This window comes from Haliotis rufescens, unplaced genomic scaffold (assembly GCF_023055435.1).
Source record: "Haliotis rufescens isolate VD_foot unplaced genomic scaffold, xgHalRufe1.0.p SCAF_4, whole genome shotgun sequence".
Classification (NCBI taxonomy): Eukaryota; Metazoa; Mollusca; class Gastropoda; order Lepetellida; family Haliotidae; genus Haliotis; species Haliotis rufescens.
In genome coordinates, this window is record NW_025964112.1 from 47,582,770 (window position 1) to 47,726,948 (window position 144,179).

The 144,179-nt window shown below is 40.5% G+C and overlaps 3 protein-coding genes across 11 annotated transcripts in view; 2 read left to right on the plus strand and 1 right to left on the minus strand.

The window, feature by feature from the left end:
• Positions 1 to 17,870: 17,870 nt before the first annotated feature.
• On the minus strand, positions 17,871 to 53,858 carry LOC124151866 (coatomer subunit zeta-1-like). Of its 2 annotated transcripts, XM_046524537.2 has the most exons (8): positions 53,713 to 53,858; positions 52,817 to 52,885; positions 52,080 to 52,161; positions 50,197 to 50,288; positions 47,375 to 47,508; positions 38,422 to 38,512; positions 33,411 to 33,431; positions 17,871 to 19,314 (listed from the first exon to the last, which is right to left on the minus strand). In XM_046524537.2, the coding sequence occupies exons 1-8, from the start codon at positions 53,728 to 53,730 to the stop codon at positions 19,267 to 19,269; spliced, it is 555 nt and encodes a 184-aa protein (XP_046380493.1). In that variant the 5' UTR covers positions 53,731 to 53,858; the 3' UTR covers positions 17,871 to 19,266. The 2 variants fall into 2 exon arrangements, with proteins under 2 accessions (XP_046380493.1, XP_046380501.1); XM_046524545.2 differs by lacking the exon at positions 33,411 to 33,431 and having other exon boundaries at positions 53,713 to 53,857.
• Positions 53,859 to 56,518: 2,660 nt separating this feature from the next.
• LOC124151828 (SWI/SNF complex subunit SMARCC2-like) lies at positions 56,519 to 97,910 on the plus strand. 7 transcript variants are annotated; one of them, XM_046524500.2, is made up of 26 exons: positions 56,519 to 56,665; positions 60,387 to 60,506; positions 62,052 to 62,137; positions 63,048 to 63,295; positions 64,039 to 64,108; positions 64,790 to 64,865; positions 65,660 to 65,743; positions 66,413 to 66,472; positions 67,233 to 67,330; positions 68,236 to 68,381; positions 70,439 to 70,527; positions 71,915 to 72,126; positions 72,949 to 73,062; positions 74,212 to 74,368; positions 75,896 to 76,015; positions 77,594 to 77,792; positions 78,616 to 78,738; positions 79,266 to 79,430; positions 80,491 to 80,585; positions 81,580 to 81,813; positions 82,448 to 82,627; positions 83,038 to 83,172; positions 83,681 to 83,834; positions 85,234 to 86,058; positions 89,625 to 89,675; positions 95,289 to 97,910. In XM_046524500.2, the coding sequence occupies exons 1-25, from the start codon at positions 56,549 to 56,551 to the stop codon at positions 89,651 to 89,653; spliced, it is 3,936 nt and encodes a 1,311-aa protein (XP_046380456.1). In that variant the 5' UTR covers positions 56,519 to 56,548; the 3' UTR covers positions 89,654 to 89,675; positions 95,289 to 97,910. The 7 variants fall into 7 exon arrangements, with proteins under 7 accessions (XP_046380456.1, XP_046380480.1, XP_046380434.1 ...); XM_046524524.2 differs by having other exon boundaries at positions 85,234 to 85,797; XM_046524478.2 differs by lacking the exon at positions 89,625 to 89,675.
• Positions 97,911 to 128,247: 30,337 nt separating this feature from the next.
• LOC124151821 (myc box-dependent-interacting protein 1-like) overlaps positions 128,248 to 144,179 on the plus strand; it is a 75,654-nt gene continuing 59,722 nt past the window's right edge. For both annotated transcript variants that reach the window (XM_048382634.1, XM_048382636.1), the window contains exon 1: positions 128,248 to 128,325. In XM_048382634.1, coding sequence (XP_048238591.1) covers positions 128,257 to 128,325 — 69 coding nt within the window. In that variant the 5' untranslated portion in view covers positions 128,248 to 128,256. The remainder of the gene's footprint in view (positions 128,326 to 144,179) is intronic.

Consider the following 144,179-nt stretch of genomic DNA (forward strand, 5'->3'; position numbering starts at 1 on the left):
AGTACAAGCGAAGGCCCCGTCCTACTCATGCTTCGTTGGTCACGGTTTTGTCGTAAAAACGTAACCATTAAAATCAGAGCAGAGTTAAATGCTAATTTTGGGCTCCGTTTTATAACGCATGCGTTCACATAACCGCTATTTCCGACAAGCAATCTCCACACACAAATGAACATGTCTCCGTATGGGGAAGTTGACGTTGTGCCGAATGTTGCAGTTTTAGAGACTGGAATAAGCATGTTAGGATATAAATCTGGGTGCCAGTGTGAAGGCTGACAAGAGTGCCACATGACACGGTATTTCGTACCCATGTGTTGTAGTGCTTGCGTCATGAATGCACGAGACTGCTTGTGAGTCAGGACCATTGTTAATTGGCGTGTTTTTATACCTTCTTCACATGGTGGGCTACCTTGGTCATAATGTATAGTGAATATACAAACATTTTTAGTCGTCTTGTGTTTGTTTGTTTGTTTGTTTGTTTGTTTTTTGTTTGTTTGTTTGTTTGTTTGTTTGTTGTTGTTTTTGTAGCACTCATCCATATTACAGCAACTGCGGTCGGTCTGTCAATAATCGAGTCTGGAAAGGTCAATCCAGTAATTGACATCATGACACAATGACATGCACCAGTCAGCGAGTCTGACCACACGATCCTTCTGGGGGCCTCGTAAGACAAGCTAAGATCAATTCTAACCCGTACATTAATGGGCGTTATGGTTACTAAACCAACGTAAGAGGTCATCATGATATAGTTAAAGAATCTGAGACCAGCATCGCTTAGGCCTTGGCTCCAGTAATAAGATGTCACAGCGTGCAACCGTTCTCAATCACTAACTTATTATATACTGAACCGCAAAAGAAACGCCACCCCAAGTAACAGGGCATGAACAGTTGTCATTTAAATATCTGGGTAATTTTTTCAAAGTTTCTAAAATGTAACATTATCTTGTCCGGAAAAATGAAATTTGATTGTATAAATACAAAGCAGATGACAATAAAACCCATCGCTTAAACGCATCACGGCAACGGCCATGGTAATCCGATGCACGTGAGTTCCGTGCAAATTGAAATGCACATGCGTTCCCCGATTTCTTGCCCTTTAAAAATCCACCCAGATCGGATAGCATTTAATTATAATTGAATTGCTACCACATGCCAAGATTGACAAGAAATCAGCGACACCAAGCCCTTGGACGATTGCAAGCTGGACAAACCGTCCGGCAAGTAACCAATGCATTTCAAGTCCACGTAAGGACCATATACAGGCTCCAGCAACGGTACCAGACTACCAACATTACAGATGACCGACCACGTAGTGGAAGACCAAGGGTCACCATCCGATGTCAGGATCGTAAGATTGTGCGACAGCATCTTCAAGATCGCTTTGTTACTGCTGCGGAAACTGTTCGACAGACCATGGGGACACACCAGCGACACATTAGTGTGGACACCGTGCGTCGACGATTGACGAGCAGACACCTCCACTGTCACAGGCCACACCGAAGACCCATTCTGATACCACATCATCGCCGGGAGCCTATTCAGTGAGCAACACAGCACCAGCATTGGCGCAACCAGCAGTGGATAAGAGTCCTCTTCTCAGACGAGAGCCGTTACTGTATCTCAACAGCAGATAGCAGAGAGGGAGTCTGGCGACGCCGTGGGGAACGTTATTCGGATGCTTGGGTTGTTGAGATAGACTCGTGAGGTGGTCCGAGCATCATGGTGTGGGATGGAATTGGTCTTGCACAGAGGGTCGGCCCTGTGGTCTTCCAGAACATCGGTCCAGGGAGAGGCAATTGTGTCACAGCAGCTCGGTACATTGATCAAGCCTTGAGACCACACGCCATACTTCATTTGTCACGTCGACGCAACCACGAGTTTCAGCATGATAATACCCGTGCCCACACTGCGAGAGCAGCAAGAGACTTCATCAAGCAGAATGGCATCAGAACCATGCAGTGGCCGGCCCTCAGTCCCGATTTAAATCCCTTTCAGCAGCTGTGAGACGAGATTAAAAGACGGCTGAATGACGTCCGACCAAGGCCGACAACTGAAGCTGAACTGCATCAGGCGTTCCTCAGAGTGTGGGCTAAAGTGCCTATGGCCTTCATCAACCGCCCCATCCATTCCATGTATCGACGTTGCACGGTAGTCATCAATGCACATGGCGGACACACGAGATACTGACTTGTGATGCCATTTTCTCAGAGACTAGTGTTGTCTAGAACATTTGACACTTTAATTTCAACCTTGATGATTAGTTTTGCCAAGTTTCATCTTTTTAATATGTATCAAAGTATGTTTACAGTGTTTGGACAAATAAGGTTTGTCATATTTCTATCCATGGTGACGTTTATTTTGCGGTTCAGTATATTATATGTCGATATGATTTATAGAAAATAGAATTCCATTACATTTCGTCACGATTTATTGTAAATAAAGTGAGCGTAACCTGTCGTTATGATTTATAGCAATATACGAACATAATATATCGGTATGTCACATATAACATATAAAAACATCTTGCGAGGGGTGGCTGAAATGTTCTGAGTGAGTGAGTGAGTGAGTATGGTTTTACGCCGCTTTTAGCAATATTCCAGCAATATCACGGCGGGGGACACCACAAATGGGCTTCACACATTGTACCCATGTCGGGAATCAAACCCGGGTCTTCGGCGTGACTAGCGAACGCTTTAACCACTAGGCTACCAGACCGCCCCTGAAATGTTCTGTGGCTAACAACGATGGACTGTGTTCATGGAGTAGGTTGTTTATTATTTCTCAACATAATCCCCTCTTATGGTCCACACACTTCTTCTAACCATGCTGGAGTGCCTGGGTCCCTGGTGTAGAAGGATTCCTCCAGAGCCGTAATGACGCCATCATCATTTGCATATGGTTGCTCGATAGTTCTTCCAGTTTGGGAACAGGTCGAAGTCTGATGGTGCCAAAGCTGATGAACACAGAGAGTGACCAATGGTGACCAATGGTTTCAAAGCAACAGTCTTGCATTTCAGCCATGGCATCAACATGTACAGGTGCAATGTCCGGGGGGAACATCATACCTTTGGTGAGTATTCCGCGACATTTAACGTTTGTATTCTCAATCAGTTGCCTTTGCAGATCAGCATATTGACCATTAATGGTCTCGGGATCGGGTGGTCAGGCTCGCTGACTTGGTTGATGCATGAAAACAGAAGCCATTACCTTGCCAGCTGATGGAACAGACTTTGCGTTCTTCGGCGGAAGGAAACATATTAGTTTCAATTGCTTTGAGTGTGTTTAATCTCTGTCTGATAGTGGTGAAGCTACGAAGCATCATGGTTACAAATCGCTGAACAAAATCAGCTGGGTCTCACGAGAGATGATGAACCTGGAGCCTTAGAACCCAGCGTGCTGAAACCTTTCTCATGCCCAGTTCGATCCTAAGAATGTTCTCAACTCTCTCATGAGAGATGCCTGCAGTATTGGCTATGTGGCGAGTAGGGATTCATCATCCATAACGATCTCATATATTTTATCAACATTTTTCCTAGTGACGGCAGTTGAGGTCTTCGTGATCTTAGATCACCTTCAAGGCTTCCCACCTTTTAACAGTGGCAAAGGAAAGAGCATCATTCCCCTAAAGTTTACACCACGTCCCCATGGTGAAAATCGCGAGGACATGCGATGGGTGGCTGAAATGTTCCTGACCTAACTAAGTTTGTTCGTTTGCTGTTTAACGCCGCAATATTCCAGCTATATGACGGCGGTCTGTAAATAATCGATACATCATGAACATCGATCCACGCAACTGGGATCGATGACATGCATCAACCAAGTCAGCGGGCCTGACCACCCGATCCCGTTCGTCGCCTCTTACGACAAGCGTAGTCGCCTCTTACGGCAAGCATGGGTTGCTGAAGACCTATTCTACCCCGGATCTTCGCGGGTCTTTTCATTATGGGGAAATTTCAAATGTATATTTTTAATAACCTAGTTCCTGAACCAAAATGATTTCTTTACGAGATTTATATTTCAACTTTTTGACAAATTGTCCTTTTCATGACCTTCAGTCATAGTTATCCATATTTTATTTGACTTTTGACGTTGATAATATATACAAGTGGTAAATTGTCAGACATTTATACAAGAGTGCTTGAAAAACTCCTTAAAATGTGACACTTCATTTAGCAAAATGGACGTAACTCTTGGTGAACTACTTATTTATCAAAGGCCGAGCTGTGAATGTCAGTGTACCTCAGTGCATATGTGTATGATCCGTGCGTAGTGTGTGGCAATACGTTTTACCAATACCAAAGAAAGGTAAAATCATATTCTTCTGAAACAAGTTACGAGACAAGCGCGTTTATATGTACATAATTTTACCCATACAGAAGACACATTAATATACTAACGAACAAATTTAAAAAGGTTACTTTGCTTTATATAAAGGTTAACAACAAAAAATGAAGACATCTCCTCGACTTTAAGGTTAGGATTCACAATTTGTATGTGCATATAAATGCACGGCGCACACTTTGGATGTCTGCATGTTTCATGGGTGCATGACACTCGCACACGTGTATTTTTAATGTGAACAGCACACACTGATTGTTTAACTATCAGGTGCCCATAAATACACTCTTGTTTAACCGTAAATAACGCTTATGCAATGCCACGACTTGCATAAAATCATCGTTTCCCCGCCGTGGCTATGCTGCAAACAGGAATGGCGCAAACAAGGTTGCCATACATTTTAAAGGTCATCGAATCACAATCCTATCTCCTTCGAGACGTCATCGACAGCAGGGCAACACTCAAACCTTCATCGGGCGGGTCGTCCACGTATGACGTCACGTCAACAAGACAATCATATTCGGTTGGTGCATCTACGGAATTGATACCAAACTACCACATTAACACCACATTCACGTTAGTGGCAGAACCGTGAGCAACAGTTGAAGGAGGACAACGTACGGCCCCGCCGACCAGCGATATGCCCAATTTTGCTACCAGGTCACCGTCAGGCAAGCCTTGCTTGGTGTAGACAGCGTCTGATATTCGGGAGACAAGACTGGGGTGTACACTGTTCAAAGATGAAACCATGTTTCATATCGCCAGCTCTGAATCAAGTGCAAGAATCTATCGGCGTCTGGGTTAACGTTTTAGCGACGCTTGAGTTACTCAACGTCGTCAGTTCAGGGGTGGAAGTATAATGGTATGGGGTTCCATCACTACTCATGGGAGAACACAACTCGTCATTGTTAATTTGTATGGTGTACGCTACCGGGGCGACATCGTTCGAGATCATGTTCTACTCTTTGTGCAAATGCAGAAACGTAACGTCACGTTGCAGCAGGATAATGCCCGCCCACATGATGCACGTGTTGTAACACACGTTTTGAGGCAGCATTACATTGTTATAACATGGCCGGATGTTTCTCCAAACCTCTCCCCCGGAAAACATGTCTAAGATTAAATTTAACGACGCCTACGACAAGACCAGAACCATCTGGTAACGCAAGATTAGTTGGGCAAATCCTTGGTTGACATTTGGAACAACCCATGCCTTAGTGTGAAAGACTGAATTTTCTGAAGTCGCGAAAAGTGCATCTTCCCGAGCCAAGGGCGTTAACTGACTATGAAAGTCCAGTTTCCACCCTTACCGAACTAGGCTGTAATTCCGGTTACATTTTGTCTGGTCTAACAAGTCTATGCAATGCCCAATCAAAATCGCGTAACGAACTGGACATACGGTTCGTAAACAACATTGATTTCGAAGTGCAGGTGTCGGTCGACTGAAGGATTTGCGAAGAATGTGTACCAACAATCATGTGTACCTGGAAATTCCAGGCTAGTTCGGCAAGGATGGAAACTAGACTTTTATAGTCAATTGACGCCCTTGCCTCGGGAAGATGAGAAAGGTGATATTTTCATTGCAGTGAACATAACACTTGAACTTTCACTGCTGTGAACATGACACTTTGAGGGAACTATTGTCATACGGGAGTTAGCTCACCTCAAATTGTCTCCCTTTGTCCTAAGTGTCCAGCACGTACACACTCTGTTGACGTCCTTTTTACGTTAGTTCCACACTGACAAGGCAAAATAATTTCAGATGGCCATTTATCAAGTTAATATCGCTTCTTGCCGTTTGTTTTTCTCTTAAAAACGTTTCGTTATAAACCGTAAATTTCTCATTTAACTCGTCAATCGAGAATGTTCGTTTCGCATGGCGCCATTTTTGTCACTTGACCAGCGTGTATTCCTTCGCTTCCAACAGCGGCCTCGTAGCTTTCAAGCATATTGTTTGTTGAAGTTGGCATTGTATATGATCATATCCTATGTATGATGAAGACGTTTCGTGACCCTAAATATATGTCTTGTTACTTTTGTTTATATTTTTTAAGATTTTGCAAACTGGGAACTACTTTTTACGTAGCAAATACAAGGGGTGGTGAAACGTCCCTTTGGGTAAGGTAGGGAGAATTTACGTTTTGAGGAAACATGATATTTCACTCGACACATGAAATATCATCTATGTTTTCATTCATCTGGTGTATTCAATGCACCGCCGCAGTCTCGCCTGTATCAACGCAAATGGTGGTCACACCGGATATTGACATCTCTGAATGAGTTTCTACATCGCCCGTCTTTAGGGCTTGACGCCCTGTCTCCTGTTATCATGTACGGGATTTGTCAATGAATTTGTTATTATATAACACTGATCAGACAATAACCAAATATTATTTTAATATTTCCAATATCATACCAAGTACACCACTTTATATGAACTTACTTTTTTCCGCTAGTATACAATGGAGTATCGTCTCTGGTGAGTTCTAAGCAAAACATTTGGAGAAATGAATTCAACATTTTTTGGTGAGAAACAATTTGGATTTTTTCAGCAGTCTGAAGCATAATTATTTTATTCAAGCTTTTTCTCAGCTAGAAACACATACAATCTCATTTTTCATAAAATGACATCAGCATATGGGATTTTTAAAACAAGGGCTGAAATTAATTTTGTTTTATCAAGTCTGAAGCATAATTATTTTGCTTAAGCATTTTCTGAGCTAGAAACACATACAATCTCATTTGACATAAAATGATGACATCAACACAAGGGACTTTTACAAACGAGGGCTGAAATGAATTTATAGCAGAGGCTTCTGAATATTTAAGCACACCTGCACACTGCTTTCATTCTTCCTTGTTCATATCGCCTTGATCAACGTTTAAGATACGTAACAAGGTTACGGAACGGTTACGAAACACACATTTGTCAATGAACGTATGCTTTGACATAAATGTCACACTCACACTCCTTATTGGATAGCTGACATACACGTATTTTAGCATATGCCATTTAGACACAGGAACGGGGTCTGTGGTTGATGAACTGGGTAATATCTTTGTTGTTTTAAGCTGCAGTCAGCAATATTCAAGCTATGTCACGGTGTCCTGTAAATAATCGATTCTGGACCGTCCAACCAGTGGTTGTCATTTGAGCAACGCCCCATGCCGTCTGGGTACGATAACATGTAATCAACCAAGTCCCCGAGCCTGACCAACTGATTCACTTCCGTCGCCTCTAACCACAAACAATATATACTATCTTTAAGGAAGAAACATTTATTGTGGTTTTATGTGATTTATTCTGTGACTTCTATGAGGACATATGTATGTCTGAAAGATTACACAATGAAATAGAGTTCGTCAAACGTTAAGGGACCGACCATTTGATATTCGTTGCGGGAGGGGGAGGGGGGGGGTTGGGGGGGGGGGGGGGGGGGTCGATTTTATATCGACATTGGATTCTTTTTCGGTTACAACTACAAAAATAACAGATATATTTTTGTTAAGGCAGGCAGTTTATTTTTTTCAAAAGCCTGAAACATGGTTATTTTTTTCAAGTTTTTTGGGGGTCAAGGTTGGAAAAGCCACTCATGATGTAATCGATGCATCTGAAGTCGATTCCATGGGCAATAGTTCTGTGGACTCTTTTCATCCAGGTCCCTACGAGGGATAAGGAAGCATAATGTCTTTAAAATTATATATATATTTTCCCATTCCATAAATTTGCGAAACCGTGTTGAAAACTTTAATATGGATCGGATGTGCATAATGTTTGGCTACAGGTGAATCTTGTCAAGATTGTTTATACAGACAAAATATTATAGAATGCGAGGTGCAATTTATTCATCCACCAATGAAACGAGTTATTCAGAAACGTCCCATTGTGGTCGATGGTGGTGCTTGTACTGAAAGCATTTATTCACTCAAACGAAAGACCTGGGCGCATATCCAAGTACAACGTGTGATGGAAAGGTTTTTGTGTCACCCGTGTGGTCAAAGTGATGTTTTTGCACCAGTATTGTTTGTTTGTATAACGCCGCACTCGGCAATATTCCAGCTATATGACGGTGGTCTCTAAATAATCGAGTCTGGACCAGACAATCCTATGACTGACATCATGACCATGCATCTATATTGACTTTTATGTCCCATTTCATCATTTTCACTTCGGGGACATCAACTATCTTGTGTAAAGGTTGAATAAGGTCACAATATCGCCAAAATGGAACCTATAAGTTCGATCCAACGACTAACTGCACCTATGAAATATCACAAGGCATTTTGAACTCAGAATGCCGCGATTAATAACCATTTATGGTTTCTAAATATGGCCGCCATAACAGCCATGCTTAATATAGGATCTGATTCTGCGAACGCGGTTTAGAGACACCTTAGCTGAAAAATGCCAAACATTTTTAGCTCCATAGGGTTTGCAGTTTCAGAGATGTTAAAACTGCTGTGATCCTACAGTAAATGTATATATATATCAATTTTCATATGGATACATGTTGAAATGACTTGGTTGTGGCAAACATCAGTGGGTGCGAAACTCGTTGTTTATTTCAGTGTGTAAAAGTATGTATTTGATAAACGACAAGGGGTGTGTTGACTATGTGGTGAATGAAGTCATAAGGCAAATACGGTTTGGGGTTGTCTTTTCAATCAGGCCATAGCCGGTGTCACGAAATATATTCGCCCCCAGAATAAAATCTCCCCCCGGCGAATTTATACCGGTACAGTTCCGCCCCTCTCGAAATAAACTCTCCCCCACCCTACGAAATAAAATCTCCCCCCAGAATATTTCCTCCCCCGGTCGTTTTATAAATACTTGCCATGCAGTTCAATAGTTGATGTTATTTTTTGGTTAGGTAATGTTGTAATCTATTTTTAGCCATTGTTTCCTTTACTTGTATAAGTTTGAAGTTAGGGATATTGGTCTATATGAGTTAGCTTGATTAGCTGGTTTATTAGGTTTAGGGATTTGTATGACTAGGGCCTGTTTCCAGGGAGTAGGAACCTGTCCGTTTAAGTAGATGAGATTGTATAGTTTGAGTAGTGCCTGGAGTAGTTTTAGCGGGAGATTTTTAATTATTTGGTAAGAGTGAGTGAGTATGGTTTTACGCCGCTTTTAGCAATATTCCAGCAATATCACGGCGGGGGACACCAGAAATGGGCTTCACACATTGTACCCATGTCGGGAATCGAACCCGGGTCTTCGGCGCGACGAGCCAACGCTTTAACCACTAGGCTACCCGACCGCCCCTATTTGGTAAGAAGTTAGGTCTAATCCTGGGGCTGTGCCCTTTTTCCTGTTTTGGATTACGTAGAGGAGCTCCTCCTTTATTTCTAGATTGTTATTGTTTGGTTCTTTTGTGGGTTTGTTTTTTGTTTTAAGTTTATCTTGGAATTTTTGGCTGAAGTTGGTGTTACTGCTAACGGCCGAAAAGTGGTTGGCGAGATTATTTGCTTTTTTGGCGGGGTTGGTTGAGTTGTTAATGTTAGGGGTTTTTTTATGTCGTTTTAAGCCTCTAACGGCGTGGATTTTGCGCCAGACCGTTCTGGCATCTGTACGGTTATTTATACCTTCGCAGAATTTTTTCCAGTCTCTACTTTTGGCTAGTTGGACTAGTTTTTGAACCTGGTGGTTTAGTTCGTGGGCTATGTTTAGATGTTTGTAGTCGCGTTTTGCTTTATTGAAGGCTGATTTACGTTTTCGTCTAGTCTGTTCTATTTCCTCATTCCACCATGGTACCGTGGGTTTGCCTAGCCTGTCTTAGGTGTTTTGAAGGGGATGGAGGTTTTGGCTGCGTTTATTATATTATATTATATTTGGTTTATCTTATCGTACCTCGTGGGTTGGTTGTTATTTAGGAGTACAAGGTCGTTTGTTTCTATCCATTCGGAAATTAATTTGCCATGATTATCTATTTTATCATCTATGCTCCATGTAGGATGGTGAGCGTTAAAGTCTCCTAGGAATATAGTAGATTTATCGCTTATTTTGAGTAGTTTGTTTAGATCCTCAGGTTGGACTTTTTGTTCCGCCCAGTGGTATATATTTATGATGTTTATTTTTCGGTTATATAATCATTATGTGATTTTAATGCCGTTGGCTTCTAGGTTTGGCGTGTCTATTTTTATTTCTTCGTAATTTATATCTTCCCTGATAAATATGATTAGTCCTCCTGCGGCTCTTCTTGTTTTTGGGTCACGATATGGCTGAAATATTGCCGATGTGACGTAAAGCTTTAACTCACTCACTCTTGTTTTTGGTTTAGCTCTGTCAGTTCTAACTGAGTTGTTGTTAGGTAGTGTGAATTTGGATTTTTTTGAGAATTTGGTTTCCTGGATACAAGCAATGTGAGGGCCTTTATTTAGTTTAAATTAAGTTTTTAGTTCATGGCCGTGGGAGGTGAGTCCGTTGGCGTTCCACTGAAAAATATTTAGTCCTTCCATTATTGGGTTCGGGTGATTGGTGATTTAGTTTTTAGTTTTTATTTTATTCGGTGACTTCTTTTAGATGGAGGTTAAAGAGGAAGAAGGGAAGATGGGTTAATTTTAGATTGAAAGCAACTTTGTGGAAGGATTTCATGCTAGCTTATGGTGAGTTTTGACTATGCATGTATACTAGGAGTAAGGTGAGGTTATTTAGGTTTTGGGTGTTAGCTGGTTGGGGAGTTTTGCGGTTTAGTTTTTTCTTCTTTTTTGGGGCTGAGAGGGAAGTTTGGTTTGTTTTAGTTGGAGTAGTGTCTATTGTTTCCTCAGTGGTGGAGGAAATCTTCGTCATCGGTTAGATTAGGTTTAGCTGTTTGAGTTTCCATAGGGGAGGCAGGTGATGTGGAGGGTTGTGTAGGTATTTGCGGGATGGGTGTAGCTGTGGATTTCTTAGTGTTTGTGTTTTGTTGTTGTGCTTGCTTGTGGGGGAGTGTTGTTGCCATGTGGGCTGTAGGGTGCTTGGATGAGTGTCGTGTTGTGGCGGTCGTTTTGTGGTTTGTTTTGCATGCGGGGGTTGATGTTTTGGCTATGTTGAGATGTGGGAGGGTTCGTGGTTGGTTGAGTGGCTGCTTCTGTGTGTGAGGTGGGTTCGGTTTCTCGGTAGGGGGCCCAGACAGAGCTGTCGGTTATGGGTGTGGTGTTTGTTTGTGGGATGATGTTTGGGTGTGGTGTAGGGAGGAGTGGTTTGGATGCGGGTGTAGCAAATTTTCTAGTTTGGATTTTGGCCGTGTCTATGTTTATGTGTTTGTTGGCCTGCTGGGTGAATGTGTGTCTGTGTGGGCATTGGTTTGAAAGTGAAGTGTGTTGGATGGATTTGCAGTGGATGCACCAGGGTGTGCATGTGCCTGGGCAGTCTGTTTGTGCGCATTTTTTACATTTAGTTTTAGGGTATGTGCATTGGGAGGCAGTTTGATTGTATTTGAGGCACTAAACCCAGATCAAAGCGGTTTCACTCCTGGCCGCTCAACCCTAGATAATCTCGCCCGACTAGAGCAAGATATTAAGAGAGGACAACTAAATAAACAATATACCACAGGCATCTTCTTGGACTTCTCTAAAGCTTTCGGCATGGTATTGCACGACGGGCTAATACAAAAACTTTAAAAAATAGGACTCAAAGGTCAGATAATAAACTACATCCAGGACTTCCTAAACAATCGTAAAATAACCGTGGGTATAGACCAAACACTATCGGACCAATGTCCCCTAGAAAATGGCACTCCCCAGGGCAGTATCCTCAGCCCCACCCTCTTCAATATAATGATAAACGATCTATTCGATGGCCTATCCCCTAAACTAAACACATCAAAATTCGCGGATGATCCACACTCAAAGCATTAAAAGCATTAAAATGGCCCAAAATTTACTCCAAAATCTCTAAATAAAATACAACAATGGGCTGACAAATGGGGCTTCTCCCTTAACTCAGAAAAAAACAACAGGAATAGTATTCAAACTCCCCAGTTAGAGCCAGTTAGGCATCTTAGGGTGTTTAGGTCTTTACTGCATTTAGTTGTTAGGTTTTGGATGTGAGCATCCCAGGTGAGATGTTCATCGAAAATAAGTCCTAAGAATTTGGTTTGTTTTTGAAATTTGATTGTTTGGTTGTTTAGCTGGCTTCTGATAGAGACGATGTTTAGTTTACATGCTAGTCGTTATGTATAAAGATTGTTTAGTAACTTTAGAAGTTCTAGGACAGTTATTAACACGTGTCATGTCAGCCCTATGGCATTCGCGATTGTCCACTTCCAGAAAACATCCTGTGTTGGTTTAACATGAATTAGTAAAGGTTAATTAGGGATGTCCAACACGTTAATTAATGTCAAAACACTGTCATTTCCTGCCCAGGATATCACACACCTACACGCTAAGGTCGGTGAGAAACATTCTCATCAAAGAAAACACACAGTCTAGCTACAAATCCTGTGATGTATTAAAGGTTGAAGAATTTTGAACTGAACTGTCCGAAAGTTTATATCTAAAATTTTGGAATTGGATACAGTGATAAAGTCTTATATCAATATGTAGACTCATAAATATTGGTTTTATGTTTTAACGGAGATATGATGTTTTCTTATGAAATATCGTGTATTAGTGTAATTTGCATGCTTTACCATTCATTGTACCGTTCTAAACCATGTGAATGTTGTAATATCAATCAATCGGGTGGGAAAACAGCCCAATCCTCGCTCCATAATGGGGGGAATGTCAATCATTTTGCAAGTTTAAATGACCCCTGATACTTTTTGAATACTTTATGACAGTTTATGGAGTCAAAATCAATGCTGATTATTCATAAACTTAATGCTTCTTACTATAGGCCTGTGGCCTCTTCAGTGCTGAATAAAGATTGAAAATACATCAGTCAATCAAAGATGAAGGTAACTTTATACATCAGAGTTCTTGAGAATAAGTTCATGTTTTGTTCTTAGACTTACATTTCAACCATCGATTGTGTTCACATGTAGACTCAAACTGGTATATTAAAAAAATGTATACAGACAACAAAAACTGTATTAGAAACAACAAACTCTGTAAACTTTTAAGCATAGTTTTTGTATAGCATTTCAAAAGCCTGCTTTGTTTGCATTTAAATCAAAACAAAGGAATCTGTAATTAAAATGTGTAAGGTGAAAAAGCTTTTACATAAAATAGCAAAATACATGGGGGAGAGTAAATATATAATTCTATATAACTTTTCTTGAATGGAGCACATTTGAAAAAAAAGATAATCCAAGCATATTCGATATTACCGTGTTTAAAGAATTTATATCAGTCATATATTTCTAACTTAGATCACCCGTGTGTAACCCAGGTAAAGCATGCATAACGGGCACTTTTCCTTTCGTTTTTCATAATCATATTTTTTCAAGTTGTATATAACGTATGAATCCCTTCTCAGACTCACCGCCAGCCCGATTGTAACAATTACATGATCACTTTGCTTTGTCGATGCCGGTTGATGTTGTTCAATACAGGCTGATAGTGGGTGTTTTTGAATCTATTCTACATGCTAATCATTTCGGGAAGATGATACACATTTCTCTATATTTTGGGTTACTTTGCTTATATAATTTCCGATTATCATTCTTAGTTTTACTTTTTCTCTTCTGCTGCGGTGATATCCATCCGAATCCAGGACCTTTGCATAGTCCAGATTTAAAGATTATATATCTAAACGTACGCAGTCTTAAAGACAAAGTAGATTTTATCAGTGCTGAATTAGATAGTTATGATGTTGTATGTTTAACAGAAACCTGCTTGCACCATGATATTCTAGCCACTGATATTACACTGATACCATTTTCATATCGTAGCCTGTATTAAGGAATATATTTTAGATCTAAAATCAGAGTATAACGGACAGCCTGAGCTGGAGGCGAGGATGTTTGCGAGGATTAATAAGATTTCTGAATTCAGTTACAACAGTAACCGTACACGTATTTGTTACATTAAGTCATTTCATTCAAATTTGTTTGTTATGATATATGTCTTATAATTATTTTAGGATGGAAGGTACAGTTACCAAATAAAATATGCTGAAATATCAACTCATAATGACCATATTTCATAATCTATTTTTTAAAGTAACCCTCCTTACATTAAAGATAACTATTTAAAGAATAGAGTACTTAAAGACATTGCAACAAACCGAATAATCAGGGGGGAGACTTTATACTGAGGGGGGCGCGAAACATATCCGCCCGGGGGAGATTTTATTTCAGAACAGATTCTCCGGGGGAGAATCTGTACCGGTATAAAATCTCCGGGGGGAGAATTTGTACGGGGGAGAGTTTATACCGGGACACCGGCTTTGGGTGTATAAAGGTGTTGAAATAACAGCGTGAAAAATCTTTCCAATATTCAAAAAAGAAAGTCTCTGCTAAAAGCAGAGTCGACTGTACAATTCCGATTATATCACGAGTAGGTGTTTATGAATCACTATCAAATAATGATGAAACCGGGGTTTTCGAAAAGGTAAGCGTATGCTGCTCGACTAGTCACACCCGTCACAAACACGTGCAAAGGCAAGTCAATTGCTAGCCTGAAAAGCCACGGGAACATATGGTTGAAGTCAAAATGAGGAATTGAATCGGGTATTATTTTATCTGTGATGCTTCAACTTTGGAAATGTTCCCCACATATATACCATAAAAAGTTTTGAAAAGATTTCTGAGGCCTTGAATGTTTTAACACAGTACATATTAGCTGATCGCAAGGATGGGAGTGTTGAAATATAAGGACTTTCAAAATGTTCTAACCTTAAGCTCGCTCACATACCAAATGAACTCATGTTTCATAAGAGGGTGACATCAACACAGCAGACTTGTACCAAGGAGGGCATAAATTAATTAATAAAGCAGAGACGTGAGAAAATATACCTGCACATATATATTCCTTTTCATATCGTTCTGGCCAACGTTTAATAAGTGTAACAAGGTTGCCTTGACATCCCACTTTTACGAAACCACATTTGTCAGAAACGTCACAAGAAGAGCTAAATCTGAAGGATAATTCTCATTGAAAGTACACTTTGGTATTAATGTCATATCTTGATCATCGTGAGGCATGCACTTCTCTAATGACAAGAATAATGGAGCATCAAGACAATGAACAAGGGCGCTTACTTGACTTTATCATCCAAAACTGGCTCCACAGGAGATATCGCTTGGATTAGATCAAGCGATATCTACACTGTAGATATCGCTGCAATGAAATTACATCATAATGCTTTGCAGACCATTTTGACGGCACTGGTTACCATGACATCACAATCCAATTACATCACTAATGGCTCTGCTACTGAAGCTGTTAGCAGTACTTTTTTACACTGAAGACACTGCTAATTACTGTCTACAAATTGAAAAAGTTGGAAGAATGATGTTGGATGATAAGCCTCGGAATTTTTCCACTTTTATCAACTCGTGTTGATATATTTGATAACAAAAGACACTCGGGTGAGATTCTCTATTTACGGGTGCTTCCATAAAATGGGTTATGTACAGATGTAGCAAACTTCTTATACCAGCACTTTCACTGAGACTAGGCAGTACACGTCCCTTTTGTACTTACTGAAATTGGGTACTGTAAGAAAGATAATCAACTCAAGTTGCAAGCTGAACTTGGTTACACTGTGTGAAGAAATGAGAACGTCGTGGTAGCATTTGATACAGTGTAAACTTGTACTGGGCACCATCAGGGTTATTTCTTTTATTCTATTCGAGTGCAACAATAGAAGGCATGAACGGTCGTGGAAGCATATAACAGAGTCCTGAACACGACAGTGGTTTGTTGTGAGAGTAATATTCCGGTGTTTACATTTTGGCTAGACTAACGAGTCTCTGCATTGTCCAATCAAAATTGCGAAACGAACTAGACACTAAACAACACTAAACAACATGGATTTCAACGTGCGGATTTCGGTCGACTGAAAGATTTGCAAATAATGTGTACCGTCAACAGGGCGTCGACAGATACTTTCCAAATCTCGTTTTCAATCAAGGTGATCACGTAATTTGATGCACTTCGCAAAGTAAGACCCCTCTTATGACAATATAGACCTTGATTATCGATCACATCTTGATGTTTTTGTTTTGTTGTTTAACACCGCAATTAGCAAAATTTCAGCCATATTACGGCGGTCTGTAAATAATCGAGTCTGGACCAGACAATCCAGTGATTGATATCATGAGCATCGATCCACGCAATTGGGATACGATGACATGCATCAACCATGTCAGCGAGACTGAACACCCGACCTCTAATCCGATATTGCTGCCAAACTATGCCTTTAAGCACAGTGGGACCTCGAGGCGAAATTGTTGGGCAAATTCGGACGCTAGCTGGCTTCTGAGATTGTTGCTGGCAAAAGTCACTTTCCGTGAATTAACTTTGAATTATCTGCTTTTCAGATTTTTACTTCACTATCCCACACTTTGACACTGGCTTACGATAGTCGATAGACGTAGTGCTAAGATCACTTTGGGAAACGGTGTCCTTGTCATTGGTTCCTGAGCTATCACCGGGACAAAGGAATATTATAGAATAAATAATAACGATTAGAATATTAGAATAGGTCTTTTAGGCTTGGAGCCCTTATGATGGACCTCACATATTGCATTCTCAGTTGTCAAGCATATCTTCATTCTTTTATGATAAATACCCTGGGTCATATCTTTAATGGATGAGTGACCTCCCAATCTCAAACTCTCCTATTTCTTCCATCTCTGTTGCTGGTGACAATAATTTAATCGGAAATTTTTTTGTTGTGTAATGCCATTTAAATTGGGTTCAAATAGAGGTATGGTAGCGAATGGGTCCAGGTAATACTAGAAGGGAGATATATCACTCAAAAACGTTAAGGATAACCTGATTCTTTCATGATACTATATCACTTTGGTTAATCTGCCATGTCATGATAGAAGTGATATGAATCAGGTGGTCCTTATCTTTTTTTAGTTGTATATTAGTTAGTGAGTGAGTTGGGATTAACATCACTTTAAAAAGTATTCCAGTTATATCATGGCGTGTCAGCTTAATGTGGGAAGAAAGCCCGAAGTGATGCAGGTCTCAGACTTTTACCACTTCGGTGAAACCTACAAGCACAGATATTGTGCTGACAAACCTAGAAACTCAATCAGGGCAAACCAGGATTTGAACCCACAATCATAGGTTTTGGTGCCCAAGGCACGCAAATCTGCACAGCGAATCGCGGCGCCTGACGACTGGGCCACCTGTGCCCCCATTTGTATATTATACTTGAGAAAGGAGGATGTATTACTGCACCCAACCATACAACTGACCTGGAACATGGTGATTTGGCTGCAACATCACTTCAACTCAAGGGGCGGTCGGGTAGCCTAGTGGTTAAAGCGTGCGCTCGTCACGCCGAAGACCCGGGTTCGATTCCCGACATGGGTACAATGTGTGAAGCCTATTTCTGGTGTCCCCCGCCGTTATATTGCTGGCATATTGCTAAAAGCGGCGTAAAACCATACTCACTCACTCACTCACTTCAACTCAATAACAAGCAACAGTTCTATTCAATGACTTTTATTTTACATAAATGATCCCACTTTCACAAAGATGCAACACTACATGTTTGTGAAGACAAAATATTATTACAGCCCCTTAAAGAGAACCTATTGTGTAATGATAAGGAGCTTCTATATGACCAAACTAACAAATATCTTATGAAACAACAACCTTTAGGATATCCTAAATAAGTATCTCCTTGTTTTGTACAAAATCTGATTCTTTTGTAATTCTTTAAGCCCAAAACAATACTTTGAACTTACCTTTTTGGGGTCAAGGTAGCTGATATATCTGAGCATTTAACATGTTTAATAACAAATGATACAAACAGACAATTAACCCCAAGTATTTTTCTATACTCAAATGATAAATTTGTGTTCACATAACTAAAACAGTTAGGTGTGATAATAGAATCTGTTCACCACCCAATAGAATCTTATCCCAATACCAGATACTTCAAGAAAATTTATTGCTATTGCTTCACAGATCTTGCGTTCCTCTTCATTCTTTTGGGTTAGTTGTGTTAGGGTTAGGGTTGGTTACCCCAAACTCTATCCTTAGCCTTGGATCCTTGAGTCAGGATAACAATGCTGATTTTCAGACAAAAGTGTAGTTCTAACATCAGTGAGTCAGCATTGATGACACCTCTTCCAAGACCACAGTAATAGGAGGAGGATGTTAGGAATAGCTGTTGTGTGTCAGTAGCTCCTAGTTGGCATTATATACAGATGTGGACATATGGCTGTCAGCACAAGGTCAGGGTGCCTTGTACAAAGCGATCTTAACGCTAAGGTAATTGTAACGCCCGTACCTTAACGACAGTCATAGCGCTAAGGTTGTTTTGTACAACGACACGTAGGCCAACAAAAACCTTTACCAAATCTTAACCTCAGACTTTACATTAAACACACTACAATCATCCTTCTGAACCTGGAGAACTTTATAAATTCGATAGGATATATCATACTGCTGAATGTAAAATTCAAAAACCTTTACGCTTAACATGTAGTGAACAAAAATAGTAATGAATATATTGGAGGATATTTTTTCATGGTGAACACTTCACACAATTTCATATAATTATCTCCAAAAATATTCATGATCCCTAACGTTTTTGGTTAAGAAAAAATACACATTTTATAATAGCAATATTGGCAGACATATATACTGAATTAACCCTCAAATGAGTGTGTTCTTCCAGACAGACGGCAACCTAAATTCCGCAAAAGGAAGTCAGAAAAGTAATGGCACACATGGCACCAATGGAGCATCATGAATTCTAACATCACTTGGCAAGATGTAATGTGGTCATGCGAAGGATGACATGGGTGACTGATGACACAAGACACGGGGTCCTGGAACGATTGATGTGATGTGATCCCCTCGTCGTCCTCCCCATCACTTTAACAATGACCACTTGATCTGTTCCTTGGCAGATTGGAGGACCTGCAATAAACATGGAGCAATATTGAACCACAGTAGCAGAGCATGGACATATAGCATAAGAGAAAGGGGAGGGAATTAGGATTGGTTTGGCATGCCACATTATTCCATGTGTCCAGACCACTCAAAAAGATGGCGACATAACTGACATAATTGTATGGATTGTTTAGTCACTTGGCATTTTAGAAGTTGATACAAGTGACACACAGCATCCATATTTACAACATTTGCAACATTAAACCATACAATGTCAGAAACTGGGTCTAGCAGAGATTTCTAATGAATATGGAAAGGATTTTGTTTCCTTTTGAAATGACCCTCTAGTAGAGGTGCATAAAATGTGTGATAGATAGTTTTAGTTAACCATAAGAAACTCTTTTAGACAAATCAATCTGATCTTGTACTGTGTCTTATCTGTAGGTATACACCAAACAAAAATGAACATTTGCCAGCAATAATGCTTTTTCAAAATGTCACATTTCAACATTATCGAGACCAATCAGAAAATTAAACAAAACCAATCAATATCCCTCATTAAACTAAAAAAGTGTGTCCTCATAATACCTATACAGAAAGTCTGGGTAGGGAGGGCTTCGTAGTTGCACTTTGAAAACAGCTCAACGTGTGAGTGTCAGACTAAAAGTGCAAACTAGGGTCTTTATACAATGTGTCTGGATGGTAGACATAATAATTCATACTGGCATATGTAGAACAGTTCTCCTCAGGTCAAAGTGAAGCTAAAAAGTAGAGCTCTAAAAAGTCAGTGGGTGTGCGGAATATACCTACAAAACTTTATTTGTCATACATATGTACGACTTAGATTTGATCCTCTATACCTCCAGGGCATTTCGGTAAACCCACATAAACCCCTGGATCCATTCTCATGGTTCTCAACTTGTCCTCCTATTTTTCATTAATATTTAACACAAAAAAACAAAGGTCATGATAAAGAAAACAGAAAAGGCGAGGGAAGGTGGACATGAAGACATCCTTCCCATCATGGAGATTTCTTTTGCATGTGATGTCAGTCATGTTTTCAATGTTGAATTTCTCAACAAACTTCATCGTAATCAAAGGGACTGGCTGAGCCATATTTGAGTGTGTGAGTTGAGTATTCCAGTTATATCGCAGCATGTCAGCTTAATGTGGGAGGAAAGCCCGGAGTGAAGCAGGTCTCAGACATTTACCACTTCGGTGAAACACACAAGCACGGGTATGGTGCTGACAAACCTAGAAACATAATCGCGGCAAACTGGGATTCGAACCCACAATCATAGGTTTCTGGCGTGCCCAAGGGACGCAACTCTGCACAGCGAATCGCGGCGCCTTAGACGACTGGGCCACCCGTGCCCCACTGAAAAATCTAGACAGTCATGAATGGTTTCATAGCATACTGATTATATCACCAAGTCTAACCTCAGTAATGTTATGTCCATTATTGCCAGTACATGTTTACCATCTATTTTCCTCTCAATGTCTTTTGTGTCACTTTAACAAGAAAATTAAGGTGAAATAAGATGATGAATGGATTTAATTTATTATCAAAACAGAAGAATAAAATGTGCCCAAAGAATGATTGATTCCTACATTGCACAAGTGATTAAACCATTCGTTTGAATGAAACAGAAACTTAATCAAATGTTGCCATCAATCATGCAGAGTCAATTGGAGTTTTCTACATCTAAGCACTTTCAACTCATTGCACTTCACTTTAGTCCATAAGTGACCTTCAGCTTTTAAGTCCAACCTATGCCAGTAACATAAACATGCATCGCGAGTGAGAGAGTTTGGTTTAATGTCACGTTTCAGTTATAACAGGGCATGTCGGCTTAATGTGGAACGAAGGCCAGATAAGATGCAGGTCCAAGATGTTTACTACTTCTGTTAAACCAAGGAGCACCAGTATGGTGAGTGAGTGAGTGAGTGAGTGAGTGAGTGAGTGAGTGAGTGAGTGAGTGAGTTTGAGTGAGTGAGTGAGTGAGTGAGTGAGTGAGTGAGTGAGTGAGTGAGTGAGGTTTTACGCCGCTTTTAGCAATATTACAGCAATATCAAGGCTGGGGACACAGAAATGGGCTTTACACATTGTACCCATGCCGTGAATTGAACCCGGGCCTTTGGCGTGGCGAGCGAACGCTTTAACCACTAGGCTACCAAATCGCCGCAGGTATGGTGATGACAAACCTAGAAAACACCAGGGATTCAAACCCACTAGAGCCACTTTTAGCAATATTCCAGCAATATCATGGCGGGGGATACCAGAAATCAACAATAGAACTAACATTTTTAGTCCACTCGTCCTTATAATGATAACATATAGCAAATCCCTTAAAAATGCCAAATTTCTACTTGTCTTTATGATACCATAACCATTGGGCAATTTGGCAAGGACTGTAGGACTACTGCCAATTTCTACAGCTGCAGAAATGGGCTTCAAACTTTGTAACCATGTGGAGAATCGAACCAAGGCCTTTGCCGTGACGATCGGAAACTTCAGCCACTAGGTTACCCCACCTCCCCAAAAGACATTAGACATGTATAGAGAATATCAAGAATATAGACCAGGTACACAAAGTAATATTCAATTTATACATCCTATATTAGATGGAAGAGTGGTAGCTGCCATGGTGGCCATTTTGAATTTTACAAAATGTGACACCCTTCATTGCAAAGATGTATTGCTCATGATATCAATCACTGGTTTGGCTGGTCCAGGTTCAATTATTTACAGGCTGCCATGGAATATTGATGAGTGCAGCAATAAACAGGAAAGAATCAAATTATTGTAAATAGCCATATTATAAACAAGTGTATTTGAAATTAAAAACCAGTTGTTTAGAATAGACAGTTTGGAGCTTCTATGTTGTAGCCATGAAGAATGTGTTCAAATCATATTAACATGTTCAGTATTTTAGAAGTGTTTTTTATTCAGAACTACGAAATATCTGGCCGTGAAGACTTAGTTTGTTGTTAAACACTCAGTCAGCAGTACTCCAGCCATATGACAGCTGCCTGCAAATAATCATGTTTCGGCCAGACAATACCAGTGATTGATATTGTGAGCAACAATCCACTCCTTCAGGGTATGATGGCACGCGATCAACCAAGTCATCAAGTCTGATCACAACTCCAATTGGTTTGACAGGGTAAGTGAGTGAGTTGGGTTCAACGCCGCTTTTAACATCATTCCAGTTATATCACGGCGTGTCAGCTTAATGTTGGAGGAAGGCCCAAAGTGATACAGGTCTCAGACGTTTACCACTTCGGTGAGACCCACGAGCCTGGGTTTTGGTGCTGACAAACCTAGAAACATAATCAGGGCGAATCAGGATTTGAACCCACAATCATAGGTTTCTGGCGTGCTCAAGGGACGCAACACTGCACAGCGAATCGCGGCGCCTTAGACGACTGGGCCACCCGTGGCCCCTGGTTTCACTGGGCCTGGAACTGACCCTTCTGCAGGACAGCAAGTGAGAGAATGTTGTGAAACACTGCTGCCTGCAAATAATCTGGACCAGACAAACAAGAGACTGAAATCGTGAGAAAGGTGATACTCAACAGCCTAGTCCACCAGATCTATTTCCATCGTTCTTTACAATAATGATGGTTTAGTACTTGGTACAAATACAACCAGGGCCCTCCTTCAGGCTGCTGCAATGTACTCATAGTCATAGACCAATAGTCTCTCACAGTCTCAGAACCATTATTTTTTCCCTTTTCTCAGACCTTAATGCAGTGTTATAGCTCTAAATGAAGAAAGTCCTGAGGTTCTGAAATGGCCTAACTGGGGGTCGTTTTCAATGTAAATGCAGTTGCTTCTTTCTACAAATTAGAAGTCCCTAAAGCAGCATCTATAGCATAATTATTTAAAAAACAAAACAATAGACTGGACCCAAAGGAGTACAAATATATTGAAAACCCAAGTTCATCTAATCGACTCACTGGTTTAAGGAAAACATCAGCTATGAGCATGATGAGAGTGAGTGAGTTGGGGTTCACTCCACTCTCAACAGTATTTCAGTTATAAATATCACTGCTTCATGTGGGATAAAAGGCTCAATGGTGCTGGTATTAAACATTATACATTGGTGAAACCCACAAGCACAGGTAGGGTGCTGACAAAGTTTGAAACATGATCAGGAAGAACGTAGGATTCGAACACGCAATTAAAGGTTTCTGGCATGCCTGAGAGACTCCAGCGAATTTTGGGACCTCAGACAACTGTGCCACCTGTTCCTGGTGTTCTCCCACCAATGGAAGAGTGAGTGAGTTGGGTTCAACGCCCAGTATACTCAGGACAGTATTCTAGTTATATCACGGTACGTCAGCTTAATGAGGGAGGAAAACCCTAAGTGATGTGAGTATCAGACATTAACCACATAGGGAAAACCATTGGTATGGTGCTGACAAATCTAGAAACATAATGGAACCAGGATTCGAAACCCCTGATCATAGGTTTCTGGCGTGCCAAAGGGACGCAACTCTACACAGTGAATTGTGGCACCTTTGACAACTTGGCCATGCGAGTCCCCGTCAGACACAATATACTTGGAAATGTAAGAATGTTTAATCTTATCACAGATTTACAAATTAGGGCTTGTTTTCATCCTTGGGTGAAGATTATGTGCACAATAGGCGCTGCACAGGCAGGTTGAAATAGTATACAATAAGCAACGTTTTCAACATGTAAGTTGTAATACATACCGTCAACCAAAGCAGAAAATTCCACTGACATTAAGTGTACGACCTTGAAGCTATTAAATGCAAATAAATCTCAGAAAGTAACTCAAATATTGAAATTTATGACAATTAAGTGAAAGTGCAAAACCATTAAATGTCAATTACTGTAAGCTGTGTCAGATTCATTTTGATGAATATTTCCTTTTTTAAATATTCTTTGTCTGATACATGTCATCATTGAGATAAACATGATAAAAATAGCGACCTAGAAGGCATCTCAAAGACATATACTGGTAAAGTACTCAAAGCATACATTTTTTCCTGCGAGCCACTTGTCGCCTAGTAAAACGTTTCTTGGTGCCATTTCAGACTTTTTTGAGCCACATCAAAATTTAAGGAGTCACATTTATTTAGGGTTAAAACACAAATTAATACTTTAGAAAATAAATAATAACACAGGAAAAGATTCAAAACATTCCAATTACATTGGTAGAAACTAACATTTTTAGTCCACTAGTCCTTATAATGTCCTGTGCCCGCCCACATCTGCATCTAATAAACCCCTATTACGACACAGCACTAATAGCCATGGTTATGTCATCATTCTGTGATTGCCAGATCATTCTTCAGTGATTTGAGCGAGTGAGTGAGTTGAGTTTAATGTCACTTTTAACATCATTGCAGTTATATCACAGCATGTCAGCTTCATGTGTGAGGAGAGCCTCCCACATCGGTGAAAACTCACTAGCATGGGTATCGTGCTGACAAACCTAGAAACATAATCAGGGTGAACCGGGATTCGAACCTGCAATCATAGGTTTCTGGCATGCCCAAGGGACGCAACTCTGCACAGCAAAACGCAGCGCCTTAGATGACTGGGCCACCCATGCCCCTTTCAATGATTTGAAAAACCCAACATTGTGATAGTAAACTGAGAAATGTGTACATGACCAGAGATACAGACACTTGTAGCATTACAGGCAATAGCATCCGAGTGAGTGAGTGAGTGAGTGAGTGAGTGAGTGAGTGAGTGAGTGAGTGAGTGAGTGAGTGAGTGAGTGAATTGGGTTTTAACACCGCTTTTAACAGTATTCCAGTCATATCGCGGCATGTCAGCTTAATGTGGGAGGAAAGCCCGGAGTGATGCAGGTCTCAGACATTTACCACTTCGGTGAAACCCACGAGCATGGGTATGGTGCTGACAAACCTAGAAACATAATCGGGGCGAACCGGGATTCGAACCCACAAACATAGGTTTCTGGCGTGCCCAAGGGACGCAACTCTGCACAGCGAATCGTGGCGCCTTAGACGACTGGGCCACCCGTGCCCCACTGAAAAATCTAGACAGTCATGAATGGTTTCATAGCATACTGATTATATCACCAAGTCTAACCTCAGTAATGTTATGTCCATTATTGCCAGTACATGTTTACCATCTATCTTCCTCTCAATGTCTTTTGAGTCACTTTAACAAGAAAATTAAGGTGAAATAAGATGATGAATTGATTTAGACGACTGGGCCACCCGTGCCCCCGGCATTAGCATCAGAAGCGAGATAGGCTTCGGTATTGATGTAGGAAGGTACACTACACCCTAAACATGGAAGTCATTATGTCAATATAGACAAGCAACGTTGCACTTCTACATTCTATCTATGTGTGTAATATTCTAATTGACAAGCTAATTTTTATAATGGGAGTGAACTGGCAACCAAGCAATAAATGGTATACAGGCCCCAAATGGTCACAACTTGGAGAGCTGGTATATGGCAAGTGCTACCATAGCTCTCCATTACTATAAGGCCAGGCTTTTTTTAGTTTCAGGATTAAGGCTTTTTCAGCCCAAAGTCCAGGGTTGGATGAGGGAAAAAAAAAAGCCAGATGCATTTTCTTTTAATGCAGAATGCCTCTAGCATACTTTGTGAACATATTCTGTGCTCAAAAGACTGCCATTTGTGATGATAAAGTCCCTTGTAACATTAAAAATTCTACCATTTACAACACGGACAATTGTCAAGGGAGGCTATTCATGTTCAGCTTCGAGATCAACAAAGATCGATTATGTATCTCTTTACTAGTTTACAATGGTAAATTCATGTTTTTTATAAAAAGGTGATGATAACAAATAAAATAACCGACTATGCGGCTATCTGATATATTTTTTTACATTTTCTCAAAAATTAAAGTCGGCGGGTCCGTAATCCGAAATATAAAACACCCGGCCTAAGGCTAAATAAAAATAATAGTCTTGGTTCTCAGTCACTGCCCACAACCTTAGTTGCATGTTTCGTTTTTGTTTCCAATTTCAATTTATTTTTTTTGCATTGTGTTAAAGTATTAGGATTTTTATATTTTTTTGAAAATGGAAATAAAAACAAATCGTGCGGCAGATTTTATGATGATGCAGGTGGTGCCTGAGAACCAAGACTATTATTTTTTTTAGCCTAACAGGTCAATTACAGGGAAATTCATTCTTTCATGAAGAAAAATGGCACTAGCAAGACTTTCAACAACCTGTTGCCACAATTATCGGTAGATCAAAAGCATTATGGATCGGTCCTCAAAGGGCCATGACAGCGTCTGTCTCTCTGTGTGATAATGTAGCGAATTAACTTATGCGAGTTTGGTTTCACGTTGTATTTCAGTGTGTCAGCTTGATGTGGGAGGAGAGCCAGAAGTGATGCAGGTCACAAATACCCCTATGGTGCCGACAAACCTAGACAAATAATTGGCATGAATCCGGGATTCAAACCCATGATGATTAGATTCAGGTATTACTGAGGCATGGTGACAGTGTAGAAAACTGTTGAAAACACAGTAAATAAAGAGCTTTTTCTCAATTAGCATGTTTAGTTCATGAAATTCTCATTTCTGAATTACTATAATTGCACCAATATGACTACAACTGTGTCTCAAAAAATATCAGGATTGGTAACTGTCAATTACATAAAGTTTATCTTTAGGAGGATATTTACTTCAATAAAACAAATATGTAATATGAAAAAAAGATGGATCTCTGAAGGTTACAAGTTCATCAGATAAGTTTCAGAAACAAGGCATTCAAACTGGTGTCTAATAAAGCAATGAAGAACAGAATTTCAAATGCAGACAGGTCCAAAGGTCACCATCGTATATAATATGCGAAGATTCAGGGGGGGATAAAATAAAGATAAAGAAAATGTTGTCCATATGATTTGAGAATAATTGACTCTTGAATGTGTAGAAAATAACAACAGAAATACAAAGTAAGAAATGTTTCAAATAAGCATATGTTCATTAAAGAATGTAGGCCAAATTCATCAATAAAACAAGAAAACAACTTGGACTGGTCAGAAAAAGGCACTTAATATTTCCTCACTACAATGCTGCATACAAGTCATCCTCAGTAACAAAGGTTTCCAAGAAAATGACAAAAAGAACAAAGTAACAAATAGTGCCATCGCACTGCAGTTCACATGGATATGTAGTCAAAAGTTGAAAATGTCAACAACGACAGACACATGAAAAAGAATGCTGTCAGCATTGCCATTCAAAACATTTCTAAACAAAACACCAAACACTAAAATCTAACGATTTGATTTGTTTGTTTGTTTGTTGATTAAAGCCGCACTCAGCAATATTCCAGCTACATGACGGAGATCTGTAAATAATCGAGTCTGGACCAGACAATCCAGTGATTGACATCATGAGCATCAATTCACCCAATGGGGACCGATGACATGCATCAACCAAGTCAGCGAGCCTGACCACCCGATCCCGTTAGTCGCCTCTTACGACAAGCATAGTTGCCTTTTACGGCAAGCATGAGTTGCTGAAGACCTATTCTACCCTGGATCGTCACGGGTCCTAACAATTTGAACAAAATATGTCATTGTAAAGGAGTTTAGTTTCTCTCATGCTGGCAATTTCATGGGAGAAGTATACAGAGACAAATCTACCTTTTGGGAGCATGACCAAACCGGGTCAAAATCTAAAATATTGCAAAACTGGAAGATGTATGTTGATAGTTTCAACAAATACTATCATTACATTTCAAAATAACTCAAAAATGGCCATTAATAGATATTTTAAAATGGTAACTGTGGTAGATCAGATTAGAACAATTTAAACAAATGGAGTGAGTGAGTGAGTGAGTATGGTTTTACGCTGCTTTTAGCAATATTCCAGCAATATCACGGTGGGGGACACCAGAAATGGGCTTCACACATTGTACCCATGGCGGGAATCGAACCCGGGTCTTCGGCGTGACGAGCGAACGCTTTAACCACTAGGCTACCCGACCGCCCCTAAACAAATGGAGTGTCATCATTGGTGGGAACAAGAATGTTAAATTTCAGCTTCATTGGTCCAGTGGAAAGACAGACACACAGGCAAAATGTTTGATGAGACTTGAATATCTTACAATATTCAAGATTAAGTTCAGAAACAAACCACCCTGCATTTGGGAAACATTACACTTGGTTGGTTCATGTGTGTAGACTTTCAGGGTGAGTGAGTATGGTTTTACGCCGCTTTTAGTAATATTCCAACAATATCCCGGCGGGAGACACCAAAAATGGGCTTCACACATCGTACCCATGACAAGCGAACGCTTTAACCACTAGGCTACTCCACCGCCCACAACTTTCATAATAATCAACAAATGCATACATCCATTCTAGAACTTGAGTCAAAGCCACACATGAATCCATGAATGTTTTAAAAAACACAAGTAAAACAACTCAAAAGCCACTTTACTATTTGGGAGATATGCATGAATACATGTTCGAAGAAATATTCTCCAAATTTTCATTCAAGTCCATTCAGATAAATAGCTAGACAGACAAACTGATGGACAGATGGATAGATAGGCCTATGGAAAGATACAGATAGACAGATGGACTGAGGTGAAAGTGAAATTAGGTTTAACGTTGCGTCTAAGATTACTGCACTTATATAGCAATGTGTATGTACGTGTGTGTGTTTGTGTGGCTGCTTGTACTAGTCCGGACTGTCACTGATTTATAGTGCTAGCTCACCGAGAAACCATGCTGCAGTTCAACATAAATACCCCACTCAGACACAGTATACTGACCCCCAGCCGACCAGTCCTTGTTTTAGCCCCTTAATGCCAAGTGCCAGACAGGGTAACAACAAGTACCATCTTTTCACGTCATTTGGTATGACCTGGCCGGAGATCGAACCCCGGACCTTCCTCTCTCCGGGCGGACGGTCTACCACGAGCAGATGGACTGAGAGGTGGATGGGGTACAGACAGATAAATTAAAGAACAAAACAGATGACAGGTGGATTGAGAGACAGATGCGGTGAGTGAGTGAGTGAGTTGTGTTTAACGCCGCTTTTAACAGTATTGCAGTTATATCGCGGCGTGTCAGCTTAATGTGGGAGGAAAGCCCGAAGTGATGCAGGTCTCAGATGTTTACCACTTCGGTGAAACCCACGAGCACGGGTATCAGCGGTAGAAACTAACAGTTTTACTCTACTAGTCCTTATAATGATAACATATAGCAAAACCCTCAAAAATGGCCAATTTCTACTAGTCCTTATGATACCTTAACTATTGGGCAGTTTGGCAAGGACTACAGGACTAGTGCCAATTTCTAACACTGGGTATGGTGCTGACAAACCTAGAAACATAATGGGGGCGAACCGGGATTCGAACCCACAATCATAGGTTTCTGGTGTGTCCACGGGACACAACTCTGCACAGCGAATCGCGGAGCCTTAGACGACTAGGCCACCCGTGCCCCGAGAGACAGATGGAGACAGACAAATTCTAAAGACATACAGATGGATGGAGAGACAGACAGATGGACTAAGATGGACAGTCAGACAGGTGGACATACCCCGTACTGATCACACAAGCGCTCTGCAGTTGGGGGTGGAGGCTGATTACATACGTACAATATATTTTACCAAACAAATTGTAAAGTAAACTGGACTAGATCTTCCACATAGATGAGACACCTGCTCAACTAGAAAGCTGCCAGGCTTATAATATATACTGCAGAAGTATCATATTTTCTTGTGTATAGTGCACACTTGAGCATAATGCAGGAAATTATTTCATGTGAAATGGCTATTTCGTATACAGTGAGAAGTCAAAAACTATGACTTCAGATTAACTCCTGCTCCTGGCGAGTGTGAGGTGGGAATGTTCAATGGAGCGGGTCAGGATCATCTGACAACGTCGGGTTGAGTGTCAAATTATGGTTCAGTATTAGCTTGGGGCCTGTTTCCTGTTTCCAAAGTTCTTACATGATACTTGAGGTCTGAGCTTATTTTTATATGGTTTACGACATGAAGCAAAAGGACTGATGACTTGTCCATCAAGTGAGTTGCACAACCTGCAGGTGAAACAGTAGGCTGAGACCTAAAATGCCACCTATCAAACAAAGCCTGCCAAGGTTATTTCCCCTGACTGCACATAAAAAACTTGGTCAATGAAAATCACAAGACATGATTTACAATTTAAATTGTATTTACTGCATGCTAGGCACTGTTTTATACACAGGGATTAGGATTACTTGTGTGTAAATGTCTCATAAAATAAGCCAGAAATAGCTTTTAACTGTACACACATTTTCTCCCTTTTCTACTGTTGATTCAGTTAATAAAATACTCAATATCATAACTTAATTTTTTTTACCCAAAATAATATATTCTTATATTTTGCTTTTTTACTTAAACAACCAATATTAGAAGAAAAATAACCATAACTGTAGCACTTTGGTGTATTGCCAGATAATATATTACTTTTAATGAGTTAAAGTATGGCAAATATGATATATGATATGATATGTTTCCATTCTTTAACAACTTAGATTCATCAAAGGCATCAACAGAATTAATCTCATCATGGTTGCTGTAAATAATAGGGTGAACTACAAATCAGTCCATACACAATTTCACCAAGATTAACATAAACAATATTGAATGAATCTTGAATAAAATGAATATAACAGATTGCAAACTTAAGTCCAGAAAATACACTGAACACTTTTATTATCAGTTTAATAACAAGAGTAACTTGCATACTTCAGTACGGATTTGTTGACATGCTATTTCCAGTGTTACATGGTAATGTCTTTGCATTGGGAAAAATAATCAAACCTCACTGTATGCATGTATTATGTACACTACCCTCGATACAGCTGTATATTGGGGGAAAAGTGTGCACTATACACACAAATATGGTACACAAACCCAACTTGTTAAGTGCTCTATCAAAATGTTGACTATTTAGATAAATCTTCAAACGCCTCAGTGTTTTGTTGTATTCTTATACTTAATTGAAAAACAAATGGGAGAAGGTGCCCTAATTCGATTTGGTTGAAAGACACTGACAAATGGATTTTGAAGCTTGGCAAGGGATGTAACTCTGTCACCCAAGGCCACCCATGTACCGAAAAGTCATGGATAAAAATTCATTGTTTATAGCAATTCTGGCGGTAATACATTGTACCCATACTTTTTATGGATGCAAACTGGTAGATTGTATAAGTTATTTGAATAACAAGTGTTTCTGAATCATAAGTCCTGGTAATGTTAAATGATTGTCAATCATTTGAAAGTTTCAGATATCAAAAAGAATAAATGGAAAATCAAAAACTCATTATTCAGCAACACATTAAGTCCTGTTTTAGGCATGAGGGATGTTAGGTCGTGTCTAATGCCATCCTTAATGTTCTTAGTTACCCTAGCCTCACATTATCCAACCAGTGTGTATCATGGCATATTTATCACCTGATGAATAAGTAGAGATACCAAACCCAAGTTGAAACAAATAGGAATATCAGGGAATATCCGGGAATAACTGGCAGCTAAATTTAGTAATTTTACAAGCGACGCCTTATGGTTAAAATTTGTACATGTAATGTATAACGTAATCTTATGTAATTGTTCATATGATCATCTACTGTGGATGTAATTGTTTATGTGATCCTCTACTGTGTTTGTAATTGTTCATGTGATCCTCTGCTGTGTATGTAATTGTTCATATGATCATCTACTGTGGATGTAATTGTTCATGTGATCCTCTACTGTGTTTGTAATTGTTCATGTGATCCTCTGCTGTGTATGTAATTGTTCATGTGATCCCTGCTGTGTATGTAATTGTTCATGTGATCTTCTACTGTGTATGTAATTGTTCATGTGATCCTCTACTGTGTATGTTATAGAAAATGTGATCCCTGCTGTGTATGTAATTGTTCATATGATCCCTGCTGTGTATGTAATTGTTCATGTGATCCTCTGCTGTGTATGTAATTGTTCATGTGATCTTCTACTGTGTATGTAATTGTTCATATGATCCCTGCTGTGTATGTAATTGTTCATGTGATCTTCTGCTGTGCATGTAATTATTCATGTGATCTTCTACTGTGTATGTAATTTTTCATATGATCCCTGCTGTGAATGTAATTGTTCATGTGATCCTCTGCTGTGTATGTAATTGTTCATGTGATCCTCTGCTGTGTATGTAATTGTTCATGTGATCCTCTGCTGTGTATGTAATTGTTCATGTGATCCTCTGCTGTGTATGTAATTGTTCATGTGATCTTCTACTGTGTATGTAATTGTTCATATGATCCTGCTGTGCATGTAATTGTTCATGTGATCCTCTGCTGTGTATGTAATTATTCGTGTGATCTTCTACTGTGTATGTAATTGTTCATGTGATCCTCTGCTGTGTAAGTAATTGTTCATATGATTCCTGCTGTGTAATTAATTGTTCATATGATCATCTACTGTGTTTGTAATTATTCATGTGATCCTCTACTGTGTATGTAATTGTTCATATGATCCCTGCTGTGTATGTAATTGTTCATGTGATCATCTACTGTGTATGTAATTGTTCATGTGATTCTCTGCTGTGTATGTAATTGTTCATGTGATCCTCTACTGTGTATGTAATTGTTCATGTGATCCTCTGCTGTGTATGTAATTGTTCATGTGATCCTCTGCTGTGTATGTAATTGTTCATATGATCCTCTACTGTGTATGTATTTGTTCATATGATCCCTGCTGTGTATGTAATTGTTCATGTGATCCTCTGCTGTGTATGTAATTGTTCACGTGATCATCTACTGTGTATGTAATTGTTCATGAGATCCTCTGCTGTGTAAGTAATTGTTCATGTGATCCTCTGCTGTGTATGTAATTGTTCATGTGATCCTCTGCTGTGTATGTAATTGTTCATGTGATCCTCTACTGTGTATGTAATTGTTCATGTGATCCTCTACTGTGTATGTAATTGTTCATGTGATCCTCTGCTGTGTATGTAATTGTTCATGTGATCCTCTGCTGTGTAAGAAAGCTGACATTGCATTAGAAGCCCAGGGAGTCAACAAATCACCAGAACAAAACCCATTCCTGCTCCACATTCACCCAAACCCAGGGAGTCCCTCTACCACAAGCACTCACCTCAAGCTTTCTCGTTAGTTGCTAAAAAAACCATACAATTGCATTAACAGCTGATGATATAAGATTATACTTGGCTTTACACAAACCTCAGCCCTGTTCCACAAAGCGATCTAAGCACAATCAATATCACAAGTTCACATCAGCAGGTAAGAGGTGGGAGCTATGATCTTCTTAGCGCTAAGATCACATTGTGTAAGGGGCCTTTAACATGTTGAATACATTGGCATCACTGGATATGAATATGCTGAATTACTATTAATTAATTACAGAAATGAACAGCATAAACTGATCAATAGCATTATGAGCAACCAATTTCCACATTCCTTACACCTTCACCCTTATAAGAAAAATATCTTCATTTTTTAGATTTGTTACTTAACTTATTGTCTGGTTATAACGTAAGTTGATATGATGAATAATTGTGTTCAAATCATTTGAATCCAATTTCGGCCATGCCTACATAATATAGTACAGCCACAATATTGATCAGGGGAGGCAATCTTCATGATCTTCGGACATAACTCATGAAAAAATAAAAAATAACTGAAAGGTGAAAATAATTTATGCATAAATATAGCCTTAATGTGCAAGCTCAATAATTAAAGACATCAGCAAAGCCTGAATAAAAAATAACTTTGATGTAGATTTGCAACAAAGACAACCCAGCATTTTCCACAATGAAATAGAAGAAGAAAAATAAAGTGCAGGCAAGAAAAAGGGATATTTCATCCAAAATAATATGAATTATTTTCAAGCAAACAAGATGGCTGTTCATGCATGGATCATGAAGGCAGTGACAATAGTTGAGTTGTCAAGGCAATGACTAATCCAAAACTAATCCTGAAACATCATCCGATCAAAACCCACACATTCTAATCATCCAGTTGCCTCACACTTTCATGCCATGCATTTTTTCGCCCACAGAACCCAATGGTAAATTGTATACATGTGCAGCCGTGTTTCATTCCAGATGCCTGGGTGTATAATGGTGAGGTGAGGTGAGGTGAGGTGAGGTGAGGTGAGGTGAGGTGAGGTGAGGTGAGGTGAAATTGGGTTTAACATCGCGTCCAAGATTATTGCACTTATACAGCGACGTGCATGAACATGTGTATGCGTGTGTGTGTGGCTGTTTGTACTAGTCTGGACTGATACCGATTTATAGTGATAGCCATGCTGAGATACCATGCCGCAGTTTAACATGAATACCCCTCTCAGACACAGGAGACTGACTCCGAGCCGACCAGTCCTTGCTTGTTTTAGCCCCTTAATGCCGAGAGCCAGACAGGGTGACAACAAGTACCATCTTTTTACGTCTTTTGGTTTGACGCGGCCATTTTGCTTACAAAGTCATTCCATTGCCGTTTTAAATGTTCCATGTGTGATATGATACAGGATCAAAATATGAATCTATCCAGGGTGTATCATGTATCATATTATCTAAGAATATTATCGATGAACTGGTGTACTGGTGAATTGTGACCTCCCTTGTGTATAATGCTGTGAAGCACCTTTATATGAAGTACTGAGTGTCTTGTCTACCACTCTGCTGAAAAACATGATAAGACATAGTAAGACATCAACCAAGTCATCGACCCTGACCTACTGATTCACTAAGTCCCTCGGAGTGTTTAGGGTAAGACATCAACAAAGTCATCGACCCTGACCAACTGATCCACTAAGTCCCTTGGAGTGTTCAGGGTAAGACATGATTTCAACCAAGTCATCGACCCGGACCTACTGATTCATTAAGTCCCTCAGAGTGTTAAGGGTAAGACATCAACCAAGTCATCGACCCTAACCAACTGATCCACTAAGTCTCTTGGAGTGTTCAGGGTAAGACATGATTTCAACCAAGTCATCGACCCGGACCTACTGATTCATTAAGTCCCTCGGAGTGTTTAGGGTAAGACATCAACCAAGTCATCGACCCGGACCTACTGATTCACTAAGTCCCTCGGAGTGTTTAGGGTAAGACATCAACCAAGTCATCGTCCCGGAACTACTGATTCATTAAGTCCCTCGGAGTGTTTAGGGTAAGACATCAACCAAGTCATCGACCCGGAACTACTGATTCACTAAGTCCCTCAGAGTGTTTAGGGTAAGACATCAACCAAGTCATCGACCCGGAACTACTGATTCATTAAGTCCCTCGGAGTGTTTAGGGTAAGACATGATTTCAACCAAGTCATCGACCCGGAACTACTGATTCATTAAGTCCCTTGGAGTGTTTAGGGTAAGACATCAACCAAGTCATCGACCCGGAACTACTGATTCACTAAGTCCCTCGGGATGTTTAGGGTAAGACATCAACCAAGTCATTGACCCGGACCTACTGATTCACTAAGTCCCTTGGAGTGTTAAGGGTAAGACATGATTTCAACCAAGTCATTGACCCTGAACTACTGATTCACTAAGTCCCTCGGGGTGTTTAGGGTAAGACATCAACCAAGTCATCGACCCGGAACTACTGATTCATTAAGTCCCTCAGAGTGTTTAGGGTAAGACATCAACCAAGTCATCAACCTGGAACTACTGATTCATTTAGTCCCTTGGAGTGTTTAGGGTAAGACATCAACCAAGTCATCAACCCGGAACTACTGATTCATTTAGTCCCTCGGAGTGTTTAGGGTAAGACATCAACCAAGTCATCGACCAGGACCTACTGATTCATTTAGTCCCTCGGAGTGTTTAGGGTAAGACATCAACCAAGTCATCAACCCGGAACTACTGATTCATTTAGTCCCTCGGATCGTTTAGGGTAAGACATCAACCAAGTCATCGACCCGGACCTACTGATTCATTAAGTCCCTCGGAGTGTTTAGGGTAAGACATCAACCAAGTCATCGACCCGGAACTACTGATTCATTAAGTCCCTCGGAGTGTTTAGGGTAAGACATCAACCAAGTCATCGACCCGGACCTACTGATTCACTAAGTCCCTCGGGATGTTTAGGGTAAGACATCAACCAAGTCATTGACCCGGACCTACTGATTCACTAAGTCCCTTGGAGTGTTAAGGGTAAGACATGATTTCAACCAAGTCATTGACCCTGAACTACTGATTCACTAAGTCCCTCGGGGTGTTTAGGGTAAGACATCAACCAAGTCATCGACCCGGAACTACTGATTCATGAAGTCCCTCGGAGTGTTTAGGGTAAAACATCAACCAAGTCATCAACCCGGAACTACTGATTCATTAAGTCCCTCGGAGTGTTTAGGGTAAGACATCAACCAAGTCATCGACCCGGAACTACTGATTCATTAAGTCCCTCGGAGTGTTCAGGGTAAGACATCAACCAAGTCATCGACCCGGACCTACTGATCCATTAAGTCCCTTGGAGTGTTCAGGGTAAGACATGATTTCAACCAAGTCATCGACCCGAACCTACTGATTCATTAAGTCCCTCGGAGTGTTTAGGGTAAGACATCAACCAAGTCATCGACCCGGACCTACTGATCCATTAAGTCCCTTGGAGTGTTCAGGGTAAGACATGATTTCAACCAAGTCATCCACCCGGACCTACTGATCCATTAAGTCCCTTGGAGTGTTCAGGGTAAGACATGATTTCAACCAAGTCATCGACTCTGAACTACTGATTCATTAAGTCCCTCAGAGTGTTTAGGGTAAGACATCAACCAAGTCATCGACCCTGAACTACTGATTCATTAAGTCCCTTGGAGTGTTCAGGGTAAGACATCAACCAAGTCATCGACCCTGAACTACTGATTCATTAAGTCCCTTGGAGTGTTCAGGGTAAGACATCAACCAAGTCATCGACCCTGAACTACTGATTCATTAAGTCCCTCGGAGTGTTTAGGGTAAGACATCAACCAAGTCATCGACCCGGACCTACTGATTCATTAAGTCCCTTGGAGTGTTCAGGGTAAGACATCAACCAAGTCATAGACCCTGAACTACTGATTTATTAAGTCCCTCAGAGTGTTTAGGGTAAGACATCAACCAAGTCATCGACCCTATACTACTGATTCACTAAGTCCCTTGGGTGTTGGGAGGTTGTTAGGGGTGTTTTCTTGCCAGGGATCCCCGATAGGGGGTGGTATCACAAATGAAGTAGATAAAAAATTCACTGTTACATTTATCTCGGGAAAATCATTTACCTTTTTTCCATGATAAGCTAGAAATCATACGAATTCATGAAAACACTTCAAATAATAAATTTAACTTCTCATGAATTTTCTCACCAAGTAAAAAATCTTTACAAATTCATCTTCTGCCAGTGTGCAGAACAACAGTATGCTATGTTCAAATGTTCATTGTGAGTGAGTATTGTTTACACTGCTTTTAGCAATATTCCAGCAACATCATGGCGGCGGACACTAGGAATGGGCTCCACACATTGTACCCATGTGGAGAATCAAACCCAGGTGTTCTGTGTGACAAACAAACGTTTTAACCACAAGGCTACCCCACCGCCCTCAATGGTCATTATTTGAGGCATTACAAGCCATTTACTTCATCTACATGCATTACCCACAGACAGTGGTTCTATCAAATTAATTGTCTTTCATCAGACAAATAACTGTTGTCTGTCTGTTTCTACAAACCAATAGACACAAATGTCTCCAAGTATCTCTACAAGTAGCGCTCACCCTCACAACAAACATACGCACCAACCAGGTTCAGAAACCCAACCACTGCAGGCATTTAATATTCCCTCAAGCATGATGATAAAACTGACGAGAACTAATTGTCACCCAATAGACAGCCAACAGCAGCCCTCGTTAAAACAACAATTTTCTAGTATCAGAAACTCCTACAAGAAAGCAAAATGGGATACCTTCCCAGCATGCACTTTACAGAATTAAGTCTCCATACCAAAAGAGGCATTATTTTAATTCCAAAGCGGTAAACATTTGAAAAACCAACTATTGGGAGATAGGGAAAGGATCTGTAATAATAATGATAATGATAATGATAATGATAACGACAACAACAACAATAATAATGTCCTTGATATCGAAACCCACTGAAGTTCTTGCATTTCACTCACCTGAGCCACGGTCTGTTCTCCCAGGGGAATGTCGTCTGTCCTGATTGCGACTTTCTGTACAATGGCGTTAGAATCAGCTTCCAAAACAATTCTGAAACCATGAGTGTGAATGATTTAATTTTCGTAATTGCCAGAACGACAGATACTCCAAATTGTTGGCAAATGGTTCATCACGATAATAACAAAATAAATCTGAGTTTTAACAATCTTTTTCTCTGGTAACAGAAAACAGCTTGCACAGTCTGTACACCTCTGACAAAGAACCCTATGAACAAATACAAAGATGTCAGACTGCTCAACAAAGGGGAATAACTCTTGACTTCCACCGTCACAAGGGAGCCACATCACAAGGATTGCTTCAGAATATATGAAAATTAACCTTTTAATCAAACACATTATCATGATTGGTGTGTCAGTTACAGCTGGACAATAATTGAAGCTGTCCATGATTATTTCACCCTCACAAGTTATTTTAGTTAGCTTCAGAATATTTGTAGAATATTAATATGCATATACAGCAATGAGCATTATGCTATGCATATATTTGATCGCACCCACATAATGTTGTTTGCATTGGCATACTGGCACATAAATCGTATTGCAATATATCTCAATAGAGAGAGATGTATTGAGATACGGTTAAGATCAATTTTTTTAAACAAGTGAATGGTGATGCCGTAAGCAAGTCAGATACCAGAGCTATTCACGAGTTTCATAAGATTGGAACTACACGGGAGCGAGTTGAGTATTTTAGTTATTACTTGCCATTGATAACTTTTTTTAAATTTCATTGTTGTGTGTGAATAGGCAGACATCTATGTGATCCACAGCTTAATCCAATTGAGTTTAACAGAATAACACTCCAAACATGTCAAAAGTTTACATGTATTAATATAATACAATACAAGGGCCTACTTTTAGAATTCAGGAGTAAGTAATCGTAGCTCTATGGCGATTGTAACTCCCATACATTAACATACACTGTCATGCGCTATGATCGCGCTGTGGAACGGGTCCCCGCACCACAAAGTTTACAAACACATCACAATACCCTATGTCATCATTAGTGTAATTTTGTTGCAAGATCCGCCAGCAAATCAATGCCATGTGATGTCAGCCTAGCAACAGGGATGCTGGGGTCATCAAGTGTGAATAAGCTCCTCTCAGTGATCTATCATCTCAACATGCCATGTCGTTGAATAAGCCCAGGGATGTTGGGAGTTTTCAATATTTGTTCGTAAAACGTGTTCACGCGGTGCATAAGCATGTGCTTTGGTATTTACACAATGTGCAATACAGCTTATATGTTTATTAAATGGCCGATCTCTTCACAGGCAAGTATTAAATTGCAATACGTATTGGGGCCCAAATAATACATATTTGTACTGTTCAAATGGTATTTTTTCATTTAATAAACCCGACTTCAGATTGCAAGATGTGTAGTATGGATAATGAGTATGGTTTTACGCCGCTTTTAGCAATATTCCAGCAATATGACAGCGGGGGACACCAGAAATAGGTTTCACACATTGTATCCATTTCGGGAATCAAACCAGGGTCCTTGTCACGACGAGTGAACGCTTTAACCACTAGGCTACCCGACCGCCCCTGTAGTATGGATAAAGGAGACCACCTAATACATCATCAGTATGGAATGTTAATGTGAAGCTTGTGCTGATTACATGGTTTAGATAGGAACCCAGTCCATCCAAATGCCTCAAGAGAGTAGATATAATTTATATAATAATACATTAATTCTTCTGTGACTATACCGGAAAACATTGACACTCAAAGCTTGTATTGTAATAGGTGTATTGCTGACAGCCATATGTCAATATGTCAGTATACCAGGTATATTGCACACCCCTATGTGTTGTATTTACAAATATTCAGTACAGTAAACTACCGTACATTTATAACAAACACGTTTATAATGAACTGACGGATATAACAAACTTATGTTTTGGTCCCGGCCATTTGCTGTTTATATGCTGGTAAAGAACTGCGGTTATAACAAACTGATGTTTGTGGCCCCTTTGAGTTCCTTATAACCATAGTTTACTATATAATGTAATGGGGAGATCTTAAAATAGGCATTTTGTCTATTGACCTATTAAGTTTTTGTTTTTGAGGATATTAGTAAAATCTAAATATTTTTTACATTTGTATACTTATCCTGCATTACTCCGTATTGCATTTACTGCTATGTTTGACAGAGAGACGAACTGTGTGAGATCCAGCTGCTGAAGAAAGTTGTCCCAACCAGCCCAGGAGGCAGCGCCCTCTCACAGTCGGCACGTGACCCGGAAGTCATGACGTCACACAAAAAGACATAACTGCTTTAAACATAACATCTGAAACTTCGTGGGGAGGTAGCGTAGCGAAAGGGAGGGCACTTAGACTTCGTAATGCAGGATAAGTATACAAATGTAAAAAATATTTAGATTTTACTAAATTTTTTAACTTATCCTGCATTACTCCGTATTGCATCTTTATCAGACGGCTTGGCTGGTGGGCATACCTGCAGATGTGAACCATATTAAACCCTCGTCAAGGTCCGATGAATCCGCACCGCATACAAGTGACGACCGGAACATCTACGACCATTCCTGTCTTCAGGAAACAAGAGTCGATGCAAAAACGAAACGCCCGAATAGGTAACCGACATACAATGAGGCGTGTAGCCAAAATATATAACTTACCGAAGAGCGAAAGCGAAACGCAGTAGAACCCTCTAATCTGAGGTGATAAACACCAGAGAGTTCGACGGGCCCCGCTCGGGGAATCGAAGAATCAGCGGCGTCGGCGGCAAAATCTACGACCAATCCCAAGAGCGAATGCGAAACGCAGGAGAGCCCTCTAGGCTGGAGGCAAGGAACACCGGTGAGGTCGACGGGCACCGCTCAGGTACCAGAGAAACAGCGGCGTTGGCGTCGGCGCCGGTGTCCACATCTACTACCATTCCTGTCGTCAGGAAACGAGAGTTGATGCAAAAAGTAAAACCCGGATAGGTGACAGCAATAGAATGAGTCGGGTAACCCAAAACTAAAACTGACCTAAGAGCGAATGCGGAACGCAAGAGAGCCGTCTCGTCTGGGGTGATAAACACCAGAGAGGTCGACGGGCCCCGCTCAGGGTATCGGAGAATCAGTGGCGTCGGAGATAGATGACCTGTTGGGCTACAACCAGGGACCAAAACTGTGAACGCTGGCGACAACTTTCAAGGCTACATCACTGAAGTAGTGGTTGGTGAAGGCGGTGTCCGATCGCCACAAACAGGCTTCCCTGAACGACGGGATGGAACAGTATACCGTGAAGAACCAGTTTAAATACGATCGCCCTGATCTCATTTTATTTCAGGTAATAGCCTTTGGGGGGAGGGTCCAATCCGGCGGCTCATACGCTTTAAGGATGACCGCCCGGAGCCACAGGGAAAAGTATTCCGGCTGACCAACGACAGCGACGAAGGGGAGACCGGCAGAAAAAGGTGTTTCCTAGACTTGCGGCAGTCTTTAGATCGTAGAATAACCTTCACTGCCCTTACTGGGCATAATGACGCTCATCCTCATCCTCGGCACCCACACTGGACGAGGGGGGACGGGACAAGGAATGATCTATCAGGCTGTCCTGGGAGTTGAGTCTTTACGCCGACGTCCCAGTACGGTCCATGATGAACGGCGCCCTGGGTACCGCATTCGAACCGGGCATGGGAGACGTCGAGGGCGTGCTGTACATGGACTCGAGCGGCAGTAGTCAAAACCAGTAGAAACACCCGTCTTCTACTTAAGGTCGTAGAAGGAAGACGAGGGGAGTGGTTCGAAGGGCGTTGAAGACCACATTCAGATCCAACGCAGGCGGTCCGAACTTGGTATTCAGGTCTTCAAGACTGAACGAGCGCAGCCAGGCCCGTAGGTCGGGAATTTTCATCTTTCTCCGATCGTCCAGGATGGCCAGAACGGAGTAGATGGCGACCAGGTATGTGGGGGTGGTAAGCCCTTCAACCGACGGGTGCTACACAAGTACAGAAGGAACTGATCCAGAATCTGCGGTGACGCTGTCATCGGATCCTGGTGTTTGTCAGAACAAAATGCCTGGAACAAGCATCATTTATCAGCATACAGTCCCCCTGTAGATGGACGGTGGGCTGAAGCAATAGCCTTGGTCGCTCTAGCCGAATAGCCCTTGGCTTTCTGCATGTGTGTCAGGCGTGCAGACGATAACATGCGGGTATGAGGGTGTGGCAACAGGCCGTGTGGTTGGACCACACAGGAAGTTCCAGGGGTTGTCTCTGGCTATGTTTCGGAGGTCGATAACCAAACTTCTGGCTGACCAATAAGGCGAGACCAAAGTCAATGGCAGGGGTCGAGTGGCCTGGATCTCTGAAGAACCGTGGGAGGGAGAACCGGAGTCGGAAAATCGTACGCGCGTAATCCTTCTCAGGAACGATGGAAGGCTTCGACTGCCACAGCGGTCGTATCCGGCACAGGTGGAATGGAAGACGACTGCTGGCCACATTCAGATATGAGGCAAACAGATCTAGGGTTGGGGTGTCGACCGTTTCACATAGTCTGGCCCGAGGCGCCGGAGAGCGTGAGGCGTCGGAGAGCTTGAGGCGCCTGGAACGCCTAAGATGGTGATTCTCGGGGGCGCCGGTCGAGTTTGTAGCGCCGGGAGAGGGGCGAGAACTCTGGGTCCGCAAACACCACACTACGGTGACGTCGTCAGTGGACACGATCAACAGGGCGTGACCGAGAATGCACTGTCAGCAAGTGCCGTCCTGGATAAGCATTTATCTCGAGGCTGTTGCTGTGCCTATGGTGTTGATCTCTGGATCACAGGTGGTCACAATGTGGGCTGGCGTGGGCCACTAGCCACTGACAAGGTGGCAGGGGAGGTAGTCAGCAACAGGGGTCTGCGATTGCGTACCGTCGGTACGATTCGGAAAAAGGTGTGATCGCCTGCGAGCCAACCTCAAGTAGACGAAGTAAACTAGCTTCACAATCGACCGCCGGGGCATCGACGTAACCGGGTAGTAGGAAGTCGAGGCAATATGGCCATTGCACGAAGAGAGATCGTTTTCATCCCTGAAGCGGCGTATAAGTACTCCTGTTCTTATATCGAGGTGACGATGGAGGACGACAACACGATACGAGGCAGGTATGCAACAGGGGTCAGTGGGACGGCCGAGGGACTTTAAGTATCAAATCGACACTGTGTCCGGTAGTCAAGGCGGAAGATAGGAAGGTGTCGTAGTCGAAAAGATCAAACCGGACGAAGGAAGGCGATCTTTTCCATCCCTTGAACGCCTATAGGCGCTATCGTTCTTATAGCGAAGGGTTGATGAAACAAGGTTCCTCGTGACAGCCGTGTTGGTAGAGGAGGTCTATTGTTTCCAACATCCGTGCATGGATGGACTGCGACAGGCGCCTGGTTGAGTGGTATCACCAAGCGTACAGGTAGACATGGAAACCAATCTGTAGAAATACATGGCACCCCTTGCCATGGTAAGTTGACCTAAATCCGGTCGGAGTTGTTGACAGTCCGAGTACTTGACACGTGACATGTAAATCACTCTGCGCAGTAGCCGAGAAAACCGCCTTGGAGTCGGAACTGAGGTGCAAACTCCACACACAGACAATCCTCAATGAACTGTGTGAGAGACGATCAAGTGGTGTACCCGAGTTTTGCGATAAAACACGGAACCCCATGGGCGTCGTGTAAAACCCGGGGAGCGCCGAGGAAGAGTCTCTCTCAGGAGCGCTGGCGCTAGGGTAGGGTAGAACAGCGTTGATGTCTGCGATGTCGACGAAGTAAACTCTTTGTAAGTGGATGTCGTCATCGAATCTGATACAGACGCTGTTCACATGACGCTCTGTTTCGTTGGAAACCCGCAGGTCATCTCTCCGGAATCATAGCGCTTTAAACGACGGGATTATGGATAACGTCTCAGTGGGCAAGTTGAATCAGACCAACTGTCTATTGGTTGAAATGATTCCACCCAGGAAGTAGTACGATAGTCACGATCCCGAAGACCGATGGGAGAGTAGCGACAGGAGCGGCGACAGTTGTTTCACCATGCTTCTCCGTGTGACGAGTTATGAGACGGCAGCAAGAGAAGAGGGCAGTGGCGCCGGGGAGGCGATTGCCGATGGTGCCCCTTAAGCCGCAGTAGAAGATCGGATGGTCGGCTCGTTGATCTGAGCTTGATAAAGCTTGTTGATCTGAAGCTTGTTGAGCGCCGAAGACATCAGAGGATGCGGAGGCGCCGGAGCGCGGAGACATCAGAGGCGCCGAGACATCAGCGGCGCCGAGTCATCGGAGGCGCCGGGAGCGCCGAGTCATCAGCTTGTCATGAACAAGTCATGAAGCTTGTTGAGCGCCGAGACATCAGCGGCGCCGAGTCATCGGAAGCGCCGGAGGCACCGAGTCATCAGAGGCGCCGGGAGCGCCGAGTCATCGGAGGCGCCGTGACATCGGAGGCGCCGTGTCATCAGAGGCGCCGGAGGCGCCGCGTCATCAGAAGCGCCGGAGACATCAGCGTTGACGGTGTTGGAGACCGTGAACGGTCGTATGTCGTGCCAGGGGAGGCAGACTCTACGTTGGGAGCGCTGGAGCCGCCGGTGGAGTAGGAGACCGTGAACGGTCGTATGTCGTGCCAGGGGAGGCAGACTCTACGTTGGGAGCGCTGGAGCCGCCAGTGGAGTAGGAGACCGTGAACGGTCGTATGTCGTGCCATGGGAGGCAGACTCTACGTTGGGAGCCGCCGTGAAGCTCCGCTGAGCGCTGCTGCCGTCAACGTAGGTGGGGGTCGACGAGCACGTTGAGCGAGGTGTGTCCTGGATACTCGCATGAGCTGAAGGATCACAGCCACGAATGACTGCAACATCGGCACTGCCTTGTGAAAGTACAGGGCGTCGTACAATCACGGCAGAAAGGGGCGGCCCCGGCCAGATTTGTTCCCGCGGCAACAAGTGCAGCGAGGCAGAAAATCTGGAATTTAAGCAAAACATAACTATGTGGCAAAGCCACAAAGTGCGGGAAGCATAATGTGTGGCCAATCACAAAGTATGGGAAGCATAAAGTAACTCAAAAACAGTATATTTTATTAAAGTTTATGAGATAAACAAGTACGCTAAAAGGGAGCGAAAAGGCAAAGCCTTAAGCAAACACGTAACCATGTGGCAAAACCACAGAGTACGGGAGACATAATGTAACTCATAAACTTCGTATTATATTGAAGTTTATGAGAAGAAACAATTACGCTTAGAGGTAGCGAAAAGGCAAGGCTTTAAGCACACCAAAACAACATACATAAATGTAATGTATTACCCAAGCCAAAGAGAGAATTCAAAACGCAGATCACGACATTACGTGGCCACGTGGTGAATGGCCAAAATGGCGGGAAAGAAAACAAAATGGCGGGAACAACATTGCGCCTGTAAATTACTGTGACGTGAGCCACAGACGAGCGATAAACGTTACAATTTACGAATGGGAAGACCCTAAGGTCACGGCCCATAACAGGTAACAATGTAGCAGCATATAATGAATGTAGAAACACGCAAAATATAAAAAACAAATAATAAGCTTTAATTTCCACAAGGGATACAAAGTACGTCCGTCCGTGGAGGTGACAAAGCAGTTATGTCTTTTTGTGTGATGTCATGACTTCCGGGTCACGTGCCGACTGTGAGAGGGCGCTGCCTCCTGGGCTGGTTGGGACAACTTTCTTCAGCAGCTGGATCTCACACAGTTCGTCTCTCTGTCAAACATAGCAGTAAATGCAATACGGAGTAATGCAGGATAAGTTAAAAAATAATATTGTTTAGACCTATAGCTGGCATGTGAGCATATATTATGTGAGGAAAACTAAAGTGAAAGAGGTAAAAAACATTTACCACTTTGGAAAAACCTACCACTAACATGGGGCTGACAAAGCAACATTCATAATCAGGGCAACAGACTCTGGCAAAGGGAAGCAACGCCATATAGTGGGTCCTGCCACTAATTATTTTTTTAGCATCACTGAGTGGAGGTTATTGAACTGAATATCGAAGCTCTCAAATGCCCATGGATCACATGAACAGATTTTATAATTCAGTATTTTTAATATGTTTTATGTGAACAAAACATGGTAACAGTTGGTTACATACAATGAAAGAGAATATCATACCAATGAGATGCTAGTTGACGGATCATAAATGCAGGGCTCCAGGAAACCTTTAGAGCCATTGAGTGAGTGAGTTAGGTTTAACGCCGCTTTTAACAGTATTCCAGTTATATCACAGCGTGTCAGCTTAATGTGGGAGGAAGGCCCGAAGTGATGCAGGTCTCAGACGTTTACCACTTCGGTGAAACCCACGAGCACGGGTATGGTGCTGACAAACCTAGAAACATAATCGGGGCGAACTGGAATTCAAACCCACAATCATAGGTTTCTGGCGTGCCCAAGGGACGCAACTCTGCACAGCGAAACGCGGCGCCTTAGACGACTGGGCCACCCGTGCCCCCTTTAGAGCCATTGAGTATTACCTCACAAGGTATCATTCATATTGGGTATTGACAGTTTTCTTTGGGTATTCACTGTATTTTTTTTTTTAACTTCCTTGGGTACAGTCTGTTGTGTTTCGTAAACTGATGAGTTGACTTTTTTAATATAACTCTACTCACATGCTGTTTCGGGTAACATCTGATTAGCATATGACTGAAAACTTGTCTTGTTAACATTTTCTGTTGGTTTTATTCAGCTCAAAATTGAAGCATAATTTTACCCTGGAATACGGTAATCAGCTTGAAGTGCTACTCGTCAATAAGGACTATTATCACTGGATTATTAATTGTCTTCAGCACAAGTTAGTAGTCGCGGGCTAGAAGACAAGCATGAATTTCGAAGGCTGCAGTCAAAAAATGAAGAAGGTTGGTGTGACATTGACACCATCTGTGTGCTGCTTACCCTCCGTCACAGATTTCATCCACAGCCAAATACACTGCATCTAGGTTCTCCAACAAGGCTCGCTTCTCTACATTCTTCCGTAGGATCTGGCTCACAGCATCATACAGGGCGTTCAGAACACTTGCTAGTATTAACTGAAACAAAGCAGAAAGGAACAATCATTTCTAGTTCAAAGGAAGGGATGGTGGTCTGGCTTCTTTCAACATTTCATTGAGTTAGGCTCAAAATAATAAGGGTCTTGGTTCTCAGGCACTGGGGGCGGTCGGGTAGCCTAGTGGTTAAAGCGTTCGCTCGTCACACAGAAGACCCGGGTTCGATTCCCGACATGGGTACAATGTGTGAAGCCCATTTCTGGTGTCCCCCGCCGTGATATTGCTGGAATATTGCTAAAAGCGGCGTAAAACCATACTAACTCACTCACTCTCAGGCACTGCCCGCATCATCATAAAGTCAGCGAGCCATACCACCCGATCCCATTAGTCGCCTCTTACGACAAGTATAGTCGCCTGTTATCGTAAGCATGAGTTGCTGAAGACCTATTCTACCCCGGATCTTCACAAGTCTAATATTTGAAAACAATGTAATCCAATATAGCACCCAGTAACTTCCCTTCAATGCGGACTGCTTTGTGTTATGGTCATGGCGGCAATCGGAGTGTATATGCTTGTTTATGTAGGGAGGCCCTTTCCCAGGTTGGTGGTACACAACTGTTTATTTGGTTACCATGGTTACATACTAGTTTGAACAAAGAAAGTCTTCTTAGTACTCCAAGTTCTAAATGCCTCTCAAAGAAGTTAGTTTGAACAAGCCCAAAAAAATTAAAAGATTCGCCCTCACTATATTTTCAGACGTCCTTGACTGAGAACCAGTTCTTTAATTTTTTTAAGCCTTACAATTACATAATATAAAACCGACAATGTGCAGTTTGGAAAATTAGAATGTTAAATGGAACCCAAAGTTTACATTCCAATCCCCAAAAAAGTTCAACATGTTTCATGTTCTGTTCAATTATGTGCTTTTAGAAATTAAGAATGTGAGGTGGGGTGAAATGGGGTTTAACATCATGTTCAAAATTATTACACACAAATAGCGACATGCATGCACGTGTGTGTAGCTACTCTTACTAGTCCAGACTAATGCAGTTTTATAGTGTTAGCCCACTGAGATACCATGCTTCATTTTAACATGGATAACCCAATCAGTATACTGACTCTGAGCCGACTAGTCCTTGTTTCATCCACTTAATGGCAAGCGGACCCATAAAGATCCGGGGTAGAATAGGTCTTCAGTAACCCATGCTTGCAGTAAAAGGCGACTATGCTTGTCATAAGAGGCAACTAACGGGATCGAGTGGTCAGGCTCGCTGACTTGGTTGATGCATGTCAATCGTATTTCAATTGCGTGGATCGATGCCCATGATGTCAATTACTGGATTGTTTACAGAGTGCCGTCATACAGCTGGAATATTGCTGAGTACGGCATTAAACAACAAACCAAGAATGGCAAGCGCAGGGAAGGGTAACAACAAGTACCATCTCTTAACGTGTTTGTGTATGAAGCAGCCGGGGAACAACCACCGACCTTCTGCTCTCAGGGCAGAGGCTCTATCCACCAGACCACCAGAGGCAGCCAAATTTGGTTTGGACATCCCCATGAAAGTTCAATGATGATTAACATGATTAAACCTATTTCCTTTTTAGGTCAGATTGTCAGTATAGGGAAAGCCTGTTCATCTGGTCACATACAACAAAAGATAATGATCAACCGTTGCATTGTTCTAAATATAGTCAAACCTCGTTGTGTCAAACTCCTGGGGACCTCGAAAAAAAGTTTGAGTTGTCCGGGGTTCAAGACATCAAGAAAGCGAATTTTTTAAAACAAAACATCATGTTATGTGATTATTATTACCAGGTTGGAGCGCAACACTAGACTTCAAGGTGTAAGTATATGTCTTTGCCCAGGTTGCTGGTGAGTCGAGGTGAGGTGAAATGGGGTTTAATGTCGTGTCCAAGATTATTGCACTTATATAGCAACGTGCCCAGGTTGCTGGTAGTGAAGGGGGCGGCAACTAAGGGATAGCATCAATCTCACTGTCCCCATCTGAGAACATGTCAGTAACTTGCTGCTGATGGGTTTTCAGTGATCAGCTTGCACTTCTCATGTAAGGTGTGCTTGTTAATTAGACTGGCTTGTCAGAAAGCGTCCTGCCTTTGAGTGAGTGAGTTTGGTTTAGCGCAACTTTTAACAATATTCTAGTTATATCACAGTGTATCAGCTTATTGCGGGAGGAAAGCCCGAAGTGATGCCGGAAGTGATGCAGGTCAGACGTTTACCACTTCGGTAAAAAGAAGAAACATAATGAGGCAAACAGGGATTCGAACCCACAATCATAGGTTTCTGGCGAGCCAAGGGACACAACTCTGCTCAGCGAATCGTGGCACCTTAGACGACCTGTGTCCCCTCCTGCCTTTGATGTAATAACAGCAATTGCAGTGAAGTCAGTAGTGAGTTGAAAGTTAGGCAAGTTGAGGCGTGTGTATTTTACATTTTGAATTTGATAAGCATGATCAGGGGAGTTTTATTCTTAATTTGGATACTTGGGACTCCCAAAAGAATTCGAAACTACCTGGAATTCAACATATCCAGTTAAACAGATCCGAGTATCATAAATAATGATAAGCATAGGAGGAAGTCACAGGGACTGGAAGGTGAGATCAGGGCAACCTGGAATTTGGCATATCCAAGCTCGACACAACAAGATTTGACTGTACTATCAATGTACCTGATTTTAGTATTTGGTGTATAACACAAGATTTACTTACTTCATTTTCTTGTGTAGACCCAACGACATAGAAAAATAAATCAACATTTGATTTATAGACACATGTGAGACCCTCGAACATTATAATTTCCGCTGGAACAAATAAAAAGAACAAATATCAAGAAACGATAAACTGTCTGTCTAAATGGAGATCTTTATACCAAGTATACATGTAGTTGTATAACAACTTCACTATAATACCTAAGAAGTAATTGATAACAGTACCCTTGTTAACGGTACTTCTTAGCATAGCGTATCTGCTTTTTCCCAACATTCAATAAAATATAATTAAATTTTCGTTGTGTTCATGGAAATTCCTGCATTCTGATTAGCTGAATTGGTCACATGTTATTGCATTCATTTCCCAATGAATGTAAAAAATTAAGCCACGCCCACCGCGGCGCACTACTTTTATTACTTCGGAATGTCGGGGAATCCCAATATTACAGTCGAGGGAATTCCCTTTCTGCTCATGTGTATCGTCATGCACAGGACATTTAGCGACTTTCATGCATATTCATTGTCCAAACTACCCTTTGAAACCGAAGGCCGAGAATGAATGAAACAGCAAACGTGCAGGCTTGCTCGCCTGTTTTTTTCTCGCTCGCCCCGGTTCAACTTTCATGTCTTCGGGTTTCATTTATAACTAGCATTTCTCCAACTGTGATTTACCGTAATCAGGGAAGTAATGTTTGAATCACGCAGTAAATGACCATGTTATTTGAAACTGCCGCCTTCTCTCGGACATATTTCTTCCGGTTCGTTACAGTCTGACTGTTGCAGTTCTTTTCGCCTCTTGCCTTAATTGACAGGTCAAATGAACATTGTTTAAATCCCACTCTCCGTTGATTGGCTACTGACTGTGTAGGCGTGTCAAGTTATGTGCATAAATTAAACGATCACCTGATTCATGTCACGCCACTGTATGTATTCCTACACCTGGAATGTTTATCAATGTCGTCATTTTTGTCTGTTTTGATATATGCAACTGTTTTGGGTTCAACTATTGTAGATAAAACATGTTTTACGTTGTCGAATTTAATTATAAGCATTGACTGTATATATTTTTTCGGTTCATTGAGGTATGAATCGAAAAGCCGATGTGCAAACTTTTGTAAGAATCCGCTACGTGGATTCATACAGTTTGCATATCGGCTTTTCGATTCATACCTCAATGAACCGAAAAAAATACACAGTCAATCCTTAAAACAAAGTCAGTCAGACAAAAGAAAGGAGGATTAAGCGACACAGTGTTCCACTGACGGGTGTTGGAAGTAAGTCAGTTCTCCCATGTTATGGTAAACAGAGGGGGATATTGCAAGTGAACTCATTTCATTAAAATGTGAACTGATTTGATCAATAAATCAATTACGTGTCAATTAATAAACAAAGTGTTAACAATTAGAATAGGGGAAAGATGTGCATTAGATAATGATGTCAGAAGGCCACCTCTACAAGTTTAGTCATTGCAATCATGGCAAACACACGGGTCAATGTTAACATCAAGAATAAAAACGGCAGTGTAAATCTTTATAAGAAAATGCCCAATGTCCATTATTTATGTGTAAATTGTCGATGGAGAAGCTCTTTCCACTTGAGAACGGAGGTGGTCGATTATACTTGGTAACATACAGTATTGCGGTGTAGAGTTGGCAAAATTTTGATACATTCTATTGACATATAGTTATGATGGTGTTATCTAAGATTGTTTACGAGCAAGATTTATTGAAGACTACTGTCAACTGTCTACACCAGGGTAAACATACTGAGGGAAATAAAAGCACATCAAGAATATGTTAATAAAAATCAAGTTTCTAGACATAATCCAAATTTGGGGTGAGAACTGCTAGCTTGCAGTGTCCATTTTTGGGTCTTCATACTCACCATTGGCTCGATGTGTTTTGTTGAACAGATTTTTTTCAAACTGTTTCTGTTCTTTGGCTGTTGGAAAGGTGTCATCAAAATACTGCAAAGAAACAATTTTAACATACAAACATTTCAAGTGACAAGGTCCTTACATGACAACTATCAGTAAGTGCTAGATACAAACATACACGTAACCTTTCCCATAGTTCACACACACTGGTGAAATACTCCCCAATCACATCATGCAAGTGCTATTAATACTTTCATCAGTACGTTGAGCCAAATGTTAAAGGAAGTAGGTAAAAGGCTTCATTATCAAGTTGCAAAGGGAGGAATGTATTGCTATAAACTACATTTTGTATCCAAATTAGATTTCAAAACGTTTTTACCACTTCAAGTGGACCAGTCTGTTGGAATTAGAAATGTCTGCAGAACACTACCAGGGTTTTAATCATAAACTGTGGCTCACACAAACAACTTTTCACTTGCAATTATGGATGTAAGTACTACATCAATTTACCCAAAGAGACACACCCTTCAGTGTGTGGGGAAGCCATAAATTAGTGAGTAAACAAAACAATACATCAGTGCACCTTTTCACTAAATTCACCTGTCAAACCCATATGAGAATTGACAATTTCCACAGAACCATGGGCATTCTTCTATTTGTATATTACTAAAACTCTTCATAAAGACCAGAGTTAGTTTATGAATATAATTATCATTATGGTTCTAATTGTATGGATATTTTCTACCTTTGCCACCAATCTGTTGCCATCATTGTCAAGGATTGTGATGGCTTTCACCGTGTACAGAGAGGGTTCCTGAAACAAAATGTATTGGAATATTTTACATGTTTTAAAGTATTTTATTCTTTTTAGAAAAACAATTAATAGGAGATGTGCATATCATGTATATGGTGTAAAGTCACATTCTTCAACAAGCTGAAGCTGAAGCTGGTGCCCTCTGGTCATGTTTGCGCCACGCGTTCTGTGTGTCCTGCATTTACAGATGTCACAGTCAAGGGCATGTTTGTTATTTTCTGACTGCCTTGGTACACTTCGGGCATCTTGTAGAACTTGTACCCAAGATGACAAGTGAATTATAATGAATAATACAAAGGCAAATAAGTTGAATATTAATATCAAAACGATTTCACTAACATGTGTCGTTTACATAACACAGTATTTGTTGTGACAACTTCTGGATTATATAAACGGATGTTACTATAAAGATCCCTATTTTTGAAGCCATTTTCATGTCATACTAATCGGTTCGTGGGAAATCAGACGTTCCGACAATATGTTTCCATACAAGTTTGGAAGTTATTCCAGTATAATTCATGGCATACTTATGTCTTATGTGTAAAATATTTGGCCCGAAAGAGTACACATTTATAAGGATGTATTGTACACGTATGCAAATATTGAAGACCGGTAAAAGGTGTATAATGTAAAACGTTCTGTGTTGGACATGTATCATGTATACGACATGATCATCGATATGAACGAATATTTGTCATGAAGTATTATCATCATTTCAGTTCAGCGAAGGGATATCATTTCACATCATCTATTGAGTCTATTCAGAGTTAAGTGGTGCAGTAAAACATACTTATTTCACTAAAATAATGCAGATAATTTTGACATACCAATATTCCTCCTTCCATGTTGTCTTTCCTGACGTGGAAATGCAGTCGCCGCACTGCACTTCCGTTTCCGCATTGATGAATAAATACAAAATAAAATATATAGATATATAGATATTGTTTTATGTATAAGTAATAGCTCTTAAAATATTTGAACTTTTGTCTAAATTTTAATCAACCCCTCCCACAAATGAATTAGTTGATATAGTATTTTCTGTACAACTATTAACATAAGTGTGCATCGTGATCGACCGTCAGATGAATCGACCTTTCACGTTATCAAGAAAACCGATGTATGGGAAAAAATGAGAGACTACAGAAGTACAGTTGTTAAATTATCTTACTAAACTATGATAAAAAGGAGCCCAGAGACTCTTCCTTTTCAGATACTGCAATAATCTAGACTTGCCCACTATTATAGACTCTCATGGACTGTTTTTTATATGTTTGTTTCAGGGTCTGTATGACTGACATATAGGCCTACAGTATCACCTCGGCGTACTCAATCTTATCTTTTCTGAAACCCCAACAAGAATGCATTTGACAGCACAAATATTATTGATTCGAGTTGGTTCATGGTTGATCCTGATGCATGCGAAGGGGGTGTGGTGGTCTGATAGTTAATACTTTTGCACGTCACACTGAACGTCCAGGACCGATTCCCCCATGTGGTGGAAAGACTCACTCACTCACTCACTCACTCACTCACTCACTCACTCACTCACTCACTCACTCACTCACTCACTCACTCACTCACTCACTCACTCACTCACTCACTCACTCACTCACTCACACACTCACTCACTCACTCACTCACTCACCAAGCTGGGTCGTCAGATGTTGTTTATTTTGAAAAGGGTGGTAATTTTCAAATTTCCACATACATTGAGTGAATAATCTCATCACACATGTCATTTCAACATGCACATGGGAGTTCTAGGACAGAAGAGATCCTGGCAGCCAGACTGTTGTCAGATGCATCTGATAGGTTGGGAACAGGTGGCCTGTTGTGTAGACAGCGTAGCCATTGATCCACTGCTGTGGTGCTCTGTTTACATATATCTTGTTCTACCTTTGACATAGATTGTAAACTCACTCACTCACTCATTCACTCACTGGGGGGGGGGGGGGGGGTGGTTGTTGGTGATTGGTTTAGCCTAGTGGTTGGTTTAGCCTAGTGGTTAAAGCATTCGCTCAACACTCTGAAGACCTGAGTTTGATTTTCCTTATGGACACAATGTGTGAAGCCCATTTCTGGTGTCCCCCGCCGTGATATTGCTGGAATATTGCTCAAAGCGGCGTAAAACCACACCCACCCACCCACTCACCCACCCACTCACTCACTCACTCACTCACTCACTCACTCACTCACTCACTCACCCACCCACCCACCCGCCAGTTTAGCACCTAAAGTTTACTGAAATAGGTGCATAGGCTTCTGAAGTTACTGGGGTAAGGCATACATTCACAGAGAAATGCGAAGGATAAAACTATCCCCATCAGTCGTCATTCATATTTCACTTGATACAATATGAATTGATCAGACAGGAAAAATATTAAGTACTTCAGCCAAGTGTACCTAAAATGCGACCCGTGAAGATCCGGTGTAGAATAGGTCTTCAGCAACCCATGCTTGCCATCAAAGGCGACTATGCTTGTCGTAAGAGGCGACTAACATGATCGGGTGGTCAGGCTCGGTGACATGGTTCATGCGTGTCATTGTATCCCAATTTATGGATCGATGCTCATGATATCAATCACTGGATTGTCTGGTCTAGACTCGATTATTTACAGACCGCCGTCACATAGCTAGAATATTGCTGAGTGCGGCGTTAAACAACAAACAAAAAACGCAAACGTGAACGAGTCAGTGAGTCAGGGAATGTTGATTAACAAGAGCAATAGTCCCGCTATGTAACAGTAAAACTTATCTGGAACAGGCAAACCAGTGGCTGAAAACTCGAGCAATGATCCAAACCATCGGAGTACGACGACACGCAACCAACTCAGTCACCAGGCATGACACCCGATCCATTTGGTCGCCTTTTTCGACAAGCAATAGAGTGTTGGTGATCTCGTCTAACGCGTGTCCTCACAGGGGTCAAATATTGTTCAAAGAAATTATTAACGTCTTTTTTTACAATCACGAGTCTTCAAATGACTTGAGGCCAAAAAAGTAAATTTATTATAGGGTCCCTGATGACATTTAGAAGTGAATTCACACAAGAGAAATAATATATAGATGTCAACTTCTTTATTATGAGGAACAAAACATTTCGGAGTAAATGTTCACTTCTTCATCAAGTGAATGATATTTAAATCACTCTCAGAATTTGTTTCCGAGACGAAACGGTTGTGTTCAGTGATAAATGAAAAGAGTGCAGGCTAAAACGGCACCTCAGCAAAACGTCACCGATTTCTCTGACGAAAACGGCACCGCATTTGGCGAAAACTGTTTAATTAATTCAAATACATAGTTAACTCATATATTACGTATTGTTAGTGTACTTGGATTTAATTTTGACAAGAAAATAATTAAATGGCGGGCTTCTATTTTCAAAAACAACTAAGAGCGAAGTAACAGCATTGCTAGTGTCAGGCTGTGAAGTGCCTCTCTGTTAAACATTTTCGATTTTTCTGTCCGTTTCGCTCACTAAATATAATTAATTATGTTTATTGTTGCGCGTATCCCTGTTTTTTTCACTAAAATTATTAATGGCTACGGCGAACATTATGTCCAGTGTGGTGGAAACAAAATTTGGCCATCTATACATTTGCGATATGTCTTAGGAGAATAGTATGCACAGTAATTTGCTGCGGAGTGACCCACGCCGGGAAAATGGCGGTGCTCCAAAGAAAGAAAGACGGCGCTCCAAATGCCAAGTTTTTTGAAGCCGTAGAAACTATCGCGCAGTTTGATAGTGCAAGAACATGGTTGCACAAAAACTGCAAAAGGGTAAGACATTGTTCATGTAATAACCGAACCTGTAGATTTTCATTTTGAAACGATTTCCTCCAGAGTCTCGAGAGGTTTTTTTGCCCTTTGTTTTCGGAGTCGGGTCATGCTTCCTCACGCGTGCCGTGAATACTTTTACAAACAAACATAAATGTCCTTACTCATGTGACGATCAGAACTGTTTCCGTAAAGGATATCGGATTTAATTCCCTTTGATACTCTTTTTGGAGTGATATAGCAAATCTATTTTTGTTATCAAAACGGAATGAGTGGGTGAAGGGCAGGTAACTCTAGTCAGTTAAACGCTGAAGCTGTTTAAACAGTAATAGTAGAACCTGTTGAGGGTTTATATTTGATATGAAGGTAAAAACTAAACAGATAGAACATGATGGAAACATTGCCTTGACCTGGAGAAGCATCGCCCAGTGATAATCATTTAATATTCATATATCCAAGCTAAATATGTAGAAGCCTAGAAACTAATTAAACATTGGAACTATGGTTAAAATTAAATAGAAGACGTATTAGGGGCCCGATAGGAAAGTAAGAGGCTTGTTGGAGTCCACAAGTATTTATCCCAGATGAATGGAAGCCTAAATAGCATGTGATAAACATCATGACAATATTCATGGAGGAACATATTTAATTAATTACTGGAATAAAGCTTCTAAATAAATGTACACACACATTTGCTGACAAATTATATCCTATGTAACAGTATCAAGTTGTATGTCCATGAATCCTATCACCAGGGATTTATCTAGATCTGCTCAGAGGCTTATATCAGAGCCAAGTAAGAAAAATTCGCAAAACTCTCAGTTCATGTGAAGATGATTAATATATTCTAACTAATGATATAGGTTTGTAGAGGTGTCACATATTTCACTGATAGAGGACCAAAAATGAGAAGACAGTTTTCATGCTTAGTTTACATTATTGAATGCAATGTTAACATACCTGTCTGAAATAAGTCAGTATATAAATTTTTTTTAAATATCTTGTTTTAATAATGTTTTAACAAAATATTACTTGTTTCCCAATGTGTCAGCAAGAAGCATTTAGACTCAATTCTGAGATAAGGTCTTGAACACAATAACCATCTGTGTGAGGCATTATTGTATTGAATACAATGTTTAACTACCTCTGAATATAAGAACATCTGAAGAAATGCATTATGCCAGATACTTCATTACCATGATTACGTTGAGTTCATTTTACTTACACAAAATGTTCTACCGAGGCAGCAGCCTCTCGGAATAATTTATTGATTGGCGCATAACATTTACGCTCAGGTGCATTCATGAAGATGGGTTTATTTTTGATAATTTGTAGTAGTGGGACGATACACCAATGCATCAGTGGATTGTGATTTTTTACGCCACAATACAAATATCGATCACAGTCGCACACTGTGTAAAAATATATTCATTCATTCCTTAAACATTTGCTTTAACAAGTGTTACACCAAACTCCAATTGATATGAAAAAAATGGGGTGAAAATGTAAATATTTTCATCCATTCCGCCAGACTTGACACTGCCAACTGTAAATCATCAGTGTGCCAGGTATTTGACCGTCTTGTCTGTGAAAATGATGGCTTACTCACCAGAGATAAAAAGCACATGCATGTATTGTGATACGTATAGGATCTCGAGCAATGTATTGTGATTCAGATCACACAGTTGGTGTATCACCCAAGCCCTAATAATTATGGGTGTCACTGACTGTCTCAGACATTTTACATCACTCAGACAGCTGCTTCGATCATTGAAGGTAAACGCTCTGATTTTCATTGCCTTATTTGTCTCACTTTACTATCAGAGGCTTTCATTGACCTTGACCCCGCCGTGATATTGCTGGAATATTGCTAAAAGCGGCGTAAAACCAAACTCACTCACTCATTGACTGAACATCACAAATGGTCCAATCAGAATTGAGCTTAAACATTTATGTAAATAACGATATCATATTTTCATTTGTTCTTTACCGTAATTAATAAACCATGGCAAAACAGCAAAATCTGTGAACAGTCGGTCAGAAAAGGTTCAGATCAATGTTTGAATTCTTTTTGTTGTCAACACAGCCTAAACCAACTTCTGATAACGTCAAAGGTGTTTCTGCTTCAAATGACACCAGTATCGCAGAAGTGATGTTAGCGAAACATTGTGATTATGGTGACAGACTTTGAAAGGGAGAAAAACTGAGAATGGTAGAAATTTTCAATGATCCAGACTTCGTGACTACACATAGTACCAATAAAAAATTAGAAAGAACTACTATAAGTATAACATGTCAGATTCGTTTAAGTCAGGTGAAATCTAATTCTATTGAAAGAGCTAAATTCTAATTTTATAAAGAGTACCTTGAACAATGTTGAAGAGACAATCATGCTAATGACAGTGATCCCAAACAATATATGTTTGAGGATATATGACATCGGACATTGTTGCTGCAATATGTAATATCTGAAAAAGATGCTGTGCTAAACATCCTGTGAATCCCTAACGTGAATCAAGGACGATGATTTTGCACAAATAACATGCATAACAGGTTTTAAGTTTTATATGATCTCTCAGAATGTGGCCCCATAAGTTTTGAAAATGACCCCATGTATTTTTGCTGAAGTTTCTAGGCAGAACACATACTTTTACCACAACCTTGAACAGAGGTCCAGATAAGCTTTTGGTGTTGTGGGTATTTTACCCATGCATTTTAAAATCATTGGGTATCATTCCATCTGGGTATTCAAATTTCTACTACCCACTAGTTTTTTCACATGTGGGTATTTAAGTTAAATATTTAAAAACACTATTCATCTAGTCCCTGCAAACTGGTGTCCTGCGAGTTCAAGAGCTTTATAGGACTCAAAAATACCACGATACTTCCACAAGAAAGTGTGATGGCAAATGATCATCATGATGTAACTGTCATCGTGGAGTTTGGCAAAGTTGACGGAATGCCCGTTTATAATTTCAAAATAAGACTTAAGTTGCTGATTTGCTAATCGAATACGCAGGGTTACTTCACATTATTTTGATGATACGCACAAGTTTTATTTTTGTAGCGTATCTGTAATGTTCGTTGCGTATTTAATACGCTTGGATTTTATTTTACTGCATATTTCTGCATTTCTAAAGCGTATTTTACGCAGATATGCAGTTTATCTGGAGCTCTTACCTTGAACATGTTGAAGTCCCAAGTTTTGATTTGATGTTGTTTTAGAATATTTTTTCATGGCGTTTATAACTATTGCCAGCTTTTGTTAGTTTGCTATATTAATATGCCTGTTCAACCACTTGCATCATCAGACAAATCAGAAATAACTTTGATGGACAAAGTAGACACAATTTATGGACAACAATTTCTTTATTTAACTGTATTGGTGAAGTTTTAGTATAGCTCCTTGTACCACTGTCAAGGACCTATATATCAATACAATATTCAGGCCAATAGTCATTACTAAAAAGCAACAGTTTTAACTTTCATACCCCATTGGAACACAGTATCACAGGGATCATACCACTGACCTTCAGGTCTCCATGTTGACACTCTGTCACATTAGGAAATAAAAAGAGTAATGCCTAATGTGTGTTTATAAAATACATTCAGAATTTCTGTTTTGAAATCGGAACTGAGGCAAAGATGCCTTGACGAGTATTTTTCTTGTTGAAAATGACACCAGAAACACTGTTGGTCATGTTGATGTGATTTCTTCTTTCAGTATACTCAGGCCGATCCCCCCACCAACAAAGGCCTGTCAAGTCTCGTCATTCAACTATTACAGTTTCAAGAAGATGCATTTGGAAAATCCCAAACAAACCCAGCACTTACTAAATTGCCTGTAAGTAATACCCTATGTCATGTATATGCACACAATTGCATTGTCCACAACATTATGATGTAAAAGAAATGTTGAGCCGTTGTCTAACAAGGTACAGAAAAGGAAATTCCGGATTGAAATAACACCATTGTTGTGTTTTGTCTGTTGTTTGTGAACAATTTTTAGACTTGATAGAAGCTGAACAAAACAACATGTACTGATGGAAATAAAAGTCCAGTTTGCTTCCTTTCCGAACTAGGCTGGGATTTCTGTTACAAGTTATGTCCCTTCTATGTCCCTCCTATTGACCGATCAGATTCCAGCTCTCATATCACTTGCTTTTGCTTCAAACAAAATGGCTGCGCCCAGTCAAGACAATCGGATTGATAATCAAGATCCATATTGTAAAACAAAACTGCGAACAACCGAAATCTGACGAACAGAATGCAAATTTCATTATACGATTTTGATTGGAATATGCATAGACTCGTTAGTCCAGCCAAGATATAACTCCATAATTCCTGTCTAGTTCAGCAAGGGTAGAAGCCGGAGTTAGTTAACTCCCTTGCCTTGGGAAGATGGCTTGTCCCCAACTGTTTGGCAAATGGGCATCCCACCACATGTCTCCCTGATGGCCTGCCATGTTTGCCCTACATTCATGTACTGTGTTGGCATTGTAGTGGAATTATTATAGCCTCTACTTTGTCCATGAATGTTCTCAGCAAGCATATGGGTCTTTGTACCCATTGCATCATGTCTTGCATGTGCCAAAGCTTCTGTTGAGATGTGTTTATGTGCATTGTTTCTCACTCGTGTTTAGAAGACAAGGCTAGGAACCCATGACAGCATAGCATTTTTCTGTGTCTGAAACTAAGCGTTCCCTTTTTCATTGCCATCAGTATTTGTTTATATCATTCACTGAGATTCAGTCAGTGAGACTTCATCACATGTAAGTGCCGTAAAAGGTGACCATGTAGGTTGTAAAAGGCGACTAACAGAATCGGGTGGTCAGACTATTGACTTGGTTTGATGCATGTCATTGTATTCCAATTGCGTGGACTCCAGGATATGTTTTGTTTACTTCTATATGTATCAGTGAATGCAGCTATTTATGTGGAACGTCCAGCATCTTATATCGGTTGTGTTTAATGTTTTGAACCAGTCGTTAATAATCGAGATGTCCATATTTAAAGTGGAATAGCTTTAAAGATTTATGAAACTGTTTCAAGTGCTCTGTCTTCATTGGTCTGTTCAGATTAAACAGTTCTTTGTTTGAAGTCTTTGATAAGCATTTAGAAGTTTGGAGAACATGAGTACATGACATTTTCTATGTATAGCAACTTATTTTGTTCTTTGTCACAACATTTCAGAGCTACTTCTGTCTCCTTTATCAGGTGAAGGAGCAAACAGTAGCTATGAAATAATGTGACAAAGAATAATAGATGTTGCTATCCATCATTTGAATGTCATGTATTCTTTGTATCAGTTATTAGAAGCGTTTGGGGATGAAACCATCCTCAAGTTGATCAATGTCACTGAGCTGATTCTCAGTAATTTTGTTTGTAGATGAAATGTTTCCTCGACTTCAAGGCAGGAGGTGGACTTTGTCAGATTTTTGCTGCCGTCTTCAAATTCAAAAGTGACCAAGGATGGTATGTTATACTATATATCAATGTATGGAATGTGATAGTGGTGGTTTAATGCTGACAGTGTCAATATCCATCCCCATGGGGATTCTCTGTTAGAAAAGGTCCCCTGCAACCTATGCTGGTTGTGAAATGCGCCCAAACGGGTCGGGTGGTCAGGTTTGGTGACCTGGTTGATTTTGTATCAACCTACCCCAAAGGCGGGGATCGTTGCTCACAATATTTATCACTGGATTGCCTGGTCCAGACTTGATTATTTACACACTGTTGATATTACATAGCTGGAATATTGCTGAGTGCTGCATTAAATAACAAACAAATCAATGTTATATAGTTATGTCCAATTATGAAGGTTGCTTCGTTGCATAATGCATATAACTCATCAGATTAGGGATGTCACGATACGACCATCTCATGATACTTAATTCATTGCAATTTTTTATGAATTTGTTTTTCATCATGTTCATAGGGCATAACCACTATTAAGGAAGGCTTGAAACTTCATGAATATCTGGACCCACTTGCACACATCGATCTTAGCGCTACGACTATCGTAAGCCTATGTTAAAGTATGGGAGTTACGATCATCTTAGCACTAAGATCACTTTGTGCAAGTGTTTAAAAATATGAATGTCTCATTTCAACATGTTCAATCAATACTATATTTCGGACTAGTTCGTCAACATAAGTAGTTTCTATTATGAAATAAAATAGCAAATTCTTTGTAATAAATAAACTAAGTAAGTCCATATGTGATACAGGATTTTGATATGAATCGATACTGGTAACTTTGTATTATGTCGTCTGAGAATAATTTTGATGTATTGGTGAATCATGACATGCCTACATCAGATACACATTCAATTTAATAGTATATTGTTATGGTGAGGCACTTCACATCATGGGTTGTTTGCAGGAGAAGATTCGACTTCCAGTCTCCATCCCGAATGGACAGGAACGTGGAGATGTTTATGCAGATCGAGAAGGCGCTCGTCTCCAGCAAGTGCTTGCCACCTCCCTCCATCTTCATCCGCCCTGACGTGGACAAGATCCTCATCCCCAAACTCAAGGACATCATCAAGAGGCACCAGGGCACGATGTGTGACGATGCTGACGACGCCACTCACATTGTGCACACACTGCCATCCCACCCTCCACCTAATGGTAAACAGTAGTGTTCAGTTGTAGAACAGCTAGTTTGAGTGACTTTTTAAAGTCTTAATATGTCATATGCTGGTTTGATATGGTATGTAACGCTGATAAAAATAATAATCTTGGTTCTAAGGCACCACCCGCATCATCATAAAGCCTGTTGTTTTTTCATTTTAAAAAAAATCAGAAAATCTTAATACTTAACATGCTTAAAACAATGCAATCCAATATAGCACACAGTTACTTTCTTATGTGCACACTGCTTTACTGCGCATCTTGTGTTATGGTCATGGCGGCAATAGTATACTTGTTTATGTATACTTGTTTATGTCCCAGGTTAATGGTACACAACTCTTTGTTTGCTTACATACTAGTTTGAACAAGCAAAAAATAAAATACTGGTATTGGGATGTAAAAAATGCTTGTGATGTGTTGTATCGTTCCACCACTATTAGTTGGAAATAGTTATGAATATGGGTTACTTTTTCATTACCTGCAATTAACTTCAGACATTTCCCCCTGGGGGAGTATAGGAGTAGATAGCCAGTCAAATGATGATCAAATTATTTCAATGTGGGAACTGATCGTGTAACATTGTGATTCAATTATGTTAACGGTGGTGGGGCGCATGCTTGACTACCCCTCGATTGCTGCAATATATCTGATTGCAGTGTAAAAAGGAATTCGCAAACCTACTCCTTGTTTATTGATTGATTCATTGCATTCAGTCAAGGACATGTTTTTCTATTTTTCAGACGAGTATTTCCGACCAGTGCTAAAGAGGGATCGTCATTCCTTGGTACACTGGTGGTACTACCCTGACAGGTAGGGAGTGAAACACTTCTCATGCATTCTACCACATACCCATCCATGTTCTTTTGTACTCATATATTAGCCAAACACCACAGCATTACTATTTGAACAATACAGTAATAAATCTCAAAATAGGCAGAATAAATGACTGTTTGCATTTGTATTGCCACCTCATGCTGGTCACTTTTGCCTGGGACACGATGTTAAACATCATTTAACCTCACCTCATCCCTTACCAAAATTGTGGAAGGTGTCCGATAAAATGGATTCATACCAGTGGAACAATAATAGGGTCTTGTGCTGGTCACTTTTTTTACCCCCATGTCGTTAGTACCTGTGCCAGAGTTGCGTCCCTTGGGCACGCCTGAAACCTATGATTGTGGGTTTGAATCCTGGTTCGACCCGATTATGTTTCTAGGTTTGTCAGCACCATACCTGTGCTTGTTGGTTTCACCGAAGTGGTAAACGTCTGCGACCTGCATCACTTTGGGCTTTCCTCCCACATTAAGCTGACACGCCGTAATATAACTGTAATACTGTTAAAAGCGGCTTCAAATCCAACTCACTCACTCACCTGTGCCCAGATGTATTTTTGTTATATACACGATTAACCCGCATTTTGATATTTACAAACTAGTCCAGTTGAAAGGCCCATTAAGTATGACACATTGTAAAGGTTTGTTTTGTTTTCAGCTATGACACGTGGGTGACTGATACTAATATTGACTACGATCCAGACTCCCCATACTCGCACCAGGGTGCCTTCGAGGTTTGTAACTGTGAAAATAGGCATCAGAAAATGTCCACATACTTATTGGACCTGGACATTTTCATTAAGAAATAAGTGCAAATATGTGTTTGCAATTCATTTCAGCGCAAAATGTGCCTGTATTTGAAATGTCCAGGCTTTTGAAACATTCTTCAGAATCTTGACACTTGTAAGGGAGGTAATTCATCTTTGGGTTATCTCCCTTCTCAAGGATGTCGTTCATTATCAATCTGTTTTCTAAACCCTCTTTGTTCTATTAGGATATAAGAGAACATGAGTACTTATATCTAACAGTGTTTAGGTGTTAATTATTTTTGTTCTTCATTTCATTAAAGTACAAATGAGGTTTCATAAGATATATAATACGGTAGTTATGGTTGCACAGTATTACTGGTATACTGGTAAACTATTGTTCTTGTATTCAAAAATACATACCACAATATTATTGTTTACAAGTTGGTGTATCGGGTGATTTTAAATATCAATTTTGGTGTTTTAGTTATAAACTTCGCAAATATCTTTGAAATACAAAGGAATTTGTTTCTCATCATGATTCGTTCATCATTAACCCCCTTATGTTCTTTTGTATTATTTCGAACATTTCCGTCAACCACGATCGTAAACATCCAGGGCCTAAACATGGCGCTATCCCTGGATTTATGTTTCTGAGTTCCAGATTTAAAATGATACAATACCATGTATATCGTGATAGTATTGCAACATAACCTGGTGTTTGACAATACATTGACACCCATCCTTGATAATGGTATTACATGTTCTACGATGCACTTCAGGTGAGTGCACGATGGCTGCTGGACTTGGAGGAATTCAATGAATGGATGAATGAAGAGGATTATTTGGTTGAGGATGAATTCAATGTACGTATCGACATCTTGTACCTTGTAGAAAGTCTCATGTAAATGTAAAGGTGCGAAGAAACAAAATTCTTCAACTTATTTTGTGTGTCTGGAGAATTCATATGTTTGACTATATTGACTGTACTATGTTATTTTATGTTGTTTGTTTTACTACGTATATGCGTATATATAAGGACATTGCAATTTGTGCTACTTATGTTGTGTTTGGTTGTGATTATCGTATTCATCATATTGAGAGCCCTGCTTCAATAAGCACTCCCTAGCCTACTTTTAGATCAACCTATAGGTAATCTCAACAAGCCTCCTCTACTTAGACTGTACATAAATATTTATTACAGAAAACAGGAGCATAGAGGGGGCATATAATTGCCTAGTAAATATGATCGATTTTGTTTGTTCACTTTAGCTCAATCTCTGAAAGCAAATTTAAAAGGCACCTCCTTTGTCGATTTTCTAAGTGCCCAGGATGATTGTTACGCCAAATCCAGTAGGCTAAAAAAAAAATACACGTCCATGGAAATGTGTGTGTATTACTTTGGCCTTTCGACCCACATAATGCTGAGACACTTACACAATGAATGATGTTTATTGTGGTGTTAAACATCTGATGTTAAGGCAAATGTTACTCTATTCTACATATTATGAAATGTCACCGCTTCTGGCTTTCAGGCTGATGGCAGCAATAAAAAGTACAAGAAATCAAACAGATTGAAGTTGACTTTGGAAGATGTAAGTATTGGTCTGGATATGCATTTTTACAGTTGATGTAACTTCTTGTATGAAAGATAATGGCAAACGATAGTATGCTTGTCATAGAGGCGGTAAACGGGATCAAGTGGTCAGGTGACTTGGTTGATGCATGTCAAGTGATAACTTCTTTGTTTCCTCAGGAAACATGTTGTTGCTTTTCTTCTTGTACTACTAATTCAGATCTGTGAAGATCCGGGGTAGAATTCAGCAACACATGCTTGCCTCAAAAGGAAACTATGCTTGTCGTAGGAGGTGACTAACGTGATCGGGTGGTCAGGCTTGCTGACTTGGTTGATGCATGTCATCGTATCCCAATTGCGTGGATCGATGCTCATGGTGTCAATCAATGGATTGCCTGGTCCAGACTCGATTATTTATGGACTGCCGCCACATAGTTGGAATATTGCTGAGTGAGGCGTTAAACAGCACAGTACTAATACACCTGTGAGTTGTGTCATTTGGTGACAAATAGAAATAAGATTTAAGGAATATTGGTTTTGGTAACAATATTTTTAACTTTTTTTTAAATATATTTTTGTATGACATTTTAGAAATTTTATCTTGTTGCTTTGTGAGGATCCCTAATTTGCAGTAAGACAGAAATAAAAAGCACTCATGCATGGTGTTTTCATGTGAGAAGTTCAGAGAACCAAGAATATTATGATCTTTTGAATGCTATTTGGATGCAGTGGAGTTAAGTTTTAAGTTTTTCATCTTTATTAATTTCTCAACTTTTTAGCTGAACAACCCTGACCCTGACCGAAGAGATAAGAAAGACAAAAAGGGGAAGAGGAAACGATCACCGTCGCCAGTGCCAGAGAAAAAGAAGAGGAAGAGGTGGGTTTCAGATGTGACTTGATGTACAGATAGAAAACTTTGTTGAATATAAGTGGATTTATTGAGAGCTTGATGTGAATACATGTGGTCCAGTGACCAGTTACCCGTGAAAATTATGCTCCAGATTCCGGAAACATAGAGCCAAATGATGCACATTGCTCAAAGATGGTGACACACCTTTTAATGGGTCTTAGACCTTGGTCCTGTTATTAACTTGTGAGAATAACCGACACGGGTGGTCCAGTTGTCGAAGGTGCTAGTTGACTGTGCTATGTTGCAACCCTGTTGTATGCTCAAATCCTTTGATTGTGGCTTCAATTACAAGATCATGTTGGTTTTGTTCTTGGTTTGTCAGCACCATACCTGTGCTCATGGGTTTCATCAAAGTGTTAAAGACCTGCATCACTTTGGGCTTCCCTCCCTGAAGCTGACACACTATGATGTAACTGAAATACTGTTGAATCTGATTCAAGTACTTACATATATGTGAGTGAAACTTTGTGATGGAATGTTTTGAAGATAGGATTATTCGGTGTTTTTAATTAAGAATTTGGGTTTATTCCGGAAAACAATTAAGGTATTGAAGGTACTTTTGCAAGTAATACCAATCTAGTGACAAAATAAAATGTACTTCACACAAGTAAACAGGAAAGATACATGGTACATGAGATTTTGAAAAGAAATAATGCCAAATACGATTCACTGAATAAACCTAGGGATTCAGACATTGAATTTTCAAGTGCAGTGAAAAGGAATGAGGCATTTGTTTGATTTACGACTGCTTATTATCTAGTTCATGGTGAGAAGAGATTCCATATTTCGAATATGGATCAAAATTTGAATAGTGCCCTGTGGTACCATTTCTATTCCTGGACTGTGAGGGATTCACTAACTTAAGTATGAAGTATTCACCCATCTAGTGGACGGACACCAGGACTCAGTTCTACTAAGAAGAGGTCCACTCGGGATGAAGAGGAGGAAGATTTGACCAAGGACATGGAGGAGCCTACCCCAGAACCCAACATCCAGGAGGTCGCCATTGCCAAACAAGGTAAGTCATGGTCTTCTGTGAAGGAAGTCATAACCTTATATGAAGTAAGTCATGGCCTTATGTGACGCAAGTCATGGCCATGTGGCTGATGTGAAGGAAGTCATGGCCTTATGTGAAGGAAGTTGTGGTCTTATGGGAAGAAAGTTGTGGCCTTATGGGAAGGAAGTTGTGGTCTTATGTGAAGGAAGTCATGGCCTTATGTGAAGGAAGTTGTGGTCTTATGTGAAGGAAGTCATGGCCTTATGGGAAGGAAGTTGTGGTCTTATGGGAAGGAAGTTGTGGCCTTATGTGAAGGAAGTCATGGCCTTGTGGCTGATGTGAAGGAAGTCATGGCCTTATGTGAAGGAAGTCATGGCCTTGTGGCTGATGTGAAGGAAGTCATGGCCTTGTGTGAAGGAAGTCATGGCCTTGTGGCTGATGTGAAGGAAGTCACATTCAACTTCATCTGTACACATCCTTGCCTTCAGGGATTAATGGGTGTGCAGGTTTGAAAACTGATGAGGTTGAATGCTGTCTGTGCCAAAAGTTAAGAGTCTACTAACTTGAACATGGCTCTTAATATCATTTTCAGCATATTATAGTGTTATTATGTGGACTAATATTAGCTGAGCTTACTGGACCTAACAGAATTGTACTAGATTCTGGGTTCAGTAGTGGCCAAAGTCGCAGACTGAATGTGGCTTGGAAGGAAAGCATTTATAATAAAATGATTTTGAGTGCAAAGATTGCTTTATGTCATCTGAGTGAGCTTGAATGACATGTATTTGGGTGTGAATTATATGGCTTGTAAGATTTATTCTTTACTTCATTCTGGATATCGTTTGTAGTTAACATGAAGGGATTTGATCACAGTGAATATAGTCCTGCTTGAACGAGACAATAATGTTTACTACTGTCAGTTTATTGAGTTACAATATCTAGAAAAAAATGAATCATTGAGAGCTGTTTCAAAATCAAAGCCCTCAACTGCTGCTTGTCAATGAGTACTATACCATCATTGGATTTTGACTTGTCCTCAGGACCAGGCCTCAAAGTTGCGACTAAAACAGTCACCAATGGGACCCAAATTTCAATTTGATTACTGTCTAAAATTCAGTGGTAGCCAAATGACTACCTTTAAAAATATCTTGTGGCGACTAAATTTTATTGCTACACATATGTAGACACAAAAATAAACATGTCTGCTACTAATTGTACTCGCAAATAATTCCTCCTAAAGTCAACAATGAACTGAAATACATTACTATCGATGTAATTAGTATTATATTTTAGTTGATAATTTATTGGATAAGCAAAAAAACAAAATTCAAGTACAGTTTCCACTAATATACAATTCCAAGACTTGTGCTATGACTTGTACATATAATAGTTATTTGATAAAAGATCATTTCAAATGCTTTTGGCTACCAAAACTATTGGCTTGACTTCTTTCTTTTACCACTGGCTACCTAGAAAAAAACCTTGTAGCCATATGGCTACTTGGTAAAAATGTAAACTTTGAGGCCTGAGGACAATTTAGTTGTCTTGGATGAATTCTGTAGGCTGATTTCTCTGATGGATGACGAGTAATGACAGCTTGTCATATCAATATCAGGCCAATTAGACTGGGGCCCTGTGTTTCTTACAGTTTTGTAGTGCCACAACACTTTATTAGACAGCTGATTACGGTCAGCTGATCAGAGTGAGGGAGTGAGTTTGGTTTAACGCCGCTTTTAACAGTATTCCAGTTATATCGCGGCGTGTCAGCTTAATGTGGGAGGAAAGCCCGAAGTGATGCAGGTCTCAGAGGTTTACCACTTCGGTGAAACCCATGAGCACGGGTATGGTGCTGACAAACCTAGAAACATAATCAGGGCGAACCGGGATTTGAACCCACAATCATAGGTTTCTGGCTTGCCCTAGGGACGCAACTCTGCACAGCGAATGGCGGCGCCTTAGACGACTGGGCCACCCGTGCCCCCTCAGCTGATCAGATGAATCAGACTTTGATATTACAATTTGCTTTTAACCACATGCTTTGGTTCGAAAATAAATAAGTATTGTGTCCCTGTTGACAGTACCTGGATCCCGGAGTCAGAAGGACAGTGAGCTGCAGCCTATCAAGGGAGGGACATTGATGGACATAGAAGAGGACCAAGGGGACAAGGTCAGTCCTCGCTCATTCTTTGTCACTCGACCGGTGAAGGTCCAGAGTAGAAGTAATAATATTTTTGACAGTGTTAATGAATATTAGTGTTAGAACAGGCCCCCAGCAACCTATGCTGGTCGTAAGAGGCCAGCAAATGAAGTGGTTGTCAGCTAACTTGGTTGATGTGTGTCATTGTGCATGGATCGTTGCTCACAATCGTCTAGATTTGATTATCTACAGACCGCCGTCCGATAGCTGAAATATTGCTGTGTGTGGCGTTAAACAAACATATAAACAAAATCAAACACTTACGACAGTAGAATGTGATACTGAGATCACTTCGTGGAACAAGAACATTAAACGGTAAACTGTTTGTTGGCGTATTTTCCACTGAAGTGAAAGGTACGATAGTACATGTGCTTTGGTTCAGTAATTACATGTAGGCCATCTGACGAGGGGGAACTTGTAATCTATTTAAGTAAATAGACAAGAACAGACTTTGCAGAACTATCAGCACTATTCATATGATGCAGAACACAGTGTTTCACCGACAACCATGTGTTTTACAGCAGACAGCTCTCATTAGTCAGTCTGAATGTCAGAAACTGAAAATCAGATACTCATTTTGCAATTTGAAATTCAACAAGATTATGTTAAAAAGGGATTCAGTTAGTGCAGGGGCATCTTCCCAAAGCAAAAGAGTTAACTGACTTTAAAAGTCCAGTTTCCACCCTTGCCGAACTAGGCTGGAATTCCTGGGCTCGATCGTAGCGCCACCAGTGGCTATTACGAGTTATGTCCATTCTATGCCTCTCCCATATGGACCAATCAGATTCCAGCTCTCGTATCACATGCATTTGCTTCAAACAATATGGTGGCGCCTAGTCAAGACGATCTGATCGACCATCAAGATCTATTTTGTGATAAACGGTTCTTACTTCGCGAAGTACATCAAATCACGTGAGCACCTTGATAACAAACATGAAAAGATTTGGACAATATCTGTTGACAACGAGTTGGCGATGCACATGCTTTGCAAATCCTGCAATCAACCGAACTCAGCATGACAGTTTACGAACCAGATTTTGATTTCGGTTCGCGAATTTGGTTTGACTATGCATAGACTCGTTAGTCCAGCCAAAATCGAACTCCATAATCCCAGCCTAGTTCGGCAAGGGTGGAAACTGGACTTTTATAGTCAGTTAACTCACTTGCCTCGGGAAGATGGTGCAGGGGATGATTGAGAAATGAAAAGAAATGGTATTTCTGATGAATGGCATATCTAAGCTCCCAGCTGGTTGAATTGCATTAGATCAGAAGTTGGCTTGGCTCTGTCTCTTCAAATAAAACATGGTGTGAAACTACAAAGAAACAAAAACCTGAATCCCCCTCTCCCTCTCCCCAGGTTGAGCCGGAGCGGGCAGAGACCGGATCCACAACAGACGAGGGGTCCAAGAAGGACAAGGAGGATCAGGAGGACAACCTGACGGAACAGACTCACCACATCGTCATCCCCAGCTACTCCGCCTGGTTCGACTACAACAGCATCCACGCCATCGAGCGACGAGCACTGCCTGAATTCTTCAATGGAAAGAACAAATCAAAAACGCCAGAAATGTAAGTGATTTGGTTCAAAAGGAAGTGAAGGTTCAAAAGGAAAGGCAAGCTGTAGACACTTATTCTTTGCGGCTATTTTTAGTCGTGACCTTAATTACAACATATTTTGCAATTTTTGACTGACAAAGAACCCGAGGGTCATTTAACGAGGAGGAATGTATTTTAGCAAGTGTATCGTCTTGTATTGATACAGAAAAAAATGTATCATGTATCATATCGGCGCATGAAAACTCATGGTGCACCAGTGCACCGATGTATTGTTTCACATCTATAATATCACTGGTCAGCACACACCAGTATGGTGTACATGCTTGATTATGTCTAGACTGCCAACATGTAGTTGAATATTTCTGAGTTTGAATTGAACAAATCCTTTGTGGTATATTGTACTTGGTTTTTATCTTGAAAAACGCTAAAATGATCCATCCATCATAATGCAGTCAGTACCCTTGTATAAGTGGCATACAGCTGTCTTTCAGAAATGTGTTTACATATTTGTCATCTTATTCTTAAGTAACGGGCGGTCGGGTAGCCTAGTGGTTAAGGCGTTCGCTTGTCACGCTGAAATCCCAGGTTCGATGCCGGATATGGGTACTATGTGTGAAGCCCATTTCTGGTGTCCCTCGCCGTGATATTGCTTGAATATTGCTAAAAGCGACGTAAAACCATATTTACTCGCTCACTATTTTTAAGTAAAAGGGTTTCATTATTACTGTATTATCTGTATACAAAAATCTGATACATTTACCTTTTTATTATGAAATGAATAAATATTTGTCAAATCAATTTTCCGGAAGTTTCCATATGAATTGACTTTTGCAGCTACATGGCATATCGCAACTTCATGATTGACACGTACCGCCTCAACCCGACGGAATACGTGACCAGCACTGCCTGCAGGAGGAACTTGGCTGGAGATGTCTGTGCAATAATGAGGTAAGTATCCTACCGTGGTCTAGTGGATAGTATGTGCCTGGACAGCGGGAGGCTGAAGATTTCATCCACTGTTGCATCAGGCCAAATGTGTAAAAAGGTGGTACTTATCACACTGTCTGGCGCTTTGCTATTGAGGAGGTAAAACAAGGACTGGTCAACTAGGAGTCAGTGCACTGTGTCTGATTGGGGTGTTTGTGTTCAATCTGCAGCATGGTATCTCTGCAGGGTGGTGCTTTAAGACTGGCATTAGTCCAGACTAGTGCATGCACACTCACACTCATGCATCGCTGTAGAAGTGCAGGAATCATGAATGCTATGTTTTATGTTAGAAATGAACGACGAGAGGGAGTTGTTTGTCGTACAAAAGAACACTGCAGAGAAAATAAACCATGTGTTTATTGTATAATAAACGAGTCGTTTGCTTTGTATGAGATATCAACATTAGGTCCAGCCTCTTCAAGGATATTAAAAAAATGTACAAGCTTTTTAAATATTCACCCATGTTTGAATAATGGTGACTCAATGACAGCATTGTCGGACAAGTCCATTTTATGGACAGAGGAGTTAAGTTTGGTATTTCCTCTATATTCTTACAATTGTCACGGCGATATGTACTTATATCCCAGTACGGATTGTCTTCTCTCGCACATTTTTGGATGAGATCGTTAAGACATTGCATGCACCTGTGTTGCCCATTGGGGATCAAATAGACATTAGACCCACTAAAAAATAACATCGTCCAATTTACGACTTCATGAAGTTCCGATGCGAGTTATCATATAGCCATCTTATATACATATTTAATCATTTCTACTACAGTAAATTACGGTTATAACTAACTCAAAGGGATCACTTATTTCAATTTTGTTACACCCGTAGTTAGTTATAAGCAAATGTACAGAATATATACAGCAAATGGACAGGACCAAGAAATAGTTCATTATATCCATCAGTTTGTTATAAGCATGTTCGTTATAAACATAGTTAAATGTCTTTCAAGTCATGTGTATGTTATCCATCATATATGAATGTAGCTATGTCAGTAGTAGAAGCTATTCTTGAGGAAGATGTTTCAAAAGTGTGATGTACCGGCAGGTTATATTATGGTGGTGAAGTGATGTATTGATGTCTGTATCTGATGTCTGGCAGAGTTCATGCATTCCTGGAACAGTGGGGTCTAGTCAACTACCAGGTGGATGCCGACACCCGCCCCACCCCCATGGGACCCCCACCCACGTCTCATTTCCACATCCTTGCCGACACCCCCTCTGGTCTGCAGCCCATCAACCCACCCAAGACAAATCAGGTAACATCACATTGATATCGTCACAGGGAACAATAAACAGCACGGCGACTGTTGGTCTGTGTTGAAGTATTGTAGAGCTATAAAAAGCTGTACTTCTTTAAAAAAGGTCTTGTGAACCCTAATTTCCATGAACACCCGTGAATGCATGAGGCCACTTTGTAGTTTCTATTTTATCTGACAAATCAAGGAAAAACCTGGTCCTCTAAGAGAGAAGTCAGCCAGGGCTCATATCAATGAGCATTAAGATTGCATCAAAGAAACGGTTTCTACCACAGCGCTCTGCCTCAATGTAAGGCTCACCGTTATCAACGGCCTCATTTCATCTGTGACTTGCATCGCTGTGGTCTTTCATTCTTCAATAAAATCCTCTTCAAAGTATTTTTTAACCAAACTTGCAAAAGCTAAAATGGTTATATCCTCATTATTATGTGCATCATGAAGAACACGGTGTGGTTTCCTGGTTAGAATTGTTTCTCAGAAACTCATGTTTGTCTTACATGGCAACTTAATAAATTGTGTGGTTGGACTCAGTGATTTGGTTGATTGCATGGGTTGTTGCTCATAATATCTATCACTGGTTTGTCTGTTCAAACCACCATCATTGTCAATCGATTATTAAATTTTGACACCAGCACAAAGAGTCCTTTTATATGCGCTTCCATAACTTTGCCCGAGTTCATGAAAAGGGGAGGAGACTTATTGTTTTATGTCGACCTTCCCATCCTATTCTGAGCCATATATTAAAATTTGTTTTTCTACAAAACTTTGCATATGCATTGCTCATCAGCTTAAGTGGTGCCCTTTGCTATTTTGATTTGTTTCTAAATTCTATTTTCTTTTGTTTCCATGGAAACAATTTCAATGACTTAGTCTCAAACAGGGTAGGGATTGTTACCAGGCCATAACTTGAATAAAAACATTCAACATTTTTCATAGAGGCTTGGCATATGCATTGCTCATCAGCTAAACTGGTGCCTTTTGCTATTTTTTTTTTTTTTTTCTAAATTTTATTTCATTATGACATCTCAAACTACTATTCTGGGCTTTGTTTCTATTTTTGCTAAATACAAGACATGATCGCATGCTCAACTATTGCCTTTTCATATTTGTCAATTTTTATTTTATTTCTTTTTAATTTCTTGTGTTTCCATGGAAACAATTTGGATTTTTTACAAAGTATTTCTACATAGCACAACCCTTCTCATTGTTCTTGCACAATACAATCTATCATGCAAACTGCTGTTGCAATTTCAGTAGTCTTATCTGCCATAGAGAGTCAGCATGGCATCAACTGTAACACTGCTTAATTAATGCATTAATCAGAATATGTACTGGTATTTGTTTGCTATTGTTGTTTTTGATTTGCAAACACATTTATACTTACAACTGGAACTACTGTATCAAACAAAATGGGGAGTTGGGGGCGGGGGGATGTTTGTTTTTGTGAGTAAAATGACATTCTCGTTCTCATATTTCTGAGTGCACTGTTAAACAACAAATAAATGTAAATAACTCATATATTGACAGCCACCAGCAGCCCAGCAGATCATGGACTTCAGTGAGAAATCGGAGGACAAAGAAGATGAAAAGAGGGATATGAGCAAGTTTGGCCTCCGAATGGACATCTATGCTAAGAAGGCCTTGAAGGTAAGGGCTGTACTAATACCATCATGTGGGGAGGTCGGGTAGCCTAGCGGTTAAAGCGTTCGCTCGTCACATCGAAGACCCGGGTTCGATTCCCGACATGGGTACAATGTGTGAAGTCCATTTCTGGTGTTCCCCGCCGTGATATTGCTGGAATATTGCTAAAAGTGGATAAAACCATACTCACTCACTACATCATGTGTTTAGAGGGGGCACAGGTGGCCCAGTCGTCTAAGGCGCCGCAATTCGCTGTGCATATTACGTCGCTTGGGCATGTAGAAACCTATGATTGTGCGTTTGAATCCAGGTTCGCCCAGGTCATGTTTCTATGTTTATCAGCACCATACCCATGCTCGTGGGTTACATGGAAGTGGTAAATGTCTAAGACCTGCATTACTTCAGGCTTCCCCACCACATTAAGCTGACACGTCGTGATTAAACTGGAATACTGTTCAAAGCGGCGTTAAACCCAACTCACTCATTCACACACTCATGTGTTTGGAGCATATTGTTTCATTATTTGAAATAAACTGCTGGTTATTATAGAGCTTGAAAAATATTATCAGTATCTGTGTTACAGTCTGTGACTTAACCACTGGCTCATAGGCTGTGTCTTGTAAATTGCCGTTGGCCTAGTAAGCCTTGCTAATGTAGGTCCATACATTATTACTAAGATCTACTGATCATAATGTCAAGAGCCAGGTTCAGGCTTGCATACTCAAACGTTTTTGTTTCAGGCTTGTATTATCTTCCATGGCTAGGTTTTGTGGCTTGGGAAAGCTTACTTTGTTTGACCCTTATGAGGAAGTGCATATGCTGCCATTGTTCTTAATTAAGTATGAAAGTCAAGTAGTTCTTGTCATATGCCTTGTGTTAAAGTTCACATATTTAACAGGTCCCTTGACTAAAAGAGCATAGAGAAGACCTCAAGGACCTGGCACCCCCTAATTCCAATACTGTACTCCTGTGTTAAATCAGCTAATTTCAAACAAATTGTTTATGCACTAAGATTATGTTTTGTCTATTTTTTCAATGTTTGGATTGATATTCAATTTCAAAGTTTAGTCAAATTAGACATACAAAAGCAAGTGGAGCCATTTTGAACTTATCACCCTGTTTTTAGACCCGTTATGATCTGGGGTAGAATAGGTCTTCAGCAACTCATGCTTGCTGTAAAAGGCGACTATGTTTGTCATAAGAGGTGACTAATGGGATCGGTTGGTCATTGTCATCGTAACTGAATTTCATACAATGCATGTAACATTACTAGTGTCAATGCTGACACAAAAATGTTGAAACAAAAACCAGCATCACGGTATAGCACTCTTAACATTACTCTCTTTCACATGAAATTACACTTTTTCTACCCCATGGATAACTCCATAGCTCCAATAAGGGGAAAGCCTGTTGAAATGAGTTTCTGGTAATGTGACATTTGCCCTTGTCACATCCAATAGTTGAGCTATACAGGTAGAAAAATGAACACCATAATATCTATATCTGTATTGCGTTGGAAATGCTGAATAAATTTATCATCATCAATAGGAGCAGTTAATCAGTTTTCCCCTATGGTTGTGACAGGACAAGAGTGCAGCATCGCGGATGCGTGAGTGGACGGACCAGGAGACGCTACTGTTACTGGAGGCTCTGGAGATGTACAAGGATGACTGGAACAAGGTGTGTGAGCACGTCGGCAGCCGTACCCAAGACGAGTGCATCCTTCACTTCCTGCGTCTTCCCATCGAGGACCCGTACTTGGAGGAAGACTACCAGCAGCTCGGTGAGTCCAACACTCCCCAGATAGCGTCTTTCACAGAGCGGGGGCACTGGGACCAAGACATCTAAGATGCCACAGAGCTTTATGTTAGCTTGATGGATTCCAAACTTGCCCCTGACTCTGTTTCTAGGTTCAGCACCAAACCTGTGTTCATGGGTTTCACAAAAGTGAGTGAGTGAGTCGGGTTTAACGCCGCTTTTAACAGTATTCCAGTTATATCACAGCATGTCAGCTTAATGTGGGAGGAAAGCCCAAAGTGATGTAGGTCTCAGACGTTTACCACTTCGGTGAAACCCACGAGCACGGGTATGGTGCTGACAAACCTAGAAACATAATCTGGGCGAACCAGGATTCAAATTCACAATCATAGGTTTCTGGCGTGCCCAAGGGACGCAACTCTGCACAGCCAATTGCGGCACCTTAGATGACTGGGCCAGCCCCCTTTCACAAAAGTGGTAAGCGTTCAAGACCAGCATCACTTCATGCTTTCTTCCCACATGAAGTTGACATGCCTTGATATAAGTGAAAAACTGTTCAAAGGGGCGTTAAGCCTAACTCACTCAGCCATTCATTCACAGTGACTGCTTTGGGTCAGGGAGGAAGGTTTTAGACAGAATTCTGTGCTGTCATCTGGCAGTTGAAGCCACCCTTCTATTCCATGGTTTACAAAATGTGTGAGTTAATGGTCCGTTTACAGATCTGTCAGTGATCCCTGTAGTGGATGGGTAAAAAATGTTAGTAACATAATGTTTTCCTTCTTCATTATGTAATCTGAATATGTTGCCATGTGTACAGTCTCAGCAGTTCTTGCCATGTGATGTTTCAGGTCCACTGACGTACCAGCCCATCCCCTTCTCACAGAGTGGGAATCCCATCATGTCGACTGTGGCTTTCCTTGCATCCATCGTAGACCCCAGAGTCGCAAGTGCAGCAGCCAAGTCAGCCCTAGGTAAGATATGCACAACTTACTTTTCTGCTTGGGGATTCTGAGTTAAAACTGGTGATCAGCAACCTATGCTTGTTGTATGAAGCAACTTAGTGGGTCAGGCGGTCAGGTGGTCAGGCTCGATGACTTGGTTGATTGTGTGTCATTTTACCCCGATACTCGGACACATTTCCAGATTAATAATAAACCATTGGTGTAGAGTGATCTCAGTGTTTGAAATTAAAAGAAATATGCATGAAAACAAAAGCAGCTTATTGTGATAAATATCGACTCATAAATTTACTGCAGGCCATAAGGACCCATACAACTGTGAAACTACTGGCCCGACTCGAGCTCTACCTGCCACAGGCCTTCGGGCAGGCGCTTATTTCGAACACTGATACTCCTTTGTAGCATCTTGTCCCCCACAAGAACGTCCATTGTGACAGGGTCCAGACAAACATGGTTTCACTGTATGGAAACATATTAAGCTTCTAATTTGAACACATGGAAAATATTTTGAAATATTAATGCTATTTCTTGTGTTGCAGAGGAGTTCTCCAAAATGAAGGATGAGGTTCCGCCAACGCTGATCGACGCTCAGTCTAAGATGATCGAGGAGGCAACAAAGGAAGGCAAGGCAGTCGATGCCTCCTTCTGTCTGGAGAAAAGTGGAATTGCAGGAACTGCCCCTGAGAAAGAAGAAGGTATCAAGGGTGATAATTCATTTTATATTCTCTTTTTAAATCACAGGGCATCAGTTTCCTTTTGACAGTCTAAATCTGTCACCGATGAGATTTTGGTAATGGCTCTTTATTGTTTTGGATACTGGGAGTGTCTACTATCGTAACTAGTTTTGTCAATTTTACAGTCTTATATAAGCAGTTTACAACATGTAATGATCGATCTCTGAAAATGTTTATGGAGAAATATTTCAATTCATCACTCAGTCCCTTCAAATTAGTTGTGTTGGTCTGCAGTGAATAGCTGCTAGATTGCTGATGCAGTGTTAAGCTATAATCACTCACCTCACCTCACCTCACCTCACCTCACCTCACCTCACCTCACCTCACCTCACCTCATTAAAAGAAGGAACAGAAGAACCTGCTGATTGTGGGGTTGGATCCCAGATTAACATCAAGATCCACCCCTGAGCCCTGTTTCACAAATCAATTGCACTTCAGCTGACGCACTGAATTACTCCACATAGACCCGTGAAGATCCGGGGTAGAATAGGTCTTCAGCAACCCATACTTGCCGTAAAAGGCGACGATGCTTGTCGTAAAAGGCACCTAACGGGATCGGGTGGTCAGGCTCGCTGACTTAGTTGATGCATGTCATCGATCCCAATTCTTCACTGGATTGTCTGGTCCAGACTTGATTATTTACAGACCGCCGTCATATAGCTGGAATATTGCTGAGTGCGGCGTAAAACAACAAACCAACCAACTACATACTGTCCATAAACAGCTATACGCCTAACTCACTCACCCTTCAGTTTGACAAGTCACCTGTTCTTCACTGTGTATGTATTGTAGCTGTGTTGTAAGTGGCAGGGCCTGGCTTTAAGCTTCTGGCCAGGAGGGAATAAGAGTATAAAGGCAATGTGTGTCAATAAGGTTTAGGTCTACCTGCCTGAACTTGGCTCTTAACATCCTTTTCTTTATATTTTAGTTTTAGTTAGGGATTTGCACTTGTGGGGAAAGTCACAGAATGTGTCATTCACAATTGTGTTTTTTACATGAGGAGGACTAATGTTATTTCCTGTGTGTTCAGAGCCTGCTGAGACGATACCTAATGGGGAAGAAGTCAAGGCTGCTGAGACGGACGAGACGAAGAAGGAAATAAAGGAAGAAAAGAAAGATGAACCAGTAAGTTGGAATATTATGTATATATTAAATCTGTTTTGCAAAACACATCCTTGTTCTTGGCTTTCGAATACCCTAAATTTACATCCATGGGCAACCCTTCCCAGTGGAGTAGTTTAAAGTTTGAAAATCCATTCTAGTATGATTGATCTTCTCGTGGAGAGAGCGTCTGTGAAATGTCTTTGGTTCGATCCCCGGCTGTATCATATCAAAAGACATTAACAGAAGGTACTTGTTATCCTGCTTGCCTCTCATTTAGGGGAAGTACTGGTTGGCTTGGAGTCAGTCATCTTGAATGCAATGTTAAGCCCCATTTCCCTGTAATGGTTTTGTTGCTAGTCAGGGGATAATTGTGACATTATTTCATTGGAAATGTTCCTTACGATGCGATATTGTAGGCTGTAGTGTATTGATACTGGGTTGTCTCTCTATAAGAACTGACTTCAAAAGATTCTACATTTATAACTCCACAAACGCAAAAAGATATTGGTCAATTCTTATGAGTAAAATACTTCAACAATAATAACTTCATAGACTGCTCATTTAGTAGTGAACACTGTCGATAAAATTGTAGACTACTGTACGAAAACGGTGACCTTTTTAGGGCATTAATGTAACAAGTCCTGCCCATTCTATTTTCAGCCAATCAGGTAAAAGAATTCTGTTAGTAGGTTCAGCCCTAATATCTTCCCAGTTTATGGTTAGCCAATCAAATATCATGAAATCCCTTACAATTTATTTATAAGGGTTTATTCTGCATAATGCTTCTTTTTGTGTGCGATAAGGGCATTTGGTTTCACTTTCATGTTGTTAGTGGTAGGGGTTACATAAAAGAAGACAAATAAACTTCCTGCTTTGGCAATTGTTAGATACTCCAATGACTACTCACCACATATGAAACTAGTTACAAAATGGGTATGGTCATGGTGCTTCACAATTGTGTTATAGATGTCAGCTTTGTGATCTGTTAGTTACAATGTTGTTGTTTGTCTGTCAGAGTGAGGAGGCGATGGAGACAGACAGCACTGATGTGGTGACGAAGAAGGAGAAAGAGGATAAGGAAGAAGGTGGGGAAAAGAAAGACAAAGAGGAGAAAGAAAAAGAGGAGGAGAAGGAAAAAGAGAAAGAGCCTGAGAAGGAATCCAAAGATTCAGAAGAAAAAACTGAAACTGCTGAGAAGGAAGAAGGAGAAGAAACAGAAAAGGTGGGAGGCAAAGCTTCTGTTGCCAAGGTAGAGAAATGGTGTACCTCGGGAGAAGGGTTTATCATTTGGTTCATGTCAATGAAAGGTCCCCTTAAATGTCACAGCCAAGGTTTCAGATGCAAGCTCCTGGTAGCTTTAAGGCTACCATCTGGTAATATGATTACTAGAAGTAAATCATTTCAGGTAGACTAGCCATTCTGGAGACGAATCGTTGTCCTATAAGATTAGACTAAACTGGTGATCGGGTGGGTAAAATAGCAGGTGATTATGGCTAGCACTTGATTTCATTTGTTTGTTTGTTGTTTGATGCCACACTCATCATTATCCCAGCTATGTATGTAAATAATCAAGTTAGGACCAGACAAACCAGTGATTGACATCATGAGCATCAATGCGTGTCTTATACTTCTAAATGGATGAGGTGGTCATGCTTGGTGACGTGTCTTTGTACCTGAATGGCCTGGGACATTGCACATGTCAGTCTCTGCTTTGTCTGGTCCAGACTTGATTCTTTTAGACTGCCCTTGTGGTTGGAATTAGGCTGAGTGTGGCGTAAAACAGCAGACAGACCAACACACTTTTCAGAGGGTTGGTTGTGATGATATTTCCTTTGCAAAGTTTGGCTCGTTTATATTTTTAACACAAATTTTGTTCTGTTCAGTCGAAACAAGATGATGCCAGTGAGAAGCCGGAAGACAGTGAAGCTACAGATAAGAAGGAAGAAGAAAAGGAAGAAGAAGAGAAGGCACTGGAGAAGGTGGAGAAAGTCAAGGATGGCAAGGATGGCAACATCGCCACGGCTGCAGCCTCTGCTCTTGCTGCAGCTGCCGTCAAGGCCAAGGTAAGCTGGTCAGCCAAACAAGTCCATAATCGGAGATAGACACTCCCTGTGGTGGTTCCGGGTTAACATAAGGCATTAGCAACCTATGTTTGTGATACAAGGTGATTAAACTGATCTGGTTGCCTGGCTCGGTGACTTTTGGTTTCTTGTTTTGGACTCTGATGGCTTGGTATTTTGCTTCTAAAATCAATCACTGGTTTGTTTTGTCCAGACTCTAATGTTAACAGTCTGCAGTCCTATTGCTGGAATATTGTTGAGGGTACTGTAAACCTCTAATAATGAGATGGGATATGGGATTGTCACAAAGCAGTATTGTGTATATTGTTCTTGTTTGCTTCCTGGTCTATCAGTTGCCTCAGATTTGTGTGTGGTGGTTGGTATTGACTTGTACTATGTGTTGCTTTCTTCAGCACCTGGCTGCTGTGGAGGAGAGGAAGATCAAGAGTCTGGTGGCGCTGCTGGTTGAGACACAGATGAAGAAACTGGAGATCAAACTGAGACACTTTGAGGAGCTGGAGACAATCATGGACAGGGAGAGAGAAGCGGTAGGTGGAGCAAGGCGTGGCTTAAAGTGATCTGAGCACCCCAGCTGCCGTATCTCCATAGTTTCAAGATTAGGATTGCCAAAATGGGTGGAACAATTCTTTGTGGCTGTAATATTGCTGTCATGTTAATAACTAGTGTTTAGACTAAAACTGTTGCAATATTCCACTCTTGTCTAGTATTAAGACATACTGTCCAGCATTCACCTCTATAGCACCTTGACTGTCAACATTCACCTCTGTAACACCATGACTGTCCAACATTCACCTCTGTAACACCATGACTGTCCAACATTCACCTCTTTAACACCATGCCTGTCCAACATTCACCTCTGTAACACCATGCCTGTCCAACATTCACCTCTGTAACACCATGCCTGTCCAACATTCACCTCTGTAACACCATGCCTGTCCAACATTCACCTCTGTAACACCATGCCTGTCCAACATTCAGCTCTGTAACAGCATGCCTGTCCAACATTCACCTCTGTAACACCATGCCTGTCCACAGCTGGAGTACCAGAGACAGCAGCTCCTGCAGGAGAGGCAGCAGTTCCACATGGAGCAGATCCGGGCAGCTGAGTACCGCGCCAGGCAGATCGCCATGCAGCAGCTGGCCTCCGAGCAGCGACAGCAGCAGGCTCAGCAGCAGGGAGGGGATGCGGGTAGGGCAGACATCTTAGTACACTCAGGACTCCCCATGACTGCGTTATCTTCTGTGGGGATGGTGGGTCAGAATAGGCCCAGAGAACCTCATGCCTGTGAGAGCTGACTATCTCTTGACTTGGGTGGTCAGACTTTGTGATTTGACTTATCTTACCCAATTGTGTGGATAGTTGATGATGATTCAGTCACTGATTTGCCTATTGGCTCAGAATATCCCCCAAGAACATCATGCTTGTGAGAGCTAGGATTGGGTGGTCAGACTTTGTGATGTGGTTTATCTTACCCAATTGTGTGGATAGTTCATGATACTTTTAGTCACAGACTTGCCTTGTTTGATTAGTAACAGTTTGCAGTGAAATACATGGACATTCACATGCTCACTCCTTGTTGGGTGGGCTCTGTTTAGCTCACTTTCAGTCAGACGCCGAAGACCGGGTTTGATTCCCGACATGGGTACAATGTGTGAAGCCCATTTTTGGTGTCCCCCGCCGTGATATTGCTGGAATATTGCTAAAAGCGGTGTAAAACCATACTCACTCACTCACTCACTCACTCACTTTCAGTCAGAATGGATCCTCAGTACATCTGTGCTTGTTGTAAGAGTCGACAAAATGAGGACCTGGTGGTAGGCTCTTAGCCACTGATTTGCCAGGGCAAACAAGACCCTGCTTTGTTACTATGATGAACAAAATAATTTAGGGATCATGAATATTTTCAGGATAATTTTTTGTAGTGAAGACTGAGCACACAATTTCATAAAAATATCCCCCAAATATTCATGATCCATAACTTGTTTTGTTCAGTATAGTTAGCTCACATTGATATTACTAAAATACTGAATACTGCCAGGTTAAACACAACTTAAACACAACTTCCTCTCTCACCAACTCCTTTAATAGACCCATAAAGATCTGGGTTAGAATAGGTCTTCAGCAACGCATGCTTGTTGTAAGATGCGACTATGCTTGTCGTAAGAGGCAACTGACGGAATCAGGTGGTCAAGGCTTGCTGACTTGGTTGATACATGTCATGGTATCCAACTGTGTGGATGGATGCTCATGATATCAATAACTGGATTGTCTGGTCCAGACTTGATTATTTACAGCTGTTATATCGATTGAATATTGCTAAGTGCGGCGATAAACAACAAACAAACAAAGAGCACTCCTATAATACATATAAAGGTTATGAAATACTTTTCAAAGTGATGATAAATCTCTCGTTTTATTTCTCACTTTATTTCTGCTGACTTGCAGAGGCACAACTGTAATTCTCTGCCGTGTAATATCTCTTACATAACATAGCAATGCTTTAGATGAAAAAATACTGGATATATCTAACAATAATTTGAAAAAGATGGTGATGCCATGTTTTTACAAATTGGGTCCTCATTTGCAGGTGCTGGTTCCACCAGTGGAGCTAATGCCGCAGTGCAGAACCCCACCCTTGCAGCTGCTGTGGGTCAGGGTAACTACCCCATGCATGGGTCACCTATGCCTCCCCAGGGGCCACAGGTACAACAGGCTCATCAGGTGTCCTCGGGCTCGCCTGCTCCTCCCCAGTCCTCCTCCCAGCCTGCTACGCCTCAGCAGTTAACCCCCACCCCGCCACAGACTCAATCACCCCACCCCCAGGGACCTCAGGCTTCGGCAGCGCCAGTGCATCAACCCCCGAGTCAGCCCCCTGGACAGTCCCCCTACCAGCAGATGACGGGGCCGGCTCAGCAGCAACCCTACTCCACCCCTTCTCCTGCTCCACAGCAGTTCTCCACCCAGTCGCCAGGACCCCAGGGACAGCCCCAACAGAACTACCCACAGCCAGGCCACCAGGGCCCGCCACCTCAGCCCTACCAGCAGCCCAACCCCGGACAGATGGCGCCTTACCACCAAGGACAGCAACAGCCACCGCAACAACAGCAACAGCAACAGCAACAACCAGGGTCCTTCCAGCCACACTCGCAAGGTCAGCCATCATATCCGCCTCCTCACTCACAAAACCAAGCACCTTACCCTCAGCAGCCACAGCAGTCGCAACAGTATCCACCCCACCCCCAGGGACCCTACCCGAACTTCAACCAAGCTGGGCCTTACCCCCCTCAGGCCGGCCAGCCTTACCCTCCACCTCAAGCTAGTCAGTACCCTACCCCGGGTCATGGCATGCCACCCCAGAGCACTCCGCTTCCCGCTTCCGGCCGAGCTATGAATCAGCCAGGTAGCGCACCTGGTAAGTAGGAAGCTTATCAATCTTCCGTTGTCTTGTTTCAAAATACATCTGGATCAGCCAATCAAACATTGCCAGCAACAATGATTTCATTCATTAAACAGATAGAGAAAAAAATACGAAACTTCCTTTTAAAGTAGCATCTTAAAACATCTTTTGATCCTTTGATATCGAATATTAAGAAACAAAATTTCATGGAAATGAATATTTGTTATTCAAATTCATCAACACAAATCCAGATGTATTCATTTTGCTTCTTTGCTTCGCCTTTTTCAAGTTGTTTTAAGAATCTTGATTTCTTCTTCATTGACTTTAGTAAAGAATTATTCTTGCTCTGCATGGTATGCTTGTAATACACCTATGAAGTCATTATTTCGCCCATGCCATGTGAAGATTAGAATGCTAAATTAAAACTTCTTGCAATTAATGTCAAGTGTTGAATTGAACTAAAAGTAGAACGATCCCGCCAAGATTTTCCTCATTGGCTGGCTGAAGCCATTCTGGCTTTGTCTCTGCTTAACTATTTAGAAATTCCATGGGATTGGTACTGCTCCACAAGCAACAAAACACTTCTTCCCCTCTTGAACCCGGACCCAACCCTATGTCCTGTCCCTCCCTCCCTCCCCAAGACTAGAAATATTTAACACAGCACTTGGAGTTCTTGAGACTTTCTTACCCAGTGTAGTTTTCAGAAGGACTCTGGGTCTAGAAAACTTTGCTTGTGGAAAATATTAATGCATTATTTAATCATATATATCCATATTTACCATTCTAATCTTTGTTTGGATATTATAATGGATGTGAATGAATATCAACCTCTTCGTGTTTTTGAGTCAGAACTGAATGTTTGTGCTGTTAGAAGCTTTTGAGGAGTGAGTTCAGCCTCAGAAATTCATGAGATTGTAGCTATTCCTGCTTGAACTGTCAGTTTTGTTCAGTTCTAACTTGTAGGGAAATTGAAGCATTGAGAACTGATTCAGAATTATGGCTCTCAAATGCAGCTAATGAATGAAGACTACCGTCATTTGAATTTTACTTGTCCTCTTTAAAACTTTGTAGTCTCGGGCAAGCGGACTAGTGTGAATTTTGAAGGCTGTGAGTAAGCTTGGTTTCTGAATGGAGATATGAGTGTCCCTGTTTCAGAATGGTCATGAAACTAGAAGTGACTTGTTGCATTTGTTACAATTCTGAATTTCTACTTTTTCGGAGTTGTTCCATATTTGATCGGGAAGTGACGTTAGGAACATATGACATGTATGATTCAGACTTTTTGTGTTTATTTTTTTTCACCCGTGTGGGATTCCACGGTCCCCAGCAACCCATGCTGGTCGTAAGCGGTCACTAAATGGTGTGGTCGGTTTTGGTGACTTGGTTGATGCATGCCATCGACCCACATGGCATGGATTGGTGCTTACAATATCACAGACTTGTCAGGTCCTGATATGAATATTTATATTGCAAACATGTACATACACATAACATATGCTACTCAAGGTTAAGGGACCTGCGATTTGTTTGATATTACTACAGTTAATTTCACATGACAGATTAACTATAGTAATATGAAAGAATAACTTTCTCTAACATCTGAGGACATCTCCATAGTAGTTCAGGGGGCTCGGGTGGCCCAGTCGTCTTAGGAGCCGCGATTCGCTGTGCAGAGTTGCGTCCCTTGGGCATGCCAGAAACCTATGATTGTGGGTTCGAATCCCAGATCGCCTCAATTATGTTTCTAGGTTTGTCAGCACCATACCCGTGTCGTGGATTTCACCGAAGTGGTAAACGTCACTTCGAGCTTTCCTCCCATATTAAGCTGACAGACCGTGATATAACTGGAATACTGTTAAAAGCGGCATCAAACCCGACTCACTCACTCAATCTATAGTTAATGTCAGGAGAACTTTCTTATCTGCTGAATATCATTGAGGCTTAGAGGTTCTCAGTATGAGTGAGTGAATCATTCAAACCAGCTTGTCTAATTTCTGTATGGCCAAAATGAACTAAAACAAGTTCCGAAAGTAGAAAGTTATATAATCTTGTAGATATTTTGTACACCCTGTAGTTTCTGAACGTTTCTGAGATAAGTTTTTAAGGTAGTCTTAATGATGTAATTAGAGTATAGATAGCCAGGCTTTTGAATTTTCATGCTTTAGGTCATTAAGAAGCAACTTGAATGAGCATCAGTGACATTCTTAGAAATTGGTCTTTTTTAAGACTAGTCCAGAGGTAACCTTACTTCACTAGTCCTCAGAGTTGGTAGGTAGTCCTGCTTGAACTATAAAAATGTTTACTGTCTACCTTTGCAGTCAGTTTTGCTGTAGCAAAATTGAAGCATTGAGAACAGTTTCAGAATTATAGTTCACAAATGCTTCTAGTCAATCATCTTCCCAAGGCAAGAGAGTTAACTGACTGTAAAGTCCAGTTTCCACCCTTGCCGAACTAGGCTGGAATTTCTGGGCTTGATTGTAGCACCACCAGTGGCTATTAAGAGTCCCTCCTATTGACTAATCAGATGCCATCTCTGATATCACATTTGCTTCAAACAAAATAGCGGGCCCAGTGAAGACAGTCTGATCGATAATCAAGATCTATATTGTAATAAAACAGGTCTTATTTTGCATAGTGCATCAAATCATGTGAGCACCTTCTTTAAAGATATGACAAGATTTGGAAAATATCTTGACGCTAAGTTGACGTTACACATGCATTGCAAATCCTGCAATCAACCAAAATCTGCATGGCAGTTTATGAACAGGATGTTGATTTCGTTTTGCAATTTTGATTGGACTATGCATAAACGTGTTAGTCCAGCCAAAATATAACTCCATAATTCCAGCCTAGTTTGGCAAGGGAGGACTTTTATAGACAGTTAACTCCCTTGTCTCAGGAAGATGCTTATCAATGAGGACTACCATCATTGCATATTCACTCAGCACAATTTAGTAGTCTCGGGCTAGCGGGCTAGCGGAGTTTCGAGGGCTGAGTGGGGTATTGTGTCAACATACCCTAAGGGCAATACTGCAACTGTAATATTGCTGATTGAGGCTTGAAACTTGGGGAGACTGTTGGGATTATTTTCACTATTGCGATAGTGTTGCAGTTGTACCCCACACTTTGATATTGATATAGTTGTCATCTATTTCAGTTGTATTAAACAAACTTTAAGGCTTAATAATTATATTCATCCATTTAATAGAAATTAATAAAGTATTACTGATAAGTGAAAGTTGGCCATTTTCCTCCTTGTCGCTACTCAAACCAAAGGGGAGTAACTCTAATCTGAAGATGTCATAATAAGGTTTTATATTTGACTGGAAAAACTGAGTTTTATGTTTTATTTGTAACTGATCTAGAATATTGTACACCCCATGCCATTGGTTTTTAAAAATTCCTATTGACATAGTACAATCATAAGGCAAACAATTGCAAAACATGTTCATCGATGTCTCATGACACTCTTACATGAAACAGCTTTCATTTTCTCTCTTGAGCTGCAGAGTTCATGGTGAAATGATCCTATGAATGCTGGAACTATTCTGTCCAAGTTGAATACGTGATCTATTTTTTAGGTGAACTAACATCGTTCAAACTCAATTGAGACATAAGTCTCTAAAATGGCGGTGAGTTATTAACCTTGCACTTTTCCATGTTGTCCGTCAGTCGAGTCCTGGCTACATTTTTGTTGATGGTGATGGATGCTGCTGGAAAAGTTTGACCCTGAATCTTTCGAAAAGAATCATTGTATTTACTTTCCTGTTCTATACATGTAGACAGAGATCTACCCAGACCTGCGTAGAGGCCGATATTCAGACCAAGTCTGCAGCAAATGTCAGTATTATATAATCCAGAACTGGAATTAAACATTTCCCAATTCATGCTACTTTAGTGATAACTAATGTTATGGCTTTGTAAGGTGATTTGTATTTTACTGATAACAGGACCAATATAGAGAAGAGGATTTAATGCCTAGTTTGACATTATTGAATTGAATGCAATTTAATGATTTAAAGTTTAAATATCCCTTGATTTTGGAAAACAAGAAATCCCAAATTTTAATTTTGATGAAGATATTGTTTAGTAGTAGCAGGGATATTTGTATAAGCTTTCCGAATAATGCAAAACAGTTTGGCTTCAAGTACATATTACTGTGTTGTGTGGTGTTCTGTAACGAGAGCATCTGGACTATATCCTGGCAACTGGTGATTATCCAAAAACCCAAAATGTCTTAAAAGGTATTTAGAAATATATTATTAAAAGTAGTCTTAATGCTGTAATTACAGCATGAATAGTCAAGCATTTGACTTTGATGCTTTAAGTCATTTTTTTTATGACAAATTAACTAGATAGCATATTCTCGATGAATTATGATAGAATATAATTCAATTCTACATTGATTGTCTTATGATAGATTATGGCTTAAAATTTCAAGAATTGTTGAAGAATGTGGCTTATTTTTGTTGAATTGTTTAGATAGAATATGGCTTAATTCTACATCTACGATAGGATTAAACGCAATTCTGAGTATGAGCAATGTACAGGATCAGCAATCTTTGTGAGAGTCGGGTCAAACATTTCCATCAGTGTTGTTGGACTGCACGCTACACACAATGGTACATGTGATTTCACATTGTTTTACATGCAGTGTATTTACCAATCATATGAACAAACACCATAATGCAATGTCCGAAGGTTTGTGGCCAATGTTTGTTGACAGCAGTGTTTGTTGTTGCAGATGCAGTTTTGTTTATCTAATTGCTTTTATTGTTGAACTTTGTGTAATTGTATTCTTTGCAAACATGCAGAATAGTTTGATAGTTCTTCATTTTGAGCTAAAGAGGGGTGGTTGGGTGGCCTAGTTGTTTAAGTGTTGGATCATCACAAAGACTGTGAAGACCACCTTAGTGTCACTTTCTGATTGGGATAGCCTGTTGGTTAAAGTGTTAGCTCGTCACGCCAAAGGCCCGAGTTCGATTCCCTACAATGGGTACAATGTGTGAAGCCCATTTCTGGTGTCCCCTGCGGGGATAGTGCTGGAATTTGCGAAAAGCGGCGAAACACCTCACTCACTTACTTCTGAAATAATGCTAAAAGTATGGGAAAAACCGAGCTGAACCACTCACTTCTGAGGAGTCAGGTGACCATACTGGTGGCTGAAGAATGTTGGTACTCTGCCAGTTGGACAGCTGAACATATGAGCAGACCAACTCTCAGCCTTGGTCTCGCTTTCAGTGGATGAGTGCAATGTAGTTTAGTGTTGCATTCAAGAATATGTCTCTTATCAAACATGCATTTGTGTGTGTGTGGCTGCTGGTAACAGTCTGGCTATATGCCAGGTTTATAGCGCTATCTCACTCAGTTACCATGCTGCAGTTTAACATGGATACCCTACTAGACACAGTATACTGGCTCCAATCCAACCAGTCCTTCTCTTATCCCATTAATGCCAAGCACCAGGCAGGATAACAAGTTCCATCTTTTCACAACCAACTTTCAGGGGGCACGGGTGGCCCAGTTGTTGCGATTCCCTGTGCAGAGTTGCGTCCCTTAGGCACGCCAGAAACCTATGATTGTGGGTTCGAGTCCCGGTTTGCCCTGATTATGTTTCTAGGTTTGTCAGTACCATACCCGTGCTCGTGGGTTTCACCGAAGTGGTAAACGTCTGAGACCTGCATCACTTCCGGCTTTCCTCCCACATTACCGGTAAGCTGACACACCGCGAATTAACTGGAATACTGTTAAAAGCGGCGTTAAACCAACTCACTCACTCACTTACTCACAACTTTCCACTCTCCAGGCAGACACTCTCTCTACTACACTACGGAGGAAGTTATTGGGTTGTCAGTGAATCGGTGTAGCTGTTAATATTGTTGATCTCACCATTGACCACTCATTTACCTGGTCAAGGTCAACACATATCTTCCTCATTGACCAATTTTGTGAAACAGAAATACCGTTCTTCAGAGCTGGTCAAGTCTTGGATTCTAACTGAATCTGTGTGAGGGGATGCAACCCTTCATAGCAAACTGAAGTGCCTGACACCACTGGTCTAGTGTGCTCCACTGTGCTCAGTGGGGAATTAAACAATATGCATTCATAAGCACGGCACTGGGCATTGATATGAGTTATGGAAAATGTAGTCAGTGAATTTGAAACTATTTGGTTCCCAAGGTTTTGTGATCGGTACTAAAGTTTGTGGATGAGCTTAATAAACTTGTTCTCAATATTGAAAGTAGAATAATCATTAACGTGGTGTCGCTTTTAGTTTCACACAGCAACACATCGGTAGCACAGTTTCATATGACTAGTGTTGGATTGATCTGTTCCTAGTGCTAGGTCTCACAGACTATTGCTGTAAATATCTTCAGCTTTTGACCATGTACTAGAATAGGTTCTTACATTCAGTGGCAACTTATTTGGGGTGCATGCTCTTTTGCTTACAAAATATTTATCATGTTATCCTGTTTCTGCAAGTGTCATGTCCACAACCACATCCACACCTGCACTGGTTTCAATGTACAACTTATATTTCTGATGTATTTCTGTCTTTTTCTCTGGAGAACCAAAACCTTGGCGATTTCTGTTTGTCCCAGTCAGTCCTTTTTTCTGGTGGTTTCTCTGAAAGATACTACTCTATCACAAATGGAGAATGACAGTTATTGTCATACTTACCGTATTTTCTTGTATAGTGCACACTTTTTTTCAAAAAAACACATCTGTGCATTATACACGAATTAATGAGTTTTGATGTTTTTTCCCCCATGGAAAGACATTACCGTGAGCGCGTAACACCGGAAATACCATGTCAAAAAATCCATACTGAAGTACGCAAATTAGTCATGTAATTACACTGTCTGGCTATAAAAAGTGTTCTTTGTATATCTGGACTTATGTTTGTAACTTATTTTATTAATTTTATTCAAAATTCCTTTTAATATTGTTTTAATTAATTTCGGCGAAATCGTGTGTGAAGCGATCGGAAGATCGCACAACTCACCGTTATTAACAGCAACCACGGTCAGATTACCGCTATTGACGCCTTGAAACAAACTTTAGTTGACAGAAAATGGATACATATATCATAAATGCCATACTGTGACTCGTTAAAAGTCATATTTGTTTTTGTTGGAAGATTCTATGTCAACACGTAATTCTCGCGATCACGCGATCACATGCACGGGAGCCTTGACGGTTGCTGGTCAGACTGGTTCCTTGTAAAAAATAATACCCTGCAATAGCGATCAGCTGCTTTGGTTAGGGTTATTATTATTTTAAATATGTTTAGTAAAAGCTGCATCTAAATTAACAAGATATTGGAATAAATTATTCCTGATAAAAAAATAGTTTCAGATACAATTGTTGCCGATCCTCGCATTAAAATCTTGTAAAGTTATATCATTGGGTTTGTCTTGACTGAATCACCAGTAGATTCCAAGAAAATGTGTGTACAGCTGATTGCTGTGTCCGGCTTAGTTTATGATAAAATACACATGGTAATCTTAATCCCTGGATATAAAACAATGCCTAGCAGAACAAAAAATACAATTTAAACGGTAAATCAACATGTCTGATGATTTTTTATCTCAAATTTCAACTTGTACTGACCAAGTTTCTCATCACCCGTTCGTTAGCCGGACTTCGCTAAAGGGGTACGGTGTAATTTTTTTTCTGCGCTTGGTATTCGAATTTTCTTTTTCCAAAATATTGAATCCGCTAGAGGGGGGTGTGCATTATACATGGGTGCGCACTATACTCAAGAAAATACGGTACATTTGCATGTCAACCATACAAATGAAATGACACGAACACTGGCTATCAGGGTTTAATATTATAACAGTGGACTCATGTTTTCGAAACAAATAAATTGTACATGTGTCTGCATCACACTACAGAGCACAGCAGATAATGCTTAGGCCAAAACACTTTAACAGTGGTACTGTTTCATCCACGTTCCTTGATACTGACAGGCTCGTAAGGATATTAGCATCGTCTTTCAAGAATATTCAAGTGATACAGTGTAATCATATCTTTGAAGACCTTGTCACCATTGTGTTATTGTTGAACAGCTTCTTTGTAAGCTGATGTTCTGTTTGAAACCTACAGTGAAACCTCGTAAATCCTGATGTTTTGTTAGAAAACTACGATGAAACCTCGTAAATCCTGATGTTCTGTTTAAAACCTACGTTGAAACCATGTAAATCCTGATGTTCTGTTTGAAAACTATGGTGAAACCTCGTAAATCCTGATGTTCTGTTTGAAAACTACGGTGGAATCTCGTAAATCCCGATGTTCTGTTTGAAACCTACGTTGAAACCTTGTAAATCCTGATGTTCTGTTTGAAAACTATGGTGAAACCTCGTAAATCCTGATGTTCTGTTTGAAAACTACGGCGAAACCTCGTAAATCTTGATGTTCTTTTCCCAGAAATTGCTCGGATTAACAAGTTCTGAATTGGCACATCATGGCTATGTGGTAAACTAAATATTTATTTGCGTGTTCCGAGCAGTAATCTTCATAAGGTGGGTTTCTGGAGTAGCAAGGTTTCACTGTGTATCTGTTCTTGGTCTGGGCTTATTACAAGTAATTTAATGAAGCACAGCCATATAATCACATACACATGTATGGAGGGTTAAAATGATTTGTAGCAGGTTCAAATGTCACCTAGTCAGATTTGATACCTTAAGAACATACCATAGCATATGTTTGCAACTGGCTTTTTTTGTCTTTTTTTTGTCTCAGTGATCAACTGAAATATCACTTTATCTGATTTGATACCTTAAAAACATATCATAGCATATGTTTGCAACTGGCTTTTTTTTGTCTTTTTTTTTGTCTCAGTGATCAACTGAAATATCACTTTATCTGATTTGATACCTTAAAAACATGCCTGAGCACATGTTTGCAACTGGCACTTACTTGATATTATTGTTTCAGTGATCAACTGTATGTCACCTTATGTGATTTTATACCTTATAAACATACCTGAGGTCATGTTTGCAACTGGCAGGTTTTTTTTTTATTTTGTTGTCTTGGTGATCAATTGGCTTAAAACTATATTTGCACTTTATTATTTTGTTTTTCCTTACCATAATCACTTTTCCATTTCTCATTTTCCATTTTGGGATGAAATGTTGGTATTGCTGTCACAGTTGTCATGGTGATTGTGTTATGGGTTTTCTTTTCGGAAATCAAACATACTTTGATGGTAAATTTTGTTTTTTCCTTCTGTTTTTCAGAAAGCGGGTCGGAACAACAACCTCAGGTGCCGCCACCCTCCAAATGATGAATCTCAACATCCGTCAAATCTTTTCATCTAAATGTGTACACTTCAATGTTTCTACATCAAACTTAATACATTTCCATGCCCCATGTCATAGATAAGCCACTCCAAATTGTTTTGTTTTATTCTCCGGATATATTCACAAATACAGATACAGAGGACAATGTTTTAATTCCATCATAACTTTATAAATAAAACCAAAAGATGTTTTTAAGCATTTAAAGAAGTGCTGTTTTCACCCGAAAAAATATTATGTCCTGTCATCCAATCAAATATTAGTGAATACATATATTACTAATCCTCCAGTTTGATATGCCCAACAGGGCGGTCGGGTAGCCTAGTGGTTAAGCATTCGCTCGTCATGCCGAAGACCCAGTTTCGATTCCTGACATGGGTACAATGTGTGAAGCCCATTTCTGGTGTCCCCCGCTGTGATATTTCTGGAATATTGCTAAAAGCGGCGTATAACCATACTCACTCACTCACTCACTCACTGACTCACTGATATGCCCAACACAGTACTTACAAGCCATTTCTAGGCAATCTGATGAGTGAGAAACCAAAGGTCATTTTCGGTATTTAGCTTAAATATAATCCCTACCAAACATTCAAACATTGTTTTTAGGAAGGAAGAAAGCTGTGTTTCCGAGGAACTAATTCTTAGTCTATTGTGGCCTTACATCATATTTAAGTTGATGTATGAAATAATGATGACTTATGAAGGAAATAATCCTTCCTTTACATTTGTGTTTCATTGGAATATTTCCTCAAAATGTTGATTTTACACTAGCAATTATTCAAGATAATCAAACATTGTATTATAAAACATACCAGTTAATCATTTCCATTTTTTATCTATTTGCATTAATTCATCACTTACAATGTATCAGTGATAACTTTTTGGTGCAAATATTTTGAAAATATAGCATTTATGTATTGTCCGTAAGAGAAGATTTTCAAAGGGTAAGCTGAAGGAAAGTAAATAAGCCCCTAGTAACAATGAAAACATTGCTGTCACATCATGTGACTCACATGTATATACATTCTTTACCATTGTTATGTAAAATAGTCATTTTCTTATTTTCATATATTTGTGTTGTTGCTTAATAGAAGTGGGAACCGTCGTGGTCTCTGGTCAACTTTTCTTTGATGTTTATAGTGTAAAAGTCATAGTTTATCCAAGGTATTTTATTTCTATACTATTGTGATAAATATCCAGGACCCTTTCGCCACCATAGCTTCGTTTCTTAAGTGATATCACCACCTCAGTCGCCCCTGTCTCTTAACATAGCCATTTCTGGTGTCCCCCGCCGTGATATTGCTGGAATATTGCTAAAAGCAGCATAAAATCAAACTCACTTAACTTAGGACAAAATTACTCTTGCTCATGAGAGTTGATAGGACGGAAAGGTTTAGCATTGTGCTGGTCAGATTGGGATCAAGGCGAAACTATGGTAGCGAATGGGTCCAGGGTATTTATCTTAATGGTTGGGAGATACAATACCCCAGATTCATGAGGATGGGTCTATTTCAGATACCCACTTTCTCTTACTACATGTATTGCATCAGTGATGCTGAGAATTAGTTGATGTACAATGTTGTATGGTTTTAAGAGGGACAAGACTCACTTAAAGTCAAGGTCCATCAAATGTTATACATGTCTTATATGAAATTGGGCATTATTTAAATAGAGAACCTGCAACAGGCTGAACTTGATCATAAAACTTAAGGTTAGCAAACTTAAAATTGCTGTTTCTTACTCACTGCAATTTGCAACCTTGTCAAAGCATAGTGCCCCCCCCTTTAAGAAATATTGTCTTTAGGGTGAGGATATTTTTAAGTCCTGTAAAACAAATGGGTTTATCTAAAAATGTACATTTTTGCCAAAATTATATGTTCGTTTTCCGTTTTTAATCCTTCACACAGCCGAAACTGTTGTCTTACTGTATTGTGGTTTGTTTTGAATGCACAATACATCAGTTGAAGTGCTTCATGAACAATGGTGCGGACAATACGTAACACAAGTTAATGAATCATTTTGATGTATGTGATGATGGCAGTAAATGTTTTGACTAAATGGGTTTTAATGTCATGTTCTTGCCCATGAGATTTGTCGAGATCTTAATACTTACAATCTTATGATTGGAACCCTCAAAATGATGAAAGTTGAATTTGCGTTATTTATGTATGATATACTTTGATTCTTTGTCACAATGACTCCCAGATTCAAATTCAATATTCCAGTGTGGTTTAAACCCAGTTTTGTTTCAGCTGGAAAGTAAAACTTCGTTTTTGTGAAGAATTATAACTTTTCGGGAAGTAGAATACCCTTCTCACTACAAATACATTTCATAAATTTGTAATTGACACTTAACTGCTATATGTAATGTTTCACTCAGTCCACTCTGTTGAGTGGACATTAATGTTGTCAATATCACTGAAGACCATCATTGCATGGTGGTCGTCTCATTGTAAATATCATGTCACTTTCTCAATGTATCGTAGCTTGTATGGTGCTCTGTGCGGACATTTCGAATTCTGTCTTCTTATAAAAAAAATAAAATACAATATTGATGAATTGGTTTTTCTGTTTTGTTTTGTCATCACTTGTGCTCATTAGAGACCAAGTAGCATGCTACTTGAGAGAATTTTACAAATACTTCTTAATTATGAATCAAAATGCCAGTTGTCAAATCAAGCATGAAGCCAAATGGATGCATTTTACATTTTGTTTGTTTAATGCAGTACTCAACAATATTTCAGCAGTGGCCTGTAAATAATCAAATCTGGACCAGACAATCCAGTGATTGATAATTTGACCAAGACCCCTCTCCATCATGGATATTAATACCCGTACATAAAGTGAACGGTGTCTCCAAGTCTGACCAACTGATTCTTTACCGGTAAGTCGCGTCTTATGACAAGCATAGGTTGCAGAGGACTACCCTAACCCTATTCCTATGGGGGGATATTGCCTTTCACTCTATGAAGGCTTGCCTAATTGTTTTGACCAACAATCTGTCTTTTCCCCAGTGGGGGGGGGCACGGGTGGCACGGATGGCCCAGTCGTCTAAGGCGCCGCGATTCGATGTGCAGAGTTGCGTCCCTTGGACACGCCAGAAACCTATGATAGTGGGTTCGAATCCCTGTTCGCCCCAATTATGTTTCTAGGTTTGTCAGCACCATAACCGTGCTCGTGGGTTTCAACGAAGTGGTAAACATCTGAGACCTGCATCACTTCGGGCTTTCCTCCCACATTAAGCTGACACACCGTGATATAACTGGAATAATGTAAAAAGCGGCGTTAAACCAAACTCAGTCACTCACTCACTTTTCCCCAGTGGGATTCTGGGTTAGAATTGGTCCCCAGCAACCTACACTGGACATAGGAGGCAATGGATCAGGTGATCAGGATAAGTGACTTGATTGATTGTGTGTCATCCTACCCTGACGTTGTGGATCATTGCTCACGATATCAATCACAGGATTGTCTTGGTCCAGACACTTTGTTACAGGGCGCCATCATATTGCTGATTGGCGTTATACAACATACAAATTCTAAGAATTGAAGTGAAGCAATATTGACTCACTCACTCACCCTGTTTCTGTGTTGTCACTCAAACTGGGCCCCTGACTTTCCAAGCTGGTCTTTAAGAACCATGCCTGTAAGAGGCAACTACAGGTGTCAGACTCGCTGGCTTGGTTGATGCTTAGGATAAAGTGATAGAAAATGTAAAAGATATTAAAGAAGCTTTTTGTCAAAAAGTCTACATAAAAGCTGTGAAGGGGAGACAGTTTCTGGACAACCTTTTTTATGCAATCTCATTTCAGAAAGGTTCATTATTTCATTGAAATGTTTACCAAAAACACAACTAATAAAACAGCTTCAGCTGGTCCACATGCTGTTTAAAATATGTTTTCTCATGTCTGAAAAATTGTCATTATAGAGACCAAAGTCTGGTCAATATTTAACTTGATCCCTCACAGATTTCAGGCAATCCAAGGTATTGACTTCAATCAGCGAATTGAATTGCAAATATATGTTACAATTAGCAAAGGCAATAATGAGCTCACTGTGTGGACCATTAGGCAATGGCTGTAGTTCATGACGGTGCATTCGGCCTTGTAACATCTATGCTAATCTCTTAACAAATGGTTATGCATTGAGGTCAGTGTTCAAGACCCATTAACTCAGTATTTATGTGTTGTCACTACATTCCTAGGAGGACCTATTCAGGCCGATACGGCCTCCCAACTTGCCTCATTCCTTGAATGCCTTGAGTCCCGGTCTACAGAAATATGTCGACCCGAACGTGGAAAAGGGAAATGGTGGGTATTTGACTTATCTTGCCACACAATTATCCGTCCCAAGTTTTCTGACAAAGCAGGTATTTTTACAGGGTGGGCTTTTTAGGAAATTAGGAACATTGTCAGACCATTAGATGAAGTAAATATGTTATTTGAAGAAATTGACCATATATTCAATTTAACGCAGTTTCCGTGGTCTGGTTGATAGAGCGTCTGCCCGGAGAGCGGAAGGTCGGCGGTTCGATTCGCAGCCACGTCATACCAAAAGGACCGCTGTCAAATAGCTGGAATATTGCTGAGTGCGGCGTTACACAACAAACAAACCAAAAGACGTCAACAGATGTTACTTGTTACCCTGACCGGCGCTAGGCATAAGGGGATAAAACAAGGACTGGTCGGCTCGGAGTCAGAAAACTGTGTCACAGTGGGCTTTCACCTAACATAATCCGACATAGATCTGAAATATGTTTTTAAGGCTTCGATGTAAAGTCGATATCACTATCACTGCCTCTATCAAATGTCTCGATAATGATTTCTTTAATCATCGCGGTTGAAGGTATATTATCCATCATCATTACGTGTATTTCGTTCATCGTGTTCGTTCATTTAATGGTAGGATTGGTAAGTCAACGCAAAGGCGCGTGCCACAGGTGTACTTATGATCAATGTTTCGAATCCCTGTGCTCCCTGATTATGTGTCTAGTTTTGTCGCCCCATTTTGATGCTCGTGGGCATCACTTCCGGCTTTTCTCCCACAACACGCAATCCGTAAAAGCAACTGAAATATTCTTAAAAGCTGCGTTAATCCAGACCCACACACTCACTTTGTGATGTGACCGCCTCAGTGGTTTAGTGGTAGAGCGTCCGCCCGGAGAGCGGAAGGTCCGGGGTTCGATGCCTGGCCGCCTCATACCAAAAGACGTTTAAAGATGGTACTTGTTGTTACCCTGTCTGGCGCTCGGCATTAAGGGGCTAAAACAAGGACTGGTCGGCTCGGAGTCAGAAAACTGTCCGAGTTGGATATTCATGTTAAACTGCGGCATGGTTTCTCAGTTGGCTAGCACTAAATAAGCAGTATTATTCCGAGCTGTAACACATGCACGCACGCACGCACACGTCGCTTATCTTGAGCGCGACTTACATCCCATTTCACTTCACCTCACCTTCAATTTGACAATTCACCAGACAATAAAATAACAGTTTGACACAATAACACCTTGACAAATGTTGACGATTACATCAGAGGTATAAAACAATGAAATCTGCTTAAGTCAGATTAACTATAGTACAGTAAACTTCGGTTATAGTGAGTTCAAAGGAACCACTTATTTTAGATCGTTACAACCGTAGTCCGGAATATGCATATATACAACATATAAACAGCAAATGGACGGGAACCAAAAACAGTTCGTCATATCCGTCAGTTCGTTGTAAGCGTATTCGTTATAAACGTAGTCTTCTGTAATATGAAAGATGTCGGATCGGATGATCCTTAACTTCTTTTGAATAGTATATTTTGTGGAAGATGAGGGGATGAAACTTTAAAAGATGAAGGGGCAAGAAGTAGCCTTGAAATGTTACAGACAAGGAGAAGTTATCCATAAACGTTCCTTTCTTCATGTTCTTCCAACTTCTAAATGCCCATCTAAGACCATATTGTAGAAGCTGAGTTCATCTTAAATTTATGTCAGTGTATCATCTGCGAACATTTTATTTCCCTACTCATCACATTTTGTCTATGGGGCTGTGGCTTGGGAACAAATAAACCCGATCTGAAGCTCAGTTGACTTCTCAAACAAGACGAAGTGACCTCAGTATCGGATATCTCCACTCATCCCAGTCGAGTTACGGTGTATCGGACGTGGACAGACAAGGACCCCACAGCTTTAAACTCCAGAAAGTCGGTCCGTTCATGAGGAGTTCTCTGTTCCGTGGAGTGTGATCGGTATGTGTGCCCCATTGACTGCCTCCAATACATCCCGCACGGCCAGTAATGTATTCCATCTCACGGGCTGTAATCGGAGGCGCTTCGTTTTCGTGCTCAATTGTCATTAGGGAGCAGATAACAAGCAAAATGAATCTAGACTTGCCGAGTCTCCTTCTGTATGTGTGAGGGGTCCTATTTTTGGTGATTGTAATTCCTGTAACTGACAACCGGAGAGAAGAGGGATTGGTGTTTTAGTGCCGATAGTACGACAGATTGATCGAGCAATCGGGAACTCTGCACCGAAAACGTGCAAATAAAGAGGCCGTCAAATCTATTTCCTTGCAGCAACTTTACGGATGCCAGTCGTGGTGCTGTTATTGGGACCACACCGACTTTATTTGTTTAACACTAGTTTGTAATATGTTTCGATGATAAGCGTTTTGTCTTGAGATGGTGTTGAAATACGCAACATTTAAAGCCAAATACAAATAGTACAAATACAAAATAGATGGAATTGGTTAATTTGCAAATGCTTCTTCTGTGAAGGATTTTAGTTCCATGTGTCACTGACCTTTATGTAAGGTAAGCAAACTTTAATGTAAGGCAAGAGTGGTTTAATGTAAGGCAAGAGCGGTTTAATGTAAGGCTAGAGAGGTTTAAAGTAAGGCAAGAAAGGTTTAATGTAAGGCAAGAAAGGTTTAATGTTAGCCAAGAGAGGTTTAATGTAAGGCAAAAGAGGTTTAATGTAAGGCAAGAGAGGTTTAATGTTAGCCAAGAGAGGTTTAATCTAAGGCAAAAGAGGTTTAATGTAAGGCAAGAGAGGTTTAATGTAAGGCAAGAGAGGTTTAATGTTAGCCAAAAGAGGTTTAATGTAAGACAAAAGAGGTTTAATGTAAGGCAAAAGAGGTTTAATGTAAGGCAAGAGAGGTAGCATGTAGACAAGAAATATACTGTACTCCAAGAAAAGTGAAACTTAAAGCGGGACAGGAGAAATGAAAATCAGGAGAGGTTTAACAGACCACAGAAGATGGTTACCCTACACGAGACGGTACACTGAGACAAGGCAGGGTCAATTGGAAGCAGGTTTATTGCATGGCCCAGGTTCTGGAATGCACCGTTCTCTTCCGTTGTCATTCCTGTTTACTACTGCCTGCGACGATGACACTCAGTCACTCACTCACTTGTAGCAGCATCTATCGGGACATATTTAATGTAAATGTTATACAGAATACATGTATACGGAATCGTTTCATCTCAAATGACTTTACTGTACTAATTTCAGTCAGACAAAAATGGAAAGTTTAGCAATGTTTTGTAGCACTTGCTCTTGACGCAAAAGAACCCACAACAATAAGAATACGGTATAAACTGTTCGCAAAGATACAAACATACATATTTCATCTGTTTGTGTAAATGTAAATTGTAGCTGTGTTTTACAGTGCATCTGTTCTTTAATGGAATGTATTGCAATATATATGTACGATACGACAAAAAATGATATATAGCAATACATATTCCTTTTTGGTGTTGTGTTAAGAAAAATCAATTAAACTGTGTTGTCCTTGATACCCGAGTCAGCGAGCCCTCCAACTACCGTGTTACAGCACTAAAGGCCACGTCACCAACCACTGAACTTGCTCCCCCGACTGACTAGGGATTTGTGGTGGGCATAACCCTGTGGGAAACGCCAGGGGGTGGGGCAGTATGTATTGCCTCTGTCCTATTCATGAAACTAGTCAGTTCGCGTTTGTGTTTAACCCTCCCTACGTGAAAACGGGTGAGGGTTTGGGGCACGGCCGAATTTTCGTAGATATGTAGACTAACTAACATCTTGTCTCTGAAATGAACATATCGTACAGAAAAAAACAGTTGTTCAGTTATCTTAATAAAAATATAATAAAAGGGAGCCCAGTGACTCTCTTCATTCCTGATATACTGCAGTAATCTAGACTTGCATGGGCTATATTTGATATATATTTGTATCAGGGTCTGTAAGACAGACTAGTAGATATGTAGAGTGGGTGTTTTTGTAATGATACCAATTTGGTCGTACAACTAAGCTGTAATATTGCCTTTTATGCAAACTGTGCGAGCGGTATGGCTGCCGGTGGAACGGGTCATTCTTCCCCTTTTCGCGAACACCTGGTGTCATCAAGGATTTTGAGTGATCCATTAATGTTTTTCGTCACTGTTTTGCTATTTACGACAATGAAATCTGTTTCAGCAGATAATCGAGACTGGTTATTGTCTGTCGTTGACGTTTTGTATTTATTGTGTGTTTAACAATATTCCAACAAAAGGACAACAAGGACGGGCTCCAGTCACACATCGCAAAAGTGAGGGAATGCAGATTATAGTTGGCTTTACATTATACATATCATGGTTAGATATAATACTAAACTGGTTTCACTATTGGTTCACAAGAAACGCAAAGGGCTTCTACTCGTGTAGGTAGACAGGCACCCAGGCAAATATGTTACGGGCGTGCTTCTGCTGTGAACATACTTTCAAACCAAATTATTCAGCAAAGCCAGGGTGGTGGAGTGGATTAGTTATTAAAGCGTTCGCTCTTCAGGCCGAAGGCCCGGGTTCGATTCCCCAAACGCTTTATGAGTAACATGGACATGGTTAATCCGAATAAGTGGGAACACCATCATCGGTCTCCAGCAACCCCGATAGGCGATAATGCTTGTAAGAGGCGACTAGCGGGATCGGGTGGTCAGGCTCGCTGACTTAGTTCATCCATGTCATCGTATCCCAATTGTGTGAATGGATGCTCATGCTGTCAATCACTGGATTGTCTGGTCCAGACTCGATTATCTACTGACCGACGTCATATAGCTGGAATATTGCTGAGTGCGGCGTAAAACAAAAAAACAAAACAAACAAACAACACACCATCATACGGACAACGGGACTTTACTTTACATCATTACTGAGTTGCTAAAAGCCTTTTATTACCTGAAATATATCCTTCGTCAAACCAAATAAAGATTATGCAGAATACTGCGTACGAACATAATCAACTCGCGGAGTACTCGTTAACCATATGGCATGTAATAAATAATTCAGTGACACCAAATCCTTTAATCTATACATGGACAACGAACCATCACTTGCCGCATGGGATTGGGTTGTCTCTCCACTCCCATAAGCCAAGCATCCCGTTTTTTACATGGACATTCAAAACATATCGGTCAGTTGTTTTGGGTGTACATTTACGCTTGGTTGATAGTGGAGTTTTCTGTGGGTATATATCATTACAATCAGTGCCCAGACGCGACTTACGCATACTTTACACTCAAACCTGGCTTTACGTGACTTATGACGGCCTTTCGGACACGTGCGATTATCCCCCTCCCCCTCCTTGAAACAGGTTAATGTCCCCCTCACACTGACAGCTCGGGGGGTCGGGAATGGTTTTCAAATCCCTAGAAACGTCGCTGAATAATGTATGTATGGTGTAAATCACGTGACCGGTCAAGAGTCCCTTTTTTACACGTATGCGATATGGGTTTTTTCTTGTAGTTTGGAGTAACGTGCACAGTGGTTGTTCAACGTGGCTTTTCAAAGCTGGTGGCTTTACACCTGGGAATACATTAAGCGACACTTGAAAACGTTACTCACAGTCGCGCGACCGCGACTGTAATTGGTAAAACCATTTTTGGCTATGACAAACAGTTACACATAGCTAAGATATGAATGTATGCCAGCATCTCTGACGCGCAACGTATACTTGCAACAACCCACTCGCGACTTTTTGAACTCTAAATCCAGGCACAATTTGAAATAACACTAAACTGTAATCTTAACTGTTCATCCGTCTTCCCGAGGCAAGGGAGTTAACTGACTATAAAAGTTCAGTTTCCACCCTTGCCGAATTAGGCTGGAATTATGGAGTAAGTTATATGTTGACTGGAATAACGAGTCTATGCATAGTCCAATCAAAATTGCGTAACGAAATCGACATTCGGTTCGTTAACTGCCGCGCAGATTTCGGTCGATTACAGGATTTGCAAAGCATGTGTACCGCCGACAGATATTTTCCAAATCTGAAAACTGGACTTTTATAGTCAGGTAACTCCCTTGCCTCGGGAAGATGTTGTTTAAAATGACTCGTAGGGGATAATCCTACGGTGATTGATGCCGGAACGTCTTACAAAGCTGTCGTCAGCTCGGATACCACTATTCGGTAAGTGAGTGAGTGAGTGAGTAAGTTGGGTAAGCCGAGAATGGCAAAACCTACCACAGGGACGCATCAGACGTCTCACTGGAAAAGGGTCGGTCGGGTAGCCTAGTGGTTAAAGCGTTCGCTCGTCACGCCGAAAACCCGACATGGGTACAATGTGTGAAGCCCATTTCTGGTGTCCCCCGCCGTGATATTGCTGGAATATTGCTAAAAGCGGCGTAAAACCACACTCACTCACTCACTCACTCTCACTGGAAACAGGAGGAAGAGGGTTCAAGCGGCCACCCAGACATGTGGCGGTTATGCACGCTATTGCCAATCTCGTCACAGGAAGTCAAGTTGATCATAACGGTCATTTTTAGCAACAATTTACCCGCTACAACTGTCGAAGGAACCCTGCAACGCCATTTTGAATCGCGTACCTATACCAACACTATGGAGGCGATCCCTTAGATTGAGGAGATGTTTGGTTTGAACAGTAGGGTATCTTAGCTTTGCGAGTGAAAGGATAGGCCAATTGTTAGAGCGAATTAATTATGTTGTTACACCACAACTGTCAAAGTATTCGGATCTGGAATCCTGGATACCAATTGTTGACAGGATGAGCATCGACCCATCCAGACGCTTCGATTGTTATCAGTCACGTGGACAAGGTTATGAATGCACCTTCGTAAAGCGGAAGGTCGATCCCCAGGCGCGTCATACCAAAGGTCTATTGGATACAGCCTCTGTCTGGAGAGAGGAAGGTCGATGATAAGATCGCCGGGCGCATCATACCAAAGGAGGGTACTTGTTGTTACCCTGCCTGGCGTTCGTCATTAAGGTGATAAAACAGGGATAAGCCGGCTCATGCTGAGTCGGTACACTGTGTCTGAGTGGGGTATCAATGTTAAACTGTGGCATGGTATGTTTGTGAGCTAGCACTATAAAACTGGCAATAGTCCGGACTGGTACAGGCGCGCGCGCACGCACGCTCGCACACCGCACGCACGCACGCACACGCACGCACGCACGCACGCACGCACGCACACACACACACACACACACACACACACACACACACACACACACACACACACACACCGCACACACACACCGCACACACACACCGCACACAACCGTTACACAAAGCTATCTTAGTGCCAGGACTATCGCGTCCATGTAAATTAGGGTGTGTGAGTGAGAAAGTGTTTTCACGCCGCTTTCAGCAACATATTCCAGCAATGTGGCGGGCGAATATGTTGGGTATCGACCCGGGGTCTTCGGCGTAACGAGCGAGCCCTTATATTTTGCCCATTTTTTAAAACTTGAGACAGTGCTAAGATAGCTTTGTGCTTGTCAACAACTGTATCATGCGCCCCCTCGAAAAACTTTCGTTTATTAAAAAGTAACATCATACTATGTACCCGGAAACTGAAACAGTATACCCACAAACATGAAACCTACAGTGGACTTGCAAGGTCATTGCACCCGGTATAGAACACACGAAACATTTTCGGTTTCCGACATATTTCCATTATGAAAGCCGCATTCCCTGACCGACTGAGCCTAACCTTACCTTGTTATCTGTTTGCCCATGGGGTCATGGATAGCTCAGTCGCCTGAGGCGCTGCACATTGCTGTGCAGGGTTAGGTCCTTTACGTGTGCCAGAATCCTATGATCGTAATCAAATCGACAATAGCGCGAAGACGATCGTAACTCGTATACTTTAACTTTGGTGTCCTGTGTGGAACGGGGCCCAGGTTATGAATCTTGGTTTGTCAAATATGTAATCAATTGCAGTACACATTCGTGCAATCAGCTGTTATACACCGCTATATGTAATCAGCTGTCGTACACGTCACTTGAAATCAACTGCAGCACACCGCTACATGTAATCAGCTGTAGTACACCGTCGGGTGAATTCACCTGCGGCACACCGTCATATGTAATCATCTGCAGTACACAGTCATATGTAATCACCTGCAGTATACAGTCATATGTAATCACCTGCAGTACACGGTCATATGTAATCACCTGCAGTACACGGTCATATGTAATCACCTGCAGTACACAGTCACATGTAATCACCTGCAGTACACCGTCATATGTAATCACCTGCAGTACACAGTCATATGTAATCACCTGCAGTACACAGTCATATGTAATCACCTGCAGTATACAGTCATATGTAATCACCTGCAGTACACGTTCATATGTAATCACCTGCAGTACACAGTCATATGTAATCACCTGCAGTACACAGTCATATGTAATCACCTGCAGTACACAGTCATATGTAATCACCTGCAGTATACAGTCATATGTAATCACCTGCAGTACACGGTCATATGTAATCACCTGCAGTACACAGTCATATGTAATCACCTGCAGCACCCGGTCATATGTAATCACCTGCAGTATACAGTCATATGTAATCATGTGCAGTACACGGTCATATGTAATCACCTGCAGTACACAGTCATATGTAATCACCTGCAGTACACAGTCATATGTAATCACCTGCAGTACACGGTCATATGTAATCACCTGCAGTACACAGTCATATGTAATCACCTGCAGTACACAGTCATATGTAATCATCTGCAGTACACGGTCATATGTAATCACCTGCAGTACACGGTCATATGTAATCACCTGCAGTACACGATCATATGTAATCACCTGCAGTACACAGTCATATGTAATCACCTGCAGTACACCGTCATATGTAATCACCTGCGGGACATCGTCATATGTAATCACCTGCAGTATACAGTCATATGTAATCACCTGCAGTACACGGTCATATGTAATCACCTGCAGTACACGTTCATATGTAATCACCTGCAGTACACATTCATATGTAATCACCTGCAGTATACAGTCATGTGTAATCACCTGCAGTACACGGTCATAGAAAACACCTGCAGTACACAGTCATATGTAATCACCTGCAGTACACCGCTACATGTAATCAGCTGCAGTACACAGTCATATGTAATCACCTGCAGTACACGGTTATATGTAATCAGTGACCTGCAGTACACAGTCATATGTAATCACCTGCAGTACACAGTCATATGTAATCACCTGCGGTACACGGTCATATGTAATCACCTGCAGTACACGTTCATATGTAATCACCTGCAGTACACATTCATATGTAATCACCTGCAGTATACAGTCATGTGTAATCACCTGCAGTACACGGTCATAGAAAACACCTGCAGTACACAGTCATATGTAATCACCTGCAGTACACCGCTACATGTAATCAGCTGCAGTACACAGTCATATGTAATCACCTGCAGTACACGGTTATATGTAATCAGTGACCTGCAGTACACAGTCATATGTAATCACCTGCAGTACACCGTCATATGTAATCACCTGCAGTATACAGTCATATGTAATCACCTGCAGTATACAGTCATGTGTAATCACCTGCAGTACACGGTCATAGAAAACACCTGCAGTACACAGTCATATGTAATCACCTGCAGTACACCGCTACATGTAATCAGCTGCAGTACACAGTCATATGTAATCACCTGCAGTACACGGTTATATGTAATCAGTGACCTGCAGTACACAGTCATATGTAATCACCTGCAGTACACCGTCATATGTAATCACCTGCAGTATACAGTCATATGTAATCACCTGCAGTATACAGTCATGTGTAATCACCTGCAGTACACGGTCATAGAAAACACCTGCAGTACACAGTCATATGTAATCACCTGCAGTACACCGCTACATGTAATCAGCTGCAGTACACAGTCATATGTAATCACCTGCAGTACACGGTTATATGTAATCAGTGACCTGCAGTACACAGTCATATGTAATCACCTGCAGTACACAGTCATATGTAATCACCTGCAGGACACAGTCATGCAATCAGCTGTTATACACCGCTACATGTAATCAGCTGTAGTACACCGTCGGGTGAATTCACCTGCAGTACACAGTCGTATGTAATCACCTGCAGTATACAGTCGTATGTAATCACCTGCAGTATACAGTCATATGTAATCACCTGCAGTACACCGTCATATGTAATCAGTGACCTGCAGTATACAGTCATATGTAATCCCCAGTGAACTGTATACCATACCCATGTGTTAGCATCATAAATATATGATATTATTCGCTACCGGATGTTCTAAAGTGTACACCAACACGCCATTGCAATCCAAGGTGACCTTGATTTAGCAAGTTCCAGGAACATGATTCCAAAAGACAACCACAGAACGTGACCCGTTGGAACTATACAGTTACCAAAGTAGGCTGAGTGAGTGAGGGAATGAGCGACTTTGGTTTAACGCAGTTGTAAAGTTTAACGTGAGGGCAAAAAAGCCAGACGGAGGAAAACCTTTACCATCTTGATGAAAAACAAATCTAGGAATATAATCAGGGCAAATCTGGGAATAGAACCACGATCAGCGTTTCCTGTCAGAACTAAGGGACGCAACTCTGCACGATGAACTATGGATGGGAACACAAGGACATTCACTCGTACCAAATGGGAATAAACGAACCAAGAAAATAGAAAGACGGTGTTTACACTGACACCAATTCTATAATTGCTTTCGTAATGAGATAACTTAGTCGTAATTACTGCGTCAGTGAAAGGTCGGTTGAGAAGCCATGCTGGCATCAAGCCTCACGCAACAGGAGACATATCCTTAGGTTAAGTGGGCATTTGGTCCCTGGTGATAAATACCACATAGCCTAATATTTATGTCAACAATTAATCCGTATGTTTCAAATGTATCATAGTCGACAGGCTCTACACAGATTATCACTAAAATGTTTAGTGTTATTGATACAGGTCATGTATAACTGCCGTGCAAAAAAAAGAATACACAAATTGGATTTGATCTAAAAATTACAAATGTTTTGAAAACGTTTCAAGCCTGAAAACAGTCGCCGAAACACTGCAAATGTTAAGTCCAAAACACAATTAAGATACCCGTATCAAACATCTCATCATCGAATAACCATTTCTTGCACACACCGGCGCAGTGGTGACTCAGCATAAAACCACTGCCACAGGCTAATTTGCATATCACGTAACCGGACTTTTCTCTTGTTTGTAAACAAACGCGCTTTTTCAGAAATCAGAACAGAACGGACCAATGCAAGTATTTGAGGGCGCTTTACATATTGTTTTGCATAGTTATATAAAAATGCTTCTACAACTGCGACAGTGAATTGCATGACAATACATATTTACACATCAAAGTGACCGTATCGCTTGCTCCCCGTAGGGCTTCGATGACAGCACGTGGAGCCGTACAACCAATGTAAACATATTATAACTACGCAAATGGAAATAGTTTTTCATGATTTAGGATATTTTCTCAATGAAAGTTAACTATTCAATGACATAAGTTTATCTAGATATGTAGACTTGTCAAAAATGAAACAGATGAAAAACATGCAATATCACGAATGGACTGTGTAAGATGTGACAAATCGTCACATGGCGCTGGCCTGTGGCAGAGGTACTTTGCAGGTCGTGTGGAACTCTGGGTAGGAGAGTGCATTTCTTGCTTGTTTCATTTTCAGCCACCATGAAACATGGGTGTATAGTTTCTTTTGTCCATCAGTATATTTGATATTGTCACTCGTTCTCAGGGAACTGACATTTTATGTATTTGTGAAGTCATCCTATATTATGTTCTTTGACGTTGCTATCTGTAATTCAGTGACCCCCGCTGAGAGCCCTTTTTAAATAGTGTTTTTATTAATAAAGTCACGAACGTGGTTTCTTTAAAAAATAATATATTTCCACATCACAATGAATGGTATGAAAACACAAAAGAGTGTCGAATAACGAATTTCTGTATCAGAATTTTCATGTGAGGTGGGTGTTGGGAAATCCAAGATGGGTGCTACTGACGGTATACGGTCTCATATTAGGTCACTTACAACCATCTTGGATATTTACTGACGGTATACGGGCTCGTATGGGGTTGGTAGTTCTGCTCTCCGATTGGTCAATCTCACTTTGGGGCATAATAAATTCAACTATGATACCCACATTTTCTACAGCCTGAACACTCAGTCAGATGTATGTATATGTCGCTAGTAAACAAATACAGCCATTACGTAGCTGTAACTCATTCTCTATCAAATACATTTACTCCCCAAAGTCCATATTCAAATGAAGTATTATTCATTTGCAACTGTTACCGGCTTTAATCAAATAAGCAAAAAAGAATGTAATCCCTCAATCTGTATTTTTCTTTTTTCTCATGTACACGACTACCTCGACCGCCACTGCGGGCCAATGAAGTCGCCTCGGCTTACCCGTAAACCAATCAAGCGGTGGAAAGTGAAACCAGCGGAGCCAACTATCACCTTGCTCTCCCCGGAGATAAATTACGTGTTGACTTTTCGTGCCTACGTTCCTTTTTGGCGTACCGGGGAATTTGTTTTGTTTTGACACGGCGGTGACAGTACAGAAATGCTTGTTAGCCAAATTTTACAAGGGCTTGACATGCAAATCCTCTGGCGTCGTTTGTTTTAACTTGGCATTCCTGTGGTTCGTTCTCAATTAGTGAAGGTGGTATACCACGAGTCGAGGTGAGCTATGTAACTGTAGGGAGTTCGTCCGCCATCCCTTCTACACTGCAAGAAGGTGAGGTGAGGTGAAATGGGGTTTAACGTCGCGTCCAAGATTATTGCACTTATATAGCGACGTGCATGTACGTGTGTGTGTTTGTGTGGCTGCTTGTACTAGTCCGGACTGATGCCGATTTATAGTGCTAGCCCACTGAGATACCATGCCGCAGTTTAACATGAATACCCCACTCAGACACAGAATACTGACTCCGAGCCGACCAGTCCTTGTTTTAGCCCCTTAATGCCGAGCGCCAGACAGGGTAACAACAAGTACTATCTTTAGACGTCTTTTTGTATGACGCGGCCAGGGATCGAACCCCGGACCTTCCGCTCTCCGGGCGGACGCTCTACCACTAGACCACGGAGGCGGTCACACTGCTAGAAGACTTCTGCCCCGCTTGGTCGATGTTGTGTACGAATGACAAACATATTCAGAAAACGCGTATGATTCAAGTGATTCAAATAATCCTATTTGTTTTAGGTATACAGTCATCTCAAGTTATAATGCCACCTTTTGTCTAGCGGCATTATAACCAGGGAGGTAATACCAGACCATACTGACATGATATATAGAATATTAGATAAGAACCAACACATCTACATTAAATCTATCTTTAAGCTATTTATATATTATTCAAATAGGACTTTATCATAAACACTGCCAAACCGGCGGTCAGATGTGGGCAACTGTAATTCAGATAAGTTGCAAAAAGTATTCAGCTTAAAATATACCCAAGTGTCATACATTGGTTTCTGAATATTACAAAGTCCCCAATAAAAGCAGCATCAATGCGATTAAGAACATATTTAAATTAATTGACACTAAATATTATAAGCTTTTGTGGCCGCTAGCTTGCGCTAAGACGGAACCCAGTCTACAAACTTTTCAACGAGAGGGCACGAGTCGCAAATCGCTTTGTCCCGGACATTCGTTATCAAAGGCTTGTCCCGGAATGGCACGAATCAGACGAAACAAGCGAATGAAGCGTCAACCTAAACCGAAAATACTGTTGTGTTTTCAGGTACATTCTAGTCACGAACAGTATGCATTATGGAGTAAATCTCACGGCTGAGATAATGATATCTACGTCAAACCACTAAGCAATTAAACCCCATATGAACACAACCTGCATACCCGGTTTTGCTTACGGCGATTATGTTATGTTTGTTTGTTCGTTGTTTAACGCCGCACTCAGCAATATTCCAGCTATATGACGACGGTCTGTAAATAATCATGTCTGGACCAGACAATCCAGTGATTGATATCATGAGCATCGATCCACGCAATTGGGATACGATGACATGCATCAACCAAGTCAGCGAACCTGACCACCCGATTCCGTTAGATGCCTCTTACGACAAGCATAATCGCCTCTTACGACAAGCATGAGGTGCTGAAGACCTATTCTACCCCGGATCTTCACGGTGTTACGCGTTCATGAAAAGAAAAAGAAAGCATACATCCAGGTTTTACGATGTCTAAAAAAGAGACAAACAAGAAGTGGTTATTCGATGGTGAGTGAGTGAGTATGGTTTTACGCCGCTTTTAGCAATATTCCAGCAATATCACGGCGGGGGACACTATGTACCCATGTCGGGAATCGAACCTGGGTCTTCGGCGTGACGAGCGAAAGCTTTAACCACTAGGCTACCCGACCGCCCCTATTCGATGGTGATGTATTTTGATACGGGTATCATAGCTGTGTTTTGTACCTGAAGTTTGCAGTGTTTTCGGCGACTGTTTTCAGTAACATTTTGATGACGTTAGTAATTTTGAGGTCAAGTTCAGTTCTTAGGCGTATACTTGCTTTTCCTCATAGTTTTAAGGAGTGAGTGAGTGAGTATGGTTTTACGCCGCTTTCAGCAATATTCCAGCAATATCACGGCGGGGGACACCAGAAATGGGCTTCACACATTGTACCCATGTCGGGAATCGAACCCGGGTCTTCGACGTGACGAGCGAACGCTTTAACCACTAGGCTACCCGACCGCCCCTAGTTTTAAGGACATGGTTAAACTAGAGCTATAAATATGGATTGATTTGAAATCAGAATAGAAATTACAAATATCGTAGGCATATATTTTATCCTTTGCATTCGCTTGTAAAACTGTTGATGACTTTAACGCTGCTTTGAGCAAATTTTCTGTTGTGATCATGTCGATTACAGGGAAGAAGTGTCAAACATCGCACGTTGGCGACCAGAGACATTAGCCTGGCAAACAAGCCCCTGGCTATTTTACCCATTCGCCCATAGCTCGATCTTGAGTGAATATAGTTTTACGCCGCTTTTAGTCATATTTCAGCAATTTCTACAATGTATGCAGCCAATTTTTGGTGTCCCTCGCCGTGTTATTGCTAAAAACGGCGTAAAACCCACCCCACGCTCCAGAAATAGCACGGCGGGCGACCACAGAAATAAGATTCATTCATTGATCCCATGTTGGGTATCGAACCCGGTCATTCGGCGTGACGAGCGAACGCTTTAACCACTAGGCCTCCTCCCCGCTCTAGTTCTACCGATGATCGGAGTTGTCTCCCCCTAGTATTGACCTATTGGCGAGTTCAATCTGAAACACATTTCACCATCAGCAAACATCTGTCACGACCATGTATTGTTGTCTCCTATTAAAGGCAATGTGAGGTACATGTAGCTGAACCAAATCGATTAAGAGTGTTTCACTGTTGAGCCCTATTAACATTTGTGCACCTTGAAACGTAAAAGTTACGTAAATAAAGGTATCGCATATAAACCGCATACATCAATAGTTTCTTGTGGGCGTAATGGAATCGTTGCTGTGGTGATCGAATGTCTGAGGATGTGGATCAAAACTTCAATAAAGGACGCTTTGCCAAGATGATTCGCCATGTGTAATGTCAGCGCAAGACTATCAACTTGCATCGCGGGCAAATTACAGGACCAGTGCAAGAAGTCTTAGACTAATAACTAGTATTGGTGATAAATTACAGGACCAGTACAAGAAGACGAATAACTAGACTTGGTGATAAATATCAGGACCAGTGCAAGAAGACTAACGACTTGTATTGGTGACAAATTACAGGACCATTGCAAGAAGACTAATAACTACTATTGGTGACAAATTACAGGACCAGTGCAAGAAGACTAACGACTTGTATCGGTGGCAAATTACAGGGCCAGTGCAAGAAGACTAACGACTTGTATCAGTGGCAAATTACAGGACCAGTGCAAGAAAACTAACGACTTGTATCAGTGGCAAATTACAGGACCAGTGCAAGAAGACTAACGACTTGTATCAGTGGCAAATTACAGGACCAGTGCAAGAAGATTAACGACTTGTATCGGTGGCAAATTACAGGACCAGTGCCAGAAGACTAACGACTTGTATCAGTGGCAAATTACAGGATCAGTGCAAGAAGACTAACGACTTGTATCAGTGGCAAATTACAGGACCAGTGCAAGACGACTAACGATTTGTATCAGTGGCAAATTACAGGTCCAGTTCAAGAAGACTAACGGAATTACTGCCATTTTAAGTATTCATAATGCATCCTCGTTTGTACAAGTTATAAATAATAACCATAACGTGACCACTCACAGACGTCATACGTCAAATATTAAAGAAAGCTGTTGGTTATCTTTAATTTAGTGTTGCAGTGAGGCAAAACGGTGAAGCACACTAAAATTGTTCTTTGCAAACAGTTTCCATGTTAAGCATCAAACCCAGATCATAAGCCTGATGAGAGAACACTCGTACAACTAGGCCTAACTCTATTAGATATTACCTGCCGATTCATCTCTGTACGAATGTTGTATGAGCTTGAATTGTTTGTTTGTAAGTTTGTTCTTTATCGCCGCACTCAGCTATATTCCAGCTATATGACGGCAGTCTGGAAATAATCGAGTCAGGACCAGTCAATCCAGTGATTGATATCATGAGCATCGATCTATGCAATTGGGATACGCTGACATGCTAGACTGACCGCCCGATCCCGTTAGTCGCCTCTTACGACAAACATAGTCGCCTATTACGGCAAGCATGGGTTGCTGAAGACCTACTCTACCCCGGATCTTTACGGGTCGTATCAGCATGTAACGGATGTTGAATTGTAAGATTCTATCGTGACAAAATATCAGATTTTTCAATTAAGTCATATCCTTCTTACTTTCAACAGACCCTTCCTACTTTCAACAGACCCTTCCTACTTTCAACAGACGCTTTCTAGTTTCAACAGATCATTTCTAGTTAAAAGATTATTTATTGTGTCAAGAAGAGGTGAAATGGGGTTTAACGTCACGTCCAAGATCCTTATGGTTGTCAATACACCAACCATTACAGACTTTCAAGACACAAACCTAAAGATACTCATTTCATATCCCCCTTCCCCATCAGCTAACGCCGTTTCAGGGGAAGCCCCAATTACCCAGCATCCGTTAGGTAAACAGATCCTAAAATGATCTGTATGCAGGGTGAGCTGAATCCATAGGTCGGGTCTGGTTCCCACACTAGCAGAACCGGCTCATTCTTCCAACCAGACTAAACAAACAAAGGGCACAGGATAGAGTCTGCTGGAATAGAATGTATGCATGCATCTCAAACAGATGGATAGGATTGCATCGTAGCTTATACTGAAACCAGGCTGTACTGTGAGTCTCCCATAGGCTTGAAGTACGCGTATATAGGCCAGACCACTCTGAGATTGTTTTTTTTTTCTCCAAAACGTGTCCCGTCCATCCCCAACGGTCGCGTACGAAGCATAAATAAACCAAAAAACTTGTTTTTATTTTGTATATCAATATATCTTAGCACAGAATAATGAGCGGTCGGGTAGCCTAGTGGTTAAAGCGTTCGCTCGTCACGCCGAAGACCCGGGTTCGATTCCCGACATGGGTACAATGTGTGAAGCCCATTTCTGGTGTCCCCCGCCGTGATATTGCTGGAATATTGCTAAAAGCGGCGTAAAACCATACTCACTCACTCACTGAGGTCGTTATTGAAAAAAGAAACTGCTAAAATAATGCATCCTTGTTGTTAGAGGTGAAAACTACAGGAGAAATCGATGGCGTGGAGGAGCATTCACCGTATTCTATTAAAGATAGCTATTTAAGACCGTAAATTCTCGAATTAAAACGGGACCTTGCTGGTCCGGCCAGTATATGGTATGATTGTTTTTGTTATCTTAAAATAACGTGAGCGTGTGAAAGATTCAAAATGCTACCATATTTACGCGTATAAATTATCTTCCATTTAGAGAGGCCTGTATTCGTTCTTTGCATCACAACTGTGAGTTGCTTTAATATATATGTTGATGAGAACAGACATGCTTCCTGGTCGAGGGTATGGGTGGCCAAGTAGTGTAAGGCGTCGCAGATTTGCCCCTTGGTCGTGGTCGCGGGTTCTATTCTCAGCTTCGCCCTAAATATGATATTTGGGCCTTCGGGTCTTCGGCGTGACGAGCGAACGCTTTGACCACTAGGCCACCCCAACGCCCGCATTACTTTGGATTCTATCCACGCAACGTTAGCTAACATGTGATGTATAACCGAAGTTCGGTTTTGATTAGAATATTAATTATTTTTTACGCTGCAGAGTTTGTAAGTGAATATTGTACGCCGCAAGCGAATGATGTTTCACGTAAAAAATGTAGTGAGTGGTGTTTTACGGTCGATAATTTGCATATAAGGATGAAATGGAATACTTATTATTCCATCACTCCATGACATTATTGTTTGTTTGTTTGTTTATTTATCGCCACACTCAGCAATGTTCCATCTATGTGACGGATGCCTGTAAATATTTGAGTCTGGACCAGACAATCCAGGGATTGATATCATGAGCAACGACCCACGCCGTCAGGGTACGATGACACGCAATCAACCAGGCCACCGAGCCTGACCATCCGATCCATTTGGTCGCCTCTTACAACCAGCACAGGTTGAGGGGGGTGGGGTAGGGTGGGGGTGGGGTGGGATGGGGTGGGGTGCAATACCAACCAGGAATCCTGGAGTGGGTACAACAGGTCGAGTTGGTAGAGTAAATGATATGCTTGTCAACGTTGCATCTGTTTCCAAAACGTTTGCTTTTGTCAGAAAATATGTGCCAATGTCTCTTTAATGCACAGCTAGGACATTATATAAGCAGTCAAAATAAGCGTTCGTGCCTTCACACTGTTAATAGTTAGAACACATCACAATGATAAATGCTGCTTTTAGAGCGTTAAGTGTTTGATTTATTGCATAGGGAAAGCATACCTTTGCATGGTTTTCAGGGCACGGCATGCCCATTGGTCTCTCGGTTTGTTGTTCATTGCCGCACTCAGCAATATTCCAGCTCTATGACGGCGGTCTGTAAATAATCGTGTCTGGACCAGACAATCCCGTGACTGACATCATAAGCACCGATCCACGCTACTGGGATACGATGACATGCATCAACCAAATCAGTGAGCCTGACCACCCAATACCGTTAGTCGCCTCTTACGACAAGCAAATATTCACCGGCAAGCATAGGTTGCTGAAGACGTATTCTACCCTGGATCTTCACGGGTCTCCCAATGGTCCAAAGCGCAGCAGTACGCTGTGTTCAGCTGAATTCCTACTAAGCAGCGCCAGGTTTCGCTGGTTCGAATCCCAGATTAGCACCGATGATGACCCTTTGTCCGTTGGCACCATTTTCATACTGGGTTTCATCAACATCAACATCAACATCAACATCAACATCCACGACCAGCGTGTATTTGGGCACCCCTCTCACGCGAAGCTGACAAGGGCGGCATAAATCACAACTCACCCACAGGCGTGTATTTTTTGGATTTTTTTTATCACATTTTCAAAAGATTTCCCCCCCAGTGTTTTATATGTTTTCCGTCAAGTTTCGTTTGCATTGCTTGGTATTGCATGATATTGCTAAATCTTGCTTTTGTCGTGTTACAGTTAGGTTTGTTCTGTTTTTCAAATGATATATTTAATAAACTTGACAGCTACAGCAAGTCTACAAAACATCTGGAAAGACTTCATCACAGTAATTATTGCTAGTCTCGTGTCTTTTCCACCAGCACGCACAAGATATATTGATCCGGCACCAGGCGAAGTGCGCGTGTGTATAATCATTGAATTAAGTGATGCCCGCACGCTTTCAACTAGAGGCATTACAGGGGGGTCTGAACCATATAAACTCATTCTGGCAGGATTTCAATCGAAATTTGAAAACGAATTAGAAAGACGAGGAACTCAACATGATCAACAGTAGGCCACATATTGTGGAGCATGATCGAAATTAATGGCTCGGCATTTCATCATTGATAGGGATTGACAGTGTCAGAATGACTTGGCTGTGTCATATACGCGCATGTACAGTTCCCGCTTGTGTTACGATCCTGCGGACAGTGAGTGAGTATGGTTTTATGCCGCTTTTAGCAATACTCCAGCACAAAATCACGGCGGGGGACACCAGAAATGGGCTTCACACATTGTACCCATGTCGGGAATCGAACCAGGGTCTTCGGCGTGTCGAGCGAACGCTTTAACCACTAGGCTACCTGACCGCCTCCTGCATACAGCGTACAGGTCACAATTCTGGGTACAGTTGTACGAAACAGCTTAGCGCTACGACCATTGTAAGTCTATGTTAAGGTATGGGAGTTACGATCATCTTAGCACTGAGATCGCTTTGTACAACGGCACCCAGGTGACTTTAAGTAACGTTGGTAACGAGAGTATATATAGCGGGATGGGTGACGTGTTCGGCAGCTTGACTCATATGAGTTTCAAGGAGTTTGGACCTTAGCAGATATGAAGCACATGTGGTGTCTCATTAGGCAAGTGACTTTGTTCGAAAGATGACTCTGTTCACCCGGCAGTGAATGGGTACCCGGTAGGATGAGACTGTTCCTGAGCCTCACGTGTGTGGGTTGTATACTCCCCAGGGAGCTGAGAATGAAAATCGAGTACACGCTGATCTCTTGACCGGCGAAATAATAATGTAGCGTCAGGAGCATTTTTTTGGTGAATGGAATCTACCGCGTTATAGTTTTTTGTGCGTTTATTTGTTGTTTAACGCCTCACTTAGCAATATTCCTGTTATATGACGGCGGTCTTTAAATAATCGAGTCTGGACCAGACAATCCAGTGATTGACATCATGAGCATCGATCCACGCAATTCGGATACAATGACATGCATCAACCAAGTCAGTGAGTCTGACCCTCCGATCCCGTTAGTCGCCTCTTCCGTTATAAATGGACTAATCAGATTGATTTATGCATGTGTTGTATTGTCATCAGCTGTCAGTGTCCACAGGTTATGGGCTTGAAACCAATATTCGTTCCGACTATGACCCTTGGGCTGTGTAAGCGCCACAGTTAGTTGTCCAGACCTGGGCACCTTAGGCGTATACCAAGTATCGTAGGTTCGAATCCTAGAATCGCCCTAATTATGTTTCTCAGTTTGTCAACATCATACCCGTGCTCGTGAGTTTCACCAAAGTGGTACATCACTTCGGAATTTCCTCCCACATCAAACTGCCGTACCGTGATGTAACTAAAATACAGTTAAAAGCGGCGTAAAACACAACTCATTCACCTTGGTCTGTCTACATGATACGTCATGCACTTGGAGTTTTCCTATGGTTTACTCAAAAGAAACTTCATGATCAGGGTGCCGTTCCACAAAGCAGCGTTCAGCGCCAGACTGTTGTCCGTCCATGCTAAAGTAACGGTTTAACGCTATGATCACTTTGTGGAACGTGGCCCAGAGTCCAAATCCAGTGTAGAGTTATTTGGCAAGTCTAGATTTAAGGATTGTTCTGGGATCCTTTGGGATCATATTTTTTTTTTTTTTCGAAGATATAATTTTTAAAACAAAATGACTTTATTTCTGGGACTAAATGTCAGTCTACCCTTGGGTGTATGATTAAAAATATCGCTTTTATTAGCAGTTCAAGTGAGCGGGTTTGGTTTAAGGCCGCTTTTAACATTATTCCAGTTATATCACGGCGTGTCAGCTTAATGTTGGAGGAAAGCCCGAAGTGATGTAGGTGTCAGACGTTTACCACTTCGGTGAAACCCACGAGCACGGGTATGGTGCTGACAAACCTAGAAACATATTCGGGGCGAACCGGTATTCTAACCCAAAATCATAGGTTTCTGGTGTGCCCAAGGGACGCAACTCTGCACAGCGAATCGCGTCGCCTCAGACCCCTGAGCAGTTCCAGGCAATGTTAACTAATACTACAGTCAGCAATGTGAGTGAGTGCCTGGTGATTAACGCCTCAGTCAGCAATATTGCAGCTTTATCACGGTGGCCTGTAAATGGTCGAGTCTGGACCAGACAAACCAATAAGTACAATGAGTCATGTGACTGGGCATGGGGTAAGGCGCTACACATTCAGCCATTGTAGTGATTGAGTGAGTGAGTGAGTGAGTATGGTTTTACACCGCTTTTAGAAATATTCCAGCAATATCACGGCGGGGGACACCAGAAATGGGCTTCACACATTGTACCCATGTCGGGAATCGAACCCGGGTCTTCGGCGTGACGAGCGCACGCTTATCCAGTAGGCTACCCGACCGCTCCTCAACCATTGTAATCGTCTGGGCCCCGCTTCCCAAACAACCTTAACTTAAGGCTAACTATAGTCTGAAGTTACACCTGTTTCACAAAGCAACCTTAGCTCCATCTTAACTCGATGTGTCAACGTCAACGCTGAAACTGCAATCGTAAGGCTCTATGGCATCGTCTGCTGAAACCAGTAGTCGATATACGGCACTTTAGGAATTTATTAACTATTTCTAACACAATTTTAGACTAACATCTAGTCTCGGAAATAAACATTTTTTACGGATAAAAACACTTGTTAAATTAAAGTTGTAAAATAAAATAAAAAGGAGCCCAGAGACACTCTTCATTTTCAGAATGATACTTCTGTAATCTAGACTTGCTAAATATTATAGACGTGCATGGGCTGTATTAGATATATTTTTTTCAGGGTCTGTATGACAGACTAACCCAATTTGTGAGTGCCGATGTTTTAGTCCAATTTACATAATCGTCAGATGTAATTTCTAAACCGCTACCGCTTGGCGTACTGTTGACTTAATTAAGAATAAGTGAGCCATTGAGAATATAAACAATCCGAAACATTTTGTATTCCGTGTTTTCAGAAAACATTCCAGAAGGGGTGTGTTGCTTTCTTGTATTTCCTTAATATCAGGAAACTAACACTCGGTGGCTTGTATCAGAGGTCACGGGCTGTATTGTCTTCAGCATACCGGTTGACACAGCACTAATCTTGCCTCAACGTTCATGGCGTCCGTAGCCAAATGGTTAAAGCGTTCACATATCACGCCAACAGCCCGGGTTCGATTTTCAACGTGCGTACTACATGTGAAACCGATTTCCGGCGTCCCCGTCGTGACGTTGCTGGAATATTGCTGAAAAGTGGCATACAACCCAAACTCACTGACTCATCCGTGAAGCCATTAACACTATTGAAACAAGAACCGCCCCTCCTCACCAAGCCAACATTAACGAAATATACACTAGAAACAAAACATCCGCGATAAAATTATTGCGATTCGTCAGTGAATGTCGTTTAAGGCCGCACCAAGCGTTATCACTGTGGTCTGTAAATAACCGAGTCTGAGCCAGACAATCCAGTGACCGAAAACATCAGCAACGACCTACGCCGTCACGACACTTGACATTGAAATAAGCAGTACTGTATACTATTCTCTATCGGACCGCCTCCGTGGTCTAGTGGTAGAGCGTCCTCCCGGAAGGTCCGGGGTTGGATCCCCGGCCGCGTCATATTAAAAGACGTTAAATGATGGCAATTGTTGTTACCCTGTCTGGCGCTCGTCATTAAGGGGCTAAAACAAGGACTGATCGGCTCAGAGTCAGTATACTCTGTCTGAATTGGGTATTCATGTTAAACTGCGGCATTGTATCTCAGTTGGCTAGCACAATAAATCGGCATCAGTCCGGACTAGTACAAGCAGCCACACACACACACACACACACACACACGTGCATGCACGTCGCTATATAAGTGCAATAATCTTGGACGCGACGTTAAACCCAATTTCACCTCACCTGACTTGTACAAGCAGCCACACACACACACACACACACACACACACACACACACACACACACACACGTATAAGTGCAATAATCTTGGACGCGACGTTAAACCCAATTTCACCTCACCTCACCTATTCTCTATCAATAGTAATGTGGTATTTCAAGTAATTCTAGATTCAGGTATTAATACTCATGAATGTCAGTCACATTTTTGCAATGTAAATTGCACTGTTAAACCCACTACTTGCTGAGAACTAATCCTTAACGGCATAAAAGATGTACTCTTAAAATCACACGTATGCATTAAATTCAACCTTAACAACAAGATAACGTTACCGAACAGTATCATTACGACGTCAAAACGCAGCCGTGTGTGGAGACAGAATATGGACACAATATATCGTTGAATATGTACATATTATCTGAGTAAACATTGTCTACATTCTTGAGCTTATACGAGTCGTGACTCCTGGATTGGCGTGTCGCCAAGTGAGGGCCCAGTGTTAAGTGGGTCGAGCCTCCCACCTATTCATCACTGTCCGGTTATTATCGCATCTTCCTTCCATTGTAATCGACGTTGTAGCGCATTTGTCTTATCATCATGGTTGCCCATTCAGAGAGAGAGAGAGAGAGAGAGAGAGAGAGAGAGATAGAGAGAGAGAGAGAGAGAGGAGAGAGTGAGAGAGAGAGGGAGAGAGTGAGAGAGAGAGAGAGAGAGAAAGAGAGAGAGAGAGACCGAGAGAGAGAGAGAGAAAGAGAGAGTGAGAGAGAGAGAGAGGAGAGAGAGAGAGAGAGAGGAGAGAGAGAGAGAGAGGGGGAGAGAGGGAGAGAGAGAGAGAGAGAGAGAGAGAGAGAGAGAGAGAGGAGAGAGAGCGAATACATTGTTCACAGTGCATGCAGGCGACTATGCTTGTCGTAAGAGGCGACTAACGGGATCGGGTGGTCAGGCTCGCTGACTTGCATGTCATCGTATCCCAATTGCATAGATCGATGCTCATTATGTCAATCACTGGATTGTCTGGTCCAGACTCGACTATTTACAGACCGCCGTCATATAGCTGGAATATTGCTGAGTGCGGCGTTAAAGTACAACCAACCATTATAGCGCATGCATGACTCTTTGCAATTGGATTACCGGTCATCTTTTCAAATATGAATTTAAGCCAGTTGAGATTCCATGCCTTACTACTTTTCCACTATATATAATGCCAAATTCGTTATCGTGCCACGTTTTCAGTGTCTCCCTGAAATATATAGACTTGCGAAGGCCTTTGAGCTATCGCTTTGGTAAACGGGCCCTATTAATGTGTCATTTCATTAGTAACTAATGCATTATTATCTTAACTGATGGATACCAATTTTGAAGTTGTGGTACAAAATTGACAAACACAGACAGATTTTGTCACTAGAAATGATTATGACGTCATTATGAGGTCCCATTGCACGCTGCGTTTCAAAATGTGAAATATTTTATATCTGCCCAAATCGAAATCCATATAATGTCTAAACTCTACTCATGACAAAGATCAATATCAATGTAATGAAGGGTCCCAGTAACTGATTAATGTAATGTATGTATAATGTGTCGATCACAAGACCGTAATAACATTTTCACTGAACATCTATCACCATCGGTTTAAATGATGCACTGTTGTATACAGGTAGCAGACACATTAGCGTATACGATTCCAGCTGCATGCGTCGTTTCAACGTGAATACAAATTCCGATATCTGAAATAATTAATTTAGCATGTTTAGTAAAAGCAGGTATCAGTATATCACTATCAACTATCAACATTAATTTAACAAAGGCAAGTTTTAGATTTAAAGTCGTTTCTGCATCGATAAGCTTGTAATCTGCGAATGAACCTTTTCTATGAATAGAAAATACGAAATCCCAGATATGTAACGGTATATATATATAGACCGTTGATTCTCAACAGTTCTTCCACCAACGAGTGAGTTAAACAACATTTAACGTCACACCGTCAAATTTACAGCTACGTCGGCCATTAAAGAGATTTATATTGATAGAACATCAAGTCTTCTCGACTAAGAGTAAACTTTCATTATGCATTGCAACCATGGAAATATGATAGGAAATATTGGTGTTCCTTATTTATACGTCACACGAATACTATATAATTTGCGGTATCCACACACAAAACCTGTGAATGATCATGCGTAGAAATACCCATACATGTAGAAGGCCTACCATGCCTGTGATACTAAAACGATCATGTTAATGCTGTAGCTATTGTCGGCGCAATCAATATAGCCAGGGAAATTTGATTAAGCGGCAATCGAGTAGAGAGTATGTGATGACATTAATAGCTCTAACGCTGCTAGGTACAGTATTTCCAGGTAATAAGGCTCGAGCATCTCCCCTGTGTTTCGTATCTTGTAAATTAGTAATACGATATTTCCATGTTCATTGCTTGAATATTAAGAATTTGTGCCGACGGAAATTGTCATTGGCAATAAACATGTGCTGGAGAATATAACAGATTGGTGATCGCCGATGACGCAACGAGCCATGTGCGTAGCGATGTATATTGTAATTGATGCTCAGTTTTGGAACCTTATGTGAGGACTCGATATTGGCGATTTCGTGATGTATGGGAGTGTTAAAGGGACCCTTCGAGCACAAATAAATAAACGCTTTCGTGCTTGCATGTTGTATCTTTTTATCCTGTGAAATCATACATGTTGATGAAGCTGGAAAATGACGACGTAATTATACTGCCGGGGAAAAAAAGTAAACATCCATGGGGGTCACTGAATTACAAATAGCAGCGTCATAGAATATAATATAGGATGACTTTACAAACACATAAAATGTCAGTTCCCTGAGAATGAGTGACAATATCAAATATACTGCTGGACAAATAAAACTATACACCCATGTTTCATGGTGGCTAAAATGAAACAAACAAGATTTTTCTATTCGATGGTGAGATATTTGATACGGGTATCATATAGTTGTGTTTAGGACCTCAAATTTGCAGTGTTTCGGCGACTGATTTTAGCCAAATGACGTTTGTAATAACATTTGATAACATTTGTAATGTCTTGGTCAAATCTTTCTTTGCCTTAAGGTTTAGCTCAGAAACGTGCATTTTTCTTCACTGGTTATATTTTTATTGTAAATGACGCAATAACAATTCCAAGAAGAGCTCATAAAAATTCGCGATGACAGAATACGTGGTTCCCTCTGTCCATATGGTTCAGAACAAGCGGATTACTAAAATATTCTTGTGAGTCACTCGTGTAATAATGATTTCACCTTACATCATTGTTGACATGCAGACACCATTGGTGATTTATTACTGACAGCATTTGTTGGCGTATTAAGTCGTCATTGTTGACGTAATTGTGTAATGACGTCACCATCTATTGTGACGTCATTACACAATTACGTCAACACAGTATCGTTGTCGACATGTGAACATAATTACCTTCTCGAGACGGTTTTCAATGCCAAAAAGGCTTCCTGTGCAATAATACAACATTATTCCACCTTGACCGCGGCGTAAATAATTGCGTCCGGACCAGGCAAACCAGTGAACGAATGCATGAGCAATGTCAACGGTGTAGGTTGACACACAATCAGTCACAGAGCCTAACCACTCGATTCCCATTTAGTCGGCTTTTACAACCAGCATGAAAAGAAAGTCACTGTCGGCTCTTATGCTGACGCCGAATACCCACAGAACGGTGTTAGTGTACTTGTCTATACATAAAGAACTGGTGCAAATTTATGAAGATGATAATCTTGCGTCGTTAAACGTTATTTATCATCCAAAACTGGCTCCCACAGGAGATATCGCTTTGGTGAGATCAAGCGATATCTATACTGTAGATATCGCTGCAATGAAATTGCATCACAATGCTTTGCAGACCATTGTGGCGTCATTGGTTACCATGACGTCACAATCAAATGACATCACTAATGGCTCTGCTACTGAATCTGTTAGCAGTACTTGACACTGCTTATTACTTTCTACAAACTGAAAAAGTTGGAAGAATGATGTTGGATGATAAATAAAATCTCACCCTCGTGTCTTTTGATATAAAATATATCAACACTCGTTGATAAAAGTGGAAAAAAATCCTCGGCAAGCCTCGGAGTTTTCCCACCTTTATCAACTCGTGTTGATATATTTGATATCAAAGGACACTCGGGTGAGATTCTCTATTTTTAATAACTGGCGTTTTGTCCCATCTATCCTGATATCAATCGATATATCTTCAAATACATAACCCCTGATGATTCGACCCGGGTCTTCAGCAACCTATGCGTGTCATAAGAGGCGGCTAAGAAGACCGATGCTCATGATGTCAGTCACTGGATTGTCTGGTCCAGGGTCCCGTTCCCCATAGTAAGCGTAGCACCCATACCTTAACACAGACTTGCTAAGATGACAACAAACAAACTAATAATATCAATTACATAACGGTTGTAGGTCTAATATTATTTCATAAAAAAGATTCAGCTTATAATTCACATGATATTAGGCATGCCTGACACATCCATGTTAAGGGATGCGCACACGCTACAGATATAATTCCAAATGTCTCTCCGTGTCATCCTGTAATTTAGATGACAAGAAGGTATGCCTGGCCAGCGCATCAATGAAATGTATATATGAGAAGTCATACGTGTAAAAGGTGAGGTCCAATGACAGGCCATGACATATACATACCCCATGGCATGTGTGGATTGCGATTACCTGGCTCTCATCCTTAAACGCAATTTGACAGCATCTCGATTTTCAGCCAATGAGAAGCCTCGACACAAGTGTCAGAGTCAATAAGCAACATGGCTGAAAACAGTAAAGGCGGAATATTAGCTAAGGCACAAAAACGACTTACTAGAACAAAAACAAAGGTGAGATTTTAGTTTTCAGAATGCATGCCCGATGTAAACTTCTTAGACGAGTATGTGTAGCGAATTTCATGTTTAAAAATGGATTCGATTTCGTGTAAATTCAATATGAATTTGACAGGTGGTGAGCGAAAGTTCCCAACTTTGCAGCCTGTGGGACCGCGCCGAACATTCGTAAACAAACGGACCATGTGGCGTTTGCGAAAGCTGTTCAAGGTTTTATGGTTTTTGAGTTTCCATTTAGTGTATGCAATCCCGAGTTTACCGTGTTTGATCCTAGTCGCTTCGCTCGATAATGGCGACGGGTAGGAATTTTCGCTTGAGAAAACACGACCCTGTGAAGACGGGTCATTTACTCGGAAAGGGGCGTGTCCTTTCTCAGCGTGGTCAACTTGAAGTGACTGCTAAGAGCCCGTCAAACTGCCATTTGGATCATCTACCTGGGCTTTCATCTTTCCACTCGTGGTATATTATTTTCTTTCCTCGATAGATGTGGAATTAGTGCGATGAATAGTTGAGTGCAGAAACTTTATGATACGCACACTGAACTTTAAAGTTGTTTTTATGTGATTTAATCCCCAACAATAGGTTAAATGGTAATGGTCAAGTTATGGGCAACACACCTGCCACCACCAATGAATGGTCTTTGTGTCCGTTGAGTTTCCAAGAATGCCACTGTTTATTAACAATTCAACATTCAAATTCCATTCATTCATTTATCATAAGCTTATATAACTAATCTGGATTATGCTGAATTATTGAACTCTTATTAGAGTCTTAACAAATGCTACCCAGAACACGGGCAGGTTGTTGCCGTTAGACTTTAATTGGAAGAAATGGACACAAGTTATGTCAACCCTAATTTTGGGTTGTATAATGAAGAAGACATTTGTATGACATTCTTGAAATAAGGATTAACAATGATTCAAGTCATATTAATTCTTTACAACCAGGCTCTGAAAAAAAATACAAGATGATGAAATTTGAATAATTATGACCCTTTTGATAATATGTGAAGATGTCTTTTAAAGCTTTACATTTTCTGTTACCGTTATGACCTAAGGTTTTTAGAAGCTGTTCATTACAAGTATGAGCTATTTTCTTTAAAATAATGAATATATCTGCCCTTGCGAGACCAGCGTATTCATGGATAGGTACAATATATTTTTGAATATTGTATCAATACATCTAATGGGAAGTGAAAAACTATATATTCATGACACCTTTTCAAAAATGTATTCACAAAGGAAGGAAGAATCATTTTCCCTTTAGACATGTATGAGTTATTTATGGAAGTTTGGTTTTGATTTCTATGTAGTCATACTGACAACCGGTTATGAAATAGGGAAGTGATTATTATGTCAATATCATTTCCTCCTCTTTCTGCCAAATCAGTCTGTTTGTCTTCAACTCATTACGTCATTGTACCCATATGATGTTTAGAAATACATAATTAAGTCTTTGCATGTCATTAATCTCTTATACATAATCTCAAAATGAAATATATTGATTGCTGTTAGAATTCAGACATAATAAATCAATTATTTCATTTGCATCACCATGTGTCTCGCTGACACCCTCCACCCCCTACCCCGCAAGGTGCGGGGTTCGATCCCCGGCCGCGTCATACCAAAAGACGTTAAAAGATTGTACTTGTTGTTAACCTGTCTGGTGCTCAGCATTAAGGGGCTGAGACAAGGACTGGTTGGTTGGAGTCAGTATACTGTGTCTGAGTGGGATGTTCATGTTAAACTGCGGCATGGTATCTCAGTGGGCTATCACTATAAATCGGCATCAGTCCGGACTAGTACAGGGAGTCACACACATGCACACACATGTGCATGCACCTCACTCAAATTATTTATGAAAAATAACATGCCTTCAGCCTCAGAATTTTATCTTCTTTTAATAAAAATATCATAATTATGTTATTATGACCCTCTTGAAACTCGCTTAATCCAGGTGAGCCAGTGAGGGAGTGGATATGTTTTTTTAGCAATATTCCAGCAATATCACGGCAGTGTCAAACACTGCATTTTCGCTTAGATTAGTCCCAAATAATTGGGAGGGGAATTATAATATCTGGATTATGTTTTATTTACCTAACAGTAACATTAATCACCTAAGTGTGTCCAAGATTAGAGGGGTCATGACAAACAGGATTTCATTGCAGCCTCAATTGTGCTACATCTTCTTGTTCCGGCTCTACATCTAACGGGCTCACATTACGCATATGATTCTATTTGTGTCATTGCTTACTTAGAAGTAAAAGTTCAAAATACTTTACATGCATGTACATGATGGCATGTGGGTGATGAAATGTGAGAGTGAAGTGGAGGAAGTATGCTGCAACATTTCTGTAAACAAACACACCAGCTCATTGAAACTGATCAATATCTAAGAGGACTCGGTACTAATAGGTCCAATGGTGAAAACGACATTGATTGAAAGACTATGCAATGAGTTAGTGTACAGTGTAAGACATTAAGGGGTCCTTATGTTGTGGAGTTTAGCTATTGAATTTGAATTGATGGACCCCCTAAGGTTACCATTAGGGTCTTGACAAGGACCCCTAGACTTTCATGCTTAGTTTTGAACATACAGTGTAGGGTTGGACCTCTGTATAATGTTGCAATATGAGGAAATGGGAAACTATATTATCAGTGATATGTATTGTATAATAATGTATTGCGACATACGCCATGATTACCCTGGTTCAAATTTGAAAACTTGTCTCAATTTATGTGCTTGTTTTAATATTCCTTATTCATAGTGTTGTAACTGCAGGATAATAATTGCTGTTAGAACTTTGTCCTTGCTACAAGAACCTCTTTGTAAATGAGTGAGCATTACTGCTATACAAAGCATCACTAATTTGGCAGCTAAAATGTTTTACAAAAAATATTTCCAAAGTGTTCAAAATAGAAGTAAACTTGTAGAAGCATGTTCACTTATTAGTGATCTCTTAAATCTATTGTGGGCTACAATACAAAAAATGAAAGAAAAAGTTTTTCTTTTCAATGACAAGATATAGTCTCTAAACTAATATCGTTTGACTTGCTTGTTTTTAAAAAAATGTTTTAGATTGTTTAAATGATTACTGAAATAAGTTTGAGAATGAAAAAAGAGCTGGGACAAAATATCTGAAAATATGTCATCGATCCCAATTGCATGTATCAATGCTCATGATTTCAATCACTGAATTGTCTGGTCCAAACTCGATTATTTACAGACCACCGTCATATAGCTGTAATATTGCTGAATGCAACATAAACAACAAACAACAGCATGTATTGTATACATGTATTAAGCTCCCTTCCACATACCATACATGCTCTAATATTTTGGACACGTCTTCCTGTCAGTGTTTTGTTGTATAGATTGTGTCTATTGTTTTAAACCTAACTTCTCTACTCTGTATGTAAAACATTTCATGGTGTACAGTCAACACATTCTTCCTCTCCTATTTTTAGACCGATGTGTTGCTTCATTGAGTCGAGAACGAACCCGAATATTGTCCCACACCTGTGCATCAATACTGCATTGTGGGTAGTTTCTATCAGCAACAGGTGTGCTTCAGTATCAAGTTGGCATAATTCTCCGTGACAAGGAATTATTGATCAATTTGACGGTTAATTAGCAGAACTGCAGCCATATTGTTTTTTTAATGATTCAAACAGTCTTTTTGTTTTGTTTTCATTCATTTTTAGAAATGTAGATTACAAGGTATTCATGTTTACTTCAGCATGTTCCGTGGAACTTTCATCTACATTTTGTGTTTTCTCTGATTATTCTGGTTTTCTTTTGCCACTGTACTGAAGCCTGCATGTCGTAAAACTGTTCGGCCTAGTAAGCACAGCTAATAATATTGTATATCTAATAACACAAAATCTACTGAAAATGATGTAAACAGTGATGTTCTGGCCAGTAGACTCCAGGGTTTGGGGCACAGACTGCCAATTATGGATGTAGGGTACCAGACAAGAATAATGAGTCTTATACACATACAAATTAAGAATGGTCTAAAAACTTGTACATTACAAGTCCTGTGGAATGCAAAAAAAACGTATGGCTGTTTGAATCATTGATATTACCCAAATTTGACATTGAATGTTGCATATAACATGTATCACTGACACTTATATTCTGGTGAGAAATACACACAAAGTTGGAAGTGTCAGTGGTCGATTTTCTGCAATAGTTCTTTGAATTCCTATCCAGAATAGGTAGAAGACTTCTGGTCATGTGCAGTGACAAAATTCATGTAAATTCTTGAAAGTCAAATGAAGTGTGCCAATAGTCGCCACCTTGGCAGCCCCTTGTTTAGGCCTTGCTCTCCCTCAAAATTTCTTTTTCTATTACCAGGAGTCCCTTGGACTCGAAAAATAGTTGCACCCAGTTAAATCCCCATAACTGTCCCTTAAGTCCTGTAACAAATTCTCGACCTCTAAATGATTTTCCTCCTGATGAATGTGGATTGTTTTAACTCACTTGCCCCAATTATTAAATCAAATTCTAGATTCATTTCTGTGAATTAACCATTTTTCAATTAATGCGGAAATGAATAAGATTCAATACATTTCATATACGTGTATATTATTCAGCAATGTAAACATCTAAACATGTTAAACCGAGACATAATATACTTGTCGTCGATCAATAATGGTGTCAGTATCATGTACATTTATCAGCTGTCATTGTGGAATGTCGGGTTATCTGTTTCATGTCTATTTCATGTCTATTTCATGTCTATTTCATGTCAATTTCATGACATGTATATATATATAGATATATACCACAGGGCTTACATAGTCTTTGTCTTATCAATGAGACTGACAATTGTCAATAAAAATGGATTTGAACTTCATGAAAGTAGTTCATTGATTTCCCTGATGCTGAGTCAGCAGTGTATGTTAATGAGATGTAGATAACATTATCATGATAGTTTCCAATGCATTTGGAAAATACATGATTCCTGTATCGATGTTTCGAGCGAAGTATGTTTTTACGTACATGGACACAACTGGTGTTTTGAAGGCAAGGATCTTAGTCAGGACACTTAACTGTTGGGGGATTATGACTCTCCTATTGTGGATAATTATGACTCTTACTGAAGACAGTTATGACTCTTCTACCATAGACAATTATGACTCTTACCTAGGACAATTATGACTCCCTTACTGTGGATAATTATGACTCTTGCTGAGGACAGTTATGACTCTCCTACCATAGAAAATTATTACTCTTACCTAGGACAATTATGACTCCCCTACTGTGGATAATTATGACTCTTGCTGAGGACAATTGTGACTCTCCTACTCTCCTACCATGGACAATTACATCTTCCCTAGGCAAGAGAGTTAACTGACTATGAAAGTCCTGTTTCCACCCTTGCCGAACTAGGCTGGTATTATGGAGTTACATTTTGGCTGGACTAACAAGTCTATGCATAATCCAATCAAAATCGCGCACCGAAATCGAAATCCGGTTTGTAAACTGTCAAGCAGATTTCGGTCGATTGCAGGATTTGCAAAGCATGTGCACCGCTAACTCGTTGTCAACAGTTATTTTCTAAATCTTTTCATGTTTTTAATCAAGGTGCTCACGTGATTTGATGCATTTCGCGATGTAAGACTCATTTTATCACAACATAGATCTTGATTATCGATCAGATCGTCTTGACTGGGCGCCGCCGTTTTGTTTGAAGCAAATGTAAGTGATACAAGAGGTGGAATCTGATTGGTCCATAGGAGAGGCATAGAAGGGACATAACTTGTAATAGCCACTGGTGGCGCTACAATCAAACCCAGGAATTCCAACCTAGTTTGGCAAGGGTGGAAACTGGACTTTTAAAGTGTTAACTCTCTAGCCTTGGGAGGGGCGGTCGGGTAGCCTAGTGGTTAAAGCGTTCGCTTGTCACGCCGAAGACCCAGGTTCGATTCCCGACATGGTCACAATGTGTGAAGCCCATTTCTAGTCTCCCCCGCCGTGATATTGCTGGAATATTGCTAAAAGCGGCGTTAAACCATACTCACTCACTCACACTCACTCTAGCCTCAGGAAGATGGGACAATTATGACTCTTAACTAGGTAAATTATGACTCTCTTAACGTGGACAATTATGACTCTTAACTAGGACAGTTGTCTCTCTCCTATTGTGGACAGTTATGACTCTCTACCTCAGATATTGAGTGGTATCCCGTTCACTACCCCCGAGTCTGTCCCTCCATGTTGGATATTGCACTCTGGTATGTATCTCAAGGGCAACATTGGTGTGATATCTTTATGGTACCAGTATGTCAAAATGATACGCCTATGAAAGAAGTTTTCCTTATTGCATGAATGAAAATTGTCTCAACAAAGGACCTTCAGATACGACCCAGGCATAAATTCATGTTCCTTTATATGACAATGTGATAGCTGAGATTAAACCCATGTGGACATTCTAGCGACGATGTGCTATTAGGTATCGGATCTACATATATTTATTCACTACTAGGTGTGTTTACAAACTGTATATATTTAATGTATCCTCACTTTAAAGACGTTAAGCATGAGCTTGAATTTCACATGAAGTAAACTGATCAAAAGTCCTGTTATCATAAGGATTTATATTGTTGGGTTGTTCTTGTAATTCATAAAAAATTTAAAGAAAAGAATACTTTTATCTTGAGTTTGTATGGAAAAGGATTGGCTTTTTCTTGTCAGTGAATGTTTATCATTGAAAGTATTTTTATCATTAATACCTTTCGGTAACCTGTGTTTTATTATGAGTATTATTATTATTAATTTAAATATATGGTTCCGAGAAGATCCGGGTTAGAATTGGTCATCAGCAACCCATGCTTGTCTTGAGAGGCGACTATGCTTGTCGTAAGAGGTGACTTACGTGATCGGGTGGTCAGGCTTGCTGACTTGATTGATGCATGTCATCATATGCTCATGATGTCAATCACTCGATTGTCTGATCCACTCGATTATTTCAGATTGCTTATAACAAACTATGGATATAACAAATGAAAATTATTCGTCCCTTTGAGTTAGTTATAATGAGTTAGTTTATGACAAACACGCTTATAAAGAACTGAGGGATATAACAAACTGTTTTTTGGCCCCATCCATTTGTTGTATTCATGCTGTATATGTGCTTATAACGAACTATGGTTATTACGAACTGCATTTAGTGGTCCCTTTAAGTTCGTTGTAACCATAGTTTACTGTAGTTGGAATATTGCTGATTGCAGCGTTTAACAACAAACAAATAAAAGTAAACATGTTTGAAAGATTTAATGGAGCATTATGAACTGAGGATATATTGTGTTCAAGAATGAACAGCTCTACCATGCTATGAACAGCTCTACCATGCTATGAACAGCTCTACCATGCTATGAACAGCTCTACCATGCTATTAACAGTGGGAACGTGGATACTGTGAACAGCTGGACGGTTTCAATAAAAATGCTCATAAAAATTATACTGGCTTAATGAAATGCTCCATAGCAATGCAAACATTGATATTTCAGCTGAGTTATTGCCGAGGGGCTTCAGTCGATTGTGAGTCACATGACTGCTGAACCTCTACCAATTTCAGTTGGAAGCTCTATAATTACTCGATACTGTGTTCGTAAGTCATCAAGAAGTTCTGTCAAATCCATATATTATGACTCAATGAAGCACCAGAGCATTGTACGCAGAATTTATTTTACGATCTAACCATTTATTTTGAAAAATCACTATTCGAATATGAAGATAAGATCTTAATTTAATACATGAATAATAACTGTACTATTTATTGTATTCATGTTAGTTATGATGAATGAATTGTGATTTTTTTTTATAAATATACAGCCAGTCATGAAAAGTAAGGCGTGTTTGCAGGAATACCTGACCGCCCCACTTTGATTGTGAGTGATACTTTTTCAATACAATTGCAATAGTTGAAATAGCTCTAATAGTCACCCTTTGTTGTATATTTTATGACATGCTTTAAACATCAGTAATGTACTGCTCAACTTGGGATACTGTGATCTTTATGTAATTACAAAACTCCAAACAGGTTTAAAAGCTTATAGAATGTACATGTATGTTTATTTATCTAAGTAGGGGTTTGTATGTAGGGATTGTCGGGAAAGGGGAGCTTTAAGCTTACAGTTGCTTTTTCTCTTTAATCAGGTATTTATCTAGGATCCCAAACTACGTAGCCTACGTAGTTCAAAATTAGGATTTTGAAAAAGTTATTTTCTTAATTTCAGAAGTATTTTAACTCGAGGCTTCTTCTTTGTTGCTAATGTTATCACTGAAATACAAGTCACCTGGACGTAGCCATCACGTTAGTGATCGCAACTGTTTGAACATGAATTGGGAAATGTTGCGCTCCTATTGGGAAGTTTAGGAGACATTTGCTGCAGACTTAAGGCTGAATATCGGTGTCTGAACAGGTACAGTATTGGGCCCATTCCATAAAGTGATCTTAGCGCTAAGATGTTCGTCTCTCCCATTCATTAACATAGATTTATGACAGTCTTAAAGCTACGATCGCTTTGTGGAATGAGCCAAGGATTTGTCTATTCAGATTGACACAGAAAACAAATGAAGTCGCTTCTGGTGGGCGATCAGTGGAGAAAATAATTGCACTTTTAAAGTATATAAACAAAATAAATTGTATGTTAAAAATACTTTAAAAATTAAAGAAATAAATCCAGTGAAGTTCTAGTCCTCCTGGAAGATTCAAACATATGCAAGCTACAGAGCAAATAGATCTTCTTTGCATCACTGATGTGTAAAAAGGTAGCCCTGTTTGTTCAACACAGTGATGCAGTCTTCAAACACCAGAATGCAAGATAAAAGCAAGACTATAGGTCACATTCTCGATGTTTTCTGTTTCTGCAAACATTCAACACTAATGCCATTTCAAGTTATGTTGTTTTTTTTAAATCATTTTCTTTCATAGAAGCTAAAGGTCTCTTTATTCAATGTTACGTTTGTTGTTTTTTAATTTTTTTAGTCTGTTTATTCAAAGTTATGTTTTTTATTTTTTTATTTTCTTTCATAGAAGCTAAAGGTCTGTTTAGGATGTGGTTAAGAAATACTCTCTAAGCAGCTTAACATTCCTCAAAATAATACTGTAACCTTCTGAAAATCCTTGATAATGGTTCATATTTTTTAGAAAGATCAAACAGCTGTCCTCAATTATCAGAGTCAATAACTGGCCATTGTGATGTCAGTTGAACAAGCTATCCCATCAGATTGTTAAGATATATGCATTTGTGATGGGCAAAATCACACATCATATTTCCATCTAAATTGCTATTTCATGCTGTGATGCTGTTTAGGTACATTCTTAAGAGATTATGAATGCTCCGTGTTGACACACTTATGCTTTGCAGTCTCACTTCAAACATGGATATAATTTCTGTTATCACATCACCAGATGAGACACTTCAATACAATCTGTTTTAAAACAGTTTTGAAGTATAATAGAAATTTCTATGTACTCTCTCTTTCACGAGTCCCCACAGAGAATATCTGATCAATAGAGTCAGTGCATCACGTAGCGGGTTTATTTCTGTTGTCTCTGCATGGGTGATAATCTGGAGAATATCTCCGTCATTACTCATTGCAATTAGGGAATGGACACGTGTGTATTTCACACAATTCTCCCAGCAATTCCATGTTAATTGTGTGCAGACACTTACATAGGGGGTCACTTCACACTGCAACTGACTGACAGCTCTCTTGTGTCTCAGTCGGGGCCATTACCAGTTGGTTCTTCTAGAATTTCAAGACTTTTTATGACAGAACTTCATTATGTGATTGCAATATTTTAGATGTCTTTTTTTTGTTTGATTTATTTTTGTTTTAGATGTGTGCGGATTTCAAATTAATAATCATAATGTCTTATTGATTGATTGTTTCCTGTTTTACAGTGTCTTTACATTTATTTTTATTTTGGAAGAAAGCTGAAATAAATGTTTTAGCAAATAAAAGGAATTTATAAAATATTATTTCAACAATTCAACAGTTTGTTTATTATTGTGTATTACATTTGCAACCATTTGGGAGGCAGGTAAAAAAATGAGTAATTACTCTGATCTGTCTGTACAAAACAAGAAATGATAATTAAAGGTTGTAACAAAATAATACAAGTATTTTATGAGTTATAAGTGTAAGTATTTCAGTGTTCGAATATAAGGAGGGGCGGTCGGGTAGCCTAGTGGTTAAAGCGTTCGCTCGTCACACCGAAGACCCGGGTTCGATTCCCGACATGGGTACAATGTGTGAAGCCCATTTTTGTGTCCCCCGCCGTGATATTGCTGGAATATTGTTAAAAGCGGCATAAAACCAAACTCACTTACTCACTCGAATATAAGGGGGTCCTTTGGGGTCTTTTTCTGTGGTATTTGAAACTTAGGACACCCTAAATTTTCAACCTTGAACCGTCAAGGGTCTCTTGACTTTCATGCTTAATTTTGAACATTTAAGATGATAAACATATCTCATTAGGAGTGTTGTTAGAATAGCCAAGCACTAAGACATGTAAGGGGTGATTGAATTGGATCTGATGGTCTGAGGTTCAGGGCCATTTTTGTTTGCATGTCATGTGACATTGCTCATAATATCAGTCACCAGTTTGTCAAGGCCAGAACTGATTATTTATAGGCAGCTGTGATATAACTGGATTGTTGCTGACTTCAGAATAAGACTACAAACAAACCAAGGCTGAATTGAATGATAAGTTTGTCTGTTTGCTGTTTAAAAACGCACTCAGCAATATTCCAGCTATATGACAGCGATCTGTAAATAATCGAGTCTGGACCAGACAATCCAGTGATTGACAACATGAGCATCAATCTATGTAATTGGGATACAATGACATGCATCAACTAAGTCATTGAGCCTGACCACCCGATCCCATTAGGCGCCTCAAGTTTAGATAAGCCAACTGTCTTTTCTAAGGCAACATGTTTTTCTTATTTATATATCTATATTTATGATTTAAATTAAAAATCATTTTCAGAGAGACTTGTGCAGGTCCAATCTCTACTTTGAAGGATTTGAATGTTTATGGTTAATCAAATAGAACTTATATCACTAACGACCGCTTCCGTGGTCTAGTGGTAGAGCGGAAGGTCTGGGGTTCCATCACTGGCCGCGTCATACCAAAAGATGTAACAGATGGTACTTGTTGTTACCCTGTCTGTCGCTCGGCATTAAGGGGCTAAAACAAGGACTGGTCGGCTCTGAGTTAGTATACTGTGTCTGAGAGGGGTATTCATGTTAAAATGCACTGTATCTCAGTGGGCTAGAACTATTAATCAGCATGAGTCCGGACTAGTACAAGCAGCCACACACGCACACATTTCATGCACGTCGCTATATAAGTGCAATAATCTTGGACATGTTGGAGGCGATGTTAAACCCCATTTCACCTCACCTTTTGTCACAAGTTAGGACTATTTGTTCACCCTCACCCTATAACACTAACATTTATGATTTAGAAATGTACAAGTCACCCCATCAGTTCCTCTCGCGTCACACCCATCCCATGCACTTCCCCACCCACTCACCTATTTCACCCTGTCCCCATCAACACAACAAGCTGATCCTGTGTAATACCTGATCTGAATTCCCCTGCTGTCTGTTGACATAGATGTCTGTATGTTGTATGTAAGTATGACCTAAATATGCAATGTGAGTCATACAGGCATTAACATAGCTACATAATGAACTCGCTTGGGTTCAACATTTCAATTAACCATTTGGCTTTTTTAGGTCAGTGTCAAATATGGCCTTGTTAGCAAATAGTATGGATAATGTGATAATAGAGTTGGATGGTTGATGGGACAGACTGTTTGTAGACAATTTACATGCTTACTCTACATTGTGTAATGTTTTGTCACCTGTTTCTAATATAAGGTAATATGTTGGAATAAAATATACTGGGACATTTAATGTGATTTTAATAACATATGCAGAACTGTATGTCTTCAGTGTCAATATCATCAAATCTGTGGATAATAAGTATGCAGATAGGTTAGATTTCCTGTGAGTCATTATTTGTGTGTATTGTTGTCAATGTCAGTAGGCATTTTATCTATATCATGTCCACTGGTGTATATTGCTGTCAATGTCAGTAGGCATTATATCTATATCATGTCCACTGGTGTATATTGCTGTCAATGTCAGTAGGCATTATATCTTTATCATGTCCACTGGTGTATATTGCTGTCAGTGTCTGTAGGCATTTGTATTTATATCATGTTGTTATCAAGTCCACTGGTGTGTATTGATGTTAGGGCTGCAACGATACACCTAGGTCACGATACGATATGTATCTCGATACTTACATCACGATTCGATACGTATCTCGATACGCTACGATACACATAGTGACAACGAAGACAAGAGATAAATGAATTAAACTTAGTTTATTAAAATGAAAAATTAAATGAAAGTGATGAATGTTCATGAGTCATAAAATATATACTGTAATGAGTATTTGAACTTAATGAATCATTTGCCATTTCCATGTAATGGCTAGCAAACACAAAAGTAACAGTCCTACATATTTGTGAGTTGTGACTAGATGGTAGATTCTAGGAGTAGATACTAAATGTACCAGTGTCCAGTAACTAATGATTTGCCATTTTCGTGAATAAAGGCAAAAAACCCAATTAAAAACAATAATAGCAACAGCCATGTTATACACCATTTGCAAGGTCCAATCCTAGTGTTTATAAATATGAAAGTTATGTTTATCACATTATTTAATTAATACATTTACAACTTAATTAAATCCGTTGTAAATAAAAAAAATGTAAGCTAACACATTCATAATGTCCAGATTAAAGACCAAGGAAGCGAAAATTTGACGATTTGGGGCAAATTAAAGATTTCAAAAGATCTACTTTCCGTATTCGACGTAATAAGCGCCCCGCTCTAATAAGCGCCCACGGCGATATTTGCTAATATTTGCACCCCTTCCGATTGTTCAGTGTACACAAGACTTATTTATTCGCGTATAATACGTGTGCTATATGCATCCTTGATAATAGAAATTAAATTCTGGAAAAATATATCTGTCGCATATAAACATTTCAGGCTGTCAGCATAAACCACGAAATTTACGATCTTTCAACTCTGTTGTTTTTCACCAAAACAATATTCTAATAAGAGCCCCCTTTTTCTAATTTTAAGAGCGCCCTGGGCGCTTATTATGTCGAATACGGTATTTCTTTTTTATTTTCATTGTATACGTAATTGGAAAATTATTTTAAAAGAATTATAATAGAATCTGTTTTCACTCATTTCCAGATAACAGCGGCTGTCCGCTCAGTAACATGGAGAAATACCTCCGTTTTCGAAAGCTTCGTATGAATAACACGTTTGTCGAAGACTGACATATGACACATCGCTAGAAAGCTTGTTTTTTCATCTACATGCTTTCTTGCCGAAATCTGCTAAAAGGTTCATGATTGGTCAAATTTGAGCACGTGACCTGAGACAGGCAATCAAATCCTCGTGTACGATGAATTTCAGATTTTTACGAAATATTTTGGTTAAATCGTGTTATTCTGAACGTTTTAAGCAGGAAATCGCGATCTATATTAAAAATATGGAGCTTCGTGGATGTTTCATGCTAGGTTACAAGCTGTGACAAAGATTTTTCATGCATATATTTTGGCATTGAACATCGTGTCCGAGCCGAGAATTCGAGGCGACGAAAGCCAAGATGTCATTTGACTTACATTACACGCGATCGCACGAAAAGATGGAAATAATAACTTAGCTGTAAGTTTGACCACTTTTATATATATTTTGTTGATTTTATTTATCACTTTGTATATATATTTAAAGATTTGCTTGAAACGTCTTTGTTTTGCTCTTTGACATGTTCGATGTGGACCCGTTGTCGAAGTGTGTGTCCTGAGAATTATATTTTCAATAACATTGCGGGAAAAAGTGAATAACTTTTTAATCTATCGATAAAAAAATGATTGATAAATTGAAATAGAATACGTATTTCAGACATTGTGAGATGTGATAGATTTAATAAATGAATGGTATGACAGGTAGGTCCATAAAAATATATACTATTTTGACGTGACTAATACTTCTTGGCCGGTTTACCGGCCTGCGGTGTTGAGAGAGTTAAAACACATTTAAAACGTATCTGTGATAAAAGTTTATTTACAAAAAAAAGACGTACGTATATACGTCTTTAAAAAACGTATCGTGAAAAATCGAGATACAGCCCCTCACAAATCGCACACCATATCGTATGGAGTGAATCGCGATGCATCGGTGTCCCGGGATATCGTTTCAGCCCTAATTGATGTCTATGTCAGTAGGCATTTTATCTATAACATGTCCACTGGTGTATATTGCTGTCAATGTCAGTAGGCATTTTATCTGTAACATGTCCACTGTTGTATATTGCTGTCAATGTCAGTAGGCATTATATCTATATCATGTCCACTGTTGTATATTGCTGTCAATGTCAGTAGGCATTTTATCTAAAGCATGTCCACTGTTGTATATTGATGTCTATGTCAGTAGGCATTTTATCTATAACATGTCCACTGGTGTATATTGCTGTCAATGTCAGTAGGCATTTTATCTGTAACATGTCCACTGTTGTATATTGCTGTCAATGTCAGTAGGCATTTTATCTGTAACATGTCCACTGTTGTATATTGCTGTCAATGTCAGTAGGCATTATATCTATATCATGTCCACTGGTGTGTATTGCTGTCAGTGTCAGTAGGCATTACATGTATATCATGTCCACTGGTGTATATTGCTGTCAATGTCAGTAGGCATTATATCTAAAATCATGTCCTCTAGCATATATTGCTGTCAGTGTCAGTAGGCATTATATCTATATCATGTCCACTGGTGTCTATTGCTGTCAGTGTCAGTATCTGTTTCATCTATATCATGTCTACATCACATGCACTGGTGTATATTGCTGTCAGTGTCAGTATTATGTCTATGTATCAATGTAAAATATCAGGTTAATATCATGTTAATATCATGTCCCTATCAGCACCCTCAGCTGGTCATATTCCCTGCTGTTAAACTGCCTTTGTGTGGTAATTAAGTCTTACATCACACTGAGATAACTGATATAATCAATGCTTACATCAGCATTACATTACTGTTATTTGTGCGGCATTGTGCACCGACATCTTATAAATGCAATCAATGGTGACTGTGCATTGACCTAGTGTGAATTTAAAAAAACATCACATAAAATGATCATATCCAATAGATGTTTTGAAAAAGTGAAAATATATAGGATTGTCTTTCATAATCAAGGAGAGCAGAGCTAAATATGTTTATTGATATGACAGACAGGGCTGAGAATGTTAGAGATTATACACAAACTTGCCACTGGCATTATTATCAGTAGATTGTTACTAAAAATGAAAGCTATTTTTAACTGTTTTGTGGAAATTTTACATGACTCTGATTTTGTACAAATATCAAGTCGCAGATTGATATGACTTAATGTCATACAAAATAAGTGACAGTTATGTGGGTAAATTTTGTTTAGGATTTGCTGTACTGGGTGGCATAAACATGATATTTTCTTTCACCTGACCATGTGAACATCCAACAAAATGGTGAACAATGCTGTCAAAAATGTGCAGGATGTATGGGTTTTATTCAGGTTCATAACAAACAACGGATGAAGGAAGGCAAGCAATATATTGTGGTACGTATCACAATACATGAGTCATTATTGCGATAAAGTGAAATACCCCTCACTACCTATGAGACCCGTGAAGATCAGGGGTAGAATAGGTATTCAGCAACCCATGCTTGCTGTAAACAGTAAAAGGTTGTCGTAA

Excerpts from the sequence above, each read along its gene's own strand:
- LOC124151866 (XM_046524537.2), bottom strand. Across the intron at positions 50,289-52,079 it reads CAAAACACATCGAGCCAATG|CGGAAATTATAATGTTCGAG; the intron begins GTGAGTATGAAG and ends TATTTGTTCCAG. Across the intron at positions 47,509-50,196 it reads GGTCTACACAAGAAAATGAA|TTAATACTAGCAAGTGTTCT; the intron begins GTAAGTAAATCT and ends GCTTTGTTTCAG.
- LOC124151828 (XM_046524478.2), top strand. The coding sequence starts at position 56,549 with ATGGCGGTGCTCCAAAGAAAGAAAGACGGCGCTCCAAATGCCAAGTTT. Across the intron at positions 63,296-64,038 it reads ATCCCACCCTCCACCTAATG|ACGAGTATTTCCGACCAGTG; the intron begins GTAAACAGTAGT and ends TCTATTTTTCAG. Across the intron at positions 66,473-67,232 it reads TGAAGTTGACTTTGGAAGAT|CTGAACAACCCTGACCCTGA; the intron begins GTAAGTATTGGT and ends TCAACTTTTTAG.